The following is a 140,853-nucleotide window of genomic DNA, read 5'->3' as shown; positions in this document are numbered from 1 at the left end:
GATATTTTTTTTCCTACTATGGAAGTCAATGGGACCAGAAACTGTCTGGTTACTGATATTCTTCTAAATATATTCCTTTCTGTTCAGCAGAAGAAAGAAATTCATAAAGGATTGAAACAACATGAGGGTGAGTATATGATGACAGAATTTTCATTTTAAAGTGGAGTATCCCTTTAAGAACACTAGAAATTTAATTACATTGTTGAATTTAATACTCAATTATGAAAACAAATATTCATTTCTCATACTCTATGTAATAATTTATTTAAATGTAATGATTTTAGTGTTCAATGATTAATTTTTAATATATAGGCAAAAATAGTATTACATTTTTTGCATACAGTTTTCTGTAATGAAATCGTTAATCTGGTTTTAATTTTAATTTTAATCATTTAATTTATTTATTTAAATTTGGCAGAAAATGTCCTCCATACCACCGGGACCCAGTTTGCACGTCTAAATTAGTTGCTTACATTTAAAAAATGAGCATACAATAGCATAAAAAGTATTTTTAATGAACTATTTTTTAATGTTTAAAGGCAGGGTAGGTAGGAATGGTCTAAAAAACTTCTTTTTCAAATTTGTTTAAACTTTATGTTCATATCAATACATAATTAAAATGTAAGTACTCTGAAAAAGAAAGTATAAAAATCGAGTGTCTGTAGACCTCTCAGGACTGTTTTAAAGACAGTTCATTATTTCCATTCACTCCACCCCCTCCCTTCTGGGCTCCTTCCAAAGCCACGCCCCCAAAACACATGAACGCGCGACTCCAACCGCTGAGCTGAAGACGCATTATTTACCTGAGACAAGCAGAGAGGAAGGAGCACAGTGCATGTAGTGACATCATGTCAGAATCACATGTAATAAAAAAATCTAACGCTAATTGCTTATGAATATAAACAAATAAGATGTATTTTAGTACTCACTATCAAGCTAGCATATTGATATTGGTAAATTTAAAATATATATTTTTTGATTCGCTAACGAGCTAGTTATATAAGCTAAAAACAGGTTGCATTGATACACTTTTTTACATTACCATCAGTTATATTGTGATGAAGATGAATTTCGTGTAAGATTCATAACATATATGGTGTTCTGCATGTAGGGGTGGGAGATATTGACAAAAATGAATATCTCGATATTTTTTTCCAATATCTAGATATAGATATTCAGGCGATATTTTTGCCATCCTTCAAAGAAATGTGAGCAAACTGGCAAAGAAGGTCCAGTTGGTCTTTTGACTTGCTGCATTTGACCTATATTATTCTAGGCTATAGAAAAAACAATAAAGGAGCTAACTAAACAGAATCTGTGGCACCCCCTACTTTTTCCACTTACAAAAAAAAAAAAAAAAAAAAAAAACTTAACTAGGCACTTCTTGCAACAGTGATTATTAAATCAAACAACAATATTGTTGATGATCAATTCAAAGTAAAAAAAAATTAACATTTTCAAAACGGTATAAATCCATTCATTTTTCCCCCAAAACGCTATAAATCCATCTTTTTTTTTTTTTTTTCTAAATTTATGGTTTGTCTTTTTAAAAAAGTTTTTGTCTTTTATTTTTCGTGTTTGCATTTATGAGGAAAAAACAATATTACTTGACAGTTCTCCATTATGGACGCGAGCGCTCTGAAAGCTGCACTGAGACTTTCAAACTTTAACAGAGACCTCAAAACAGAAAGCACAAAGCCTTTCTTTAAAACGAATTTCGTTTTGTATTAATTGTATCTTAATTTTAATATTTTTTTTTTTCATTAATTCATTAATATTTTCATTCCTGCATTAAATACATAAAGTAAATATAGGCTATCAATCACAACATAAGGTGCTTGAACTGGAGATTATATCATCGTGAACCGAACCGTAGCCTCGCCTCACAGGCCTAAAAAATGTGGAATATATTTACAGAAATCTGGTTCTAAACAAAACCATCCAAAACAAAATAAAACTATGTAGCCTAAATGTGCATTTCTCCGGTGCATGCGTTCACTAGCCTACTGCGAAGATCGCGAGTCAAATATCGTCAACTTCATCTTTGCAGCCGACACAGAAATTAATAAACAATTAAAATGTCTTATTGCAATATTTTACACATTCATAATCATTACTTTTGCTGGTTCTTTGAGGCAGCTTTTTAGGTTTATGGCGTTTTGGAAAAGAGCTCTTCACGTACAAACACCGTTTCACCAAGGCACAGCAGCCCTTCAGCACATAAGAACAAAAAGAGAAAAAGCACGGACTTACTAATTACGAAACTTTGATGTGGTTGAACAGCTGAAACAGTCACAAATTCCTCTGCAACTCAAACATTCGAAGGAAGAGAACAGCATTACAGTTTTCAGCGCGTCCTCCTTTGATTGCTGTGTTGTGACTGGAAAAGTGCATGCAGGAGCACATGCGCAAAATGTAGGTTTGTAAAATGTCCTTTTGTAAAATAAAAATAATTTTAGGGCGAAGCAGAGGAGGTCGTGCAAGAAGCCGTGGCGTGCAACTAGGGTCCGAGGAAGTAGAGGCTGAGGACGGGGTGGTCGCTGGAAAGCTACGCTGATATTGACACGCGTTTTATTTCTTTGTTTATCCAAAGACTTTTTGTTCATTACCTTTTCTTGTACTGTCTTCTTTTTTTTGCCTTGTTTGCCTTCACTAACTGCATGCCGGTAATGTGAATTTTGATTGCTCTTTCTCTGCCATTGTTTTGCTATTCCTAGGTTCAGTGCCTCTCGAATTCCTCAAATCAAACGTGCGCGCGGCCGCGCGCAAGTGGGCAGATCCCGTGGCAAAAGGGTTGTTGCCATGGTTGCGAGAGAGAGTGACAGTCGCCTAAGCCAATCCTTTGATTCGTCCCGAATCGAAATAATGAGCTGTGTTTAATACAGATTAAACGGTCTAGAGTCACTTGATTTTTATACTCTTTTTTTCAGAGTACTTACATTTTAATTATGTATTGATATATATAGAAAGTTTTAACAAATTTGGATCTTTTTTTTTTTTTATAGTCCTACCTACCCTGCCTTTAATGAACATAAGGTCCACGTTTAATAAAAATGTTCACGAAACTTAATGAAATGTTGAAAATATGTAAGATATCGTTAATTTAGTGAAGCTAGAATATTTTTTTATATTATTTTTTAAAGTAGAGGCTCTGTTCTTTCTTTTGATATATTGTATGTTCAGCTATTCATACAACCAATCTTATGGGGGCCATGAAATGTTTGTGAAAATTTTATAAAATCCTGAAGGTGACTGGCAACTTTAAAAAAAAAAAAACTGGCGGGGAAAGAGCTAATGGCGCTAATTACACATTTCACTATTATGTTCATCAAAGAATGACAGTAACTTGAGTACCCAGATACATGTGATACACCATTTAACGCAAGCATTCTCAGTAAAAATTGGCTCCAGATATGCTGTAATTTTGTTTGCTGTTTGTCAAACATTTTATTGAGAGCATTTTTTGCCCTATATTCATATGTTCCAGACAAAACCTACTGGTATAGCTGAAAAGTTAATCATGTGGATGTGTGAGGGACTGATTGTCTATGTGTCAGAGTATGCCTACAGTTACTGAAATGGGAAGTAAATGTAGTGTGGGTGACATACAGTTCTTGTTTTCACAAATACAGCAAATTCTCACAATCTATTTAAGAGTTCCTTTGAATACAAACGAAACACGCAGGTGGGAATCTGATGGTCTTGATAGGTACAGACCAAATTCCATAAGGATATGGGCTATGTTTGGAATGGAATCCTAGCATACTCTTCTTGCTGTATATAGTATGTGAAATTAGAAAGCATTATAAAATGCTTTACATTTCAAATAGAATGTTACTCTACAGTCATCTAGCATACGTTCAAATAAAACAGTTGCGTCATATTTCTCAAACAAATAATAAAAAAAACCTATTGGTAATCAAGAACGCCGATTAAAAAATGCAGATATTCCAGTTTATGCATTGCTTTGTGGGACACAGTATTTTAAGCCGTGTGTATTTTGGCAAATGTATGTATTCTGGATATCCGATATATGTTCTGTGTATTAGTATGAGTAGTATGGTAATATGCTGTTCCGTACATAGTTATGGAAATAAAATAATGACGCATAAAATATACAAAATATACACAGTCAACCCAAAACTTAAAAACATTACACAAGAAATAACTTTACTATAATGAAATAAGGTCTTATTGCCAGACCATCTTGGATATTGTGCACATAATTAAATATAAATTTACACACAGATTTAAAAATTAAAATTAATATAACATTAAAAATACAACATAGTTCCCTGTTTGATACTGGTTACTGTGCTTTTATCCCTCATTGTCACCAGTTCTGTTTTATTTCAGGCGTTTGTTTTGACCACCTTATCCTAATCAGGGTCCTTAGCGTCGTCTCCAGCACTGGAGGAGTGGCTACTGAGGTCAGCCACGCCTGACTCAAAATCGCTGCAGGTTGAAAGGTCATCGGGGTCACCGCTCTTAGGTTGGGCTGCTAGCTCTAGTGGCAGTGTGAAAGGAGGAGTGTGTTTCTCGCTTCTCGGTGTGGTGAAATAGTCCAGTGGGCTGCCGAGTTCACCCTCGCTTGGAATTGGACGGCGGGCCCGTTCAGACAACTTCTTGGTCTTCTTCCTCTCCCCTGAAGTTTTCTCCTTCAGCTCGACAATTCTCTGTTTAGGTAAGCAAATTTGAAGAGGTCAGAGTCAGTCAGCCGCAGTGCAGCATACTGTAATATGTAATGTCAGAATGAATCCCATCCCAGAGAGGGCGATGTGTTTTCAAATGCTTATGATACATATTATGTGATATTTATGCATGCATCTGTATGCCTTGTCCAGCGTCCGTCTCCCGTGGTACCTCCTGGTGGGTGCTAAGCTCCTCCTCCAATTGTTGTGACTCCTCCCTTACTGCGTTCAGGCAATCGGCTGGAGACTGTGAAGTCACACTTTTCTCTGCACGGCCGTACATCCCCTTCCAAAACCTAGAACATCATTTCCAGTTGATTAATCCTCTATTTCACAGTGTTACCCAACAAACCCATTTTATTCACTTTGCAAAGAACAATGCATTTAGGATGGTGATAAAATGGTTAATGAACCAGTATGAATTTATTTCTTCTGCTGAACACAAAAGAAGATATTTTGAAGAATGTCGGTAACCAAACAGTTGATCGGGCCAATTGACTTCCATAGTATTTTTTTTTTTTCATATTATGGAAGTCAATGGTGCCCATCAACTGTTTGGTTCCCGACGTTCTTCAAAATATCTTCCTTTGTGTTCAGCAATTCACACAGGTTTAGAACAACTTGAGGGTGAGTAAATGATGACAGGATTTTTTATTTTTGGGTGAACTATCCCTTTAAGTTTTGCTTTGTTTTCAAAAAAAATATTTAGACCTCGCGAAGATTTGAGAGGCAATCGTCAAAAGTTAAGTCTTCCTTTGGAATTTGCTTTTGCAGAGCATAAAAAAAGCATCTACTCTATGTTTATTTGCTCTATAACAGGCCAAACGGGCCTTAAACAAAAAATATATGTAGCCAGCCATTTAAAATTAGAGGCAACTACTACAATTTTAATCATGATGCAAACATAAGATGCTACACACATGCAGCATAAACATTTTTTTTTTTTTTACTAATTTAAATCATATATAAAATGTATAATTTCAAGATTTAAAGCAAAAACAGATTGGTCTGACTTTTGTGAAAATTATGCTATAATTATGCTAAAAGACACCTGCACAAACAAAAACAGCAGACAGACTGAATGACAATGAAAATTCTCTCTGACAGTAGGTGGCGCTTATATAACAGCAGCAGTATAGCGTTTACTTATTTACCGCTTTACACAAAGCAAGGCTGCTAAAAACACAACATTTTACGAAGGTAAGAGGCCATCTATTCTGAAGACAGTTCTCTTCAGAGATGCATTCATATAAACCCCTATTTCAATATTTACATTTTTCTTCCCATATTTCGCAAACAGTGAGCTTGCTGTGCGTGTTTACAGACTTCATAATATTCCCACACAAATTACATTTTGGGAAATGTTTGCAAAGCAGTTAGTGTGCAAGTCCGGAATAGATATCCGCCAAAATAAATCTTAAAACAGTTCCAATTTATGGCCAGTCAACCAGTGCACCTCTATTTTCTATTAGTGTTCAAATCATCCCCTGGGCCGGATTGGGCCGTATGTTTGACACCCCTGGTCTAAAGTCTATTTTACCAGTGATAAGTGTAATAAAATGGTTAGCATAACAATAGCTTTGTTCTACACTGTTTTTACCAAGTAACTCTTGTTTTTATCCATTGTCACACTGTGCCTCCAGGTAACATTCCTAAAAAGGACCACCATTTCATTTTTAAAACTACTTTCTTTCTGAAACACTTCCTGAATTCACTCGACGAGGCTTACATGAGAGGTTATTTGTTCAACTAATCAATCATATAGATATCTTAAGATTGGATTAACCTAAATTAAATCATTAAAAGGGACAAACCACCCTAGTACTTAAATCAAACAGACCCAACAGTCTTTTTTTTTATGTCCACAAAAGTGCCTTGGTGTAGGAAATTCAAAGGTGTCACTGCAAGCTATTTTGTGTCCAATATGGTTTCATTTTTCACGTTCCCATTCTTACAGTATGGACCTTTGTCATCTCTGAGCCAATTCAGAAGGAAGCACGACTATTGTACGACGTGAAGGAAGGTTAAAGGATCATTTAAAGGCATCAGGGGCATTCAAATTGGGTTGACTTACTTGAAGCAGTAGGCAGTGGTAAGAGGTTTCAGAACACCCTGTGTCTGGCTGTGGTCTATCCTGTACAGAGGGTTTGTGTATTCGGCCCTGTTCTCCCACAGGTGCGGCCACAAAGAGTGTGTTCGCTCTTGTAACCTGCATAGTGTACAAAGAGGGATATTGAATGAGTGAACTAGCACATTAAGGTAATGAAACCAAGCTGATCCAACAGTTAGATTATAGAGATGCACCGATTACAATTTTCTGGGCCGATTCCGATTTCCGATTTTTCATTAAGTTTGACCTGCCGAAACCGATTTTAGCCGATTCCGATTTCATTTTTTCTAACCACTTTACAGCACACACAAATATTTATTTTATATCTTTTCTGTAATAGAACATTTTACATATACATATTGTTTTGAACAGATAAACGCTATAGAACAGAACTATATAAATTACTCCAGGTTTGGGTAATTCACACACATCTAAAGTGCAGTGTTATGGAAGAACCATTTCCTTTTCACATTCAATATCCAATAATTTTTTTATATATGTATTTAGCAAACTAAACGTCTGTATGAAAACAGGGAATGGCAATAAAATAATATATAAATAAAAAATAAAATAAATATAGCCTTGCAGTATAAAGATATTTCTCAAAGCACACACACACAGGCCTATTGCAATCACTTGTACAAACTGAATGATAAAAAGTTTAAATGGGTACATTTTCTATAAATATTAGTCTTCGTTTTCTTTTCTGACATAGCCTACTCCAGTTCTTGTTAAAACACGCAAATTCTGTGCATTTTGGGCTCTTTTTTTGTGAAACCCTATTTAGGCTATTTTGTCCATCGAAAGTGTGCTTTCCCTTTAATTGAGCGTGAGCAGTGCAGCAAATAGACTCGGCGCCGAAACGCGCTTCACTGCTCGCGACGCTCCTGCTTGACGCTCACGCGCTGCTCCTGCTCCCGTTGTGAATGCACTCATTGATTAACATGCACGCCGAAAAAAAATACGCGCTTGCGGTCTGAACGGACGTAATTCACGAGGTTTTTACATGTGTGTTCCGTGTGCACGTGTGATGGTGATGATGCGCGATGTTAATCATGCGGCGCCCGAGTGCATTTGACCGGCATAAAATCGGCATTTGTCAGACTGACTGGCCGGTCGCCGGTCACGGCCGATCACGTGAAAATCGGCCAATTCCGGTCACCAGCCGATCAATCGGTGCATCTCTATTAGATTACCTTTTGTTTGAAACTCGATTTTTTTTTGTGGTTGTGGTAAGCCCTTGATATCGAATCGAATCTCAACCTCAGTTTTTTTTATTGCTGTAGTTGGTTACAACTTAAACATTCATATATATATATATATATATATATATATATATATATATATATATATATATATATATATATATATATATATAAAATGAATACTCAGTCTAAACTCTTGTCATCAGTAAAGTCTTTTGGATATTGAACTCTTGAACTAACCCTTTTTTGAAGAAGTATTGGCATGCTTGTCTAGTCCGCTTTGCAGCTTATTCTGCCAAGAACTGGCCACCAGGGGCGGACTGGCCATCGGGAGCACCGGGACATTTCCCGGTGGCCTGACGGTCGTTCTGGCCTGCCGGCTGCCGCTGTGCAGACGATCAGCCTGGCATGTGATAGGCTGGTGTGCAACTACGAATTAATTGACGGATCTCTCAATCGACGAATCAGGCAATGGCGGAGTGAAAATGACACTCCCACCCAACGTCAGCGACAGGTTATAAATCGTTCAAAAAATGGAGCGTAAACGCAAAGGAGGAGCAGAGAGGGAGCGTATAAAAAGGAAAAAAGCCCTGGCCACAGACGCAGCAAGCTGCTGCAAAATCCCAGCCATGTTCGCCAATAAGGGAACAGGTCGGTAAAGATTACATTTACATTATATTTATAATAATTTGGCAGACGAACGCTTTCATCCAAATCACTTAGATAATCACAATAAATAAAATTAAACCAACAAACGAGCAACAATATGTAAGTGCTGCTGTGCTGTGTCAAGTCTCGTTTCGTCTACATGTAGCATATTTTTTTAAATAACGTTAATAAATAAAAATGAATAAAAAGTAGACCGAATAGTGTTAGTGCAGGGCTCGACATTAAGGCTTGCCTGCTTGTCCGGGACAAGTGGATTTTTTTGTAGGACAAGTGGAATAGAAAATTAGTTGTCCCACTGGACAAGTTAAATTTCAAACAAAATAAAATGCCATGTTACTTCACGTTATGTGCCACTCATTACGTCTATAATTTTACATATATTTAATTTTACCGATTTGAGACGTCGCATAACTACCAGATTCAAACGGTGCTTTCGCGCGTTGGCTGGCGCTGAGCCAGAGTCGGACGCATAGCGCTGTCATATATCACAACTAACTAAGCAGTGTTTTCAACCTCATAATGTTTATTTTAGGTTTCAGATATTTAAATACACATAAGCACGAGTAAAACAATACATTTGGAGTTTGTAAAATACACACTGATGTCTGTGGAAGCAGCCATAACAATCTTTTCAAATATAATATCGCGTATCGCGTGACGCGTCGCCATGGAAACATTAAAGGGAACGTTCGCCTTGAAAAAACTCACTCTGGGGGTGGGGGTGTCAGAATATTTTAAACTTACGCGTGAAAGGGTTAAAGTCAAGAAAAGATCAAAAATATATATTTGTGTGTGCTGTAAAGTGGTTAGAAAAAAAATATAGGAATCGGCAGGTCAAACTCAATGAAAAACCGGAATCAGCCTAGAAAATTGTAATCGGTGCATCTCTATGTCTACAAAATTATTTTAGATATCGTTAGCCTCATAGCATAATTGCCTAAGTCGTATTTCAATGTCTTTGGAAAACAAGAAGAAACAAAAAATGACTTAGGCAATTATGCTTTAACCTGTTACATTAATAGGGTTAGCCTACAAGTTTATCAGTCCAGTAGATTACATGAATAGGGTGGTGGTGACTGCAGCAGCAGAGGTGGCCTGGCAGTGGAGTCAAATTCCCGGCCTGAATTATTGTCCCAGTCCGCCACTGCTGGCCACTCAGACAGGAAAAGAATCTAAACATGTAAAGGGATGAACCATAGTTCTCAGACAGGCCTCCACACCATGCAGACATCTGGCCTAGTTTTTCGGGGTGTTGTACACCGTTGGCACTAGCTGGTTTTCAGGTCGAATGAGCACGTTGAATTGGCGGCGCCCATCTGTGATCACTCTTATTGGCTGTTCCAGCTTATGCCTCGTTTCCACCGAGCGGTACAGTAGAGTTCAGTTTGATATGCAATTTTTGCCATTTCCATTGTCAGAAGTTGTGAATGGTACCCTAATTCCGAACTGTACCACTTTTTTGGGACCCTTCCGTTGGGGTACCTAGCACAGTAGTCCGGTACTAAAGGGTGGAGCTAGAGTCACTGCAGAACGTTGATTGGTTGACAGAGAATTGTCACTTGCGTGTGCTTTTTTGGCTGTGTTTTTCCTTGCAGCCTGCAGCCTTTGCTCAAACAAAGCTTGTCTTCTTCTTGTGACAAAAAGCCACATGCCGAGAAGCAAGAACAAGATTTGCTGTGTGTCCTTCATTGTTGTTCACTGTGTCGCTTTCTTCTTCGCGCGAGAATGACGTGGATCGCTACACCACGCCTATCAAATAAGGGTACTGCTGGTGGTGGAAATGCAAGCCGGATCATGGCTTACCATCCCGAATCGTACTGTACTGTACTGTACCGCTCGGTGGAAATGAGCCATTTCATTCTCATACGAGAAGAAAAACAAATATTTGCTGGTCCCAGGCTACACCAGCTCAGTTTTGCTGGAGAACAGTATGGCTATGCTGGTCCACCAGCTAGATTAGCACTATACCAGCCCCAACCAGCATAAACCAGCCTGGACCAACATGGAATTTATTCTGGTTTAAGATGGATAAGCAGGATACTACTTCCAGGTTCTGAACTGTATATCTGATGGACACTTTAGCATCCCATGATATCACAGGAGAGGAGTTGTGAATAGCAATGAAGCATCACGTAATACATGATTTTGGACGCAGCATTTTTTTTACGGTTTGTGTATAGCCATAGTCCTAGCTCTTCTGGTTTCCCATTTTGAATGACAAATACTGACCACTGCCACCTGCTGGTATGGAGAGGTATTTCCTCTCACGCTGAAGCAGTACGTACATAGTGGTTGGACATTGGCTGTAGTCTTTGCAGTGTGTTCAAACAAGTTTTTGGTCCAGACGCAAGCAACATGAGTTGACACCACAATCGGCTTTCGTCCCTACTAGTTCTTTGATCTTGGTTTGTTGTGTCTGGGCTATTAAGAGCTGTCAAAATATCAACGCGGCACCATGTGGCCCGTTCATAAAAACCTGTGCACCTGGACTCAAAAAAGTTACGTAGCAATAGCATCGGTTTGGATCCTGCCATTTTTGGGCAATTTTCCAGTAAACAGACTGTGGGCTATCTATCCTAGTACATCTAACACATCCCAGTTCAAAAAGTAATATTTCTGTCAAAGCTGTGACCTAGCAGTTATCCTACATGCTATGACACGTTGCAAGTCTGCAAGTGCTCATGGTGCGAGTACAAGTCTGGCAAATTCTGCTGATTCTGTTCGCCCCCTTCCCTTTCTATTATCCATATCCATGAAAAAAGTGGCAAAATGTAGTTGGTTTTCTTACTTCAAGTCTTTCCTTTCTTTCTGGCAATTGCCAATGAAGTTCCCGTACTGGCAGGAGTAGATGTGTGTGTGTAGCTGTATGAGGAATCGCTCATTGAACTCAAACGCACAGGGGAACTGCTGCATCAACTGCCACACACACTCCAGAAACTGGTCCATAACTGGGGAAACCTCCTTAGGGTCACCGTCAAGATGAGCGTACCTGAATGAAGAAGATTTTATGGTAACACTTTATTACGACAGTCCACTTAAGACATTCTACTAACTATAAGTAACTTTGCAAGTACAAATCAACTTATTCTACTAACCCAAACCCTAACTGACAGTCTACTAATACACTAATGAGAGTTAGTTGACATGTAGTTGAAAATTAATGAGTTAGTTACTTGCAAAGTTATAGTTAGTAGAATATTTAGATAGTCCACTGTAGACAATTTGCAACTGATTTTATTAATAAATGAAGATGAAATGTAATTATGTAGTAGATGAAATAGTAGAAGTAATAATATAGTTCACCTTCCAAAAATTCTGTCATCCTTTACCCTCATTTATTCCAAACCTTTCTTTTCTCAGATTTCATTTGTACTTTTGCATATTTGATGTGTTTGATGTGTCATATTACAAAACAAGAAAAGACTAGCAGTGTTTGGTGTCAGTGACATCACACCAAGACATGCCAAGTTTGAATATGCATGTATGCAAACTACTTTAAATCATTAAGTAACTTGTGATCGTATGACTTCAGAAGACTTGTAATATGTTGGAGTTGTATGGACCACTTCAAATATGCCTATGGTCACTGTGAGCTTTTGCTATATGGGGGAAAAAACAGTTTGAACATTCTTGAAAATTTCTCCTTTGTTTCATAGGAAAATTACCATTTTTTGGTAAACTGACCCTGTAGCATTTCATGCTTAGATTGCAGTGGCTCACCTAAAGCTTAGAGACGCACAGTCTAACACTGTATACTGTATGACTGATAGTTTAGTCACAGTATCTGTTATGGATTGAGTAATGGGACCTTTCTGGTTTTGCATGTCATCCATGTACAACAAACACAGTAGAAGAGATTCACAGAAAGCTGTTGCAAATTGAAATACAAAACAAACCTGTGGGAAAACTTGTGTCCAAATGACACCCAGTCCTTTTCAATCAAAACCTATAAGGAAGAAGACTTGTGTTTAAAAACTGAAGAAAAAAAAAAGATACCAATTTTGTTTTTATAGATGATGTTAGACCAGCATTTTTTGAGAAGCAAAGCAAAATGTATCAATCATCAAAGTTATTATTACCATCAGTCCCTTGATAGTTCTGTAGTATGAATCTAGTAGCACACTAGCCACCGAACAGGCCTGAGCGGTTCTGTCCCACCCGTCTGAACAGTGCACCAGAACACTCACTCCATCCTCCGCCACTGCCTGTGGACACACATGAACAGAATAATACATATATGGTTATGTCAATCACATGCTTTTCAAACTTAGGTTTTCTGCTTGGGTACTAAATCATCTTTAAAACTTTCTAAAAAAGTATTGCCTTTGCAATGAAGACTCCAGCATCTAGTACAGCTTTGATGTGTTTTAGCCACCCAGAGTTCTCCAGACCCCAGAGGAAATCACTCATGGTGGGAGCCACGAGATCACCAACTGCAACAAACAGACAGAAAAGGTGCCTTTCCATGTGGATAGGAAGTGATCACTGCTGGTACAGGAGTAATAATGATTAATCTGTCTACCTTCTATAAGCTTCTGTTGGCTGTTCCTCATGACATGGATGTTTTCTATGCCAATGAACTGCAGTTTTATGTTAGTGTAGTGGTCCTCATTCTCGTAGCCCTTCCCAGCAGCGCGATTAGCCATGGCATTCAGCTGAAAACAGTTACAAACAGCGTTTCAAACTCACAATACTGTTAGTATTTTGGATTATTTACACTATGGTACATTATGGCATACTGGTATAGTTATGGTAAGATACATTATGGCATAGTACATTACAACGAGAAATGTGTGTGTGTGTGGGGGGGGGGGTACTTAAATGTCATGAAATTGTAGCTATGCAAAAATACAAAGCACACACATACATACATACATACATATATATATATGAAGAGTTCAGATGCAAAAACCTCTAAGTGCCATCTGAAATTTTCTTCTAGAATGTTTTATCCAGCTCGTATATTTAAGTTCAGTAATTTCACATAAATGGCAATTAATAGGTAATTTTCATTGCCATTTAAGTGAAATTACTGAACTTAAATATATGAGCTTGATAAAAATGAACATTCTAGGAGAAAATTTCAGATGGCACTTAGAGGCTTTTGGATCTGAACTATAAGCAGCACAACCGTTTTCAACTGTGATTTACTAAGTAATGTAACTTGATCACCCAGTCATCATTAAAATAATTTTGTATATATATATACACAAATACAAAACAGTTGTTTTAAATTGTAATAATATGTCAAAATGTAACTGTTTTACTGATCAAATAAATGCACCATTTGTAAACCTAAAAGACTTATTTTTAAAAAATCTTAGCCACCCCAAACTTTTGAATGATTGCGTATAAACAGAAAGACAGATAGATAAGAAAACTTTCAAACTACCCCATCTAAATCTCAACAGCTTGTCCAACCTTTTTGTGTGTGTGTGTGTTTCTAATCTCTCACCTTTGGCCTTGTGTCCACCACATACATGAACTCGCTGACAGGGTTTGACTTCATGATGGCCTGCAGCATCTGCTCATCGTCTGAGGAGCGTGCACTGAAACCAGAAAGAGGCTGACTGCTCCGACAGATTGATGCCTAGAAAAGCAGTGGTGTGAGAATTTAAAAAGTGGGGAAGTGAAGACAACATATAACATATTAAGCATAAGTATAAAAAGTAAAAGCCAGCAAAGGGTTACTCTTGAGTTTAAAGGAGTATCATTATTTTTGCACTTACACTGGAGTCTCTGTGGTAGTAGGAGAGAACAGGAAGACGTCCTCGACTCCGGAACTTGGCACTGCCCACAATGACAGCAGGAGAGACTGACTTAGGCACATACAGCTCCGACGGGTAAGTGTCACACAACTGCCAATCAAAATATTCAGATTACAACTATTGTTCTACATTCTTAAGTTCAACAGCGGCCCTGTTTACTTTAGTAAGAAACATTTCTGTGCTTATGATACAAGATTCATCAATTCATTTTTTATCAAAATATTGCTCTGTAAAACCATCAGCTCTAAACTTGCTAAGCAATGATACATGCTTTTGCAGAAGATGCATTTTCATGTGATTTCAATTTCATTTTTTACAAAATTGTTTACTAGCCAAACCTCCATTGAAGAACTGCATTACCCATAAATTCACCAATCAGAGGTGTCGCTGTTACCATCAATAACTTGATTACTATGAGAATCTGGATGGCTTTTATTTTTTCCACAGAGGAATGTCATAGTTTATTCCACAGATGAATATAAGTCATAGTTTTGAAACTACATTAGGTTAAGAAAATGACAACAGAATTTTGATTTTTGGGTGACCTATCCCTTTAAGTACATAGTCTTCTACCTTTGTTCAGTATTCATATACATCATAAACAGAAAAAAATCCACACATCACATTTAATATTGTTTATGGCAGTATAATTTAAGGCGTAAAACTCAAACACTGATCTTTGAAATTTTGTGGAAAAGGAAATCATGCTTATTGACCCTGAGGATGAACAGGCATCTGAGCTCATACTGACTCTGTGCTCATGATTGGCTGCTGTGGCATGCCAGAGGTTTCTGGGTATTCCCATTCGAATGAATTCGGCCTTCAGGTCGATGAAGGCCCAGGCCTTTTCCCTTAACTCTTTATCCAGGTTGGGGTTAAAAGAGAAGCAAAAAAGCTCTCCATAGCGCTCTGCAAAAGAGAGAGAGACAAGTAAAAGTTAATGAGTGTGTGGGTCCCATGGGCAAAACTCACAAAGCTATTTAGAACTGTGCTCTGACGTTGCCTAAATTTCACAGACGATGTATTTCATAATGCACTGTGATGCAACAGCTAAGACCTAGCATTGTCTAAGCAAAAAAGCTACAGTGTTCAATTTTCACAGAAGAAAAAATGCAAATGTAAGGATAATTAACCATGCTTCGCCAAATCATATGTGAGTAAATTTGTTACATGACTTCAAAATGGAGGCTCACAGCTGACAAGACACTAGTTTAAACCATTTCTAGTAAAATGGTAGTGATAGAGAACTACTGTAAAAATGCTAGAGTAAAAACTTGATTATTGGTTAACCTTACCTAAGTCACCTTACGATGTAAATGGCTTAACATCACATTATGTGTATTTTTAATGTAAACAAACTGACATATTTATGGTTTTTAACAAGTAAAAACTATTTACAGTGAACATTCCCAGAAGTCTCAGTGCAACACATCACATATGGTTAAAATTTAACTAATTTTGTTTCTTCTTTTTTTCACCAGTAATGTAAATCAAGTTTTGTGTTACATTTTCTATTACCGGTATGTATTTATTTTAGTGCATTTACCTGATGGTCTTTTGTCTGTGTCTGTGACCCTGTGCATTTGAAACCTGGCTATCTGTCATGTCATGTGAGTTTCTATTTACCATATTTTTTTATTACCGAATTTCTGGCAACCACAGCTGGCAATCTAGAAACCCCCTAATTTTAATACCGAACTAAACCCTAAAAGATAAATGAAAGCCAATATACATTCTGCAACGACTATTCCGTGACGTTTTAAAGGAATAGGTGACTTTTTTGTACCTTTGCACTTTTTTACTTACCAGGATGTACAAAAAAAAAAAATCAAGGAACCACAGCACACTACCAGTACTTGCAAATGAGTATCAAAAATATATATATTTTTTAGCAACGTTTCGGTCTCACGACCTTCATCAGGCACTTTACCTGGATGTGAAAGACGAGTGAGGGAAGCAAGCACATCTGCACAGTCCTTCTCCTGTGGGATCAGCAGTCTATAAACATGGAAGTTCTTACAGCGGATAATGAGAGGGCTTCCTGATGGATTTGTCGGGAGTCTCTCCACATTACTCATCAAACTGTGCAGAATCTAGCAGAGCAAGAGAGGTCTTTAATGTAAAAATATTTATAGCAGATTAAAAAAAAAACAGAATAAGGTGACAAAAAATGCAGTTCAAGCAATTTATAGGAGACCAGTTAACATAGTGGATGACTTGTGTCACTGTGGTTTAAACAACTGGGGTCATTTTCAAGAGGAAGCTTGATTGTCTGCATGGAAAGGTTTCAATTCCTACCCAGGTCTCTTTGCGGGCCTCCGAGTTCTCTACAAATATAGTGTGAGTGGAGGAGAGGTATAATGTTCCCACCATACACTTCCTGGGGGTCAGCTTATCAAACATGCGCACATTTTCCACCTGGAAAACAACAAATCATAAAATATAATTTATATAAAATGCTACCAACCTTGTGATGTACATTATATATTGTCAACTAAAAAAAAGAATGTCCTACCCTACCAAAAAAATATAATGGCTCAGAAGGTCATGTTAATTATTTTGCAATAATTACAAATCACAATTTAGCTAGGGCCAGATCATCTATGTACTTGTCCTAACCTGGATTATTCTGCCCTTAATTACATTAAAATAGTAAAATATCATTCTAAAGAGTATTTATTTAAAATTAAATGGCATCTGCTGACTCTCATGGTGCATCAGTAGTGCTCAGGCAGAACCATTCAGATCTTGTTACAATGCACTATGATAGATGAAGGAAAATGGGGGCTTCGTTGTGGCCTATCATTGGGCTTATTCTGTCAAACCATTTATTTTACAAAATATTATTTTGGAAAACACATATTACGTTTTATTCAAAGCATATGCTATTCAAAATGAAAGAAATCTAGAGGATGGATGCTGCATTGAGAGCTATCATTAAATGCCGGGTCGGGACATAAAAGGACATCAGCAGTACCTTTGGTGTTCTGATGTGCTCCATTCTAGAAACGGCCGTCCAAATGATGCGCAGAAAATTAATCCCAACCGACCGGGGTATTGGCTCTTTATCAGGTCAGTAGTAAAGAGCAGGGCGTCGCATGTTGGTTAAAAGAACACCATTAGATAATAGTATAGCCCGCTGGTAGTGTAATTCAAGCCATGGTTCTGGTCAAAGTGAGGAGATCCGCCGTGTAGTGCACTCAGACTGGTACACGGTGGACAACGCGCGCGCACACACATCCTACGAATCCTACTATGGCGACAGCTTGCATGAATATTACCTACGTTGTGTGACGTTAGTCCAATAAACCTCACTGATTGGTTGAAAGGCAGACAATGATAGGTGGGATCTAGTCAGAAGGGGAATTAACTATTCTCTTTTGGAAGAAAGTGTGGTTTGTGAATTGTAAATACGGTACATTACTGGACGCTTTAGGGAGGCAACCAAGCAGAAATAGGCTATTTAATATTTATGATAAACCCCTCGCTATAGTAGGATTCGTACTTCGCATTACCGTGGATTATTTCACAAAAGCGCATGAGCAAGCATCTCTGTATCACTTGAAATACAGACTGTCGCCCTTGGAAACAATAAAGAATAGGGACAAGATGGTTGTATTTTAAACGGCACTCTATGTAAGGCTCCGAATAAAGCTCTGTATTATTTGAATAGTTGTATTGATTTATGTTTATATTAGCCTTTCTAGGATTTCAATGATTTACAGTGATTAGATCATTTAATTACGATTTAAAGTTGATTTCCAGTCACAATGGCTGAGACTGAGTCACAGTTTTGTCTTTTATCATGTGATTTCAAGCACGCAGTATTTTGTGCTGTTGTGTTTTTACATTTTGTAATAATATGCACCAATGTTTCACAATTTAGCATAAGTCATTTTACACCGCATTTCTATCATATGATGCATTTCCAACATTAATTGCTTTAATTTTATGATCACTCTTTTCATAGAAAAAAAAATCTTATTTTACGTGATTACGATAAATGTTGTTGTTTCTGTGGATTCAACATTTGTCCAGAAGGTGGCGATAAATTACAGCCATATGAATACGTTTGAACTATTTATACTGATGAACTCTGAATGTGGTAAAAAATAGAATATTTGTTTTATTTCTTTTAAGTACAGAATATGTCAGAGGAGGAGGTGCTGCTGGTTTATAATCAAAAGCTGTAGCCTGTTCTTTTGGTTGGGTTTAAAACTTCACTGTTTTTGTTTACTGCACTGCAGTTTAGGCCTAACTGTCAAATTTCTTCAATCCTTAACCCCCTATTATTATGGGACAACAAAACTGGTAACAGCTTCGAAAACTGGGACATCACATACATATTACACACCAGGTTTATGTAACTGACCTTCAGATATGTCCATGTGTTGCTTATTTATTGATTTGAATTGATTTGATTCTGATAAATGGTTTATAGGCTTATATTTTCAAAACCAACTTTGGTAAACTAGTTTTTTTTTTCCCCAATTGCAATACAACAAATAAAAAAAATAAAAAAAATAAAAACGTAAACTACGTCAATGTCCAGCTATTTTGTATTTCTTTCATGTATTATTATTTTATTTTTTTTGGTGCCTATCAATTAATGGATGAACGTGTCAGCTTTTATGCCTTACATTTACCACACCATATCACTGTATAATTATATACTTTTATGATTGTTTGTTTCTTTTATGAATATGAATTCATAAAGAGGTACAGTACATTTATCTGACTTGTTCATTAAGTTACAACTGTTTAAAGGCATGTTTTATAGTATTACCAGTGCTCCTCAAGAGTGTGCCGTAATATAACACGAAAGCTGTATGTCATTGTTTGATTTCAGCAAATCGCAATGAAGAGATCAACGCAGACAAGTCAACGCGATTAATATTCATGAGCCCAACAGCCTGTCAAGCACAAGCAGTCTCTACTGTAGGTGAAGATTGAGGTAAGACGAGAGCAAAAATAAAATATGAACAATAAAAATCAGTCATATTTGACTATCGTTTGGTAAATGTTGTTAACTCGATATCGAATGTATAGATACTGGTCTTAATCTATGACCTCAAAATGTCCATAAAGTTTTGTATAATTTGAGAAATATGCAATTTCACAATCACCTCAAACTCTCGCCATTGGTTGAGCCAACGTTGCAGTGTCGGTTACTAGGCCGTGTTTACACTTTTCAGGGGAATCAACCTGCAGATGTTTTACTTAGTCGTCTCAGTAAATTAAGCTTAGAAAGGCTTAATTTACAGCCTATGCTCTGTAGGCAGTATTAAGAAAATACACCAGCTGATGTTCCAGTCATTAAATCTGCTGTAAGCCATGATGGAAAACTTGCCTTGGCAGCAGAGTCTTTTCTCCGTCACTCTGCTTTAACAAGAGCTGTCAAGAAACAGAACAAGGCCTAGTTGATCACGCCTGCGCTTGGTCCTCTTTTCTCAGTGATGTAGAAAAGTAGGTTTTGTAAAGTAAAAAAAATTGCAGCATATTTACACATTTATTTTCACCGTTGAAACCAGTTGTGCTCCTTAATGTTTTTGTAGAAACCGTGATTAAAAAAAAGTTAGCATTATTTTTTAACACTGTAAATGTCTTTAATGTCACGTTGATCAATTTAATGTGTCCTTGCTGAATTTTTCTTTTTAATACATTAATATAGGCTACAGTACTGTGCAAAAGTCTTATGCACGTTAGTATTTTCACAAAAGAAAGTGGTTTTAAGCTTTATTTAAGCTTAAGTTATTTATATCTTTTGCTGTAGTGTCAATACGAAATATCATTCACATTTCCAAACATTACTTTTGCCATTTATTGTAATAATCCAGTGAGATTTTTGTATGCACAAGGAGTCTAACAACAGATAAAGTTGGGGTGTCACACTGTAATTAATTAAGATTCAATAAACAGAGTAAATATGATCATTTTACCTGTTTCTATATTTGACATGTGGCACCTGATTTGGCCAGGATGAGGATGGTAGGGAAAATGTGTCCTGACATGCACATTTTTTAATTATAACTAAGGCTGATATACAGGCATTTGTAAGAAACATTAATCTCTATAGTATATTAATTTCATATCTACGGTCTCTCTATTAAAATATGCAGTGATCTGCAAAATAACTTTTTATAAAAGGCTTTATAATTTATGAACCAAATGACTTTTACATGTTGTTTTAACTTTTGGAAATTAAACATAATGTTTATATACATTTTAATTGTGCTCTAGATTGTATCATAAAGTGAATATACATATACATAAAGTGAAAAACATACCTGAATTCACCCTACTGCTTCACTAAATAAGTGAACAGGCCTACAAATTAATGAATGGCTTGTTTTTTGTTCAGTAAATGTTATTAGTAACTCTATCCGATGAAGTCTGTGGTCAGGTTGAATGCCCTGTCCACAGGCCCCTAAGAGCGCTGGGTGTTTCTATGTAGGTTCTTAGATTAATACAAGGAGCCTGAGAAACATATGACCTGCAGGCTGCTGAATCATGTGCATGGGTGGTCAGGACAGTGTCTGTGTTTCCTTTCTGTTTAAGTGAAGATGGATGCTGCTATTTCTTTACTGAATGCAGTAACCAAATACCTAAAGAATGTTAGAAATTGGACCTAAAGGAGTGTTGTCTAAAGTTTGTCGTTTAGTTTAAATCCCAAGGATGATGCTTGATGCAGAATGAACGATGATAATAGACTTTAATGCAATAACACTACACAAGGACCATAAACGTTAACACAGAACACTGCACAGAGGAAACAGAGGACTTAGATACACAGGTCAGGTGATTACAGTAATGGAACATGGGACAGGTGTAAACTAATCAGACCATTGCAACTAATGATGAACTAGAACACAGGCAAAACATTGACAGAGCAAAACATGACTAAACTAAACAAGATAATAAAACTAAACATGACCGTGGCAAAATGCACCTAGGTTATTTATATCTATATTTTTAAATTAGAACTAGCTATTGAATGTGTGTGTGTGTGTGTGTGTGTGTGTGTGTGTGTGTGTGTGTGTGTGTGTGTGTGTGTGTGTGTGTGTGTGTGTGTGTGTTGGATGAGGGTGTTAAAATGCTTTGGACCGATAAAGAGTGAAATTAAAGCCGTTATCTAGACTGTTGGCTCCATCCATCCACCACAAACACACCAATCACTAGTGAATCCAGACTTGAAGTGCTAGCTGTAAAAACAGATTCTCAAACATTCTGTTCAGTTGCACAAAACCACTTAAATATGATTTTCTATTTAGTTTTATCTCTGCTGACATTTGAAATATCAGGTTAAGAAATTAAGAATTTACGCTTCTTTTAAAAATAAAGAATAAATGAACACATTTAAAGTCCTATCCTTCACTAGTACGTGTGCTTGGTTGATCGACAGTGATTGATTCAGTTCTGACAGTTTAATAGTACAATTTCTGTTTTTCATTTTAATAGTGAATTTTTAGTTAATATTTTATACAAACTTTTAACTTCAACAAATTTATGTACACCTTATTTTCTATCATTGTATAATATATATATATACACACACACACACACACACAGTATACATACATACATATATGGTAACACTTTATTTTACAGTGTCCTTATTACACGTTACATGTGGTAATAACTATAAGTTATGCTTAATTACATTCAACTAACCCTAAACCAAACCCTCATCCTAACCTAGTAGTAATTATTATTACTCAGTATTTAAATGTGTATTACTGTAACAAGGACACCTTTTAAAATAAAGTGTAACTAACCTATATATATATATATTATAGCCTATATACAGTATATTTACATCGGCCATATGAAACCCATATATTTTACATTCTTTATATTTTAATTTCCACTGGAATAAATTTAGCAAGAGATGTAGGCATGTGGATATATTGAAAATATAATCCAAAAAATATTTCACAAAAATGTTAATATTATTTATTGTTACAGTTAATAGTGGTGTTTGATAAGCCAAAGTTCACGTCCATTGAGGTAAAGCATTTCTGTAGGTCCAAGTGAAACCCTTGTCCTCTGCCACTGTTTGAGGATCTGCAATAATCTATGCTAGAACGTTGACATTCTCCCAAGTGAACCTGCTGTTGGTTCACTGGAACTCTACAAGCAAATAAAATTTATCTTTAACCTGATAACATTACCAGGTCAAGCATTTATTGCACAATAATGAGTCTGTGCTTGTGTTAAAATGTATGTGGCAACATGTATTGTTGTTAGTGATGAATAAGCTTAAAAAACACTGAGAGATACACTAACTGTGAACTGTCATCTCTCAAAATGGTGCAGGAGAAATTGAAGGCAAACAGAAAGATGTCATTCTAACCGTCTATTTAAGAGCATAACACACAGTTACACAGCACTCTGAAAACATGTACTGAATGTCAGTGGTTACATCTGTGGTTATGGTTACTGGCTGGTGTGTGTGTGTGTGTGTGTGTGTGTGTGTGTGTGTGTGTGTGTGTGTGTGTGTGTGTGTGTGTGTGTGTGTGTGTGTGTGTGTGTGTGTGTCGTTGTAGTTTTTCTACACATAATGTGTTATGCGTTAAAGTTTTTTCTTGCTGAATAACGCTGGTTCATTGTGAGTAAGACTGTACAAGCTGAATAATAACTAGTTGACTGTGTTGTGAAGTGGACAAAATATCTTTCCACAGCTTCATTCTTCACTGATGCTCTTGGTTTGTTTGTGTGTGTGTTTTGTCTCAGTGCATGTCAGCAGTTGTTTTCTTGGCGTCTAATATGATAAGCTTGGCACGAATTCATGGAGTTTATCTGGAAAACCAGCTGTGAGACTGAAGATACCATAGTCTATTATTGACCACTTGACCACAGTTCACTGATAAAGCAGCTCTCACTCCACTATTAAGCCAGGATATCAATTGGTGTGCTATTTTAACTTGGGCCAATAAACAACCACCCAGAACACCCTTGCAGCCATTTGTGCTAAAATCATTCAGAACACTTAGTTTAGTTTCTTAAACTCTCCTCAATGTTTATATCTCTTTGACTGTACGGCAGAGAAAATGGTGTATTTTTGTGTGATTTAAGGTGCGTCCCAATCGAGTACTTATGCACTATTCTGCCGTTTTGTAGTATAAATAGTTTTGTGTTCACACTGAAAATTCCAAAAAGAAAAAGTGCACTTTAAATACCTGGATGATGCACTTAACCGAAAAAAAACTAAGTGTGGCATGTTGGACAACTGTTGCAGCTTTATTTATGTAGTGGAGGGGGGAAGGGATATCAGACTCCAATGTTGAATGACAAAAAATCTTAGAAAGTTCATACACTACCCCCCGGTTTCACAGACGAGGCTTAAACTAGTCCCAGACTAAAATGCATGTTTGGGCTGTTTTAACTGAAAGCAACTTGCACAGACGTATCTTATAATATGTCAGTGTCATTGTTTTGTCTCAACATACACATCAGTAATGTTTTTTTCTAAGGCACATTTATAAAAGGTACTTAAATGTCCTAATTGAACTAAGGCCTAATCCTGGCTTAGTCTAAGCCCTGTCTGTGAAACCAGGCCTACATGTTTGAGTACATAGTGTATAATAGTGCGTATTGTGAATAGTGCGTCATTTGGGATGCAACTCAGTCTTCAGAAGCAAAAACTATAATACTATTGTTTTGGCAAATAAAGTATATTTTGCTAGTAGGCGGTAGCATTAGGGCCACAGAGTTAACTAACTTGCCTTAAAATTACTTTTGAACACTTTTTTTTTTTTTTTGTCCGGATCATTATCCATTAGCATAAGCAAAACTTGAGACTTTCATTATATTGACGAATTTGGTTAAACCAAAATTGTTTTGACCATAGGGTGACCACCATCAAACAAACCAAATGTGGGACGATTATAAGTTTGTGTGGGACAATGTGGGACATGTTACCAACACTAAAACATTACCTGAAACTGTTATATAATGTCTATCTTACTTAATAAAAACATTTGTATTCTGCCTTTCAGCTGATAAAAATACTTTGTTCTTTAGTTCCTTCCAGAATACACCATTACATCACAATGTAACATAACATGTCTTTATTTTACATGTCATTTAAATTCAACATCACTGAGCCCAAAGGCAGCAGGCATCATGAAGATAACTATTTTTGAAACAGTTCTGACCAAGTCCAACTAAAATCCAACAAAATAAAAAATGAACAAATAAAATATAAAACATGAAATTAGATAATTGACAGTCTTATATTAAGAATATATTAAACCAAAAACTTTCATATTTTTTAGAAAGGATGTGAATTTAAACAACCACAGCAGGCAACAAGTTGATAAATTCTGTTAAATTAAAATGTACAAATTTAAAGACCGAATTATCCATTTGTTAGCTGACAGTGAACACATGGAACAAATCATTCGCTCCACATTTTGATTGACAGCCGTCACAACCTACTAGTGACCGTGTTTACTCCTTTCTTTTCAACCATTGGATAGGATTTTAAAAAACGGCTGTTGTATTTGTACTTCTGATGAAGCGCTGTTAAAGGGATACTCCACTTTTTTTGGAAATAGGCTCATTTTACAACTCCCCCAGAGTTAAACAGTTGAGTCTTACCGTTTTCGAATCCATTCAGCCGATCTCCGGGTCTGGCGGTACCACTTTTAGCATAGCTTAGCATAGATCATTGAATCAGACAGGACCATTAGCATCTCTCTCAAAAAAATGACCAAAGAGTTTCGATATTTTTACTATTTAAAACTTGACTCTTCTGTAGTTACATCGTGTACTAAGACCGACGGAAAATGTAAAGCAAATCGCAACTTTTCATTTTCCGTCGGTCTTAGTACACGATGTAACTACAGAAGAGTCAAGTTTTAAATAGTAAAAATATCGAAACTCTTTGGTCATTTTTTTGAGAGAGATGCTAATGGTCCTGTCCGATTCAATGATCTATGCTAAGCTATGCTAAAAGTGGTACCGCCAGACCCGGAGATCGGCTGAATGGATTCAAAAACTGTAAGACTCAACTGTTTAACTCTGGGGGAGTTGTAAAATGAGCCTATTTCCAAAAAAAGTGGACTATCCCTTTAAATATAGGTGAAAAACTACGCCGCAAAAATAATAAATGAAATGCTTTCTTAAAAAGGCAAAAGAACGCATGCACGTTTTCTTAATATGATAATTAAAAAAACAACAGACTGATGAAAATGCGGGACATTTTCTCAATAGGCGACGTGCAGGACAAGGGGTGAAAATGCTGTGCGGTACAACGCAAAGCGACCATGGTGAATATCACTATATTCAATTTACACTACTGTAAATGTTTGGGGTCACCAAGTCTCACCAAGGCTTTGATTATTTTAAATAATCTGTAATATAATAATATACTGTGTAATATTGTGAAATTACACAAATTAAAGCCATTACTCCAGTCTTCAGTGTCACATGATCCTTCAGAAATCATTCTAATATGCAGATTTTCTGCTCAAGAAACATTTCGTATTGTTATCAATGTTGAAAACGGTTGTGCTGCATAATTTTTTGGTGGAAACCGTGATACATTCGGGATTCTTTAATGAATAGAAAGTTCAAAAGAACAGCATTTATTTGAAATAGAAATCTTTTGCAACACTGTAAATGTCTTTACTGTTTCTTTTTGTCAATTTAATGCGTTCTTCCTACTAAAAAGTATTAATTTCATTAAAAAAAAAAAATCGTACTGACCCCAAACTTTTGAATGGTAGTGTACACAATAATAATAATACTATTGATAATAATTTGATGATGAGGTGATTGTGGTCAGAAAGTGTATCCAGAGGAGCTGTGAACTCAGTGAACATGCATTCGGATGGATTATCACTGTTAATCTGAGCAGATTTGTGTGGGCTTTTAATCTCCCATTTTGAGTTAAGACCAACTTTAGTGAAACTGGCACATTTTATATTGTCTTTTCGTTTGTCATATCATCACCATCTCTCTCTCTCTCTCTCTCTCTCTCTTTCTCATCCACCAGGTCTAAAACTGCATGGACAGACTCTTTGCTGCTTAGCAACCAAGCATTCTAATACACACAGGAGGGCCCCATATCTCTACAGAAGTTGCAGCCAGGAGGAGGTAATATGCCCACTCATACGCTCACACACACACGTGCGCACACATTGTGTTTTCATGTTTTATGGGGACTTTTCATTGACATAATGATTTTTATACTGTAGGCTACTTTACATTTTCAAAAACATCACTTAGTATCACTATGATTTATAAGCTGTTTTCCTCATGGAGACCAAAAAACATAACGTCCTCATAACGTAGGGTTTACCTGGACCACACACACTCATATGCACATGCACACACACAGACTTTCTTATTCAGCAGTGAACTTCAAGCTTTATGACTCATTGTTTGCTGCGAAAACCCCAGCATCCTTCAACAGTTTTATTTGTGATTAAATGGTATTTGTATGTGATGTTTATGCGTATGTCGCAGAGCAGGAGGGATTGTCCCTGCTGCTGCGTATGCTGGCATGGAGGGTTCTGGGTAAGGGGAGAAAAATGCATTCCAGGGCTACCTCCGAAAAGTCACTGGCTCTCTGACACATATACACACACACACACAGAGTCAATTCTGGTTGGTTACTGCGGCACGATTTGGCTGCAGCTACAGATAGAGGGGAGGGGTCTCTCTCTCTTTCTCTCTCTCTCTCTCTCTCTCTATGAGTCTCCGCTCAGTCTGAAACTGCGCTCTTGCAGTGCTTTTGCTGGCAGGATCACATGAAACAGGACACTCTGTCCGGGACGGGTTTACCTGTGGAAAATGTGCGTTTTGATAAGATGAAATACACTCTAGGATTGATTGGAAACACTTGAAAAGCAGGTACGTTTTCTGTCATATGTAAATCATTAATTGCGTAGTTGCACGACAGAGCCTCTAACTTTTCTTCAGCTGTATGTATGAGAGGGATGTTTTCATGGTCAGCAGGAGCTTTTTCAATAACAATCACAGTCTAATAACTTATATTAGGATTGGAATGTAGATGTTTATACATTAGTGGAGCATTGAGTTTGTTCATATTGCGATTTGCACCTCATATTCACCAATCTATGTATTTGTATGGTGCCACACTAATCACATGTACAGTTATGCAATGTAATGTTGATTTGATTGTGCATGTGATGCTGGTATTGATAAGTGTGTTTGTTCTTAGACTCCGAATCACTGTGGCATATATGAATGATGTAGTTATTAGAGCACATCCTCTTTTCGGATGCTTTCCAGGGCTCTTTGACATAACCAGGGTGATCTATTGATCTGTTTATGCATGTTTCCTTGCCACAACATTACACACACCAAAGTCAAAATGCACCAGACACGATCACTGCTTTAGAGGGACGTGACACTGTGTTATATGCATCTACTTGTATATACCTTACTCTACCTAGCCTGATGAAACTCATAACCACTAACCACACTTTTGTACTTAATTGACCCATAAATCTATCTTTTAATGGAGCACTGTAAAAATAATGTCATCTGTAGAGGCTTGTGGGTATTTTGGTATCGGAGACAGTGCAAATACCAAAGTAGACAACTCATCTCTATGGCAACTGTTTGGTTCCGACAGAAGTATTTGGGAAATATACTGAAATCCAGAGGAATTGAGGTTGCCTTTACCTGTTTGAGAATATTCAGTGTGAAACTTCCTTAACTTGCATCAATGTGTTAATACAGATGGGTTAAAATAGTGTTTGACTGTGAAATGATCTTCTTCACAAAAAGGCTTTTGTAAGCACAAGTATATGGCATTTCAGTTTAATAATAATAAAAAAAAAATTCTACATCATTACATTTTGATTTTGCATAGAGTTCTCATTTCCCAGTTGCTCTCTGTGCTAAAATGCATTGAAGCATATTGAATGTAATAAGAACCTAATGGCAAAACATTAGACTGAGCTGATTTCAGTCAAAAAAAAGTGTAGTTGTAGCTTCACACACACAAAAAAGGAGAATAAAAATGATTAGTCATGGTTAAAATTACTAATTTCATCAGTATAATTAAGCTGACATAACTTGAAAAACAATGTGTGTTCAACTAATAACATAGAGGCCTGTCATTTTGTGCAACCACTTAAATTAAAAAGCTTTTTTTTCCATTGCCATTCTCATGTATTAAAAGTGCTTCATTTTACTTATTAATATGTTATCATCATAGCCATGAGCACTATATGCGGTCACATGTTTTTTTTTTTTCCTAAGCAGCGTAATTACAGCTCACAAACAACAGCACACTGCATATCTGATCATTTGCAAATAAACAAGTGCATTCTTGTTTCAGAATATTCGTGGCATTACGTCAGTTTTAGTATTTTATGTTGTAGAATAACCCACCATATAGATTCATTGTAAATAACATTGGGGTTAACATTATTAAGCGTACCAGAAAAACTGACTAAATCAGTATCAACTGACCCAGGGTCCTCTGACTTTTAGTTCATTAATGATTGCCTAAGAATTCAAGCACCAGTAGATCTTTAGCTTTTTCTTAATGTATTTAGCTTTTCTTCTAGTCAGTTTATGGCTTGTGTGCAAATTTGGACTTGACGCTCAGGCATTAGAATAAGCCAATGAGATCAGTTTTGGCACCGAGAGCTACTCTTGGGGAATAAACACCCGCTTTTCAACCGCTGTAGCACCATCCTGCTAATGCTCAACTATGCATTATAATTACACAGTATGGAGAGAGAGAGAGAGACACAAAAGACTAATGCTCATTCTATATCTATATTTTATTCTATAGTTTACAGAGGAATCTGTTACTTTACAGTTTCACTATACAAAATCACTCTTAAGATATCTTTATTAGTATTTCTCTGCTTGTGCAATGCAACCAGACTGTTATCAGAATGCATACGTAAGTTATCACATTGTGCAAAGTTCATCTGTTTCTGAGTTTGTGCTGATTTCAATGGAACAGTTTTTAATGGAACAGCTTTAGTCCTCAGGCTGCGTCTACGTTTACCTGACCAGGGCACTTAGACAGGTGTCTGCATGTTTGAGAGAGAGACCTCTATTCCGTCCTCCGTGCCTGAGACTATTTTTAGGACTTAAGTGGAATGTGACAAGAGGAATAAAACATTTAAGAATTAACAGTGTAGTTTGATTAAGCTTCCAAATGAACATTTTTTAGGGTTTTGTGTTATGCAAGAGTGATTGTTCATAGGGAAACTAGAGGAGAGTGCTGTTAGAATGAGAAAGACTAGCTTGAAAACTGAGACACTGTGTCATAATCTCACCCAGCATCTCGGAAAGAATGACATTTATATGGAGGTGTAACTGGCCGTCTTAATAATTTATGTTATTTAAGTCATCGTCTACAAAGCTGATCAGGGCTGTCTGCACAGGCTTTAAGTCATATAAGGACAGTAGAGGTTGCAAACACAAAGAAATGCATTTTGTAGCCTTTTGTTTGTCTCCTTTTTTTAAGCAGCCTGAATTTTGACAATGCTAAAAGTGGCCAAAAATAGTTGTGATGCTAAAAGCTTTGTCAGGTCATTCATTGGTGGTTTAAGAGGGCATAGAAGCTTTTCGTCCTCACATGTTGAAATATTTTCATTCTAGGTCATCAGCGTGATTCGTTGTTAATGGAAATATCCACCTAATTACTAAACGCCGTGTTACAGAATGGCTGCGGTTCCCAAATTATGAATATTAACCTGGGGAATTATGCAGGTGCTAAATGTGAAATGATGCTCAAGATGCTGTGCAGAAATATGATCAGATATTCTGTAAGACTATAGTGGTGGAGTATGTTGTCATTTTAGTTCTGGGAAAAACACATGTATTGTGTATCCTATTGACAAAGAAACACTGTGACTCTTTGGAAGGTCATACTGAAACTTAAGTCCTGGGTTTTCCGATACCGAAACGGCTCAGTATTGATTATATAAGTTCATTGGCCATCTTCTGATGTTGCTGGGGCCCTGGGCTCTGAGAATTGTTCTAGAAATCCACTCAGTTCAGTACTTGAACATCACATTCAATCTCTGGATCATCCTGTCAGGGATGGAAGCATTAGCCACCCTTCGCTTCACTGTTCTTTTTGCCCAGAGGGCCATTGGGTAGACTAGTAAAAAAACTGGGTTGATGTCAGTCATTCACTGGTGTGATGATGCCATAAAGCACCATTCCCATTTAAAAGCACATGCAACTTCAGATTTTTAAGCCTGGTGGATTTTGAAAGCAAAACATTTGTATGTTTGATAGCTAAGTTTTAGCACAATAATTACGGTGGAATAAGGAAAGGTGTTTGTGGCACTGTGGAAAAAGGCCTATAGCTTGAGGATGATTATTGGGTGTTAGATACATGCACCACTACGTCATAGAGCTCATCGACTAAACCTAAAATATATCCCAACAGTCCTGACATGTAAAAAAAATGCAAACTTTTGCCCTGTGACCTCAGGCACATGTTTACACTCTGTCCCAAATTGCAGAATTCTTTGAACTCTCTCTTCAAAACTGTCTCAGATTTGAATATATATATCAAGTAACAGAGGCAGGGTGGAATCGTTTTTCTTTAAAAATGGCAACATTTTATTGCCTACTTTACATATGTATGCATGAAGGTATACTTAATAATATTTTTAGTGCATTTTTGATCAAATAAATTACCTTTCATTAACAGGATTTACATTTTAGTTAGAGGAGACAAATTTTTTTAAACTAAAATTGTCTTTTATTTATAGTAATAATATAGCCGTTCTTTACAAATTTTAGCTGTGCATTTAGCCTTGAGATTTATGATCTATCCCGGTGTGATGTCCGCTCTGAGTTATTTCAGTTGACAGGCACGCAGTGCAGCACAACAGGGCTTGCTTTTATCGTCAGCCAATTCATTGTGTCTATGTGCACCTCAATGTATAGAAAACTATGCAAATCTGTCGGGTGTGTGGAGACCATAACAGAGAGTGTTGAGAAATGTGACTTGTCTTGTAACCTCACCTTTGTTAACCCAATGCAAACGAATGTCGCTCTCTCATTCTCATCACACCCCGGGGATAAGAGGACTGACCCTAACACAGCAAGAATCATTGCTGCAGTATGTCTCTCTCTCTCACTCACTTTCTCTCTCTGGCTATCTGTCTCATCATCGCTATAATCTGAGATGTTAAAGCAAGAGTAATTATCAATCTCAGAAGATTACAGTGGCCTTGGACAACCAATGTTACACACACTCAGAGAGCTATGCAGGCCAGGGTCATGTACGTCATTTTCTGTATCCCACTGCTATCTGAGCTGAGCGCATAGGAAGCAAGAAATTGTTACATAATATCAAAATCACTGAACGTACAGTGATATAAGACTGTGTTTTTTTCTTGTTTTCTATTTCAACTGCTAATTCATGAGGCTTTTTTCTGTTTCTGCTGGGATTCGTAGTTCCATCAACATTTCTGGGCAAGACTTCATAGTTCAGCTCTGAAGGTTTTAATAAAAAATGTTTTGTAGCTTTTAGTCATGTTTTTTTATTTTTTTTATTTTTTATTTTTAGCTTTGACTTTCTGACTTTCTATGCAAGCTCTATTAGGCAAAATAAAGAAGATATACACTTTCCAGTTCCAGTAACAAATCATGCTATTTTAGGACCCCTTGGGAAAAAGTCAACACAGGACAAAAAATGACTTTTATCAAGCACTTTCACAGTATGAATTTCTTTGTTCTGCTGAACACAAAATAATATATTTTGAAGATTGTTTGTAACAGTTGTGGGGCACCATTGACTTCCATAGTATGGAAAATAAATACTATAGAAAGTCAATGGTGCGTCACAACTGTTTTGTTACCCATATTCTTTAAAATATCTTATTTTGTGTTCAGCAGAAGAAAGAAACTCATACAGGTTTGGAGCAACTTCAGAGTGAGTAAATTATAACAGAGTTTTCATTTTTGGGTGAACTATCCCTTTAAGTCCTTTATGCAACATCTATACTAGTTCTACAATCACTGGTTAATTGTCACAGCCATATCACCCTGTAGCCCAAAACTGGTTGCTCACTGTAGCTAAGCAGGGTTGAGCCTGGTCAGTACCTGGATGGGAGACCTCCTGGGAAAACTATATTGCTGTTGGAAGAGGTGTTAGTGAGGCCAGCAGGGGTTTTGCCTGTGTGTCCTAATGCTCCAGTATAGAGATGGGGACACTATACTGTACCAAGCACTGTTCTTCAGATACAAATGTAAACCAGGGTCCTGTGTGACTGTCTGAGGTCATTAAAAATCCTATGGCACTTCTTGTTGTCCTGGCTAAATTCCCTCCATTGGCCCATATCAATCATGGCCTCCTAATAATCCATATCCACTGAATTGGCTCTATCACTCTCTCTCCGCACCTACAGCATCTCATTAGTATTTAAACATCTCATTAGTTTTGAAGAAGAAGATGATCCCATTTTTGTCTCTGTTCTGCATCATTAAGTTTGCTCATCTCGTTCTCCGGAGTGAAATATGAACTTATGTTGTGAGCAGCTCTCTCATCATCAGCAGCCATATCTGCCACGTAAGCATATCTCAGGAAGGTCAACAGAGGAATAGTTTGCCAACAACTTATTTGTTTCCATGTCAATGAGATGATGCTATTCATTATCATTTGTGACATTTTCAAAAACTATAACCACATCATAACCTGTATACGGTTGATATCCGCAGTCCTACTCAATACTTCACAAATAATGCTTGAATTTTTGCAGTGTCATGAGGTCACCAGCTCTTAGAAAGGGCATAGATGCATTTTGGCACCCACTCATCTTCCCAACCCGGGTAGATATCAGCCTGTTCTTTGTGTTAAAAGATTACTTTTGGTGTATTCAGCGAAAGGTTTTTGTGAGCAGAACAATCAGACTCTTGGTCAAGACCATTCAGCATTTGTCTGGAAACACAAGGACACCATTGTAGAAGTAACTGTCACCATTGCCTTGTGTGTGTGTGTGAGAGAGAATGCCCTGAATATCAAAATAAAAGCCTTCTCCTTTTATTAGCTTTTATCTGACCTACATTATCACCCTCATTTAATTGAAAAGTGTGACTCTGACATAACACCGACTTGATCGTGCATGTGTACTATCATATGATTTTGCGTAAACTATGCTAAAATAAAGAAGTTTTCATGCAGGCAGCTTCAAACAATCTTTCCATTACTCAAGCAGACTGACAGCTTTCATGAGTCAATTTTAAGAGAGATAAAGATTTTTACATTATATTATAATATATATATATATATATATATATATATATATATATATATATATATACAGTACAGGTCAAAAGTTTGGAAACATTACTATTTTTAATGTTTTTGAAAGAAGTTTCTTCTGCTCATCAAGCCTGCATTTATTTGATTAAAAGAAAAAGAAAAAAAAGTAATATTGTGATATATTATTACAATTTAAAATAATTGGTTTTCAATTTATTATACTTTAAATTATCATTTATTTCTGTGATGCAAAGCTGAATTTTCAGGATCATTACTCCAGTCTATCACATGATCCTTTTATTTTGAATAAATGCAGTTCTTTTTAACCTTTTATTCATCAAATATATTAGGCAGCAGAACTGTTTCCAACACTCATAATAAATCAGAATATTAGAATGATTTCTAAAGGATCATGTGATAGACTGGATGTCACATGTGACACTGAAGACTGGAGTAATGATGCTGAAAATTCAGCTTTGCATCACAGGAATAAATTATTTTTTAAAGTATATTCAAATAGAAAACTATTATTTTAAGTTGTAATTATATTTCACAATATTACTGTTTTTTTTCTGTATTTTTGATCAAATAAACGCAGCCTTGATAAGCATTAGAGACTTCTTTCAAAAATATAAAAAAAGTTATAAAAAAAGCCAAACTTTTGACCTGTACTATATATATAGTTGAACATTCATTTCTTGCAGAAGTGATATAAGAGTTTGTAGAGGTTTATGCTACATTATCCTTTTTGATTTTTCCTATAGAGGAGTAGTTACCACTAGAGGGCAGTCAAGTCAAGTCCGTTATTATTTAGTCAAACCTTTATTTACAAAGCAGCTTCACATTGATCACAGGACAATGATTCAGTGATGTAAAATTAAAATAATTCAGTGCAAGTGAAATTGCCAGTATGGAGCAGTAGTGCTCTTGTTTACACCATTATAAAATATTATATTCTGGCTTGTTGTCATCTCATCTAGATTTGATAACTTTGAAGGGTATCTTTGGTCAAAATTCGAAAAGAAAAATTGATTTTCTTTTTCTTATATGACCCTGGTTTCCCTGTGTTTATCTCAGGCTCTATAATATTTACATATCTAACAGTACATATCAGGACTAGATGAAATGTAATTGACATGCTGTTGTCTTTTCTTGTTTTTTAGAGTCATTAAAAGGGTGTCGGCAAAACCATGGACGCCATCTTCTGAATGATCAAAGGAATAGACTTTCTATGATGAGAAACACTGTAATCCCATCTTCTACAAAGTTAAGTATTAACTGTTTATCAGGGCTGATTTGGATCTAGCTATGGGGGATTTGACTGTCTGATAGTGTCTCAACCCACGTGTCTCATGGAACCACCAACAAGCAAGTCTGAACTTCCACCTCCTGCACTTCCCAAGAGATCTTCTCAGGGATCTCAGCATGGGATGTGTCTTCCGTTACACAGTAGTGACCAGAGTAACAACGCTTTCACCTCTGAGTCCTCTCTGTCTTCATCCAAAACCTCGCTCCTGTACGATAGAGACGAGACATCACCGGACTCCATGCGTAGCTTGAGCAGTCTGAGTAGTGCCAGAACAGATAGTCCTCTGGATGTGGACATGCCAGATGTGGAGATGGGAAAAGCAACGGCCAACAGTGATGATTCAGGCATACAGAGCCCAGACTGCAGACCAGACTACAGTGAGGACAACGACAACTCAGTGTCTGTGTATCTGGATGCTAATGAAGACTATTGGAGTGACAATGACAACCGTAATGTCACTTTGATGGTAGCACAGAAGGTTGGTCAAACTGATGGTGATGATGCATTCTTGTGCTCTTCAGGAAATGATGATGATGATGACACCAAAGAAGAAGAGGAAGAAGACTCTTTTCTTTCTTTATCCTCTGTAGAATTAATGATGAAAAGCCAAGTTGTTGTCTCTGCTCTGGAAGTCTCCACCAGCTCTGAAGTGGTAATGCCAAACAGTGTTTTACCAGACATTTCTGAAGGCCAAACAGCAGAAGTGCCTAACATGGCTACGGTGAATGAACCCCAGAGGGAAGTTGTCCACGAAAATGGGGAAGTCTCTGTTGAGTCGTCATCAGCCATTCAAAAAACTCCCATCATGTATGAGTCAGTGGTGTCTCCTGAAAACAAAGTCTCCATTTCAATAACAAGTACCAGAAACACAACTTCTTCTCGCTTATCCATCTCAAAAGAGCACAACCATCCAAAGTCCACAGCAAAAAAGACCAGTGATCTTGCAGGACATTTTATTGCCAAGCCTCCTACAAGGGCTGCTCTGGCCAAAGCCACAAAACCTGAGGAGAAGAGGTTCCCCAGGCCAGACCTGAGGAACGTGAAGGCCAAGATCATCTCCAGGGCTGCCTCTGTGCCAAGATCAGCCAATCCAGCAAAAACAAACACGAATGTTAAGCAGTCAGCTTCAGGAAGTGTGAAGGTTCCTGCTAGTAGGAAGGCGGAAGATAATGCTGTTGGAAAAAGAAGCAGATCATCATCAGCCAATACAAGAGGAAAAGAAACAAAGACTTGCCCAAGTGAGGTTGCATCTAATGGCGGTCAGGAGAAAGATGTAAACACTTTATCCTTGCCAACACAAGAAGAAGAAACAACAATGAAGTCAGAATGTCCTTCTTCAAATGATTTAAAAAATGAAGGAGAACCTCAACAAGCTGGGGAAGAAACCTCTAAGAGTAACAGCAAGGTTAGTGATTCAGATGTCCTCTTATTCAACTTCTCTCCTGCAGTTTAATTATTGATTGTTATAATTGACTTTTTAACATCTAATTTTAAGCATTACAAAACAAAAAAAAACCCATTTATATATATATATATATGAAGGACATGTTTATTTAAGTTTTTTTTTTTTTTTTTTTACATTTAGAAAAGTTTTTTTACATTTTGATAAAACTTTTATTAAGGTTTATTTATTTACATTTTACTATTATTAAACTGTTACAATTTTTTTTTTTTACATTTTAGTAACAGAGTAACAGTAGATACATTAGTAACAGTCAATTTTTTATTACTAAAACTTTTATTAAGGTTTATTTATTTTTGAAATTTTACTGTTATTAAAACTTATTAAAACTATAAAATATTATTATTTAATTAATACTTTACATTTTACCTTTTATTAAAGTTTATTTAAACCTTATTAATATTAAAGCATATATTCATTTCTTATTTATTTTTTACAATTAGAAGGTTTTTCTACATTTTAGGTTTATTTAAATTAGTTTAATTTATTTAGGTTTATTTACTTTTTTACTATTATTAGTACTTTTATTAGTATTTTATATACATGTTTTCACATTTAGAAAGTTAGTGGTTTATTTAAATTTTACTATTGCTATTATCAAGTTTTATTTGTGTTTTTATTATTAATCAACAGCTTTAATTATTATTAAAATGTTCATTATAGTTTATTATATTATTATTGTTGTTTATTTAAATTGAATTAATATTAAAGCATTAATTATTTTTTTTCCATATAGAATGTTTTTAGTATTATTATGAAAACTTTACAGATTATTTATCTAAAGTTTACTATGATTAAAACTTTTATTAATATTTTATTTAGTACATTTAATATTCACACTTACATATCTTAATGAAGCATCTTTTGTCAAATAATCTCTACTAGGATGCGCAGAAAGAGTCAGACTGAGAGCTCAGCCAGTTGAAACATGTTTATTTTAATCACCAATAGAAGAAAGTATTAATATTTAAGAAGTATTCTTGATTCTCAACTTGTGTTAAATGTGATCAGATAGACCTTTCAAGTTGTTTGTGTCATTTATAATCATACATCCAAATCTTGGTCTACTTAAACTGAAATGTTAATTTAAAGCAACATATCAACAGCAGTTGTCTGTTTCCATGTCAATCTTCTCCTTACGATGAGAACTGCTTCAACAAGTCCGACCCTATACGTGCCATCACATGATTGTGCTATGCTGTTATTCAGGCTTAAATGTGTTATTAGCTTGGGTCGAACCAAATGTCAAAAGTAAATGAAGACCTAACAAAAGGTTTTTCAAATGTAAATACAGTGATTAGAGGTTTTAAATATGTTCACTGTCCAGAGTCTTACAGCAAGTGCTTTTGCATGTTTCTGCTTTATTATCACTGTTAAGAAACACCCAAGAGCCAGTTCCCTCTCTCACTTTCCTGCCTTTTTCAACTTGGTTAGAGAACATGAGTGAGATGTTTTTGCCAGTAAAACAACTGTCTTGGAGGGAAAAGAACAGAACGTGGAGGGAAACATTCCTTAGTTTAGAGGACTCGTGAACACTGATTCAGACAACAGAATCTTTCCACAAACTCACTCCATGTGTGTGTTGAGTGTTTAATAACGAGGGGGAGAAAAGGAAAAGATTTGGGCTGGTCCTGGCATCAGAAGCCCTGAGGGAATAACACAATAGAAACGTTTTTCCCTTTGCTTTTTTCTTTTTTTTCTTCTTCTGCTTTTTTTTTTTTTTTTTGGAGCAGGCGAGTCTTATTTCCCCTCCCTCCTTTCCGCTCCTCCTCCCTCTCCTTCAGCGCTCTCGCTTCTCTCTCTCTCTGTACCGCTGCACATTTTCTGTCTGTTCTGTGGAATGGCCAACACTATGGTTACCCTGCGGCGCCCAGAGTTGGGATCTCTGGCTTGGGATGCTGTGACTAACCAACGACTCTTTCTCCAGACTGTGTCTTCCAAGCTGGGACCATCTCTAGGGACTAACAGTACTTCCACCTCTGGACCCCCAGAAGCCAGACTGAAGCCCTCTAACAGAGAAGCCCGACCCACAGGTAGTCTGGGTCCACCGGGAGGACGAGCGGTTCAGCCGGCTGGTGAGTTTTGCTTGTTTAACACAGAACATAATCTCACAGGCATTGTTTAAGGAAGTAGACAGAGTAAACGCTACAGTGGAAGAGCCTCTAGGTTTGTTTTGTTCTGTGTAATGCTTCCTGTAAGCTTATACTGATATTATAAGTGTTTTACCTGCATCACTGTCACAGTTCAGGTAACTGTGCTAGAGTGAGGAATCTAAAATTCTTCCTTTCTAAAATTCAGCCTTTCTGCTGCACATTTGCAATTTAATTTGACATTGCAGGGTTGTGATTTTTTTTTTAAGTGTGCATACATATTGTTTTTATTTAAAGCATATTACTTAATCTTAAAGCTAATTAAGCTAAACTATAATGATTGTTATATTTATGAGAAATTTAGAAACTTTTTTAAAGAAATTAATATTTTTATTTAGCAAGGATGCAATAATGATTAAAAGCTCACCAATTCAGTAAAACACTTTTAATCATTATTGCATCCTTGCTAAATAAAAATATTAATATCTTACTGATCCCAAAAAAGTAAAATTAAAAACATAAATAATAACAATCATTAGTTTAGCTTAATTAGCTTTAAGATGAAGTAATTTGCTTTATATTAAGAGACCTCTTTCAAAAACAGAAAAATTCTTGCCAATCAAAAAAAAAAAAAAAACTATAGTGTGTATATTTTATTATTATCTTGTATTATTTTTTATAATTTATTTAGTCAAATAATCGACTTCTCCATCCCTTCTTCAATTACTAACAATTAAAAAATAATAATAATATAATAAAATAAAGAAATAAATACCTAAACCCAAAAGTCTTTTTGCATTATGTTGTGTATAAAAACAAATTTATGATTCGGTTTTAAGGATGTCCTCGGACGCCCTCAAATGGAAAGTTTTGTCAGATTTAACTTCAAACTTCTGGGGACAAACAGAACTTTTCTAGTGGTACTCATTATTTCAAAGTATCATAAATAACTGTTTTGTTTTAAATCGACAGGTTTGTGCGAGAATTTGGGTTGGCGCCTTCGTTTAAAATCCATTAGGCCTATAAAATGTCCCACTAGTGAATCTAACATGTGTCTGGGTTATCGAGTGAGTGGGAAGCCGCAGCTGGTGTTAATAAGTTCCAAACTCTGCGTAGTGTTACGTAACTCTCCTCTCTTTCTGTGGCCACATGTTCAGCATTTAAAGCCATAACACACACTTGAGTTTAACACTGCACTTAACTTCTGTTTCCTATCTCATATTGTCCATTCATTTCTCTCGCTCTTTGTCATCCTCTCTCTTTCCCTCCACCCATCCCATCGTGTGTATGTCTGTCCATTTATGTGTGTAGCCTAAGGCAGTTTTCCTGTGTTGGTCAGAAAAAGACATTGTGCTCAGTGTGTGTATGTGTGTGCGTGTCCACACTTTTGAAACGTTTGGGGCTGTCCCGTAACTTAACCTTCCTCTGTGACATATCCTTTCTTTCTCTGTCTCTTTTGCGTGTTTCCTCTTTCTTTCATTACATGTGGATGCAGGGATATGTTTGGGTGCATGTGGTTTCAGGGGCCATATTCTATATGTTTGTGTGTGTCATGTTTCAATGTCAATGAAAAGTAAAATGGAATCAAGGAGAGAAGGTCACATTCCAACTAGACAATCGTCGTCTTGTTTCTCCACAGAGACCACAGACCCACACTGTGACTTTTGCTCCACAATTTAATAGTTGACAATCAGGGGAAAGTTTTGTGTTGAAGGATATCTGTTACGGTGGGGTCAGTCTCAGGAAACAATGCCATATTTTATGTTCATAATGCGTTTGAAAATAAATAATTCATTTAATGGAAATAAGGGACTTACATCATAAAGGTGTAAAGTTTCTCTTACAATCTTTATGTTTATATATTGGCCTCATCAAGCTGAATAGTTATGGGGATAAAATCAGTGATTTACGTCAAATATTTGTTATAAATAATTTGTATAATTGTATAAAGCACAAGATTATTGATTGTAAATTAGTGATTCAATAAGTGGACTGTGTTTCAATGATATTTACTAAAGGACATTATTAGCAAAATCTGCATCTTTAATATATGAACATATTTAAGTCATTATATTTATAAATAAGTTCATATAATGATTTCACTCAAAAATGTTCTGATCAACTGTTTTCTTATTTGGATATTATAAAAGTATAATAGGCCTACACTACCATTAAAAATTAAAAAAAAATATTGTTTAAAGAAAATAATACTTTTATTCAGCATTAACTTGATCAAAAAATGAAAGTGAAGACATTTTCAATGTTACAGAAGATTTCCATTTCACATAAATACTGTTCTTTTGAACTTTATATTTATCAAAGAATCCTGAAAAGAAAGTGTATTACAGTTTCCAACTGTTTTCAACATTTGATAATAATACGAAATGTTTCTTGAGCACCAAAATTAGCATATTAGACTGATTTCTGAAGGATCATGTGACATGGAAGACTGGAGTAATGATAATAATAAGTTCGATTTTAAAATATATTCGAAAAGAAAGTTTTAATGATATTTCACAATATTACAGTTTATTATATATCATAATAATAAATAAATATCTTCAAATTTACCATTTATTTTACATTTACAATATCATTACAAATTTATGACACTGTTTCCTGTGAAATACCCTGTACACATCCTATCCGCTTGGCCACAAAAATGTAGCTGTGCCACTTCTACTTCTATGTGTTTGTTTGCTTTCCTTATCTTGTTTTAGTAGCTGATAGCCACGAGTGATCAGATAAGTACTTTCAAATTAAAAACCCAAAGTCAGACTTTGCCTGGAAGTGAACAAGCTAAATGCAGTAGCATGTGTTTTCCAACAGGTGGCATTTATTTCATTTATTGGTCTCACTGCTTTTGAATTCGGTGCCGTTTAAAATCTCAGAAGAGGAAAGAGCAGGGAGTTCAGAGAGTGGTTTCTGGATCAGACTCTGGAGAAAGTGAAGAATCTCTCTGTACTTAACCAACAGATTCAAACCTGCATGTAAAAACACCAGCTGGCATAAAGTGATATTTGTGTTGGTTGGTCTCCATAGCAGTGCCCCCAGAAGACCTTACATTATGTACAGTACAGGATGTGCTTGTGTGAGGTGTCGTCTCTCTCCCTCTTTAATTCACAATAACACACACGGCTTCTACCCATTGGAGTCAAGCAAGTGTTCTCACACATAGGAACTGATCGGTAGTGTAGAAAAAGAAACAGGATACAGGAAACACACCAAGATTTCCCAGCACACTATTACACATTTCACAAAGAAAAATACGCAAACGCAACTTCCCAAATTTAATTTAATAGAAAATTAATTACTTTTTCACTGTGGTGTGGAAATCATATGCATATTTGAACAGCTTCGTCTTTGACCTTCATCTAAAAAATATGTTAACATTCATAACACTAATGACATGGAATATGTTTTATACATATTATTTAATAATATTATTTACGCTACCGTTCAAAGGTTAGGTGTCAGTACGATTTCTTTTAAAGAAATTAATACTTTTATTCAGCAAGGATGCATACAAATCTTCAAAAGTGACAGTAAAGACATGTATAATGACAGAAAAGATTTATATTTCAAATACATTATGATCTTTTGACCGTTCTATACATCAGAGAATCCTAAAAAAACAAAAACAAAAAAAACAATCACAGTTTCTAATCAAATTATTGAATGATTTCTGAAGGATCATGTGACATATGAGTGATGGTGCTGAAAATTCAGCTTTACCATCACAGGAATAAATTAAATTTTAAAATATATTAAAATAAAATGTATAGAATTTAATAAGTTATTTTAAATTGTAATGATATTTCACAATATTTCTTATTATTCACAGTATTTTTACTGTAAATGCAGCCTTGTTGAGCATAAGAGACTTCTTTTAAAAACATGTACAAAATCCTGAACCCAAATGTTTGAATGGCTCTGTATATTTCTAAGGACTTATTTTGTTTTGCTTTTATTTCTACAGCTGTTAGACATTGCACTAAACTAGGAAAACAAAATTAGTTTTTAGGCACCTGGCAATATATATATATATATATTTTTTTTTTTTTCAAAAAATGTGTAAAACAGAGTTAAACCATCATATTTTATAAAAGCATGCTAGATGACAGCACACCGCCTTGTATGGTGAACTTCTTTTGAGGAAAGGTGATGAGTACAGAAAAATAAAACTGCTGACACACAAAGGTCAGTGAGGGTCATCTATGCTCATATCAGTTTGTATGCATGGCTGAACACACATTGATATTCTATATATAACTGCAATCTTTATTAAATAATTGAACACTCTGTGAGTGCAGCTGGCTGAATAGAACCGCTTCGAAAACATATAGAGTCTAGCTGGAATATGCTTTGGTATCAGTGATGATGGCGAGTAGAATTTAATTATAACTCTTTTGTGTTTAGGTATTCCAAGGATGCGCACCACAGACAAGTCCACAGTACCCTGCAGCCCAACTTCTGTTTCCAGCTCTTTTTGTAAGGGTCCTCAGAGAGCTGCCTCTTCCAAACTGCCTGTTAAAGGCCTACCAACAAGCCCCAGCTCCTCATCACTGGGAAGTACAATCAGCGAAAGCAACAGTATTGCTGTAAACAAAGGTGCGTGTCTGTGAAGAGTCTAGTAGTCTAGGGATAGTTTACTCACCCTCAAACCATCCTAGGTGTATATGACTGTCTTCTTTCAGACGAACACAATCGGAGATATATTTAAAAATATCCTGGCTCTTCCAAGCTTTATAACTGTAGTGAATGGGGGCGAGATTTTGAAGTCCAAAAAAAGTGCATCCATCCATCATAAAAATACTCCACACGGCTCTGGGGGGTTAAAGGGTAACTCTCGCCAAAATTGAACCTAGGCTCTTTTTGTTTTTGACTCGGGTAGATTAACAAAAAGAGCCTAGGTTCAATTTTGGCGAGAGTTACCCTTTAATAAAGGCCTTCTGAAGCAAAGCGATATGCTTGTGTAAGAAAAATATCCTTATTTAAAGCTTTATTAACTATAGTAACTAGCTTCCGGCAGACGACCGTACGCATACTGCGCACATCGACTTGCGCAACAAGAGTAACCCCTGACGCGATGTATGTAGGAGTATCGTAAGCTTAGACACCTCTCGCGGTTTAAACCAATAGGGCTGTGCAACAAACTCAAGCATCTCTTCTCTTATATCGAAATCCTCCGACATTTCTTTTGAAAGTTCTCATTTTAGATTTCTAATTTGTGACCGGTGTTTTGTTTTGCTCTATCCTTTGCACTTCCACATTCGTCATGCGTTGGGTCAGAGGTCACTTTTTCCGCCGCAATGTTGCGATGTGTACGGCTGTCTGCCGGAAGCTAGTTATTATAGTTAATAAAGTTTTAAATATGGATATTTTTCTTACAAAAACCCATATTTTCACTTCAGAAGGCCTTTATTAACTGTTATGGGTTTTGGATGCATTGTTTTGGGTTTCAAAATCTTTCAAAATCCCTCATTCACTACCATTATAAAGCTTGGAAGAGCCAGGATATTTTTTTTATATATATATATCCTGATTGTGTTCGTCTGAAAGAAGAAAGTCATATACATCTAGGATGGCTTGAGGGTGAGTAAATAATGGGATGATTTTCATTTTTGGGTGAACTATCCCTTTAAGTCACCATCTGCATCTTGACATACTTGAAAACCTCTTAGCACTAAAATACATGCTTTCCTCTTTCTCACGCTGCATATAATCATTTTCTTAATCATTATTTTGCATTGTTTTCCAGTAAAAAATGAACAAGATAAATTTACCACATAAATGAAACATGTATATGGAAATCAGTCATTATCATATTTGTTTATCAAAGTACCATGGTTTTAACATTTGAGATGCATAGTTTCTCACACTTTCTCTCTGAGCTTCAATGAAATCTTCAGGGCTCAGACTGCCCTCATTCCTTTCCTCAGGTCAAAGGTCACATCTGCTCAGAGTTTAGCAGTGACTGTGAGCAACTCATATACAATACAATCTCTGCCATTCCAAAGCTGTGCGCTGTAGACATTAATCACAACATCCTCCACACAACACCAGAATTATGATTAGTTTATTCCCACACTTTCCTGCTGTCCCAAACTCTGAACTTAAATTCAAGAAAAAACAAAATCGCCACTGGGTTGCCATGGTAAATTAGAGCAATGAGCACTAGTTTCAATAGGAATGCATGTGAATGTGTTTGGCTAATGAATAAAGAAGATTTTCAAGGTAAATTCCTGACAAAATTGCCCATTAATATTGACACAAAAGCCTTTTAATTGAACGATTAACTGATAAAGTAATCATGTTGTTGTGCTGGGACCAATTGCTTAGCTTTGTTTCTAACTGATCTAGTCTTTTACTAATTGCATTTTTTGAACATATTACATAATTTGAAGAATTCAAGGAATTAGATCTTTATCTGGGTTTTTTAATGGGTGGCATGTTTTTTTATTTATAAGATTTGTTTACCAGAGAAGAAACTGATTAAGATATTAAGACATGTTGTGAGATATATAGACATTTAAACATCAACTTTATCAACAAATATCACAAAATTTAAGTGAAATAATAAAAAGATGAACTAAGTGCATGAAACAAGACAGTAAATTTATATTCAAGATACAAAAAAAAGATAAAATATAATTTGAAAATAGGGTTTTACTGCATTGTACACAATATTATTTTATAATGTGGTGATTTGTCTTTGATCAGTTCCTGCTGAAGGGATGAAGAGTGAGGAGAAGTCTGTCAAACAATCACCCACATCCCAGATTCAAGGAAAGTCTCTAGTTATCAAACCTGTATCAGGTCACCGCAGCAGAGCGAGCTCCACACCGTCTAAACCCGTGACAGGTGAGGGAAATGTGAAGTTTTAATCTTCTAATCTCACTAACTCTGTCTAACAGTCACATTTATTTTCATGTTTATCATAGTCCACATTCATCAGTCTCTCAACATTCACTATTTACACATCAAAACAGGCTCAAAGGGAAACTCACTCTCTTTGGCGTCTATAATCATTAATCAGTGGGAAAGCTCTGATTGTCTAAAGCTAATGACACTGCAATTAGAACTCCTTTGATGTTATTTTAGTTCAAAATCACAATCTGAATACAACCATATACCCCTCTTAATAGGTTTTTAAAAAGATTGTAATACCCTAATTCATTAACCCTTAATCAGTGTTTGGGGTCATTATGACCCCACTGGACTTTTCTTTCATTTTTTAAAAATGTTACCTTCATCTCAGGGGCACGAAACACTGTGACTTTTCCTAAATAATCTATCTAAAAATGCACAAAAAAAACTGGGCTTGATTTGGTTGTTCTAAAGGTGTGTAAAAAAATTTTTACCTTTTAAGGTGTTTGGGGTCAAAATGACCCCACATTGAAAATGAATGGGAAAATGAAAAAAATGACTTTTTTTAATTTTGTTTGTCAAAAAAATAAAATTAAATCCATTATAAATCTGAAAATTTCTACATATAAACCAAGGTCTGGTCCTAGAGCATAAATAAAAAGTAGAACGAACTTTCTATCTCATACACACACACACACACACACACACACAAACACATAAACAAACAAACAAATGTATGTTTTTGCAACAGAGAGCATTTTTACAGAAATTGGCAAATAAAATAAACAAAACTGGCATAAATCTAAAAAAAATTACATTTAAATCAAGGTCTGGTCCTAGAGCATAAACCCAAAGTGGAACGAACTTTCTATCTCATACACACACACACACAAACACACACAAACACACACATGTATGTCACTGCAACAGAGAGCATTTTTATAGAAATTGGCAAATAAAATAAATAAAACTGGCATAAATCTAAAAAAAATGTACATTTAAATCAAGGTCTGGTCCTAGAGCATAAACCCAAAGTGGAACAAACTTTCTATCTCATACACACACACACACAAACACACACAAACACACACATGTATGTCACTGCAACAGAGAGCATTTTTATAGAAATTGGCAAATAAAATAAACAAAACTGGCATAAATCTAAAAAAATTTACATTTAAATCAAGGTCTGGTCCTAGAGCATAAACCCAAAGTGGAACGAACTTTCTATCTCATACACACACACACACAAACACACACAAACACACACATGTATGTCACTGCAACAGAGAGCATTTTTATAGAAATTGGCAAATAAAATCAACTAAACTGGCATAAATCTGAAAAATGTCACATATGCAACATGGAACAAGCTTTTTCACACACACACACACACACACACACACACACACACACACACACACACACACACACACACACACACACACAGTCATGTCATAGTGGTGACTTGTAATGTTTCTGCAAATGTATGTATAATAATTTGATAATAATTATATAATTAATATTATATAATTATAATAATTAATTTGATAATAATAATAATTAGATTTTTTATGTATTTCAAAATGTTTAAATAAATATTCACATATATATATGTATATATATATCAAATTTGTGAGGAGAAGTGAAAATGAGTGAATGAATGGTTCTCTATGGCCCTCTATTGGATACATTTGGCCATTGCACTTTAATTCCTTTCCCATAAGAAATAAGTTTTTTCGACTAACCTTTAGATGGCAGTATTCTATCCCTAACACATAGAGCAATGCCCAAAAACCATTTAGATTGAATTAATATCATCATTTAAGTGATTTTTTCTTTAAAAAATCATTTTTCATGAGCCAATTTATGGCCTAGTTATGTAATTGTGCAGTAAATAGGTAAAAAACTTCAAAATTTCCACAAAAACACAGCATAAATGTATAGTTGAGAAGTAAATAAAAAAAATGATATATAGTTTTCCATATAAAAATGTATATTTCCTTATGCAATCGCTCTTTAAAAGTTTGGGGTCAAAATGACCCCAAACACCTTAAGTGTTATCCTTTTCGAACACTGATTAAGGGTTAATGTAATTCCTCTTCTATTGTTATGATAGAAATAGATTAGATTAGATCTTTTAATATGGAAGGTAAAAAATGTTATGCAAATCATACACAATTATCCTCTTCTTTAGTATTTTTCGATTGTTTAAAAAATATCCTTAAAACATCTACAAAACAAGATAAATTGACCCTAGAAGCACAATTATAAGCATTAAATATTAAGAGATATTTCAAATATATATATCTTGGATATATCGATAATAGAAAAAAAAATAATTATATATATATATATATATATGAAATCACAAAAAAATCTTAATATTCATTATCATTGAAAAGTTTGTGGTCGGTAAGATTAGTTTTTTTAAAGAAATTAATGGTTTTATTCAACAAGGACACATCAAATTGATAAACATTTGACAGTAAATACATTTATAATGTTACAAAAGATTTGTATTTCCAATAAATGCTGTTCTCTTGAACTTTCTCCTTGAAAAAAAAAAATGTATCACAGTTTCCAAAAAGTATTATATCTTTATATAACTTTTTCTTGAGCACCAACTCAGCATATTAGAATGATTTCTGAAGAATCATGTGCCTCTGAAGACTGGAGTAAAGAAAATTCAGCTTTGCCATCACAGGAATAAATTACATTTTAAATATATATTCAAATAGAAAACATTTAGGAAACAAAATTATTTTAAATTGCAATAATATTTCACAATGTTAGTGTTTACCCTGTATTTCTGATTACATAAATGCAACCTTGGTGAGCATAAGAGACTTACAACCATTACAATATTTTACCAACCCCAAACTTTTGACGCCACAAAACAAGATAAACATATTGTTTCTAGTTAATATTGATTGCCTTGCTAATTGCTTTGAGTGTAAAGATGGCGGTGAAGGTTTAGCAGCATTCTTTCTGCCCCGCCCTGTCCCACCCACTGCCATTAAAACACACATGCACATACAGCCTCTACAGGACATCTGACTCAGTCACTGAAACCTTCCACTGCACAATCTGTTAACATGAAGTTTGATTTCTTCTGCACTATTTTAATAGGGCTGAAAGCCCCAGCTGTGACCAGCCATGGGACAGCTAAGACTAACCAGAATGCTTTGCAGCGCAGTGGATCTGCACGACTTATTCGCTCATCATCAGTAATAGGTAAGGAGATCATTTGATTGTGTGTGTCTGTATCCATTTACATTCCACCATTGCTGTGTTGTCTATAGAATAATGTGATCAGTCTGCACTGATGTGTTTATTTAGTCATTTCACTTATCTACTTGCCATTAGTTAATGAAGTAATCAAAAACATGCAGTCATGAGTAAACTTGTATTCCAGAGGTGTTGAAAATAGCATATCATAATTTTTCACTTAAAGTTGGCATGAAATGGAAGTTGTGATAGTGATAGTCTAGACTTGATTCTATTGCTGTGATGTCATGTGAGTGACAGGTTGTCCCGCCCCCATGCCAGTAGACATGTTATCAGAGAAGAGATATATAAAATCACAATTTTTACATGTGTAGTTTTATATTTCTCCATCATTTTTAATTCAATTATGCTGTTGCAATGCCTCATGGGATTGTAGTTCTTTCCCTCACTAAAGTTGTTAAAGGCCCACTGAAGTGCCTTGGAACGCGCAGCTTTGTATGATGCGTTGACGTAATTTCCACTGAAACAGGAAGCTAAGGCGGGACATATTGGATGGCTCCTCCCCCTTCTCAAATAGCCAATAGCGTTTAGTTTAGCTCACAGACTTCAAGTCGTACTTGACAGCTCCATGGAAGCGAATCTGAGCGCTGATGATACGTTGGATTCAATAGTAGAGGTGTGAATAAATTCCAGCCAATTCATTCTTAACCAACATACAGTTTGAAAACGGAATAAAACTTGAGTGTTTGAGCAACCGAACAGACATCTGCAACCCATATTGCTCAGTGACATGTCAGCGGTCGCTTTGGTCAGGTGGTATGTATAGCATAGGGGGGCGGGGCGCTTTAGATTCTAGAGAGCATTTGATTGGACAGAAGATGTGATGAGAAGCTGAAGTCCGCGGTGATGTCATAAAAAAGCTGTGATCCACTTTAGCGGAAGTGAGTGACTGTAAGTTTTGAATGCTTATATCTCTTAAATGTGAATGTTGTCATTGTTTTGGAACACGCCAGCTTATTCATAACCTTAAGGCTAACATATTCATACTAAAAGCTAAAAAACTTAAATTTAGATTTTAGAGACCTTGTATTTTGTTTTTGCTTCCAATCAAAGTTTGTAATGTTATGATTTACTTCATAGCTGGTTGCCTTGGTTCATGGCTTATAATGCTTTAATGAAGACTTTTTTGAAATCCCTATGGGAGAAATGAATGGAAACAATACTTCCGGAACCAACAGCGCTGAAAAAGTGGGCGGGCACTGTTGGACTTTATAAAATTACTTATCGCCATTTCAGGAGTTGTCAACTTTGTAGTGTGTATTTTGAAGTATTGTGTAAGTACGTTCTGTAAGTAAGTTTAACTGTGGGTTTAATTCACACATTTATTTTTCCCTTGTTTTGTAACCTTGTGTGACTTACTGTGCAGTGTAGAACATAAATGCCATAGACACCCTCAGGCCAAAATTCCAGTCACATTCACAAGTTTACCCAACCAATGCATATTTCTTGGCATTTCTTGCATTTCCGTCTTGCTTTACTTACAAACATCTTGACTTAAACAGAATTTTACCCACACGCACCACGTCCACCCCTAATTTATGTTGCTGTGGCTGTGCAGCTGTTGGCCTTTAGTGATGAATAAGGAAGCACAATAGTGTCAGAACACAGCCAATCATGTGCTGCTTGACGTCTCTCTATTCAACAGTGTCACTCATCAGTATTCTGAGGCGCTTGTTTCTCTCTCACTCTCTTTCTCTCCATTTCTTTTTCTTTATCCAACAAAGGCATCCATTCAGGAAGCCTGCAGCTTGGTAGATACATAAACGGTAAATAGATGTCTGAGAGAAGGCGCCCGAAAAAAGAGAGGAAAGAGGGAGAGAAGAGGAGTTATAAGAAAGATAATGACATGAGGCAAGATTAGGGTCTAATAAGGACTTTATGCCTATGAAATATGAATAAAATGAAATCTATGAAAAAAGAGAATGTAGGTTCAGTGTTCAAGTAAATTCAATAAAATGAATTAGTTAAAGGAATAGTTCACCAAAAACAAAAATATATATTTTGAAAAGTGTTTTTTTTTTTTTTTGTCCATACAATGAAAGTTAATGGGGACCAACACTGGACTTGGAGTAGATAGTGAGTTTTTTTTTTTTTCTTCTTTTTTTCCAGAGAATATATCTTGAATTAAATAATGAAGTACATCTTGAATTCTTACCTCATTGGTGTTTTTTCTTTGTTTTAAGCAACAACAAAAAAACTCACCAAATTGTGTTACATTTAAAACACTTAAAACAAGAAAACAAAAACTAGAAAATAATACATATCAAGATATATTTAGAATATTCTCTAAAATCAAGTCTTATTTAATTTTCTTTGCACAATTTTGCTCCTCAAATACAGGATGTATAGATGTTCTATATACAAAAATACCAATTCAGATTTTTTTTTTGCTGTGTAATTGTAAATCACAATCTATAATCTTCAAATGCATCATCTTCTATCCTCATACCCATACTGTAGCCAAGAGAGAGGGAGTGAGAGAACGACATTACTCATAAACCGCCTACTCCCCGGTCTGTGCTCACTCCCTCCCCTTCCCTCTTACATTGCCTCTATCCCTCCATCCCCCTTCTGAGTACACGATTGTGTGTGTGTGTGTGTGTGTGTGTGTGTGTATGTGTGTGTGTTGAACTACAGAGAGCTTGGCTTTGTGTGTGTGTGTGTGTGTGTGTGTGTGTGTGTGTGTGTGCAACACACATAAAGGATTAGCGTGTGCACGTTTGCGCGAAAGTGAGAGAAGGGAGCAGAATATATGAGACACTGGCTGGTTCAGCATCCAAGAGGACACCGCTGAAAGAGCTGCTCATCGTTCCCAATCCAATCTTCATCATCACCTTGGTGTTCAGGAGTATCAATCTGTATCATTCTTGATTTTTTTGGGACATTTTGAGATCTTTAAAAATAGCAAAATTGCTTTTCCTCTATGTTTTTCTTCCTTTTTCACTTAAATTGTTGATTTGACTTCCCCCCTCATCTTAAGAAGACTTTTGCACTGGAATGTGACAATTAGATTTTTCTCTCTATAGTGAACATTCCGTTTTTCTTTTTTTCTTCTTTTTTCTTTTTCTTTTTATTCAGCTGAGAAATTTCTTGATTTTTTCTTCTATATTTTGTGGAGGATTTACTCTCCTCCAGTTGGACATCGAAGGTCATGTTATGGTCTCCGAGACTTTCCCTATCAAACTTCCACGTGAAGCTCACGGCTAAGGGACTATTCCGCAATCTCCAGCTACTGCCGGGATGCAAAAAAAACACGGTGGTCTTCCATGCAGGTTGGAGAACGTCTCTTCTCCCTTCCTCCATCTCTCAATCTCTCCCATCATCTCTCTATCACCATACGCCCCTTCCCCCCTCCCATATTTCTCCTTTTAACACCCGTCTCTCCATAGTTACCGTTGATCCATCCGTGATTTGAGGAGCATCCTTGAGCAGCCTTAACCATTGTTTCTTTTTACAGAAAATGCTTACAAAGAATCATGTGTGTGTGTGTGTGTGTGTAATGTAGTGAAACGCTCGGTCGCGTGATCTTTAGTGGAGTGATGCCTGTACCAGAGTGCACCATGTGCAGTGCCACAAATAGAAACTGCTTGCTGTGTTTTTTATGGGTTTATCTGTGCTATGCCTGCATTCTGATATTCATACATAAACGGCATTCATTTAAGTGTTTATATAAGCAAGGGGAACAGTATTGATTTTTTTGTGCTGGGATTATATAAAGCACAGATGAATGTGATAGTGTGGTATATCAGGACAGTTAGGGCTCAGCTGATAGGGTAAAATAACTGAATTTCACCTCGCCCTAACCTAAATTCTCCACTGCCCTCCTTTCTGTGTCTTGAAATTTAGGTTAGGGTTCATGTAAGGATGCTCTTTCCCTATCTGTCTATCTCTCTCTTTCTCTCTCTCTCTCTCCCTGGCCCTGTTTACACTTGGTATAAAGATGCGTTTTGGTCGATCAGATCACAAGTGGACGATACTAAATACAGGTGACGTTTTGAGCTTGTCCACTTTTGATCACTACTGGAAGTAGTCGAAAACACATTCGACCGGATTGATTTCGTAGTGTAGACGCTCATGTGGTCGAATGCATTCGAACGGCCACAAAACACCGCCTACTCTCTGCCTACTGACCTAATGCTTAAACATTATGGGAGGTGCACTAGTCAGACGGCATTTAAACTTTGTTGGCTGAAGACTCAAGTTTGGTTTGAAGACGGAAAATGTACCAAGCACAATGTTTTCTCACCATTCCTGATTTCTATCACGCATTCACAATGTTCAGTGGTCTTGCGGCTGTCAGAACAGAAACAAAAGCTGCTGCTCTCTGTGTGTTTTTCCGTCGTCTCCGGTCGTGTTCATATGTAAATTGCTTATGTCGTACTTAGATCTGAAAAAAGCACATACATTTACCTGCCATTAGACACTACTCGAAAAAATCGGGTTGGTGAAAGTGGTTGAAAGTGGACAAAAGAGACAAATTAAAACAGGTGTAAACGGGAATGTGTCTCGCTTGTCTACTTGTGATCCGGATATTAATACCAAGTGTAAACAGCCCCCCTCCCCATGTCTCTCTCTGTGAATCTGTTGGAGAATTTCAGTCATAGAGGTTAATATTGCATGTAGGAACAGTTGTCTTGCTGAGGTCTGTCTTCTTGTCTTACCACTTAAGAGTAATAAATTATTTGTTTTGATTATCTCTCTGAAAGGGTTTTAGCAACTGTTGCTTTATCAGCTCAAGTCTATTAATACATACCCTCCATTGCTCTTACAATTCTGAAAAAGTGTGATCAAATTTTACACCAAAATCTAATGAAGGAACTATCTATACATGCATATATGCAACATACATATTCCTATATATATGCAAACTATAATTTATTATTACATTTAAAAAATGGGTAAAATGTGACCTGGATATGTTCACAATATTTATCTCTCTTCCACACAAGTGGTATACTGTAGGTATAGCAGTCTACAGTCTTCACCCTAATGGAAGACACAGTGGAAAATTCCAGAACATTTTTGAACACATACACTCAGAGTGCAGCATCTCCTCATGGTTGTCTCCATAGAAACTAGCATGCTAGACCTGATATATGTGACCTGAACTGCAGCTCTGAGTGAGTGAGTGAGTGAGTGAGAGAGAGAGAGAGAGAGAGAGAGAGAGAGAGAGAACAGTTTGTACATGTCGAACACTCCAGTACACAGTGCACGTGATATCGGTTCAAATTAATCTTTATCTGAGAACACAGCCTCTCTAATCAGACCAAATGCTTTACAAACCCTGATTTTAGGGATGTAATGTTGTGTGAGTGTATGTGTGCGTGTTTGTGTGTGCCATATGCATGGGAACACAGTGTACTCAAAGTGGGCCACCAAACTCACACAGCCTCTTTTTCTAATCTATTTATTCATCTGGATTTGATGGCATGCTTTGGACTTGTAGCTTCCATCCCTCATCATGCGATTTAATCTAAACTACCGCTGGCCTCATTCTTATAATTCCAATCCAGATTATTTCCCCAGACCCACCTTCTGATTCTGTACAGTACTGTGTGTGTGTGTGTGTGTGTGTGTGTGTGTGTGTGTGTGTGTGTGTGTGTGTGTGTGTGTGTGTGTGTGTGTGTGTGTGTGTGTGTGTGTGTGTGTGTGTGTGTGTGTGTGTGTGTGAAGGAACTACATCTGTGAAGTAAATGCTTGTATTTTTGTAATTATTTTTTTTAATATATGGTGCCTAGAAGTAGATACAGTATATGTCATTGCTGATCTTTTTAAGAGTAGAAGTGTGAAATGCAAAAGACATTTTTTGTCTGGTGGATTATTAAATAAGTGAAAAAATATCCTTATCCCTATATATATTTACAGGTAGTTAAAGAAATAGTTCACTTAACAATTAAAATTCTGTCATCATTTACTCACCCTCAAGTTGTTTCAAACCTGTATGAATTCCTTTCTTCTGCTGAACATAAAAGAAGGAAGATTTTTTTTTTCTACTATGGAAGTCAATGGGGTCCATCAACTGTCTGGTTACTGACATTCTTCAAAATATCTTCTTTTGTGTTCAGCAGAAGAAATAAATTCATACAGGTTTGAAACAACTTGAGGGTGAGTAAATGATGACAGAATTTTAATTGTTAAGTGAACTATTCCTTTAAGCAGAGACCCAAACCTTATATTGATTGAAATATAGAGAATATAGAGACTTTAAGGTGGGCGCTTCCGACTTGTGATAATAAGCAACTACCTAGCAAACATGCAGAAAACCTTAGCAACTGCATAGTAATGCACTAAAACCACTCACAACACTTTAGCAACACTCTGGCAATCCATGGCACACTGTTATCATGTCGGTGAGTTTTGGCGGGAAAACAGGAAATCCCAAGCCCTTAATATCCAAAGAGATCCATAGAAAATCCAAATGAATGCAAGTTTGTGTGTGTGTGTGATCATACTTATCCTCTTCAGATATTCCCTTTGACTTTCCAGTGAGCCATACCCCTTGCTTACCCTCGATTATAATCTTAAATAAGAATAAATAATCAAACTAATTTTGATTGAGTTGTGATTATGGTGGTATGTCGTTCTACAACAGGCCCTGGATGTCGCTCTCTCTGTCCAGCAGACTGGCCACTTTCTGTCTGTCTTCCCAGCCATGCTCAGATAGGTAATCTCACCAAACTGTCACAACAGATCTGATTTAGTCCTTTAGACTGGAAAAATTGGTGGTCAAAAGCTACTTAGTTGTTTGGTAAAATGTTGCTATGAGGTTACATCCATTAGTACAATCATTATTTAATATGACTGGATTAACCAACAAAATTAATTTAGTGTTTATTTTAGCATGTACCATTTTAATACCATGTTTTTTGGACATGGTCATGGTATTCTATGATATACCCTGGAAGACTGTGTAAATACCATGGCATTTGGTAATCATATATCAAAGTACCATGGTATTTCTACCTGATACAATGTTATATCCCACAGTAATTTTTTATATCATTTTTAGGAGAGAGATTTTAGGCTGAATAACATGGAAAAAAATTATTAGACCTGAATTAACTTGATTTAATAAAAGAACGATTTGCTTACTTTTTTTTAATACACTGCTGTTCAAAGTTTGGGGTCAGTTTTCTGAAAGAAAGAAATACTTTTATTCAGCAAGGATGCATTAATTTGATCCAAAGTGGCAGTAAAAACTTTTACTTTATTACAAAATCTGTTCTTTTCAATGCTGTTCTTTAGAACTTTCTGTTCATCAAAGAATCTTGAAAAATGTATTACAATTTCCACAAAAATATTAAGCAGCACAACATTGATAACAATACGAAATGTTTCTTGAGCAGCAAATCAGCATATTAGAATGATTTCTGAAGGATCATGTGACACTGAAGCCTGGAGAAATGGCTGCTGAAAATTCAGCTTTGCCTCTACAGGGATAAATACAATTTTAAAACATAATAAAAAAAGAGTTGCTTAAATATTCTTAATTAAATAAATGCAGCCTTGGTGAGCATAAGTAAGAGACTTATTTCAAAAACATTAAAAAACTCTCATCGTCCTCACATTTTTGAACGGCAGTGTTTTTAGCTGTATAATTAGAGAGTTTTCTATTCCTAGATATGACTGTCACATTTTTATTGAGAAGTTGTACTGTAATGTGTTTGAATGTGTCTTCTCTTGAATGTGTGGCACTGATTCTGTATAAGTGAGATAATTCTTTCCATTAAGCAAAATGCTGAAACGTTTATTCAGGCTTTCCTTCAGAACGGGTGCATAATTTCCTCATCTGCCTTCCAGTAATTATGTGGAAGAGTGGAAGCCTTTTTTTTTCTCAGTGGAAGGCTTGCGGTTTGCTGGTTGTGTGTGTGTGTGTGTGTCTGTGTGTGATGAATAATCTTGCAGTGTAATGAAAAGAGGGTTGCTAGAAACAACAGCATCAAAGGAGCACCACTCTGTCTGTTAGCATAACCATGAACATATCCGGCCTGGGTGTGGACACGCTTGACGGAGCTTGTGTTTGGACGCCTGTGGTAGAGCCCTACTCAGTGTGTATGTGCGTGGTAGCTAGTTACGGTCTGTCTCCAGTGGAGTGTTTGGGGGACAGCAATCACAGCGTGTCTCCTATCACAGTAGACCATCATAAACGCTTATTATGAGGCCTAGACTGCACACTGATTACACGGTACTCATGGACTTATCCTGTTCACACATGCACACACACACACACACAAGCAAAGACTCTAATTGTATGTGCACTAGCCCAAATTTCACACAGAGTAGTGATGCTATTTTTGAGGCGCTTTGTAATCTAATAAAGCCACATTCTCCAAGTTCATATTGTACACTTACGTTTATTTATTTAACCCAATTCAAAAAACTTTCAGTAAACACATCAAACAGATACTCAGACAGTAATCAAGATGCAGCCAATGGACCCTTCCATGGACCTTCACATTTCTAGGGTTTCTCAGTAGTAAGTCATAGTCAATGTAAGCATAGTAAATCATAGTTGTGTATTTTTCTGTAGTGGTGAAAGGAAACTACAACAAATGTATTAGTTTTTGCATTCTTATTTGCTCCAATACAGCAAAAGAAGAAATCCACAATAGCATTGTTTTGTTTCTGTATCATACCCTCTCACAAATACAGCTGCGCCATTAACTAGTTTTCCAAAAAATAATCTCCCATCTGGTTTTCAAGTCAAGTCACCTTCATTTATAGTGCTTTTTACAAAACAGATTGTTTCAAAGTAGCTTTACAGTGATAATAGGAAATTAATGCAACAAAGATTGTTTTGGCTGTACAGCAGATCTAGAAGAAAGTGTCTTAATTTATTCATTTCTGTTTGTGCCGCTTATGACACCTTTTTCACCTGAAAACAGAAAACTTTTAATGCGTTCTGGCCGTTCATTTACACAACAACAGCGTTTTGGTGGCCTGAGAACACAAACTTTGAAGTAGGCTTCAAAGTGCATGTTTTTTTTCCACTTTTTCTTTAAGGAAACGAGTTTTAATATCATTATGAGGACATTCCATAAGCACAATGGTTTTTATACTGAGCTAATGACCTTTCCTAGCCCGTAACCCTAAAATTACCCCTAAACCAAAGCTTTCTGCATAAAAAAAAAACACCATTTAGTATCCTTTATAAACTGTTTTCCTCATGGGGACCAAAAAAACCCATAAAAATCTATTTCAGATAATTATATATGTATTTTGTGTTATATATGTATTTTTTCAGAATATACAAGAAAGTGGCAAAAATGTAATCTAAAAAAATTACAAAAATCATATTTTTAATAATACATAATTATTTTAAATACACCAAACAGACACACACACACATTGGACATGTTCCATGGTAATTTCATGGTATTCTAGGGTACCATGTATGTAAATACTGTACCATGACATATAAATGTGGTGATCATTCAGCATCATAGTATATTCCACAGCATCTGATACCTCAATACTGCCACTATACCTATTGGTTAGGGTTTTGAGGACAATCTGTGTCACAATAATGTCTGTAGCAGCGAAGTTTCTCAGGTCAGCAGTGATGTGATCAGAGCTGATGACACAGTCCACTGGGGTAGCAGATTGCGCAGATGTGGTCATGTGACCACAGGCAAGGGCACTGTTTATTATGATGCCACTGGGTTATAGTTATTTAAGGACATTACAGTTACCTCAAAGCACATATCACAACTCACTGAGCCAGAAAAGGACTGCAGCAATCTCGCTATTTCAAGCCTGCGTTTCAATAATGTAACAGGGACATTCGTCACAGTGATCTTTGCATTATACATCACATTTGGGTTTGGACTGGCAGATTTAGAAAGAAAATTGTTTTACTGTGTATAAAAAAGAAAGATAGGAAACATTTTAATGATAATTAGTTGTGCATTCATTATAAACAGGATTACATGTTTCTATTTATTTAGATAATCAATAGTCAAAAATAAAGAAAGATTAGATATGTTTTCATTAATTACACTGACTGCCTAATGAGTGTTCTTATTAAAGAGTATCAAAGACTAATATGAATGTAGTGTTGTATGTCTGTGTAACTTCTACAGGCGGTTGATATATACAGTCTCCCTTCATTAAGAGTGATGAATGATGTGTTGATCGTTTGTTGTGTGACTTAATTTCCAAAATTAGCACATAAAAGAAGCTATGTGATCAGAATCTGAGGGTCAGCAAAACTCTAAATGTATCTGCCAGCAGGGGGCATCAGAGAGACTTTGTGATTCATGGAAGGTGGTTGAAATGGATAGTTCACCCAATTCTGTCATAATTTACTCACCCCCAAACATTTTTGACGTTTTTTTTATTTTTATTATTATTATTATTATTACTACACAAAACTAAAAAAGAGAAGTTTAGCAGAATGTTGATGCTGCTATTTTATGACATTATTTTTTGGGGGGATGGGGGTTATCAAAGCTCCAAAAAACATCTTAAGAGTAAAGTTCTTACAGCTATATTCAGCTATATTCAATATTAAGCTATATAAGTGTTCTGAAAGCCATACGACAGCTTTGTGCGATAAAGAAATTAATGACAGAATTATTTTTATTTAACTATCCCTTAAATGGTGGCTGTCAAATCAATCCACTAGAGTAATATTCAATTTGTACCTTTCACCGCTTCCATGTGTTTCTTGTGGCTAGTTGGCAGGTTTGTGTGTGGAATATTTTAAGGTTGCTGTGTAAATAAAATAATTTGCTGATTACATTTAAACGAAGACTATATTACCATCCAAATTACAGTTCTTGTTAAATGTCATCCCTACAGCTGTTCTGGGAGTTTGAGAGAAGCCAAAAGTATAGCAAAATGATGGACACATATATCCAGCCTTAATCCTCATGTTAAGCTTAAAATATCGAATTAATACATAAGAGAGCTTAAACATGGGTAATTGACATGGGAAGCAATGACAGCATCACATCAATGCCTGTACATATATTTTTCTATAATTTGTGTACAATTATTAGACATTTTATGACCTCATATACAGTACATTAGGAGACTACATGGAATATTTTAATATACATTTTAATAATTTGTTACACTGCTTGGCTATTTAAATAAAATGAAAAATCTATAAGGTGACTAATAATAGTGAAATAGTCAGATATATACTTTTGTACTTTGTTTCTTTTGTATAATTGACAGTAATTGGGAAGGTGAATAACTATTTTTTTGCAATGAATTATGTTTTTTTAACCTTGTAAAGAATGTTATTGGGGGTGAAGTATGAAATCATTTTATCTAATGGTTCTTGATGGTGCATATAGATTTCCATGTCACTAATATATACATCTTTTAGTCCCAGTGAACAGGATAATACTTATGTTTCTACATTTCAGATGTATTCAGTGTAAATTCTGATTTCTCAGTATGCAGTTTGTAATATATGGATATAAACTGATTTATTAAGGTGAAAATGGTTGGTGTGTAGATATATTGATTGTTTTCTGTACGAGAGATCTGTGAGTCAGTATTCATCACAGATAATGGGATGGGAAACCATATTTTGACTTGATATTTTAGCCTGTAGAAGATGGGGCCAAAATGCACTCTCAACACACACACACACACACACAAACACACACACACACACACATGCACACACACACACACACACACACAATCTCTCTCTCTTTCCTTCTAATGCACTCTTAATGTGCTCTCTGGACCTTAGTGCATTATCATTAAGATTCAATCCCAGCATGCACTAGGACTAAAGAGAGGGCAAATGCTTTTTGTGTGGCTGAGTTTGTTGCTTAAAGCTTTTGTTGCAGAGCTTTCTATCAGTCTTGTTTATTTCTTTCTTATGATATCATTTAAGTAACTTAGTGTTCTTCTAGTGTGTGGGTGTGTATGCGTTGTCTTTTTCTTGAGGAGTATATGTGATTTTGGACAGTGAAATCATGCTGAACATAATGACCACACTGAACACGCGCTCTTTTACAGTGGACAAGAACCCTAAAGTGCCCAAAGCTGCTGGGCCAACAGCTGGACGGACACAGCAGCACAGCCCAGCTAGTCCTCAAGGAGGACCGACGGAGGAAGAGGAAGAGAGAGATCTTCGTCTTCAAAATGAGAAGAAGAGTCAATGCATCCTGCACCTCCGTAAACTCATCGTTAACAGCAATCGGCGCCTGGAGGCTCTCGCCTTGGTTGTGCAGCACATCTTCAGCGAGGTTTGAAAGCTTTACTGTTTAATATTTTCTCTCTTTCTTTCTGTCTAGATAATCCTCTATGCAGGTTTTCTCCCTATTCATTTTCTATTGTACTTCCTTGCAGTGTTTAGTGCTCATTGTTGGTCTGTTGACCTGTAGTGCATTATTGGTCTACATGCAGAGAGCTGCCTAAAATGGGGTTTTAAATGGAACTGTGTGTGATAAAGCACTAATTTAAGGTTATCCAAGTCTTCTTTAGTCTTCCTAAATTTTCTTTAGTAGTAAAGTGTGACTACAGGGTAGTTCTGTTTGAGAATGAGATTTGGCATAATTAAATAAAATATGTTTTATTTCATCTTCAGTAAATATACCTGGACATTTTACGTCACATCTGACTTTGCAATTGAGATATAGATATCTGGAACTAACCTTCTTTTATAGATATAAAAAATGTGAATGCACTTTCCATTTAAGTTTTAACCATCACTTAGATTTAACTATCAGCACATTTTCAGATAGCTAAATTCTAATTTTGACGAGTTTAAATTTCAGTGTGTGTGTCGAATCAAATTAAGATACACTATGCTGTTTGAGGTTGGTAAGACTTTGTAATGTTTTTTATATATTTATTTATTTATATAATTTAAAGAAGTCTTGTATGCTCTCCAATGTTGCATTTAGTTGATGAAAAATACAGCAAAAACTGTGAAATACTATTACAATTTAAAATAACTTTTCAATTTTAATAAAAAAATAATAATAATTTATTCCTGATGTTAACGCTGAAAATGTATTTATTTAAAATAATTTATTCCTGATGGTAAAGCTGAAATATATTTCATATTTTTTGTGAAAACCATGGTGTGTTTTTATTTCAGTGTTCTTTGATAAATAAAGTTAAATCAGCATTGATTTTAAATGGAAATCTTTTATAACACTATAAATGTCACTATAAAAACAACACGATTTAATGCATCATTGCTGAATACAAATAAGAATTTCTTTCAGAAAACTTTTGATAGTGATAGTGAAACATCATTAGATGATCTTATATGATGATTATTCAAATTATCTTCTTCATCTTTTCTGTTAGTTTGATTATAATTGCAGATATCTCAAATTTTCATTTCATCCTTCAACTGTAATTGGGTCAGTTGCAATTATAAACATCTGAAATGTAATTATGGATAATCGCATGCTGATATGCTTGTCATAGCGTATGTGCCTGTTTGTTATGTCTAGAAAACAGAAGTAGGAAACGTTTTATATGGTGGTACCATTAACCAACATTTCCAGGTGTGTTGGAACTAAGAGGGCTGCGGGGGGATGTTCTCTCACATTCACTCTAGATGTCATGCATGATTTGGGTTAGTCAATAAGCCAAGTTTGACCTGAGCCTATCATGTGATCTGTTTGCAACCCACCGAAAACACAGGTTCCTATTAATTCATGCTCATCGCCATCAGACCCGCACATGGGCCTCTTTAGCTAGATGTTGCACTTGTGCATTGATCTTCCTCTTTTAAATGACTTCTTACCCTCAGCCATTGTTCTGTAAATGAAATGTGGCTACGATAGTGACTTCAACCAGCACAACAGAAGCCACACAAGTTTCAGAGGAAACAGTCAGTCTTATTGGGGTCTCTTTGACTAAATGTCAGCCATCAAACTTTAATTTTAGGGCCTGGCATGATCAAATATCTGGGAGTGTCTGAAAAAGCCCTTTATTTTGTGATTGGCTGTATCCTGGATACAAACCTGTCACAGCGCTAAATCTCCGTTTGCTTTCTTTCGGTTTGCAAATATTTGCAGATCAAAAGAGGCTGTCAATCACTAGGTGTTACTGAGTATTTAAGGATTCTCGTTGGTCTGAATACATCAAATAACCATGAGGTACACACAATAGCAGGATAGTACTAGAGTTGAAAAGATCAGAATCATTTTCTTTGGGTGTCTCAAAAAAATATCATTAAAACTGAAAACATGAAATTACAACTAACCAGTTATTCAATCATTTTTTAAATGTTAAGCCTCAGGTATTTAGCTTGCCAAACCAGTTAAACTGAATAATGAATCACCGACATTGACGCATTTTGCCACACTGCTCATGATTGATTGAATGCCTTTTTAACATCTTAGTAGGGAGTTTCTCAGATGTTTGTGCAGACCTTTTTTTAAGGAAGGTTAGGATGGTGAAAGCTATACACTCAGTCTGCATTAGTTCGTCTTCAATTTATTAAATTGTATAATCACTTTTGAAACTTCTGTGGTAAACTTAGAAGAAAAGTGTGAGATTGAAGTTTCATAAGTCTACTGTTTGTTTGACTGGGGTGTAGTAACACGCTAGTGTTTTGCATTTTGTTTTTTCTGACAGAGTAGGAATGAGCGTAATCCCACCCTTATGGGCCCTGAGGCAGAACCGCTGACTATAAAATCATCTAGATGTAAAATGCTCTATTGAATCATATACCGCACTCTCTGACGATGTTTGATGATCTGAAGGTGTGAATCTTTAATGTAATTCCTGCATGGCTGGCAGAAATTTTTCTTGATTTTGAATTTTAGGTGCGATTAATTGAAGCCGGAGAGATCAAAGTGAGCAAGAATATAACATACACACAAAAGGACCTACTTAGAATATTCAACAAGATTTATTTTTTGTTGATTGGATCATGAAAAGTGCAAACTTTTCATACAATGACTGGTGCAGATAGGCTGGAGAAATAAGGTCTGCTGATGGCAGCCAAAAAAGGCATTTCAGAGGTAGAATTGTGTTGAAAGGTTATGACAACACATCTTTTTTCCTTGAAATGGTGTGCGCAAATAAATCATGCACAAGGCCAGAAACGTGTTTTGAGAAAGTAAACAGGGTCAATTTTGATTTTGTGTTGACTTTAAACTTACTCTAATGTGCCTGAACCCACCTATAGGTAAACACTATTGTCTAGGTTTAAAGTAGGGGACTTCTGTAGGCTTATGTGTGCTAATGTTAGTGTAACTATGTTAATAGGTTACTCAATGTGCACCCCACACCCATAGTAATCTTGACCCCAGGCGTACAATTACATCCAGAAACCCACAACTTCTTTCTTTCTTTCTTTCTTTCTTTCTTTCTTTCTTTCTTTCTTTCTTTCTTTCTTTCTTAAACTTCAAGTCAGTCCTTTTTCTATCTCATTCCATGCATTCCTCAGTGTCCTATATAAAATGCGAATTTGTTATCTTATCTCCTTATCTCTCAGTAATAGCAAGTCGCCCCGCCATCAATTATTCTTATCCAAACAGGGGAAAAAAACCCACCAAGGATACTTCACAAATTTTGCACTTCTACTCCAGAAACCCCACATACACTCACATGCACTCTAGGAAACACACAAATCTTTTGCTTTCATTCCACTCAATGAAAAAAGAGAGACTTTGCTTCAGGGAAAGTTGACAGTTTTAGCACTTGTGTCACCCACAGTGATTGATAGTGAGCACAGAGGAGGTGAGATGTTGCTGTGAGGAATGCACCAGCTGCTACTGAGCCCAAGGGGGCGGGACTTAGGGAAGGGGCAGGGTGTATTTTCCCACCTCACAGCTGTTTGGCTGATAACAGTAGAGCAATGTTTCTCTGTACCTGCCCACCGGCTTTCCACCATACCGTATTTCATAGAATATGGTTGCATGTCGTTTTTAGCCTGTTTTTTTTGTGGAAAATTTCGCTCTTGAATGTCCACTGAAAAGTTATGTATCTTAAATTGTATATTTAAGTTGTCATATAAAATCATACCTGAAAAAATAAAGCATTCAAGCACATGCTAATAGGTTATTTGCATATGCTTGAACTGCCATCAAAACTATTGCATTTGGATTTGATTAAAATCTGTTTGGTAGTTTTTCTTTCTATGTACTCATTTAACCTGATCCTTCATATATTTTTTCTTCCCCCATTTATATTTGAACTTGAACTGAACAGCTTTGCAGACCTATAGTCTTCTGCCATGTTATGGTTCCCACGTTGACCATACCGTTATATAAACTCCAATGCACCAAGCGCAATCTCATTTATAAAACAGCCATGTTATGTAACTCTGATATCACCTTTTGGACTTACTTCTTTCCATGTACCCTGGAAAAATGTGATTCATCTATTACTTATATCAGTAAGGACCAATCAAATTGCTTGCCCATAAAACCAAAAAAAGATTTTCTTCATAACCGCAGAACTGAGTTTTCCACCTACTCACTCCTTCAACATTCATCTTTCCATTTTCTCTCATCTGAGTTTGCGCTCCCTCTCTCTTAGGAGGAATACGGGGGCAGGTTAGTGAAAGGGAGGGAACGGTTTCTAATGCAGCGTGCCTGGAGACTGATGCTGACAGACCAGTTTTAAGAGTAGAGAAGGAGGAAAGTAGTTGAAGATCGTTGGGTTTTAGGGGAGAGGAGAGGGCAGGAGGAGAAGATGGGCTCCTCCGGGAGCAAACCTGGCCTAAAGAAACACCCTGGCTCCAAGAAGAATCAAAAGGTGCAGTCTAGTTCCTCTCCGTTTTGAGTGATTATTTTGCAACTACTAATATTGGCAGATTTACTAGTTACTACTGTTTCTCAGTAAGTTCTTTCTCAGTGTGTTGGCTTTTTTGATTCTTAACTTCCTGTTCAACAGCAGAACCATTGTTAGGCTTGTTGGGTGATTGATATTTTGTAATGGCAGGAAATTCTGAGTTGTGTGTGTTGTACATCTGTGATTAGGTTTGGAGTAATATATTTTGTTTGTGGTTCAAATTCCAGTTTGTTATCAGAAATTATATTCAGCATGCAATACAGTGTAGTGCACAGTCATGTGTTTGCGTGTCACAGAAAGTGTTCTTGTGTTTTGTCCATGCTGAGTGTGTGTGTTTGAGGTGTAAACCCGTCTTCGTATCTTAGGCCGTGAACCCAAGTGTGTGCTGGTATAGTAAAAGTAACCATAACATGGAGTTTGACTGGAGATTTGTGTGTCAGCATGTTCTGTTAAGTTTGTCTATCACGTGTTTAGCAGTCTTTATCACAGAACATAGTAATCTTTCCCAGGCTGTGTGATCTTTGGCAATTTAGAAGTTACTGTGACATTAGCCAGCACTTGATCACAGACACACACATACGTCTTTACTGAAACATTTAATTCGGCCACACACTGACCCTTGATCACGCCTGGTGATAAGAAACTGATTGAGATGCTTCTTATCCAACAACAACAGCCCATTTTGCCAATACAGACAGTGTCAAGATGAGAGCCACGCGTAATACATGATATCATTGAAAAGACTTGGGGATTGTTGTGTTTAAACATAGTTAGTATCTAAGGGTGAGTCTTTATTCAGGGCGTAAAATGAATAATAAAATGTGTTGGCTCTTTAAAACATCTGTGGGGTCAAATTGAAGCATATCTTGAACTTTGTAGAAGTTTTGGGGAAATTTCAATGAGTGACCTGCAGCTTTCAGTAGGGCAGTTGGTCTCAAATTTTGGACCACTGGTGGTCCGTGAAGGACTCTTATTTAATGTTGCTTCTAAATAAATAAACTAATTATAATAGAAAAAAAAAGTACCACCATTAAACGGCCAATTAATCAATGAATTAACTGATTAAGTTTAAGCATTAATTTGTGATTAAACTGTGTTTGATGTTTGAAGTTTTAGTAATTTTATGTGCTTTATTTCTGAATTATCTTTAATTCATTTTTATTTTAATCTTAGTCATTTTAGTACTTCAAATTAAACATATTTATTTTTGTTAGTTGCAAATTTTAGTTTTTCCAGCTAATATTTATATTATAATTAATGAAAATAAGCTTTCATTGTTTTGTTTTTTTTTGTTTTTTATTAAATAAAAAAAATAAAACCTCTGTCCCCTAGATTTGGTTATAGTAGACCAGATCTGCCACATAAAAAAGTTTTAAGAAATATTGCAATGTGACAAGCTATAATTCGAAAAAATATTTAAAAAACATTGCTTTTTGTATTATATATTTGTATTTTAAATTTTGTATTATATAAAAATTATGCCATTTTTATGACCTCATATTATTCATTAAACTACATGGAATATTTATCCTTTCAAAAATTATTTTTTAATGAATATAAATTATTTATTCTATTTTGTTTTTTATTTTATTCTATATATTTAAGTCCAAAATCTTTGTAAAACATATTATTGTCAGCTATCTTTTTACATTTTCTTGATTGGTTTGAACGATTGTTTTTCAGTTCTGTTTCTGTCATTTGTTACAGCGTGAGGTGGCAGTCAAGCAGAGGGAAGAACTTTCGGTCCAACTCAACAACCTGCAAGAGCAACTGGGTAAGCAACACATGTCCAGTCAAATGCACAGAGGCTTGGTTTCTCTGTCCATTCTCAAAGCTCACAGAACGTAAGCTTTCATGTTGGTTAGATAGCTGTCATTTAGCAGGTGCTTTTATTCAAAGTGACTTGAAGAACACTAATTGTAGGGAAAGTCTCTGTGAGAAACCTTGGGATAACTGCCTTGCTCAAGGGCACAATCCTGATAAAATAGGGCTGAGTGAGTGTTTAGTTTCGGGTTCACACCTACTTGAGATTGCAGAATTTAGTCTTTTTTTATTACAGATAATTTACCCGAGCCATATTTAGAGGCCAGAATATCACCGAAACTTAAGATTGGGCTCTTTTTTTACTTGTGGTGGCAAGCGTCACTCAAATTTTCTTTAGAACATGTACAATTCTAGTAATATTTCTTTGTCTGTGTTATCATTAACACCAATTAGCACTTGTATGAGGCTTCACTGCCTTGGAGTGATTTGCCAGTCATATATTTGTTGTTCGATGATGTTCCTACATTCCAGAGTGAGGCTTTTTCATGTTTTATCCTGTGTTATGCTCTTGTGATGAGCGTTGTATTGATGAAACTGTACAGCTCAGTGTTTGGGAATTGGGAAACCGATATGATCAACCACACGTCAGACACACTCCAGCTGTTTTATTATACCCTGTAGACGTTTGGCAGCCTTTCACTATGTTTGGAGTCTGTGTTTTTATTTGTATGTGTTAGCAACAAAATATGACTACTCTATGCGTATGTACATTGAACTCAAATACACACACATTCTTGGCAAGCCCGGACACACACATTTCTAATGCTGTAGAATGTTAAGGAATGGCTGCTTGTTATGTTTAATTAGTTTGGCCTTACGCACTGTCATGGCCTTTGGCTTCGGGACAAGTGTGAAGGATGTGTGTGGCATATGAGGAATGTTTCACTCACACTGGCTTCTGAATGCAAGTCTGAAGGTGCAGTTGGCCAAATGACACTCTGCTCCTAAAGTTCACTGCCCTTTACCTCACAGAATTCAAAGAATATTTATCACGAGGCTTCCAGAACATATGCTAACACATGCATGCTACATTTAAATGTCCGCTGAAAATTTGAGGGAAATCTTAACTTCACTCCGCAGACCTTGTAAATGTAATTTTGGTTTAAATGTACTGGTGGTTCAATCCTCTAGAATATAATTCTTACCGCAGTAGATTCTAGATTTCACCCTGGATTTTACTCAATATTTAGGGAATTAAGTACACTATCATTCAAAAGTTTTTGAAAGAACGAAGTCTGCTCACCAATGCTGCATTTATTGGACCAGTAAAACAGGAATATTGAGAAATATTATTACAATATCAAATAACAGCTTTCTATTTTGACATATTTCAAATTATTATTCCTATGATGGCAAAGTGGCATTGTTTCAGCACCCATTACTTCAGTGTCACATGATCCTTTAGAAATCTCAAGAAACATTTCTTTTTATGGTTAATGTTCTCAGATGAATCTTTATATATGGTGTGTGTAAATAGTGTGGTTACCAGTACATTCTACTTTCCATTCGGATTTTATCGATCCTTTAGTGGATTTAACCACTAGTGCATTCAAGATTCTATGTTAGATTCTACTGGCTTCTTAGAGAATTGAACCATCTAAACTTTCTAGACTTTGAGATATAGACTTTTTCATTGTAAATTTTGTTTTTGTCAGTCTAGAATATAATTCTCACTCCTTACAGAATTTTACCACTAGTACATTCGAGGTTCTATTCTGGATTTCTATTCTGGTGCGTTCTAGATTTTACTGTCTCTGTAGAGAATGGAACCATCAGAACATTCTAGAATAAATTAAATTTGCAGTACAATCTAGATATGTATAAATATAATTCAATTTCTAGAATCTGTTAAAGATTCCAAAGTTAGTGTCAAGACCAGAACCTTTAAGACCTAAACCAACACCAAACTCCCCATGGCCAGGATTTTGGCCGAGACCTGTTTAAAAAGTATTTTAGTGAACTGAAAGAGATAAGGGAGAATTTATTCCTGCATTCATTTCAATTAAACATAGTATGATGGAAATAAACTGGAGACCCAGATCCAGACCAAGCCACCGAGCAATAAGTCCAAGGCCAAGTTTATATAGTCTTGAGAGTGCTGATGACCAAGACTCATCTTCTTCCTAACTTGCTCCTCTCCTTCACTCATTCCCCAGGTAACTCTGTCTCGTGCTGTGAGCAGTTGGAGAAAGAGAAGGAGGAGGTGCGTGTGACTTTGGAGGAATTGTTCCAGAAACTACAGGAGCAGCATCAGACAGAACTACAGCAGCTGGAGGAGAGACTGAAGGACTTCTACTCTGCAGAATGGGACAAGACCCACGAGGCCTATCAGAGGGAGGCGGACAAATGCAGGGCGCTCATGCAGCAGCAGGTAAGATCTTACCTGGGCTTTCACAAAGAAATCACGAGTCTTATGTAATCCCGTTTAACTATTCAAATCACACAGCTCCAATCACGCAATATTACATGTGTGCGAGTGCTTTTTTTTTCTTCTTTTTTTTTAAATGTGTGCACTCTTTTTATTTGCATGTTTTTGTTTCTAAATTATTCATGGATGGATGTGAATAAATGGTATCAGTAGCTTTGACGTTAGCTTTTACGTGATGCTGAATCCGCTCTGCAGGACAAACCAGCACAACATAAGGGAAAAAAAGTACATGTTTAATGTTTTCATTGTAAGATGATGAGTATGGTTTCCACTGACAGGTGGATGATGTGAGGAACAAACAAGAAGCTCTGAGGAATCAACAGGCAGTGGCACACACTGAGCAGATAGCAACACTGAAACATGAACATGAGACTTCACTTGCAGGTAATTTCACTGCACTCATGAAAAGGCCTATTGTTTATCCTTTCATTTAATGTTCTATATTTTGAATTTGATGTAATCTATTCTGTCAAGACGAGATCAATCAGATTTATTTGTTTCTTTTCCAGAGCTCAGGAAGACACATGAACAGGACAAGCAAGAACTTGATAAAACAGTGAAGGAATCTGAGGCTATGCTCAATGTATGCATCGCCATCTTACAATTTAATTTACGAATATGAATAATATGTTACAATAACTTACTACTGAATTTCTAAAAACGTAGTATTGAGTTATTTACTCAAATTTAAAATTGCAAATAAATGTGTATGTATCATTGTTTTTATATATGTTATTCATTCACTGTTCTCCCCTACAGGAGAAAATTCAGACTTTGACAGCAGAAAACGAGGCTTTGAAAGAAAGACTGAGAGCGGAGGAGGAGCGGAGGAGAGCTCTGGCAGACAAAAGTCAGGTAAAATTTGCACTTTGCAATGATGCATTAGTCACAGTAAAAGCACAGGGTTGGTGAATTTAAATCCTTTTTTCACTGATTTGATGAACAATCCCCCAAACTACCAGTAATATAAAATTATAGTATTTATCAATATTTTTATATTGTCAATATCAATAATTTTATTATGTGCTTTTAAAAAACGTTAACAATAACAGCACTCTAAGAATTGACCCTAATAAAGTCCATTACAAATGTGTACATTTGTGTGGTTCTTTTGTTCTTATTTCGGCAAGCTTGTTTACAACAACCCCAACCATAGTTTCGAGGGGGTTAGTGGGACGTCCATGTAAAGCCAGTTACTGTGGCCCATGCTAAGCCTGCGATCCATAGAGATGTTAAGTGTGCTTCTTTGTCTTCCCATATGGCGTGAAACACAAACTGAGCACCTGTTTCTCTGTGTGCAGAAGGACGCCCACACACTGTATTTGGAACAGGAGCTGGAGAGTCTCAGAGCTGTGCTGGAAATAAAGACCAACCAGATACACCAGCAAGACAAGAAACTCATGCAGATGGACAAACTGGTGAGGATGTACTGTTTTATATATATATATACATAAATCACTGTATGTATAATAAGCCTTTGCCAGGTCAACTGCCTTCCTGTCTGGAAGAGTCTGCTGTGACGTCGCATCCCATGATTCCCATCACATAATTATGCACTGTCAGATATTTACTGATTGATCACCTTAAAAAAAATAGTTCATTCAAATCAAATTCATTCATTCAAATTTCTTTATTTGCTTTCCCGTAGGTCTTTCTAAACTTGAATGACTTCTTTTTTTTTCTTTCTGTGGAATGTAAAAGAAGATACTTTGAAGAATGTTTTTAAAGAAAAGTCATATAATAAAAGTCATTTGGATCCAAAATAACATTGGACCCCATTGACTTCTATTGTACGCATAAAAACACACTGATAACTTTAAAATATCTTCTTTTGTGTTCTGCAGTATAAAGAAATGCATACAGGTTTGTAACAACCTGAGGGTGAATAAATTATAACAGAATCTTCATTTTTGAGGGAACTATCCCCGTAGGAATAGCCCTCAGTAGACCTGCTTTAACTTGCCACATTGAAACCTTCTAACTCCAGAATCCAGAAAGACTGAAAGTAAATATCTTGGTAATCAGTATGAAATTTGTTGTATTCGCTATAACAACCGCCTCACTCTACATTATCCCGCTTATTACATGGCTACCCACCAAATAAATCAATAATTTGACACAAAATATTGATTTAAAAAGGAGTTTATTGATTTAAAAACGATTGTATTGCTTCCGCTAAAGAAAACAGTCCATTCCGTCTCTACGGTTTGAATCCTGCGTCCATAGCAACGCTCTGTTTTTCATGGCAACGGTGTGTTATACTTCGCAGCGGTCTGTTATCAAGAAATAACAGACCGCATTCTACATTGGAATTCAACCAAGCCATGTAATATAGGTCAGTGTATAGAAAAAAAAAGGAATGCTATATATTTAATCAAGGGAGCATAAATGCAACTAGATTCATTTCATTTTGGGTTTACCATTGATGTAGGGTCTGTTTGATGAATAAATAATATGTTAATGTTTTTATCATTGTTCACAGATTGAGGATAATTTGAAACTGGAAGAGTGTTTAAATAAAGTCCAGCAGGAGAACGAGGACTACAAGGCAAGGATGGACAAACATGCTGCACTTTCAAAGTAAGATTCAAAAATTTAAGGCGTTTGATTTGTCATCTTCTCCTACAGCATTTTAGTTTATTATATTAGTGTATTATTTTCTCAGAGCTTTTTTTTTCTTTCTGTTTGACTGTAGGCAGCTCTCCTCAGAGCAGGCCATGCTTCAACAGACCCTACAGAAAGAGTCAAAGGTCAACAAACGGCTATCTATGGAGAACGAGGAGTTGCTGTGGAAACTACACAACGGAGACCTCTGCAGCCCTCGACGCCTCTCGCCCACCTCTCCCTTCCCCTTGCCCCAAAACTCCACCTCCTTCTCCACAACCCCCATATCACCCAGATAACCTCTGAACTCAGAGGCACCTATGGACCTTTTGGCCAATTTATTCCTATAATAGGACTTGTACACTTTGTAAAGACTCGTAAGGTTTATAAATGTTCCCTTTTCCAGTTAAAGACAATGATGCACAGCTGCACTTCTAGATCAAGGAATTGCCTTGTTCTGTTACATGCTTGTTTGTTCTTTTCTGTCTGTCTGTCTGTCTCTCACATCTCTTTCACATACATACACAAACATTTCTCTGAAGAGGGAACATACCTCAGGGCTTGTACATAGAGTACCTCTTCCTCGGACTGTTGTTTTCTGTTATACTTGTGCTCTTTTATCCCTTTTTAATTAAAAATGGTTTGTACATGGTAAGTAAAAGATGTAAAGCTGTCCTATTCATTGTATGCTCACAAGAACACTATATGATATTTGCAGAAAGGATTGAAAACAGGATGCAAAGCCCTCTATTTGCTTGGGTTGGTTATTTTTAGAGCATATATACAGAAGGTTTTGTTCAGAAAGGGGGAAAAAGACTTTCAAGAAAGAAGCTTCAATGTCAACCTCACCTTTAACTGGATTGCATCTAGATCCAGATCTCTGTTCCTAATATTGTGGAATGTATTTACTTCTCTCCCAAACTGTGTTCAGTGGCCCTCACATCCAGAACGCTTTAGGTGTGAATGTGTCCCTATCTCAACCGCAGTGCCCTTCCTTGCTTTATTTTTTTATTATTTTTTTAATTAATGCATTAAATTTCTGAATGTTTATCCTTATGTTTTGTATTGTTTATTGTATTGCAAATAGCACATGAAGTTTAATTACTTTCTGATTTTTAAACTTTGAATTTGTTTAAATGGGTAATAAAGAAATGCATTAGAGTTACACAGAGGAAATATTAGGGAGTTAAAATATGGTTAGCAACAGATTCTGGGCCAAATCTGGCTTGAATTCGGCACAGTCGGCACTTCTGGTTTGATTCTCCCAAACTTCCACTCAGTTTTATCTCACACTTTCTCTGTAAGAGAGCATAACAAACTTGCTGTCATCGTTTACTTTCACTCATGTCATTTTTTCTTCTGCTAAACACAAAAGACAATATTTTGAAGAATGTTGATAACCAGTTTCTGTATTTGTTGTCCATAAAATGGATGTCAATGGTAACCGAACGGTTTATAATTCAGATAGATAGAGAGATATAGATATAGAGATATATATATATAGATAGATAGAGATAGATATAGAGATAGAGATAGAAATCCCCACAGAAGAAAAAGTCTCACACAGTGGTTGGAACTACATGAGTGAGCATGAACTATTTCTTTAACCTACTCTGCCACCTTGTGGTTAAAGCTAAAACTTTTCACTTTATGTGGAATGACAAATCATATTGTATAAAAGAGAGTGACCCCTAGTAGATATAAATGGAAAAGCAAAGTTTTATGTTCTCCTGTAAATGGACTTCTGACAAGATAGGTTTACAAACACACAAAAAATTAGTCTATACATATTATATTTGAGTTTAAGACATGCTTGAATATTTCATTGAGCTATTTCTAAATTTTTGTTATTTATATGTCCACATTTATTTCAGTATAAAAACTTGAAAGGGAAGCAAACTGCAAATATAAATAATTATTACTAGGCAGATGGTAAGTATCACACTATAGAGCTTAAGTATTTCTTGGTGTGTGTGTGTGTGTGTGTGTGTGTGTGTGCCTGAGAGGCCAGGAATGATATAAAGGGCATGTGTGTTCATGTTAGAGAGAGCACATACGTGTGCATGTGTCAATATCTGTATGACATTCCTCACAGACTACATTAGCTAACAGTATTTGCTTATTGAAATGCACTGAGAAAATGCTGACATTATTCCTCCACTGCATGATTTTGACAGCCTACTATAGATCAATATAATGCCATATATTCAGTGATTGTGCAAACACAACCCAAAGCTCAGCTATTCGGGTAGAAATATGACTAACTGTAAAAATCTGTTCAAAATGGATGTAATTCCATGATAAACTCTCAAGAAGGTCTGTTCAAACTGGGTAGCCAAATCAAAGCTTTAAAGCAAGTGAAATTAATCCTAAAACCATTGATAAGTGTTAGAATTGACAATTAATTTAGAATAATACCGGTAAATCTTTATTTTACACTGTCCTTGTTACACATTAAATGTACTTACTGAAGTAATTACAGTCAATTGCAAAATGCATAACTACAAGCAACTTAGCCTAAACCAACCCTAACCCTAACCAATAAGTAGGCTACATGTTAAATTACTTAGTACTTATTTGTGTAAGTACACTGGAACAAGAAAATAAAGTGTAACAATAAAACCTACTTATCTATTTTTTTTATTATAATGCATTTGTGAGTTTCTTAATCCATGTTCATCCTCAAACTAATAGGCCTATAGGTTACTTACTAATAGTTTGGTTGGGCTAATTCACCTTGTCATTTTGTTCTTATCATCCTTCAAGTGACATTGTTCTATACAACTGTCACACATGTCACACATATGTAGGCTACTGTTTTGTCTCTTTCATGAATTCAGTTTCAATATGGTCTATCTATGAATTGTCTAATATATAGATTCATTTACGTAATACGAGTGCTTTTAATAAGACCAAGGTTGCATTACATAATATCACTTTTCTTTGACATTTTATCAGTAAAATATTTATACTGTTTCACTCATCACCATCATTCCATCAGTTACATTTCACAGCATCTGTACTTTTAAGGCATTGCGCACAATTCCCCAAATGCTTCCGAGAAGTAAAATAGTACCACTCTTTTGTGTCCTCAGTTTGTTCGCTAGCTTGATCTATTGATAATCTCATCTTGAAATACAAATATACAACTTTTAATGTCAAAATATATAGCGAACAGATAGGAATTCACAACAAATTATGTTTTAATTAAAATGAGAACGGTATCCTTCCGCCTGTTTGTTTGGATATGGGGTAAAGATGGCCGCTACTGGACAGGCGGTTACTCCTTGTGGAAGTCACACTACGCATTGACACTTTATCTGGGATTTTAATAAACGTCACATGGGAATAATTCTCATGCTCCAGTAATTGGTCGCCACGACGTTAAGGGTAAGTTTCCTGATTATTTACTAAAACAGCCTGCTAGTTGTGCTTGTGCAGTTGTTTCTCTCTCTCTCAACTTCTGTTAGCTTGCTAGCTCCCTCACTAAAGAAATTCAAAGTCATTTCAACAAATACCAGCTTATCTCGTATCCCGGAGTGAATTGCCACTCAAATGTGAAAGTTTTGCTCTCATTTGACTAAAATTCATAACATATTAAATGGGACACATTGATCTGGAGCGCTTGAAGGTGGACGAAGTGGTTTGTATTATCTGAGAGTGATGCACCGGTCAGATGCCTTTGTGTCAGGTGGGCAAGTTTAACACCACCAGCACCAAGCCCGTGTCAAAATAGAATAACACCAATGAGCTAATATGATATTTAGCTACTAATCCTTTTCTTTCTATTATGACCATTAACCAGACATGAGTCATTTTGTTGTGGTGACTCTGTTGGGGTGTTTGTTTCTCTTAACCGGGAGTTTTCGCGGGGATCTGGAGTTCAATGGCTCGTGCCAGAGGTTACCATGGAGATAGACCAAAAAAACCTTCACGCGCGTCTAAAGTCACTGCTAGTCATCACGCTCGTGAATTTTATATTTGTGAAATCTACTTTTTTAATAACGTAACCGTCAGATTATAATATCTTTAATTACTCGTCACGTATTCTGCACAGTTTCACCTGCACAGGTGAAAGCCCCTGTGTAACTTAGGAGAGAAGCGAGTGTTTTTACAGTCTGTGGTGTTGACAGTTGCTAGCCGGGAAATTGAGCGGGTTGACCAGGTTTAATTGTTCTAACGGACACAAAACTCATAGACGACAGATTGTAAGACAATACCAAACCTCAGTTCACATTTCTCGAGGAATAAAGCTCACAGACTTCGATTTTCAAAGTAAGTTACATTTAGATTACAGTAACTAAATGGACCTTATTGTTTTTTTGGACATGGACCACTGTATTAAGGTTAACATTTACTATGGTTAGGCTATACGTTACCATGTTAGTAACGTTAAGTTAACGTTAACCTAACGTTACCCAGGAGAACCATGTAAATATCATTGTGGATGAAAAATATAATTATTCAGTATCAATATAAATCTTTTCTAACAATATAAATCACTTTTATCAATTTAACACATCCTTGCTGAATAAAAGTAATAATTTCTTTAAAAAAAAAAAAAGGAAGAAAAAAAATAAAAATCCCCAAACTTTTGAACGGTAGAAAATTTCTATTTTAAATAAATGCTGTTCTTTTTTTTTACTTTTTATTCATCAAAGTATCTGGAAAAAAGTATCACAGGTTGTAAAAATACTAAGCAGCACAACTGTTTCCAACATTGACAATAAATCAGCATATTAGGTCATGTGACACTGAAGACTGGAGTAATGGCTGATGAAAATTCACAGAAATAAATTATATTTTAAAGTATATTAACATAGAAAACCATTATTTTAAATTGTAGTAATATTTCACAATATTCCTGTTTTTTTTTCTGTAGTTTTGATCAAATAAATGCTGGCTTGATGAGCATAAGAGACCTATTTCAAAAACATTAAAAATAGTAGTGTTTCCAAACTTTTGACCAGTACTGTATACTGTGATGAGGGTCCGTCATTATGTAGTTTATTCAGGTTAATGTTGTTATGATCAGTGTGGCGTTGAATGTTGCTTGGCAGCTTGTCAAACAAACCTCAGCCCCTTAAATTAAACTGTCACATCAAGAACCTGTTTAGCTGCACAGTGAATAAGAGATTTCTGAAAAGGTGGATTAGGGTTATGCATTTCTTTAGATGAAGTCCATGTATGTGTTCATTGATTGGTTGTTTTCTGCAGGTTCTGATTGTTTATTATGGCGACGGGCGGCAGTCCATTTGAAGACGGCACAGATGAGCAGGAGCTGCACAACTGGACAATCTCCAATGGAATCTTGGATGATAGACTCAACAATATGGTATGAATCAATCGTGCTGATACTCCAACGTAACAGAAACAATAGAGTGTATATAACTTTGTAGGATGACCTAGAGGTTACCATCACCCTGGTTCCTGCTACAGAAAGACAATAGGATTTTTTCTTTTGACTCTTGGATTATTGCAGAAAACACTGTAAGCTCTGTGACCAGTGAAAGTTTTCCGTGATTCTAACGTTTTGTTCATCGAGATAATCTTCACAAATGAACACAACTTTCATTCATTTAGAAGCCTAATTATAATCAGCAGAAGTAAAAAGCTAAATTTAGGCTATAAACAAACTACAGCATGGTCGCTTGACTTTAACCACCACCATTAAGCTTCTGACAACTTTCAATTTAAAATCTAAAAGTTGGACAGTTTGAGTTTGTAGGAGTACGAGTGAATACACACTAGCAGGGTGGGAATTATACTGCGGCCATGGCCGCCGTTGCCCTACACTTTGGCCTTCATGCCCCGTGAAAAAAAAATCATCGTACGGCCACAGTGGCCTGTGTGCCCTGGCCCTGTCCAAGTTCCATGTATAAAGCAGAGCATGTGAGCGGAGTGGAGCGGGAGCGAGCGGGGAGCGCGAGCGGGCGGATCTTGGACAGAGCGCAGAGCGGCAATTTCAAAAGGACGGAGCGTCGCCCTATTTCCCGCTCCAGTTTCGCTCCGCTCACACCACGAGTCTGAAGCATGCTCAGTCAAGCCTGACCCTGAATCCATCTGTCTTGCACAGTCATCAACAGTAGACTATTTTCAGTCAAAACTCAGCTCAATAATGGAGTTAAAAAAGTACTTCAAAAAGGAAAATGAGAAGTCATACAGGTGTAGCCTACTATTAATAAGTCGCTCCGGAGTATAAATCGCAACAGTCAAAAAATGCGCCATGAAGAAGAAAAAACACATATGCCTAACCTAAGTCGCACTGGACTATAAGTCGCATTTATTTAGAAATTTATTTCACACAAAAAAAAAAAACAATGTTACAGACTGGACAGTTCTCCGTTACGGACGTGAGCGCTCTGAAAGCGGCACTAAAAGACTGCTTTATAAAACTTTCACAGAGACCTCAAGCAGAAAGCACAAAGCCTGTCTTTAAATTTAATTTCGTTTTGTATTAATTGTATCTTAATTTTAATCAATGTTTCATCAACCAATTGTCTGGATTTAATAAATTAGAAGTGAATATATTAGAAAATAGATAATCACAACACGAAGGCGCCGGCGAAACTGGAGCTTGTCTCATAAATGAACCGAAACTCCGCGTATAGCCTGCTTGCCTCACAGACCTGAGACATATATATATATATAAAGCTTGAAATGTCTACTTTTAAACAGAACAATTCAAAACGAAAGAAAACGGACTTCTCTCTTATGTAATCCGTATGAAATGTGCATTTCTCTCTGGCGCGTTCACTACTGCGAAGATCGCGAGTCAGCATCTTTCCAGCCGACACAGACATAAAAAAAAAAACTGGTTTATTAGAAAACAATTAAAATGTCTCCTGCTATATTTTACATATTCATAATCATTAATTTTGCCGGTTCGTTGTGACAGCTTTTAGGTGCTTTATTGGCAGCAGCGCCACCCTTACATCGCATCAGCACCGAAAACATAGAGATTTTTTTTCTTTTGGGGGCATTTTGTTTGTGTTCAGACTTTCTCAGTTGTTTTTAGGCGCGATGTTAGAGGACGCTGCTAATAAAGTTGCTAGTAGGCCTACACATTGGATTCACGTTTATTATTAGCCTATAGGCTAAAAAAAATACCCCAGTTTTTATGCCGTTCGTATCATTTTATTTTGTTGTATTTATCCGCCACACCTTGAAGGCCGGTCCGTGAAAATATTGTATGATATTAAACCGATCTGTGGCGCAAAAAAGCTTGGGGACCGCTACAAGTGATATACATGTAGATTTTTTTCCTTTTTTGGAGCGAGCGGGGGGCGATTTGAGTGGAGCGCGAAGCAAACTGCGTTGAGCGCTGAGCGATAATGATTGTGAGGGTGTATACCTTCTGGATGAAATGGTTCTCTCTCTCACACTCACATGATATAGAGGACTGAATGAATATTTTGAATGCTTTTATTAGCATTTGTGTTGTTTCTGAATGCTTTTATTGGCATTTGTGGTGTTTCTGAATGCTTTTATTGGCATTTATGTTGTTTCTATTGTTGTGTGAGGGTGTATACCTTCTGGATGTAATGGCGCTCTCTCATTAAAAAATGTTTTTTTATTAAAAAAGTCATAATCCATGTCTTATTCCAAATTAGGATGTTATGGTATCAATCTGAATGGGAAAACCATCGAATTGTACTCAATGGCCTTTGTGCCCTGTCATATGGCCTTGGTGCCCCTAAAAAAAAAGAAAAGGTGGAGGCCAAATGGCCTTGCCCCTAAAATTACATAATTCCCACCCTGCACACTAGGCTGTAGATGTAGACTAGTGAGTAGATGAGTTTTCCTCTTTGGTGGGATGACATTTAATTGTCCTTGATAACCTCTGTAGTCCCATTTAGCCACTTGTTTACAAACTTAAAAGCTTACAAAATTATGAATGGGGTATTAATCGTAGAAAAAAGCATGAAAATAGCTTGAGACCTTATTTGAGGCATTTAACCAAAATCCCATTAAAAAAAAAAACCTCACTGACTTTAGAACTCATTCCTGAAGCACTCTATATTTTTCTGCTTATGCTTCGTTTATTCATTAAACTGTGCTCTCATTTATGGTTTGTAAATGTCGATTTACCATTCTCTCAGGATTGGGGAGTTCAGCAGAATAAGGCCAACCGCTCCACTGAGAAGAACAGGAAGAAGTTCTCTGCTATGTCAGAGAGCCGGCTAACCAATGACATTTCTCCAGAGTCCACTCCTGGAGCAGGGCGAAGGAGGGCACGTACACCCCATTCCTTCCCTCATGTGAAGTATAGCACACAGATGTCCGTACCCGACCAGGCTGAGCTCGATAGACTCCGGCAGGCCATAAACTTCACGGATCTGGATGAGGTGAGTGGGGCTTTATAACCATGATTAGATTTATGACACACTTCACTGACTCGATTTGGCTGAGGTTCTAAGCTTGCTACTGTTTCAAGACAGAAAGTGCATGGATTTGAACTTAGTTCAACTTGCTTAGTTCAGAAGCAAATCGTCAGAAACAAGCCCTCAAACATATAGATCACAATCAAATACAGGCTAGCTTTAAAATGTTAATGTCAGAGACATCCTTTGGTAAACCAAAATATCACTTTTCATCCAAACAGAGAAGTATTGGCAGCGATTCTCAAGGCCGCGTCACTGCAGCCAACAATCAGAGACAGCTGTCTAATGAGGCCAAGAAACCTTTCAACTTCCTGTCAATTCACCTCAACACTAACAAAAGCAAAGAGCCCAGTGCATCCACCTCTTCCACACCTGGGGGCAAGGAACCCAAGAAACAGAGTCCTGGGAAAGAGCTGTTTGCTGCAGTTCCAGCTGTGGTTAAAGAGCCTTTTGGTCTCGACAGCGCCCAGCAGTTCGAATTGGAGGATGGAAGAGCCGAGCTTACCATTGACAGCAGTCAGGTAACTAGGATGCATTTGATGTCTTTATAATGTCTCTAGGGCCATGTTCAGACTGCCAGCAAAAATCCGATTTGTTTTGCATATCCAGATTTTAATAAAATTGTGATTTGAAAGTTTGAACTGCAAAAAAAACTAAAAGATTTATAAAAAATAAAATAAAAATAAAATGATGTAAACCGCATATCGAGGTGGTTTGAAATGCAATTTCAATCAGATTTTTACAGATACATCTCAGTCTGGACTCTCTGGCTGCTTAAATCGGATTTCAAACTGTTTTAAACTTTTAAGATTGAACATTAGTCTGGGGAGTCTGCTCTGTATTTTCTACTGCACAAGAGGCGTGAGCAACGGGCATTGTTCAAATGACTCTGTTTGCAATTGGATACTCCTTACACCAATCAGACCAACGGTCCTGGTGACTGAAGCGAAAACTGAACTCCAGGCAGGAAACGTGTCAACAAATGTGTTGGTTTGGAGCATTGATCAGCGGTTTGCAGAAACAACAATGGCATTGAGCGATTTTAGCAGGTTGTGCAAAAAAAAACATGAAAGTGAGTGGTATTTACACCCACTCGAGTGATTTGTTTGCTAAACTAAAGAAGCAATTGACCATCGTTGAGAAGTTCTAAGGAATTGGATTGGATTAAACCCGCCAATAGCGTGCCAGGTGGATAAGCCAGTTTGTGATTGGTCCCCGCAGATTTGTAACGGAAGCAGGATAGAAGAATGTACAGGTTTTCCAGCCTGAGCTGCAGGGCGAAATCAAATCGCCGGCAGATCGGGCTGGGTTTACCCAGTCTAGTTTTTTGCATCACTCTTTAACGCAACACAAAAACGTCAAAAATGGAATGTGCAAAGTTTCTGTGTGACGGCGGAGTTGTGACCGCAACACATTTCAGGGCACCTATTTGGAGAGTGAGATGGCACCTATTTGGAGAGCAGTGTTTCCCCTGCCATTATATAAGGGGGGCGCCCCGCCCTCCTAACGGCTCGCCCCGCCCCCCTTGAAGGTCAAGTAAATTTGATTTGATTTTCTTTATAGCGCCAGATTACAATTTGTTATTTTATTAAACAAACTAAATAGCCCCTAAATAATGTTATATTTATCTTATTTCCACGATGGCATGTCTTTTCTGTCTGTGTTTGCGCGTTTACAATTATCCCAATGAGTGCGCACACTCAAAACACTTGCGTCACATACAGATGAGCACTAGCAGACAGAGAGCGCGTGGCGGGAAATATGTTGCGTCAACCAGATGAAAACCAGACAAAAATATTTGTGTTTTTTAAACGCTCACAGGGAACTGAAGATGGCAACACTCGCTCTACTGCGAGTAGCAGCCGGAGTAGCTCTCCTGCTCCAAGTCTAACGCCCGTTTCACACATACTCCGTTTGCAGTGCGTATTTTTTTCCGTACCCATGTTAACAGGTTAGAGCTTTCACACTGCACTAGAGGTGGGAATCTTCAGTCACCTCACGATCCGATCCGATTCCGATTCTGGGAGTCACGATCCGATTCCAGAACGATTCTTTATCCCCCCCCCCATTAATTCATAAGTTTACATAAGTAATTAAGTAGTCTATTTTTTTTATAATTACAAATAAAATAAATAAAACATTAAAACAGTTTTATTTTAAGAATTTTAAACTAATATAACTTCAAACCATATAAATAGCAAATAGCCTAATAAAGAGAAGCATAGAAACAAATGACAAAGAAACAGAAGAGTGCTTTCAGTATTTAAGATTATCTGAACATTTTCCATTCAAGAACTGTGAGTGATTTATTTTCATCATACTTTTGTTTTTTACTTTGACATCTTATTAGACTGAGATATCTTAGATATCTATTTAGCTGCATTCACGCTCGGATCTCTTTTTAAATACAAGTAGTAATGTGGTTTGTCCTCACAGTTTAATCCCTTAAGACATAACTTGCTGTGTTCACGTTCATTTTGCACAAGTAGCCTATATTAAACCACTTACACGGAGTCGCACAGCCGCATGCGCGAGCAGTCAACACAAAGCGCGCATCAGCATTTGAAACTGAAAGCAGCCTTCTGTTAGCGAGGTTCATATTTTAAATATATAAGTCCACTGCATTCCAAACCACATAAACGATGACTTCGTAGAGCATTTTTAAGGAGAATATCGACGCGCGAGACAGCACACTTCAAGTGTAACATCAAACATGCGCGTCTCTCACAGCGCATCCTGTACAATGAAGCCTGTGAATGTCCTTATAATTCGTTTCAACCTTTCTGAACTTTATTAAATATTATTTTACTGAAGGTACGTGTGTGGGGAATTGTTAGCAAGCAGAAGACGGGTGTTTCTAAAGCAAACTCTGCGTCATCGCACATCTGGTTATAAACTAAGCTCAGAATCGATTCTGAAATTCTCAGAATCGATCCAGAATCGTTGGAGAGAGAATCGCGATGCATCGATGGATCGATTTTTTTCTCCCACCACTACTCTGCACGCGTGGTTGCAGTCCGTCGGTCTGTTCCAGGTGCGGTGCGTATACAGCACTACAGCAGTGCAGAGATCGCTTCCACACCGAGTCTATTTTTGCTGTGCTGCACGCGCTGAATTAAAGTGACAGCACATGGTTCGTGGTCAAAATGAACAATGAACAAATGAACAACAATGAATGAGCAATATATTTGTTAGTATTTATAAATCTTTTTTTAGTTGTTAGTTAAAAAATAAAACTATTTAAGCTCTGCTCTGGTCCATTAATATTAACAAATACTTCTATAAATTTAACAAAGGTTATTTGCAAAAGTCAATTTTAAAAATATTTAAATACGTTTATTTTATTTTTTTAAAGAGATATATTATGTTAACATATTTTAACTTTTACAAAGCATTACCCTCCCAGACAACCAATTTATGTGACATAGATAGATAGAAGCCGCTTTCCGACCAGAGGAACCTTTTCACAGTTCCTAGAACTATTGGCTAAAGTACCCGGATGTCGGCGTATTCGCACCGCAGGAACTAGGAACGATTTTAGTTCTAGGAACTCCATTTGGAGGAACTAATTTAGGTCCTACTTCAGAGTAGGGTCTAAACCAGCACTATAGGAACTACCCCTGACGTTAGTGTTCGCTGATTGACTGAACGCACGCGGAGCACCAGCACCCGCCATTTTTAAAACAGCTAGAATGTAAACACACAGATTATAGCCTATATATTTACTCCAGAAACTAACTATACAAACATGGAAAACAGTGATAGATGGGTCTCTAAACCTTTATGCTGAAGAGAAAATCCAACGCAACTTTGAGGGGACCAAGTCAAACATGATTATGTTTATCTGCCCAGCTAGCAACACTGGACATCAACCACACGGCATAGGCTAATAACCTTTTTTTCATATACTGTCTACTTTCTATAACAGTTCTATCTAATAACATATTAAACAGTACTGTTAGACATCGCTAACTAATAAACACAGATAATGCAAGCATTGTTAGCTCTGGCGTTCTCAGCACTGCCAAAATAAAGGTCCATCGTGCCGTCAAAATAAAAGTCAACGTGCTTGCGTCACTCCCTTACCCCTCCTACCAGTTCCTATGGCCACTTGGCCAGTGCGAACACAAACAGCAAAACCGAGTCTGGGGGAGAGTAGTTCTTAGAACTGTTTAGAAGTGGACAGTTCCTAGAACTAAGTTCCTGTAACTATTTGGTCGGAAAGCGGCTAGATAGATAGATAGATAGATACCTATCCCCCCCCCTGTAAACCTAGGGGAAACACTGGAGAGTGAGACCTCCTTCGTTATCAAAGCAAACCATGCCGATAGTTTGGTTATGTCTGGACACACAAATCTTATTTGATCCCTATTGATATTGATTGCCTCCAGTCTGAACATAGCCCAACATAGCATGTGCATTTGTCAGTGGTTCCATAATTACTTTCTATTGAGAATGATTTTAGTTTGGCTTTTTCGATGTTCTGTTAACATTCTAGATTAGATTTGTACACTTTTTGATTTATTCTCTGCACGTCTTTTTTTTCCTCATTAGTCTAGCTCTAAGTATCATTAATGGCAACTGTTATAAGGCTGCCTATTCAGAATAGCTAGGAGACCTTTTGTTAAAAGGTTTTGGAATGATCTTCTTTTTAAAAATAATAAAAGTAGATGGCACAACTTCCCTGTGTTCATTCCCCCTGTTGTTGCTGAGCAAAAACTGGAGCACAGATGTGTCAGTGAGTGCTCAGAATTTAGGCCAGTTTAAAAATATGCCACGGTCCGTGTGTGAGCTCTTCCTTCGTCTCTTTCTCTGCTCCTCTCTGTCTGTGTGCATTTCCTTCTGTCTTTTCTATCTATTCCTCAGTCTACTTACTTTCTGTTTGTTCATGTTATTTTATCAGCATTTCTGCTTGCACCTCTTTTTCCTCACGCAGCTTGTGTCTCCATTCAGGTGGTCAGTAAACTGGTGCAAATTCGTGAATACATTGGGAAGGCCACATCCATGAGAGACGACCTGGTGGAAAAGAACGATGTGCCTGCAAATGTGGAACGTCTTTCTCTCCTTATCACTCACTTGAAAGAACAGGAGAAGTCTTACCTGCGTTTTCTTCAGAAGATGCTGGTCAGTATTTCCCTCTCCAGTTTATATGAAGTTGTAATTGTTTTATGCACTTTGATGACATAAGAACTAATTCAAATTTAAGAACATTTCCATGACCATTTAAGTATGTTAGTTGACAATTACAATATATAACAGCTTTTTAAAATATAAACTTTATTTGTGAATTAAAAGTGTGTGATCCGCTAAACTGCAATGCTGTTTAAGGACTTGCGTCCACTGCTTGAATGTCTAAAATAGGGCTGTCAAAGTTAATGCTTGTGATCTTCTTTTGAACCCTTTAGTCCATTTAGTCATCTGTCAGAGGCATTTCATTTATGGTTTTCCAAAATAAATGTAAAGAAAATATTAAAAACGGTCATTGAAGCTCAACAAATATGAAATATCAATCATTTTGACAAATACATCTGTTTTAAAATCTGCTGTTTTAAAACTGTGTTATATTCTTTTAGCAGACACTTTTATCTGAAGCGGCTTGACAATATGACATGACTAATAAAAGCAGAAGCATGCTTAGTTGGATATTGATTTCTGTCCTTTGAGATGTTATGAGAGGAGAAAGGGGATTGGATTGTTGTGAGGAAGAGTACAGGGCAATTCAAATAAGTACAGAAAACTGTTGCTGATGATGACTTCAAATATGATAACCGACTAAAATATATTGATACTACTACTAAACCTATACCATGACGTCAACCTAAAACAGGAACATTTATTTAAATGGGACCTATTATGCCCCTTTTTACAATATATAAAATAAGTATCTGATGGCCCCTAGAGCGTATGTGAACATTTAGCTCAAAATACCCCACAGATTATTTTTAAATAATTATTATTAAACACCATTTTTGTGAGTGTCCTTTTAACCCTCTGGGGACCAAGCTGTTTTTGGGGTCCTTGAGATGTTCTGACATGCCTTGACATTTGTGCTTTTTTCAGTTATTTATAAACATGTTAATGGCAAAGGTGTAAATTCACTCTATATAGCACAAACAGGGCTACCATAATATGCGAGCAACGTGTATGTAGATGTTTGTATTTTTAAGAGAATAATGTTTATGCGTGGTTATTGGAAAAAATTAAAATGAAAGTTGCTGAATTAAGACCACAAAACACATATTAAATATGTGTCCAAAGACTTTGGACTAATGGATGTTGTCCCTTTGAGTTCTAGCTTCAAAATGATGTAAAAATAGTCTTGCTTTATCGTTCACAAAAAAAAATACATTGATTTAAATGGTGTAAAACAGGTTTTGCTTGGAAAGCCAATATGCGAGGGGGAGGAGTAGTTTACACCTTAGATTATGAATGTCCCACCCACTCTGCATAATTAGCCATTCACTCAGGTGTGAAACTGACTGAGCCACAATGCAAGGACAAAAGATGTATTTAGAAGGAGACTTATATTGACCATTTAAGATTTCGCTTACATCTCTCTTGTAAATATGTTTTGCTATTTTATTAAAAATGTTACAATTACAACAATAATTACAATTTCAACAATATTTCAAGTGTACTCTTTCTTTGTAAAAAAAAAAAAAAAAAAAAAGATTATAGGCCTACATTTTATCATATGTATTCATTAGTTTGAATATAGCCAACATTGGAACATCTAACATCTTAGTCTATGAATTTATTTTTGACAAAAATAGTATTTTTTTTGCAGTTTAATACGTTGCTTATACAAATACATTTTATTTCAACATATTCCAGTCGATTTTTACTCATCTCAGTAGGCTATATAGCAAAGCAGTTTATTCTTTCACACACAGACGCGCGATTCATATTTAGGCTAAACAGTCTTTACAAATATGTCCCCTTCATTCATCTCACAGAAAGGCGAGTCATATTATAGAAATGCGATTCATCTTTTTGCGGTTTACATAGGCCTACACTAACGTTATTCCATAACGTTATTCCACACGTGAGAAAAGAAAACAGCCTACCTCACTCCTCAGCGGAATCTGCTCCTCATTTCAGGAGATATTGCTCCTCATCAGCACTGTTCTGAGGAATGTTTTCTCCATAAGGTAGGCTATAATGTCTCACTCGCGAGGAGTCGCGACGCGCTTTGTTTACAGCTGATGTGGGCGTTTCACAGCTCTGAAATAGTTCTCAGAATTTGCGTTTGAATAGCACGCGCTCTCCGGGGAGTGGTCACATTACTGTGAATTAGGTCGTAATGAGCTCGACAGGAGTCGCTCTCTTTTTATACAGATTACAGAAGCTGAGAATATTTGTTTTTTATATAAATGACTTCATTTTAAAGATGCGATCTCAAGCTTTATGCCCGTGGGTCTGTTTGCCTGTTTGACTGAATTTTCGCGGAGTTATAGATCATTTTCGAACGCGTTTCAAATGGGAGTTTACTGACAGAGAGAAGGCAGAAATCGCATCATGTTAATTTTTCTTTATTTGTCAAAAAGCAAAACACTTTATTTTTATTGTGAGTATACAGAAAAAAAATAGAAACTGAACAGGATCGATTGATGTATTACACGAAAATGAAAGATCAAAATTAACAGAGCATTTAGTGTTTATTTTCATTGCTAAAAAAAAAAAAAGAGCAAAACGCGCGGGCGCGTTTGTGGTCCCCAGAGGGTTAAATGCAAATGAGCTGGTGCTCACGGCCCCTTTTCCAGAAGAGGGCGGAGCTTCAAGAGCTTATTCTCCGGCATACTGACAACAACAAAACAGGACAATCTCACGCACTGAAAATGTCAGAAGCTGTCAGTAGCAGTGTTCAGCCTTACATGTTCGAACCGGAGTCGGACAATGATGCCTGCAGAGCCAGATAATATGTGCTGCATGGAAATGAAACAGGTATAGTTTAGTTTAATTACCGTTATAACTTGTGTTGTCATCTTGCTTTTTCCACTATTAGTAACAAGCCTGTTGTAGCGGAACCCGTCCAAATGATGGCCAAAAATGTACTGATTCATTTATGTACAGTTTATGGTAGGGATGTCCCGATCAGGTTTTTTTGCCCTCGAGTCCGAGTCCGAGTCATTTGATTTTGAGTATCTACCGATTCCGAGTCCCGATCCGATACTTCTATAATACATAAAAAAAGAATAAAGAAGAGCGAAAAAACAGATCCAGGATGTTCCTTATTTTTTATTTAATTCACCTTATTTTAACATTCAACAACTCTGTTAACAAACAGAGCACTTCTGTGAGGTAGCTTGAACAATCAAGTAATAAATAACATAAATTCTTCACTTTTGGACTTTAGCGCAACAGTAAATATAAAAAAGTCTAATATATAAACAAATAGCACCTCAACTTAAAATACCCGGCAGGCATTGTAAACAAATAAAAAATAAAAGTGCCACAGTGTTTGCAAAGCCAGTAATGTGCTTTTAGGAACTGCACTCCTAACTCTTACGCCGGTTTCACACTGCACGCGTTAGCAGAGCGTAGGCTACAGCATATTTTTTTCGCCGCCCATGTTAACAGATTAGAGCATTCACACCGCACGCAGAGGCGGCGCGGCAGTGCGTAGCAGGAGCAGAGCAGAAGCAGCAGTGCCGCGATCGTTTCGGCGCCGAGTCTATTTTTGCTGCGCCGCTTTTGCTGAATTAAAGTGACAATGCATTGATCATGGCCAAAATACACCGCAGTTTTATCCAAAAAGTGCATTGATGATATCTATTGTGTTTTAAACAGTCAATCAAATGACCAACAGCAATTTAAAAAGAAAACAAATGTCCAAAAACAAACTTGTTGCCATAACAATAAAAACAAAGATGAATCAAAAGTTATATAAATGAAATTAATAAAATAAGCTTCTTGACAAGTCTTTTCTCTTAAATGTATTTGAAAACGAAATAAAGCAATGCCAACTTATCCATTATAGAGTAGGCTGCTACTCTGTCTGTACACAACCCGCGGTTCAGCCGCGCGTGACAAGCGCTGCCAGTGTGAAAGCAAAACGCGCGTGGTCCTGCTCCTGCTCCTGCTCACCATACGCACTGCTCCTGCGCTGCTTACGCTCTGCTAACGCGTGCAGTGTGAAACCGGCGTAACTCTGTGCCACCGCATAACTATAGATGTGTTAAAAAATAATGAGAATATATATATCCGAGTCCTGATCGGGAGGTAACGTCCGATTCCGATCGAGTCTGAAAACACGTGATCGGGCCCGATTTCCGATCACGTGATCGGATCGGGACATCCCTAGTTTATGGTACATCACACAAAAGATGAAGTGTATGATTTCACTCCAGAAAATCACCGTAAGAGCTGGATAAAACACAGAACAAGAAGTGCACATTAAAGTCATAAGGGCTCCAGACTGGTACGACCAAAATTTCCTTCCGGTGCGACCACAATGTTTCCCCAACATCAAATGGCAAACGAAATGAAAGCGGAACTAAACTGCGCTTAACGATTAAATAAGCATTACGATTCGGCACAGAATTCTCTGTTTGAACAGCGCTAATGTGGAAACCAGGAGAAACATTTTGCCATGAATGAACAAGTTATAGAAGGCCACAAAGCAGCAACATTCACCATGGATTTAATGTAGTAACACTAACTGTTATTGTGGCAGATTACACATCTTTTTCCAGTACTTCAAAACTCTAATATTATCTTCAATGTTATTTTTAATGTGATGACCAAAACATTATCTCTTCATCCTTCAAAGATTGTCCCCATTTATAAAACAAAAATTTTCAAGATGTAGGAAAACTCACACTTGTATTAATTTTTTTTTTTTTTAAATGAAAGTTCCATTGTAACCATTAAGCATTTTTTTTTTTTTTTTTTTGCTTATTAGCTATTTTCACTCTCTAATATCTATTTTTTCACAACTTTTGCTTTTTAATTAATATTAAGACATTATGAATAAAAATAATTAAAGTAAATTTTATCTACAACTCAACTTAAGCTTTATTGTCCCCCTAGTGCTACCATATACTTTCTGTAGAACTTAGTGGCACCGGTGCTGCTGCCCTCAAATGTTAGTCTGGAGCCCTGTGAACTTAAAATAAAACATTGTAATTTCTGAACGTTAAGTCTATTTATTACCAAGGCATTTGTAATAGTGAAAATGGGGGGAAATGTGAATAACTGCGTTGCAGGTTGATTTAAGGTGTCCCCCCTTCAGTTTTCTGCTTGTGCTCCTAAAAAAATTAGTCTGGAGACCTGCTTATCCATAAACTCTCCCTTGCATTATCATCAACATACACAGCAAATTACACAACTCTTGTTACAACTAACAGTAAACAATACAGACCTTATACCTTTTTCGGGGGGTGCTTAATAAACTGGTAAACTTTATTTATATCAAAAAAAACAACTCAAATGCACTGTAATAAAGTGTGTGCTCTCCCTTTCATTACTGCTGTAACCAGTATCGCTCCGGAGACAATAAGCTGAATCACAAACTGTTGGAACTGATCCATTCTTGAGTAACAACTTTTTAGAAAATCTTGTGTTTTGTGTTGTCCCTTTGTATTGACCATCATTCTCAAAGCAGTCTGGTGTAAAATGATTCACGCAGACATAAACAAATTTAGTTAGCCTATAATGGGGGGTGCATTCCCTTCAAATATAAAACTTAATCCACTGTGTCTTCAGCGGCTTTGATGTTGGGAGTACATGAAGACTGCTATGTTCACTCTTACATCCAACAACAAAACACCTGAGTTGCTTACGAGACATTCTTGTCACTACAGCTGCTCGGGCCTGGAGAAAATGTCGAACAGTGTACAACTCGCTCAGGGCGGGGTCTATGCTAATACGGCAGTGTCCGTCAGAGGTGGTCTTATTCAAATAGTTCGCTATCAATGTAAAAACTGGCTGCTGTAGAAACTGGCTGCAAATTGTAGATGCCAAATTATACCATTATTGACATCAATTGCCCTGTCAAACACAGATGGTGAAAAAGTTCACTTGTCACATAATAAATCACATTCATTTGACTTATATTATTTTGAGGGCATGAGCTAGGCGTGGGAAATATGACCAAAATGAATTTGAAATATAGCTGCGAGCAGCGATTGCGGGCCCAAGCCGGTGGCACCGCCACCCTGGTGCCTTTAGTTACACTAAAGGCAACGGGGTGGCGGTGTCACCGGCTTGGGCCCTCCTTATTTGCAGCTGTATCATACAAATAAATAGTTAAAAAATCATATATTGTGATTTCTGGATTTTTTTTTTTTAGATTATGTCTCTCACAGTGGACATGCACCTACGATGACAATTTCAGACCCCTCCATGATTTCCAAGTGGGAGAACTTGCAAAATAGCAGGGTGTTCAAATACTTATTTTCGTCACTGTATATGTATATATATATATATATATATATATATATATATATATATATATATATATATATATATATATATATATATATATAACCCTAACATCATTCAAACTGCAAAGTGTTAACTTATATTTGTGTACAGTCGAAATAAAACACTACATTGTGCTTTTGTAAAATAAATTCAAGCAATCTGCCCCCGAAATGGCGCTAATTTTAAAATTAAACTAAAATGCTCACGGCTGCACGGGCATTCATAACGGTGCGCGTCCACGGCGAGGAACGGGCAGAACAGAGTCAACGTTTTTTAGTTCATTCTTACTTCCATAGGAATTCATTGAAAACACTCGCTCTGCTCTGCACCATTATCCATGTCAGTGCGGACAAACATATTTTACTTTCGTTTTTAAGTTAGCGATTCAAAAGCCCCCAGCGGTGTCACATGTTGATTAACCGGTGTTAAAATATTCTCACCATCACATACCTAGTATATTTTTATATAGATACAATAGGCCTACCTGATTTTGAACACAAGAGGGCAGTATAGCACTATGAATGACATAATTTATTTATTTTTTGGACTAAAAAAACATTCTGGATGTTTTTAAACTTAAACAATTATTAAATTGAAAAATATTAGTTCTGATATTTGTATAATTTCATATAGAAATAAATGGTGTATAGTTAAATTTTTAGAAGATATGAGGCTTTTAGTGTTTCCTTTTTTGACATTACTTTAATCCCTCGCCATAGCAAAACTGTTTGAGATATTCATTATCTGTTTACAATTTAGCATCTTTAATGTATTTTCATCATGTTGAAAAAGTTTGGTGGGAATAAAATAAACCACTTAAGAGGAGTGGGTAAAAATTCAGAGGCTGATTTTTCAAAGAAATCCACATTCAAACCAAAATATCTGACTTCCTGTTGGTCGGAGCTAATGACTGTAAATTAGAAAATTGTCCGGCTCGATGAGCCCAATATGTGTACTGATTTTTGTGACTGTACATAAAATTAAACCCCCCCCCCCCACTTTTGTCAAAAGCATTTAGAAAGTGACACACTTCCTGCTGCCAGTTGGTGGCGCTATAACTTTGACTCACAATAGTTACATACAAGTGATCGGCCTCTTACCACGAACACACTGCTGAAGTTTCATCAAGATCAGTTAATGTATGCAGAAGTTATAACACTTCGGTTTTATCTTTTCTCGCCATAAATTCGTTTCCTCGCCACGGCCAAGCCGTTCGAGATATCAAAAATCCGTCCGCAATTTAGCATCCTCAATGTCTTTACTTCATGCTGACCGAGTTTGGTGGCAATTTAAAGAATTGCCTAGGAGGATTATTTCAAATTCCAGAGCAAGCGTTCTCCAAACAACCCATAATAGCCGACTTCCTGTTGGGCTGGCGTAAAACTTGACCAAGGGAAAGTTGTTCGGCCCGATGAGATCTATACGTGTACTGAGTTTCATATTAATTCATGCAAGCGTGTTTGATCTATGGACCAAGTTTTCAGACCCCGTTCAAGGGTGAAAAATCCCCCCCCCACCCCTCACACACACAGAGACAGAGAGAGAGAGAGAGAGAAAATTCTCCAGAAAAATCCACATTCAAACCAAAATATCTGACTTCCTATTGGTCGAAGCTAATGACTGTAAATTAGAAAGTTGTCCGGCTTGATGAGAACAATATGCATACCAAGTTTTGTTGCTGTAGATGAATCTAACCCCCCACTTTGGTCAAAAGGTGGCGCTACTGAGCCATTTCACCACGCCCGTTTCTGAAACTTTGCACATGTCTACTGGCTAATGAATGTGATGTGTCTGTCGAGTTTCATGCAATTTCAAGCATGCTAAGAGTCTCAAAAGCATCCGAAAAGAATATTAAAGTTTGATGCGTTGCCATGGCAACAGTACCTAAGATATCAATAATCCTTTCACAGGTCTACATCTGCTGTGTGTCTACATTATACACATAAAGTTTGAAGCAAATCGGGTAAAAATAAGAGTGATTTCAAAGCATTTTGAAAGTGACAAACTTCCTCTTGCCAGTTGGTGGCGCTATAACTTTGACTCACAATAGTCACACCCATGTGATCGGCCTCTTACAACGAACACACTGCGGAAGTTTCATCAAGATTAGTTAATGTATGCAGAAGTTATAACACACTTCCTGTGTCCCATTATTCGCCATAAATTCGTTTCCTCGCCACGGCCAAACCGTTCGAGATATCAAAAATCCGTTCGCAAGAATTCATCCTCAATGTCTTGACTTCATTCACACCGAGTTTGGTGGCGATCGGATGAATTTCCTAGGAGGAGTATTTCACATTCCATTGTATGCGTTTTCCAAACAACCCATAATAGCCGACTTCCTGTTGGGCTGGCGTAAAACTTAGAGCACGAAAGTTGTTCGGCCCGATGAGATCTATATGTGTACTGAGTTTCATATTATTACATGCAAGCGTGTTTGATTTATGGACCAAGTTTTCGGACACCATTCCAGGGGGCGCTGTCGAGCCCCCCTGCCACGCCCGGGTACCAGCTTCAGCCCGGCCCTGATGGCCGCAGGTTCTGACGTGTGTGCAAAATTTCAAGAGTTTTTGAGCATGTTAAAGGAGACATATCATGCTTTTAAATTGTTACTTTTTACATATAAATCATACATTTGTAGTCTATATAAAGCGGAACTGCAATGCTTGGGTCAGAATTCCTCATTATTATAGCTCCACAGGCCCCTTTTCTACCCCTTTTCTGATGTGCGTCTGAGAGCAACTCGTTTTGGTGCGGTCTCTTTAAATACAATTGAGACACTTCATACCCCGCCCACACTCGGTTCAACTCCACCCCGTTCGGCCATTTTTGTAGTTTGATAGCAGAGATGCGATTATCTAGCGGCACAGAAACTTTTTATTCACACGTTATTAACAAAATGTCAACAACGGAAGACTTGTCCAGCCAGCCTTACATGTTCGAGCCAGAGTCGGAGCTGGAGCGAGATGAAAATGAAGACGACGAACCTGTAGAACAACGTCTTCATATGGATGTATCGCAATGGTGTGTTACTGTATTTACACATGAAACTTTGGTCTTCCAACCTTTTACCACCGTGTCGATTTATTTTGATTAATATGTGCGAGGGAGAGAGAGAGAGCAAGACAGCGTCTAGTTTGGAGACTGTGATGTCTTGTTTACACTTTCGCCTGGCTCTGAAGAGAGAGAGTGAGCGCGCGCGCGACCGGGTCTCTCTCTCTGCTCGTTCTTTCAGTTAAACATGCGTCCTGTAACAAGCGCGGCAGTTCATCTACATTAAACGGTGTAATGAAGTGTGTGGGTTACTACATCCAACAACCGAACATTTTAACTTACCCTCTCGTAACTTCTGCATCCTTTAGCTTGGACTACAAAATTGCAGCGAGAAATAAAAATGGCGGATTGCTCGAAGTGTTGGGCCGGAAGTCAATGTCCTTATTTGGCAGTTCCGCTGCAAATACTGTGACGTAATAGTTCAAAAAAACGTCATAGATAACAGAAAAATCGGAACAGGTTGAAAAATATGACCAAAACAGAATATAAAGATATCAACGAAGCACCTGAAGAGAATAATTTCATATTTTCTGTACTTCTAAACACTCCAAATATACAACAAAATGCATTTAAGGGCTAAAAAAGTGCATTTGGCATGATATGTCCCCTTTAAGGGCCCCAAAAGTGGCAAAAAGGCAAAAAAAAAATAATAATGAAAAAAAGAAAGAAAAAAAAATCCTTACGAAAACAATAGGGCCTTCGCCCTTTCAGGGCTTGGCCCCTAATTAGCAGCCTGCAATAATAAAGCATAGCCATTTCAAAATAAGAGTCCTGATATATTTCAGGCTTGTTTATAAATGTCATGCAGTGTATCCAGTTTCCACCCTGGTAATTAATCAGTTACACAAACTGTATTTAATTAAAATTTAAATTAATTTGAAGTAAACTATTGTAGCTTATGTCTGGGATCAGGGTTCCCGCAGATCCTTAAAAAGTCTTAAATTAGATTTTTAAAATTTAAGACCATAAAAAGTTTTAAGTCTTATTTTTGCTTATGAGAGGTCTTAAATTTCAGATGACACTTTGACTTGGACATATCTGAATGCTTTACCAAATTAAAACAATCTAATTAGCGTACATATTCTTTTTTTATTACTCTATCTTTGTGGATTTGCTTGTTCGCGTGACAATCCGCGTCATTTACGGCAGCATTACGTCTGTCTCCTGCACGTGAAACAGGAGAAGAAAATGGCTAATGTCAGTTCAATTGTACGTTCATTCTTTATGTGCTTAGGGGTGTGCGATATGTATTGTCTATGATGATATTGTAATTATTGTTTTAACGATGTGCGAGGCACTGCAAGCTGACATCGCATTTGTCACTCGTGCTTTCACTGCGTGATGTGTGCAGTTATAGGTATGTCCCCAAATTAGTTTTTGTCTTATATTTATTTCATATTATGTAGTTATATTACAATATCACATAAGCAAGAGTGCCATTTTCCTGTGCACAATTGCAAGTGTGATATTTCTTTTATACAACAGTTAAATGAACAATAAGTTAAAACTGTGAGTTACATTTTAGACACAATATTCTCAATATTGTTTGTTTTTCCTTTATTTCGCCGACTGTAGCAGAACCTTGCAACAGATAGAATTTTTTTTTTTAGTGACTGAATCCGTGCTTTGAACGAATCAGTTTAATTAATAATTCAATGGCCTATCACTTGCTTCTTTCCTGAATGAATCAGCCGTTTCGGTTGAATGCATGACTCCCGCAACTCACTTATTAAGACAGTGACTTGCTGCCACCTACTGGGGGTTTTAGTTTCATATTTAAAATACCCATTAATTAAAAAGTTCAAATTAGAAATAATTTCATATTTAAATATTAAAAATATAATAAGAATTATTTATGCAATTGTAAATGTTGTGTAAATATATTAATGCCACTTCTGATGGCGCTACTGTGTCACCTCTGCACTGCAAAGATGGATTTTGTTGATAATAATTTCATTTCACTGGTAACAGCCCTATACTGTTATTATTCTAATAGAATTTAATTTGAATGTTAGAATTTGACATAAAAAGTGATGCATACATCTAATACGTTAAGAAAAAATGCCCTTATATTGGTAAAAATACCCGTGGAAGTCAATTTAAGGTGGCAAATATTGCCCCTTAATGAAAATGTTAATTTCTGTCACTGCTGTGAACTGACCACCACATAGAATATGAATAATATGAATATCTTCGTGAGTCAGCTGTCAACAACAGGCCTAAACAAGCACAAAAACACATTATAATCAACAAAACTTTGGAAATATCGCGATACATTTTTTTGTCAATATTGCACACCCCTAATGTACAGTATTAACTTTTTATTTCATCAGGTCTTAAAACCTTTAATTTGACTTTAAAAAATGTGCAGAAACCCTGTGGGATGCCCCGTCACAAGAAAAAAGACTAAACATTATTTGACGCATATTATTAAATATATAGATTTTACTAGAATCAGTGTTATTATAATTAACAAAAACTAAAAGCATAAACATTTTTCATTACTTGAAATAGATAAATGTTAACTGACAAAAAGCAGAAATGGTTAAAACCTAGTGTCTGGTTTATATTTGAATAAATTAAATGATTTTGCTTGCAAATTTCTCCTTTTATCCCTTTATTAAGTAAAAACACATTATTTGCTAAACTTAGGAGCACAGGTGCTCCTTGGGGAAAAAACTAAGCATCAAGCCCTGGAGCTTGCATGGTACAGTATTTGCTCTGCTGGCGTGTCTGTTGCTTTTATTTGCGTCTGTCTTCAGCATGTCGCATCTCTGGCCTGCTTTAACATGCTGTTTACAGACTTTCTAATATTTCCACATAGATGACAATTTGGGAAATGATTGTAATGTAGTTTGTGTACAAGTCCGGAATAGAGATTGACCAAAATAAACCGGTCGACTGGCCATAAATTGGAACCGATTTATGGCCGGTCGTCCGGTGCATCTCTAGCGGATATATAAAGTTTGGCACATCCAGTGTGCCTGTAGGGAGTGGAAGCAGAGCGCTGCAAACAAACTGTCCTGCTGTAGCACGTCGTTGCAACTCGGGTAATATGGCTCTTACAACGCTGTCATTCTTAAAGTACTGGTACTAGTAAAATGAGGAATCATACCTTTTTTAAAAGCAGGGCATGATACCTTTAGTGCAACACTAATATACGTATGTTAAGTGACTTCAACACAAAATTGTTGGTACCAATGCACATATTATAATTTTCTTTCTGTAAAATTAATGCATTGACACATTAACAAATGAAAATAATTAAATTAATTGTGATTTAATTTCAGACCTATTGTCAGACTGCAAAAACTGGGCTGCAGTCTGTCACTAACCTGAATCAGACCACAGATATGCAGTTTTAGGCTTTGTTCTTATTGGCCCAGGCTTGATTAATGTAGAGCCCAAATTTAGGGCAGCATGTCGTCTTTCTTCCCTTCAGCTTGTTTTTGCTCTTCAGTTCAAGCACAATGAAAAAAGCATTATTTCCAGATCCTTTGTATTGAGCAGTTGCCTCTGTCCGATTCAGTTTACATCTCTGTATAAATACTCAAATGTAGCAGTATTAGCAAGTGTCTGCAACTTCTAAATTGGGTCTGTTCTGAGCCCTGCCCCTCCTCCATACGCTCTACAGGCGAGGGAAAATGAGGAGGATGATGATGATGAAGGTGCCACGGTGGACTCTGCAGTAGGTTCAGGCTCGGTGGCCGAGAGCACGTCTCTGAACTTGGAGCCGCGTTCTGAAGCCTCCAGTGCCACTGTGAGTACTCACAAAGACTCCTTCTCTCCTCTTGATGCCTGAACTGAACATTGATCAGGATGTACCGGGCATGCAAGGTGGAATTTAAGAGCTCATGCTTTGAAAGCATAGTTGGCTACTTGGATTGCTGCTTCCTCTGAACAGATGGGAGCTTTGTTTGTTTATTATTTATTTAGCTAATTTTACCTGTTCTTCTAGTTTGTCATTGAATGTCAAGCGAGTTGTGTAGTATCTTACAGAATTAACCCCTTTTGCTGGGATTTCTTTTGTTGTTGTTGTGTTTGAATTAATGGCTAATTGTAACATTTATGTAACAGCATGAGTTGTATGTACAGATGACCAAGATAAGTGATTATACTTTGACTGTGTCATTTTAAAATGTGTTTTGTTGAGATATAGCATTTTGCAGGAAGACATTTGATGCTGACTCATTTCCATTAATCTGCTTAATGAAATTTGAAGCGTATGCAACTCAACAGGTTCTGTTTGTTAGATGATGCCCTTCTCCTTTCTTTTTATTCTTCAGTTAGTTGATCCCATTCTCAAATGCTTATATTGTCTAGTCATCTGCTGCTGGTTGTAGCTATACAGTCTAATAATTTGTTCAGGAACATAAGTGTACTTATGGAGTTAATCTGAATATCAAGCTAAAGGGAGCATAATTACCTGTCTGTGACCAACTATTTTGGGATTCAGTGCTAAGAAAACTTTATAGTTGCTTCATTTGTCTTTAAATTGTGTGATGTGATTGTGCATTACAAACTCAACAGTACGGATATTTCCTGCTAACCTGGTCTGGCCAGTAGTTCTGACTTTTTCCTGGCACAAGATAATAACAAAATAACTACATTTCTACATGATGGCCTACATGATGAATAGAAGGCTTCAAATAGACCCACAGCTATTCCTAATAACAATGTATATTAAGTATTTAAATTAAGAGATGACAAAGTATCCTGAATTAGGAACTTTATTTATAGGCAAACAATGTGCAACATATTCCATTCCCTCTCTTAGAAGTGATTAGCAACGGCCGAGTTTAACAAATATAGCATTCCTGTAAAAAAAACAAAAAACAGAACAAGTCTATCAACAGAAAGTAATCAAATGTAAAACACAACCACATAGTCTTCACTGTATAAATGCAATATAGATTAATCCTAGTAAATCTAGAGCATTGGGTAATTTTCTCTGTCTTTTGTTGTTTGATTAACATTAATGGCACAGACAGCAGCAGGAATATTAGGCCGCTGTCACTTTCTGAATGCACAGATCCAGTATACTGAAACATTTCCCATCTGTTTATGCTCACTTGAGACATAACCAACTGTGTTTAAGTGAAAACTCACCAAGCCGGGCATTTTGGCATATTTCTGTGTGTATTTGACTGTTTAGGCGTGAACCTGAAGCCCAAAATATACTTTGCTTGTTCGTGTTCCATAAAGCACATAAAGTTCACGCGCACATAAAGCTGCATAGGAATCAGTATCTTTTTCGCAGCTTGATGCAGTTAGTAAATGACTGATTTACTTCTCCGAAGGTCAAGCATGACAAGGCTTAATGTTAAACCCTGCCATTACTATACAGCTCTGGGAGATCCAGTGAGAAAGCTTTTGAATTTGCCGCAAAATTAATAATATTGCATCTAGGGGGAAGCATTCAAAGTTGGCACAGAATTCAGTTATGAACCACAAATATCAATTCAAACAGCGCTGATGTGGAAACCAGGAGAAACAAACATGAACAAACAAGTTATAGAAGGCTTTTTAATTTACAAATCACCAACATTTACCATGGATTTAATGTAGCAACGCTAACTGTAACCATGGTATTGTGGCAGAAATAGTATGGTTTTTAAAAAAATATATTTTTCTGAGGGTTCGTACAATATTTTGAGAGTGAAATGCAAACAGTTTTTTAAGGGCTTTCAAGTGCTTCTCGCTTTTTACAGCAATTCAGAGCTCTAAATAGTATCCAATTTTATTGTTATTTTAAATGATGATTTGTAAAACTAAAAGTTTAAAGATATAGGGAAACTAACACTGTGGCAAACAGGCACTTTTATTAAAAAAGACATGAAATTACCACTATAACCAGTAGATGACGGCAGATGGGGCACTTGTTGACTTAACCATTTCCACGCCCTAATATATGGAAAAATGTAGGAAGTCACAAAGTCTCATGAAAACGAAAACTTAACACAGAAAACAAGTAAAGAGCGCTCCTTTTGTAATCACTGAAGCTGTTGGTCAGTTCAGTGTGATACTATAGTATAGAACAACAATGGTACATTTAAAAGAAGAATATTTAACTTTTCCTTATAAAAATTAGGTTTTTGCATGTTACTGTTACTGTAAAAGTTGATTTTATCTGCATATCAATTCAAGCTCAGTGCTTTACTGTTAAATTTATAATCACTTCAATTCACTTAATTCAAAACACTTGATACATTTTCCCCCAGCGCTACCAAATCAGTACCAAAATGGCACCGGTGGCAGCGCTACTAAAATGGCACCGGTGCTACTTCTCTCAAGTGTTAGTCTAGAGCCCTGATAGGGCAAGTGACAATTGCGTCAGCTGACCTGAAACTCTTTCACATTGGCCCTTGGCCAGCGCTGATCCTTACTGTTGAGCCCAGACATTAGCTGACTGAAATGTTTCTATGACAACCTGCAACCTCAACATGTTGTTGCTATTGCATAGTTCCACAGATTGATACTAGTCATTTGTTCTAATGATATCTTTGTCTCTCCTTCTCAGGGCCGTGGGGTGTGTGTAGAGCAGAAAGAAGAGCTAGAGAACATGCGGAAGCAGCATGACCTACTAAAAAAGATGCTAGAACAGCAGGAGCAACTCAGAGCACTGCAAGGCCGTCAGGCTGCACTACTGGCCATGCAGCAAAGTGCTGAACAAGCCATAGCAGTGATGGACGACACTGGTGAGGGTATTATGCTTACTTCATGTTTCTGGAAGTTAGAATCATTTCCATTTTTATTGTATATATATATATATATATATGTGTGTGTGTGTGTGTGTGTGTATATTACAGTTGTTACAGAGACTACTGGAAGTGTGTCTGGCAGAAGTATAACCTCAGAGCTCAATGATGAACTCAACGATCTTATCCAGCGCTTCCATAACCAACTGCATGATTCTCAGGTACACCCACACCTAACTAGCCACATCTTTACATTTATAAATTGATGTATACTTTGTTCATTGGAATATAGCAGGCAAAACACTAAGATTTATATTAAAGCATATACATACATACATGCATACATACATACAGTACCGGTCAAAAGTTTGGAAGCATTACTATTTAAAACATTTTTTGAAAGAAGTCTGTTATGCTCATCAAGCCTGCATTTATTTGATCAAAATATTAATATTTATATTGTTTTTTGAACAAATGATGTTCTTTTTAACTTTTTATTCATCAATGAATCCTGAAAAAAGTATCAGAGGTTCCAAAAAAATATTAAGCAGCACAACTGTTTCCAACATTGATAATAACGGAGTGTCAAATCAGCAAATTAGAATGATTTCTGAAGGATCATGTGACACTGAAGACTGGAGTAATGGCTGATGAAAATTCAGCTTTGCATCACAGAAATAAATTATATTTTAAAGTATAGTAAAATAGAAAACCATTATTTAAAATTGTAATTGTAGTTTTTTCCCGTAATTTTGATCAAATAAATGCAGGCTTAATGAGCATAAGAGGCTTCTTTCAAAAGCATTAAAAATTGTAATTTTTTCAAACTTTTGACCAGTACTGTATATATGTCAAAATTGTGTACGTTGCAGTTTTACATTTTGCCACCTAGAAGTGAAAGCAATTGGTGAATAATTTTCATGTAGATGGTTCCTTCTTTCTACAGACAAAGGTTCTAACTGCATCACATGACTTATTATTTGAAAATGTCTGTGACATTTTTTTTACATTTGTCACTGTTCCTGAATAAAACAAAATCTAACTACTAATTTTTTTTTTTTTTTCAGTCTCAGACGGTCCCTGACAACCGACGACAGGCAGAATGTCTCTCTCTTTCAAGAGAGGTGTGTCGGTCTCGCACTACCCATAATTCACGGGGTCAGTTGCCCTCCTCTGCCCCACTAACTACTGCATCAACCTCCACAAGTGCTAAACTTACCAAACTGCAGGAGCTACAGGACAAAAAGCAGACCATGGACAAGATCCTCCAGGAACTCCACTCCCTTAGAGACCAGACTCTCAACAACAGTTCCTGTAAGCCTCCCCCTCACACAGCAGCACATGCAGTTACTATGACACTTTCCATGTTTAATAAGTCCCTTCCCTTTAGATGATTTAAATTGTACATTTCTCCAAAATAGTTGGTGTTGCATTAAATGCTTCTGATGCATTTGTGTTCAAATTTACTGTTATTGGCTAAATAAGGTGTTTGTGTTTCTTCAGGTCAGGGTGTCAGTCAGCGTGGTGCACGCATGGGCATGTCAGAGCGTCCCTCAATATTGGGTAGAGAGGGAAATGGCCCACGTCCAGTGAGGCAGGACCCCTCCTCCTCTTACACACAGATAGTTGATAACAGCCACCCTGCTGACAAACTCAGGTCTCTCTCTTCATCTCATCTCACTTCAATGATTGTACCAAAGTGATGTTATTTATTTTTATTTTTTAGTGGTTCAGTGTATTTGATGCCTGGTTTGTCATTCAATGCAGGAAACTGAAGGAGGTGCACAAGCGTTTGAATGAGCTAAGAGAGCTTGTTCAGTATTATGAACAGACATCAGATATGGCGGTGGACATGGTAAACGAGAATGTAAAGGATGACGATGAGGGAACAGAGGACGGTTCAATTTTTGAGGTCATGTTTGATTCAGAACAGGAGAACCATGAACCGGTCACCAATATCAGGTACTGATTATAGTAATTTATTATTTAAGTAGTTTATTTTTGTGTTGTAGTGAATCTCAAATCTTGTGGAGTTTCTTCTTTTAATTCATGTCCAGGGTTCAAATCAAAAATTGTGTTTGCAGGAATGAAAGTTTAATGGACAAAACAACAGTATAAGCATTAAAATACACACTGTTTTGAAAGTATTAGACACAAAACTCGAAAAATATGAATCGCGATACTCTCATGACTTACCAAAACCACCCCGCCTCCTGCTGCCCTGGCCCATTGTTGAGGTTGACCTCACTTTACCTTATGTCTCAATACAAATTTTTCTTCCTTGACATTTGATTAAACAGTAATTGAGGGTGTAAGGGTACATGTATGCATCCCGTATATGTCTGTGTATACGACGAATACAGCGTTGTAGCCTAACCACCAATAATCACATTAAGCTTCGCGTTTTGTTACTTTCGATAAGAATCAAAGTGTAATCTTTCAAATTCTGTCCATTTTATCACCAAATTCAAACAATAAATGCTGTTTTGGCGCTCTTTAATGTGGCATGACAGATCAGTGGCATAACAGACCACGAGAGAAGGCGATAATTTCTTCCTCTTTAATACCAGTTACAGAATAAACATGAATTAACATCTGAAGATATGTTGAAAAATACTTAAAATGTATCATATCTCGTGTAATAGCTCAATCATTTTTTCAATGGCGGAAAGACATCAATAAAACAGCTTGTAAACATTGTCATGTACATTTTTTGTTTCAGTACAAGATCTCACACAGTTGAGTTAGTTAGGTCGTTAGGTGTGTGCTCTTCTCTGATTGCCAAAGACTAGAATCTGCTCCAGTCGGTGGAAACAGTATGTTGAGTTCAGTCTTAGAATGTTTCAGCTAGTCGTTAAGTGTGTCCCCAGCTTTAACATTGTGTGGCAGATCGCTGTAACCGCATCAGTTTAAGTGCCAGCATGAATCAAGGGCACATGAACCGATCATCACTTTTTCTTTCTTTACTGCTAGTAGTTATAGCACTCAATAAACATAAATGAAAATCAGAAGGTATGTTGAAACACATAAAATAACTTGCTGAAATGCATCATGTAAATGTTCATGTTATCGCTCAACCGTGGAAAGACAAAAAAAAAAACCCAGCTTATAACTAATGTCATGTTACTCTACATTTACCTTAGGAAAGTCATTCAATGTAAATAGCTCCTTTTCTAGAAAAAAAAAATAACTAGAGAGGAACATTTGGCTAAATATATGCACTTTATTACATATCCATTGTGTTTTATTTAATATGTTAGTGATATCTTATTTATTCAAACGTACATTAAGTCAGCCATTTAAAATAAATAAATAAATATGACAGCCATGTGTTAGACGTGTTTAGATTTTAACCACAAATTGGAGTAGAATAATAATCTCATTTTTAAAAAAAATTATAATTTAAAAACTGCATTGTGCAATTTAAATATTTGTAATTTGCTTTTGAATTGCTTTGCAATTGAATTTAATAGTTTGGACTCTGTTAATTTTAAACCTTTACTAATGTATCAGCTGACAGGGTTACCTGTACAGTTTACAGCATTAGATGAGAAGTTGTTTTCATTAAGAAAAATTGACATGCACTGTACCTGATATATATCTAGATACATCAATATTAAATCAAGGATATCTAATCTAAATTGAAACCAATCATGACAGTGATCACCTGTGTGATTTAGAGGCAGCATACTCTGCTTCTGTGAGAATTGTCCTGTTGAAGGAACTTGAAGATAATTAATTGTTAATTGAGGGCAAATTAGAAATATATATTTTTTTTGTTGTTGTTTTTGTAGAAATCCAGCCCAACCACAGACTCCAAGTAACTGGATGGACATGAACAGTTTGACGAAGGCTCACAGCGCCTCCAATAATAGAGATGGCCGTCTGAACACAGAATGTGAAATCAATAACCGCTCAGCAGCCAACCTCCGTAGTCTCAACGTCCCTTCAATCATAGGTCAGACCTCACACTCTTTCAGTTTCTGTCAACCCTTTATAAAGATTTGTTACCTGAATTAAAAGCATGCTGTGCTAACAAAGCTGTTCTAAAACAATGAACACATTAACTTAAAGCTGCACGATTACTCGATCGCGATCTCGATTCAAACACCCACCCGATCTTATTCATAAATGACAGTGATACCGCTATTGTCTATTAAACTTTTGACAAGTAGCTACAATCACAACGAACATTCAGATCTGTGTTGGTGCTACCACTGACCCAGAGAGGGCAGTTGTCATGTACAGGTACTGTCTTTTCAACCACACAGTATCATCATTTCTGTATTATAACTCAAATTATCACAGAAGTACTGGGATAAAAGTTTATCGTTTGGATATAAACACTTTCTACTCTAGCGATCAAAATAGACCAAATCACCATTTGAAAGTAACTTGGCGCTTCAAATAAAAAAATGATCTATTACATTGTTAAGCCACTAGGTGGTGACAAGTGACTTAAAAAATGTATTTGTCATTGAATTATTCATTCAAGAAATTTGTTAAACGCTGATTCATCCAATGATGAAACAAGTGAAGTCTTAATGATCGAGTCATTGAATTATTCATTGATTTATAGACAAAAATTAATTTAAAGTAATTAAGTATTTTTTAAATATATTTTTAAATACTGCAGCAATTAACATTTTGTCGGAACCTCTAAAAAAAACAACACCAAAGCATGCACATCACTGGCAAAAATATGCTCAGGGTTGGGTGCTCAACAAAAGAAATAATTAAAAACAGAGTTGGCACACCAAGCTCCAAAATATGCAAAAAAAAATTAATAGTGGACTCAAACACGGGTTACGTTTTGAGTACACAGGCTCTTCGTCAGACAGTTAAAAGTTATTATCAAGAGTTTTATTTTATTTTTTTGCATATATTGGAGCTTTGGTGTGCTGACTTTTTTCTGTATTTTTTTTGTTTTGTTTGTTTTTTGTCAGAACCTCTAATAAATGTATTTTTAGTTGTCTATTCAGAAACGTGGGAAAATCATGATCTGTAAAAAATAAATAAAAGTGAATGTCAATTTATCCAGAATCGTGCAGCTCTATATTAACTATTTCTTTTATATGTATTGTAATAATTTCAGAATGCCAGTTCAACCGGGACAGGCCTCACGTTGAAGTTAAAGATGAGGATGATGATGAGGCACTGGAGGATGATGTTGATGGAGCAAGAGGAGGAGGCAGAGACAGTGATGGTTCAGGGTCCAGTCGTAGAAGCAGTCTAGGTGGGGATGCAGATTATGCTCAGAAAGTTCATCGTCTTCAAACAGCCAAACAGAAACTTCGACAACTCCAAGAACTGGTGGCCATGGTGCAGGTGAGGGTCTGGTGCCATGAGGGTGATGTGAGATTCACAATAAAAATAGAATAAAATAAAATCATTCACAATAAAAATAGTTTGAGTGGAGTTTGTATAAGGGAGCTATTTTTTTTGGAAGTCATTCTCCTGCCTGCCTTTTCTTTATTGTGCTTTTTGTCAACCTGTTGAAGACTTTTTCTCTGGGTCTGTTAATGTTACTCTAGAGTGATGATACAGATGGTACTACAGCTAATGAGGATGAAGGTTTGAAGCAACAACCCAATAACACCCGAGCAACAACTCCCAAAGCCCAGAGAGATATCACCCTCTCTGATAAGGCCAGGTTAGTGTTTGTGTCCCTGGATGTGTGCTTGTATTTTCAGTTCATATTGTGTTGTATGAGAACATGCTGCAGCATGTAAGTTTTTTTCAATGTGACCTGTTAAACAACTTGTTATAATGTTTGTTTTTCAGAGAGAAATTATATGAGGAGAAACTCAAGCAGCAACAACAGGAACTAAAGCAGCTCCATGAAGAGAGACAAAGACTGATGGAGATTCAGGGCAAGATACAAGACATACAGTGGGCCTGCCCTGACCTTCAGGTACTTCACATATGTACACTTGTGATTTACAGTAGGTTATTCAGTGTTTCCCCCTAGGATTTTTTTCGGGGGGGGGAGGCCTGGTAGATCCCCCGAAACTACTAGTGTCGCGGAGCGGGCGTTACGGACACGTGGTGTAAAATTTTTAGTAATCAAAAAAGCATGTCTAATTAATTGAAATCATGAAACTTATACAATTATTAAACTTATACAACATTTAAAAAATGCATTCTATGAAATGTTTTTTTTTTCTCACACAAATTCGGTGTTGTTTTTTCTGGTAATCAAATGAAGACATAAAACATTACTTTTATTTATTTTAAACATATGAAATGAAACACACTTTTTGTCAAACAACGTGCTGCACAATGAGCTTTACTGTGATAATTCCTTAAATTAAGTTTTGATAATTTATTTGTATTAGTGTTAGTATTATTATTACATTGAGACGTATCTAAATTCTACTGTACAACAGTAGTATATATCTGTCAAGTTGATTCGAACTTTTATTTTGACGGGTTTTGAATTTCTGTGTTTATTACATGACGATAGTTTTTCTCAAATGAAGCAGTTGCTCACGAAGTGACTTTCAGAGCGGATCTAAAGTCTTGAGATGAAGTTCATGCATTCGTGTCCTCATATAGGCAAAAAACAGCGCGAGCATCACACCACGTGCTTCAGTGTGTGTGAGGTAAATGAAACTGCGCGTCGTCTGCACCATTCATTCACACAGAACATGTATTATTCGTATTTAAATACTCTTTTTGTGGTTTAATATTCACACACTAGTCTATATCGCGATTTGATTTAAAGTGTACTGAATTGCTTTTTATTTATTCATAAAAAAATTACAAATTCCGCGTTATACAGTAAATTCCGTTTTTAATGACTGGATTCTGTCTGCGTTTTCTTCTTTGCGAAAATCATAGCCGCCCCCCCCCCCCCCCCCCCCCCCCCCCCAAAAAACAATGGTAGGGGAAACACTGTTATTATTATGAACACATGTGTTTTATGATTTATGAATTTTCTTAAATCATGATGTGTCCTGTCAGTCATCTGTGAGCAGTAGTGCTAGTGGTCAGATGAGGAGGAAGATTCCTGCAGCAGCCTCTACTCCCGCTCCTGTACCATTACACTCTTCTTCCTCAGCTAAAGCCAACACTAGTGGCCTTAAACCCACCACTGAACCTCCTCCAGTCACTGTCACTGACAATGAGGTTAGTGTGGAATCCAAATAAAAAATTTGCTTCCTTTTTATATATCAGGTAGGGTTTTAAAGGGATAGATCACTCAAAAAATAAAATTGTCATTTACTCACCTTGTCGTTCCAAACCCATGAGACTTTCATTTGTCTTCGAAACTCAAATTAAAATCTTCTTAATGAAACTTGGGAGATTTCTATCCCTCCTTTTAAAAGTCCATGCCACCAAAACTTATAGACTTAAAAAAGTTCATAAAGAAACTAAAAGTAATCCATTTGAATTTAGCAGTTTAATCTAAGTGTTCTGAAAAGATGCAATAACTTTATATGATGAACAGATTTCATTTAGGCGTTTACTCTCATATACATTGATCAACATACATCAAATGTGATCAATTGCAGCTCAACTGTACATGATGTGTGACATGCGAGAACATGCCTCATTTATTCTCACCTGTCAAGCATATATTTTAGGGCTGGAGCAATGCATGGATGTAATCGATTACGTAAAGTAGTCAATTTGCGTGGAATGCGTCGATTTGTTGTGCTGTAGATGTTCCCCAATGGAAATAATCGATAGAAAAAATAATCGTTAGTTCCAGCCCTACTATATTGAAATTTAGTACATTTACATTCAATGGAGGGACAGAAATCTCTCAGGTTTCTTTAAAAATAACTGCATTTGTGTACGAAGATAAACAAAAGTCTTATGGGTTTGGAACGACAAGAGCGTGGGTAATTAATGACAGAATATTTATTTTTAAGTGAATTATCCCTTTTGGGTGAATTATCCCTAAAGGGGCTTCAAGATTTATTTAATGAAGTGTCTTTTTTTTTAAGTTTTAAAACTGTTTTTAAAAAGAGAAAACTATAGTAAGCCATTGTAGGTTGATTTCCTTGACAAGAGTAACCACTGTGTCTCTGTGGCATTGCCTTGCCCAGACAAATGACATTTGTTAAACCAATGGATTGAGTTTAGGGCAGGACAATCTGTTTGCAGACGGGAAAGAAGTCCAAGGTTTATTTAAAGTAATTTTACTATAGCAGCATGTTTTAGTGTTAGTGTTGCGAAGTTTAATAACTTTCTTTTTGTATTTTATATTAGCTATGGTCAGAGATGCGAAGGCATCAGATCTTGCGTGAGGAGTTAAGACAGAGGCGGAAACATTTGGAGAGTCTGATGGCAGAACAGCAGAGGAGAAGCACACTCACTGACTCTCCATTCAGGAACGAGACACATGAGACCCAGTCCTACAGTCGTGATGAAAGGTAACACTTGGCCTTGATAGCTTATGGTGGCTCATTTCAAAAACGTGTTTTATATACTTCGAAGACTACATTTTTTGTCAGGTGCTAATCATCATTTTTGTGTCAGAACCGTGGCCACCTGGGGTGGATCGACACAGTGTCCCCTTGGTGAAGATGATGATGATGATTACTCCTCTGAGGTGGGGGCTGAGGAAGATGATGATGATGATGAAGAACATGATGGGGGAGAGGAGTCCAGTTCCACAGATGAGCTGCATGCTTGCTCCACCCAAAAACAGCGCAACTACAACAGGAATAACAGAGATAGGTAAACACACAGGCACATTCTAGAGTTTGTCTAGACACCGAACCCAATCGATTATTAACTGTCTTTTCATTTTGCACAGTGTGAAAGTTCACAGGGAAGTTAATGGTAGTCCTTCCCCCCGTGGATCAAGGGGTCACCCTCGTCAGCAGCCACAGACTGAGAGCAGTAGTTCCAGCAGAGCTAAGCGGCAGGAGAACTTGCGATGGGCGGCTGATCTGTCTCTCTCTGAGGGCGCTGCACCAGCACACTGGCAGGAACAGATCACACACCTCCAGAAACAACTCAACTTCAGCACTACCATGTGCCAAACTTTGCTACAGGACCAACAGGTCAGAGTTTAACACATGTTATTTTTTCATTCTTTCACATTTTTTTCCTCAATTACAACTTTTTTTTTTTTTCCTTCTCTCATCTCTAGACTCTTTCATACATGCTGCAAGCTCTGCTCACTGGGCCATATGGTGTTGTGCCCAATAACGTGACCTCTCCTCAGGTCCCTCTCATCATGCACCAACTAAACCAGTGTTACACACAACTGGCTTGGCAACAGAACAATGTCAATCGGTCTGTAGATTTCTTTCGAACTTTATAAATGAGAAAAAGTATTTAAGTAAGATTTTAAGCATGAAGAATGAGGCATTTGCTGTAGATGTACTACCATTAAGAAGTTTGGAATCAGATTCAGTGCTTTTTGAAAGAACTTGCTTATGCTCACCAAGGCTGCATTTATTTAAAAAAATAATAATAATAAAAAAAACAACAGCAAAAATGGTAGATTTGTGAAATATGATCACAATTTAAAATAACTGTTTAAAAACTATATCTTATTATTATCAGTGTTGAAAATAGATGTGCTGCTAAAAAATTTCGAAACTGGATTTTTGCATCCTTTGATTTAATAGAAAGTTCATTACAATTTAATGCATCCTTGCTGTTAGTGTTAGTATTAGAAATTAATATTAATTTCTTTTAAAAAAAATCTTACTGACCCCAAACATTTGAATGGTAGTGAAGGTCTAAACTGCTTGAATTTGAAACAAGCTTTGGTTTCATTTGTCACAACTTTTAAAATGTGCTCTTTTTTTCCTGGCAGGTTGAAACAAGTTCTGAATGATCTGTTGCAGCAGCAGCAGAGTCAGTCCTTGTCAGGACAACAGCAGCATCAAAATGCTACACATGATTCTGCATCTCCTTCTCTGTTCCTAAATTACCCACCGGTCAATACACTCAATATGCCTGGAATCCCAAACTTCTCCCCTTTCCCAACTGGTAAGTCTGTTATCTGTCTGTAATTCTTTAAATTAGGTAAATTCCATATAAAATAAAAATATATTTATATATACATACTTTTAACCTTTTTTCTTTCATTCTCGCTTCTTTTCTGTCTTTAGGCTTTAATTTCAGTCCCTTGTTCCCCTCCTCGGTAGGAGATTTCCAGCAGAACCAGGCCAGTTCAGATCATCAGCATGATCCAAACATATCTGTCAAAACAGAATACATGAGTTTCCCCCCTCCACTACAGAGATCTCCACTCAACAACACAGAGAAAAGGTACAAATGTGTTTCTGTAATTTGGATTAATATGATATAATCTTGATGATTCTATCAACTACAGTCAGGTGAAAATTTAAGAATGACCTACTTTATATATTGGTTAGCTGTAAAGTCAACAAAATGATCTTGTTTAAACTACAAAAAAGGAAGAGAAACCTAAAAAATCATGTTTATTTTTACTTTATAAAGGTTTCAGTCTCAACCTGATACTGTGGCTGATGCTAATAACTCGAGCTGGTTAAACTCCTCCCTGAATCGCTCTGGTCAGAGACCCACCCTCACCTCAGGCCATACAAGTCAGATAGAGAAGAACTCCCCTTCCTCCTCTCCTATTCCTCACCCTTCCATTTCCCGGGATCGCTCCTACATACCTGACTCCCAGGAGTCTATGAGCAGCCTGCCAGACAGGGCAGACCCGACCACTGTCACCAAGACCTTTAGAGCAGGACGCAAGGCTGCGGCACAGGCCAGCCTGGCCTCTAGAGACAAGACCCCCAACACAAAGAGCCGCCGCAAGAGAGGCAGGGGACAGAAGAACACAGGTGTGTCTATATTTAAAGTTGACATACTCAACCTTTAAAAGCTCATTGAAAAGCAAAGTTTGTCCTTTTTTCATCATTAATTGGGTTTATGGATTCTAAAAAAAAATATATTTTTAGGCAAAAGAAGCCTTGGAGTTTAAGACGCCCAATTCAATCAAATGGGGTTAAATTGTGTTCTTTTCATTTTCAGCATCTGTGGACAGTGACAGTGTTTCAAGTGACTCTCACTTTGATCAGGACAGAGAGCGCACCTCTCAGGTCAGATACAAAGATCTCAACCAGGGTCTGCTAGACAAACTCACACAGGAGAAACTGGACAGCAAGACTAAGAGCAGCAAGCCAAATGATCTCTCATCTGGTATGACTTTACATAGATTCAGCTACTGATATCACTGAATAAAACGTCATAACACTAAACGTAGAACAATGAGAACTGTCTTGTTATACAGTGTGCACTATATTCTTCAATCAGAGACGTATCTGCCAGAACAGTATAGCAGACTTTTTTTCCCATTCTAATTTAATTTGATCATCATTTGAACATCTTATGTCCCCTGTGTCCTTGTATTGTTTTATAGTGTCACTAATTTCATTTTTATTTCTGTTTTTGTTCACATTTCATTTTGGGTTTTGTTCTTCACAGCATATGCTTGGAGAACACCTTTTCTCTCTAACAGAATTGCATGCACTGAAGTCCCAGGTAACTCCAAGTTAATCAGCTGTTTGACCCGCTAACTACCTAATCTGCATGTTTTCCTTCTCCTCTTTCTCCTCTTCTTATTTCTAAACTGCATTAACATGCTTAAGAAATACTAGACATGAGCCAGATGTTTTCATTTTCAGGGCACAAATCTCACACAAATATAGATTTAAGAAACAACTCCCCTGAGCTATTTAAAGTTTATTTCTATTGTTCACTATTGTCATTTCAGAACATTGGGAAATTGAGGAGGAAAGGGGAAGAGTCTGCTGTGCTATTTATAATACAAACCCAGTGTGTTTTGTTATGGATGTTTTATACCTTTGCTTTTGAGTTGAAGACAGAAAGTGTGGATCTGAGCATGGTTTTAACAGTGTTTTTGAATATTGTGTGAAGTTCAGTACTCCAGGTGTTGCTAATGCTGCACTTGAAGTTATATTAAGTATGTTTCCCACACATAGTTTTTTTTGTAGAATTAGTTTGCACAGAAAGCAGTTGTTTGATCTACTCTTTATATGCTTGAAGAGTTTTAGTAGATTTTCTGTTTATCATCTTTTTTGTTCTGACTGTGTATATTTATCTTCTCTAGATGTGAGCAGTGATTTCTCTCTTTTTGAGGCCCTGAGAGAGACAATCTATTCTGAGGTGGCAACACTGATCTCTCAGAATGAGTCTCGCCCTCACTTCCTCATTGAGCTCTTCCATGAGCTTCAGCTGCTCAATACTGACTACCTGCGGCAGAGGGCGCTCTACTCACTACAGGTACAGTACACCATTGTCAAACCTGTGCACACTTCTACAGACACAACAGGCCCACATGGAGACTTGATGGTTTTCCACATGTTCTGCATCGATTGTCGTGGAAATCTGCAAAATTGCCTTAACCCCATGTGCTGTGTTGAAAATCCGGCAAAAATGTTTTTATAAAGCTCTCGTTATGCTACCTTATCACCAAACGTTGGATTCAATCTTTTTGTCAGCTTGTTTTCTTTCAGTTAGGACAGGTTTTGTATTTATTTTTGGAACCGATCGATCATTGGCCTTATTTATCTGAGCTTACGTACCTACGTTTTTGTGTGAAAATAGCGTTGTTTGTGGATAATTTTGTCACTTTTACTTAAAACAGGTAAGAAAATGCACTGTTTATCACACTAGTGTGCTTTAATGTTTAACCAGGAAATTGTTTTGAAATGGTTTAATTTTAAAGTCACACTTGTGGTACAAAAAAATTGCTTATAAATCACTCGTTACGCTATTTAATCACCAAATATTGGATTAAATATTTTTGCCAACTTGTTTTCTTTCAGTTAAGACAGGTTTTGTATTTATTTTTGAAACTGATTGATCTTAGGCCTCATTGATCTGAGCCCCTTTGAGGATAAAGTTGAGGATAAATATGGACAAAATTATCTACAAGTAATGTTTTTTTTGTTTGTTTGTTTGTTTTTTTTACTCAAAAACTGAGATTTTTAAAGCTTTTAAATGATAAATAAGGCCTACGATCGATCAATTCCAAAAAGAAATATAAACCTTGTCCTAATTGAAAGAAAACAAGTTGACAAAAAGATTTAATCCAATATCTGGTGATGATGTAGCAAAATTAGAGATTTATAAGCATTTTTTTGTAGGCCGATCATTTTTGACCGGGAACATCACAAGTGTTACAATGTGGAGAAAAAAGCCCCACAAAAAATTACAAAAAGTATCAAAACAATTTTGGGAAGTTGTTAGACTTTGGGTGAGGAAAGTCAGTACATTTTAGTCCAATGCAATAGCATTAACTAGCATTTTTGGGTCTGGGAAAATCCTCTCCGTGGCAAAATAACCCAAACACAACCTGAGGGTTAAATTGAATTAGTCAAATGTACCTAAATACAAGTGGCATAGAATGTGTTTGGCACACACATCCTATGCCACATATCAAATCTCATCGTTGGTTTTGGCCACCAGGACATTGTAACAAGGCACCTGACAGAGAAGAGTGTGGCAGATGAGCATGCGTCCTCTTTGGGTCCGGCTGTGTGGGCCACAGGCTCACAGTCAGAGCTCACACCTAGTGAAAGCTTGGCTACCAGTGACAATGTAAGACATTTGCTTCCCCATCTGCCCATCTGATTTTCTCACTTTAATTATCACACAGTTGATTTATTTATTTTTCTCCTTGGTTTTTCCAGGACACATCTGAGAAGATTGTTACCGTTAAATCCAACTCTGTTCTGAAGAGGGTAGCAGATAGAGATTCGATGGACAACGAGAGCCTGCTGTCCACCTCTTCCAACCTTGAACCCTTTGCTAGTGATGACTTGGGTAAGAAGACAGAGTGTATGCGTACATACAGACACAATCATGGGAAAAACAATAGATAGGTTTAGGGCTGTCACTAACGACTATTTTGGCAGTCGAGTAATTGGTTGATTATTTTGTCGATTAAGCGAGTAATCATATTTGATTACTCGCTTAGTCTATAGTCTTTTTTCCGGTGGTAATAAAAATAGACCTAAGCAAACAATAGCCTTTAAAATGACTTAAAATACATGTATTGAATAATTTTTGGTTCAAATAAAGGATCAAAAGCAAGTAATCATATGGTTTTATAGAACAACACTGTTAAAATACATAATATAATATATATGATATAAACAATCAACAATTCAACTTTTTTTTTTCTTTGGTCAGCCTTGTTTGCTGTTTTTAAATGTGCTATATAAATAAATACAAACTTGAAACTTTATGTATTATAACACATCCCTTCATAGGGCGCCAACGGCCTGGTAATTGTTGTTCCACTTTACACCAGATCAAGTCCTTGTTTAATATTGGCCAAATTGGATTTAATTCAAATGTTGACTTAATATTTAACATTTGGCCACTTCTTTACGATAGAAATGCTACAGGGACTGAAATTTCTCAGAATATGGGAAAAAGAATATGGGAACATCAAAACATGCAAACTCAGAACTTTTATTTTGAAATTGCGATGAACAGTAACAGTTTGCACATTTAGAATCATATTGATGTATTCCCGTGTTGGCGTAGGTTTATAAATGATTTACCTTACAAATCTGATGAAATGGCGCACATTGCGATCCCAGATGAACGTTATAAGCAGCCCAAACTCACAGCATATGTAGAGATGGAGTTTGAGATGCATTTTGCGCATATAAATGATAACAGTTCATGTGTAGCAGCATTTACAGTGAACAGAGACGCTCTGAGATGCATGTGACCTACACGCATGTAAATAATAAAATCGTTATATATTAAACGCAGGGCATAGATTTATTTAATTGAATCGCAGCCTTTGTGAATTCACAATAGCCCTATGCTATAGTATGGTTTTTGGTTTTAATACATCGTGCAGCCTTAGAAAACGGTCTAATAATGCGGTTCTTCATGGGTTCTCATCAGTGTAGCCTAATGCGCCACTTCCGGTATTTTGCAGGTTACTCAACATTTTTTAAAATCGAGTACTCAAATTTAATCGAGGAATCGTGACAGCCCTAGATAGGTTGCTTACCATGATCATGCTTGCTTTGCTGGGTTGGGGCTATACTGAATCCTATCGTACTCCCCTGGAAAACTTTCATGTTCTCTCTCTCTCTCTCTCTCTCTCTCTCTCTCTCTCTCTCTCTCTCTCTCTCCCTCTCCCTCTCCCTCTCCCTCTCCCTCTCCCTCTCCCTCTCCCTCTCTCTCTCTCTCTCTCTCTCTCTCTCTCTCTCTCTCTCTCTCTCTCTCTCTCCCTTTGTTTCCTTTCTGCTTCTCCAGGCAACACAGTGATTCATTTAGATAAGGCATTGGCCAGGATGAGGGAGTATGAGCGCATGAAGCTAAGGGCTGAGTGTAACACAGATAACCCTGAGCACAGCCCCGGAGCTGCTGCTGCCGCCTCAGCACTCACGCAAGGTATTCCTGCGATCACTCTCAGACTGCAGAATAGACCTGACATTCATTTGCAAGTGCTTCTAACGGCATGTCCCTACCAGATACAATGCAACAAGCAAATTGACACAATTGATACAATAAGATTTTTAACACAATGCTACAGAAATAGAAACCAAACAAATGGCTTGTTAGAAACTTTTATATGCCTTATTGCGTCCACATCTGCTCACGATGGGCACTGTCTTCTGCTGTCCAGTGAGTCCATGTCTAAAAGGAATAATTCAGGCTTAGTGCAGCCGGTATCTTTGTATCTGGGACACATTTCACACTAACACATTTCGTTCATTAGGCTGAAAGTAACCTGGAATATGTCTTGAATTAATCTGAGAGTTGCTATTGATGTTTATAGGGATTAGACTTTGACTAAAGCTCTGCTTGCTTTAAACATGCATATAATAAATGCTTAGGTTGTATGACCCTTTCGTAACTCTACTAATGTGTTTAAATGCATTTCTGTGTGTCTGTCTATTTTTAGGTGCAGGACATTCATCTACAGATGCACATTGTCCTCAGATTGACACACAACAGCTTGACAGACAGATCAAAGCCATCATGACAGAAGTTATTCCCTTCCTAAAGGTGAGCTTGCTCTACTTTTCTCTTTAACATTTCAAATAAATCAACTGTCTAAGCTGCAGTTCAGAGACGTGTTGTCTTGCATGTGTCTTTCTGTCAGGAGCATGTTGGGGAGGTGTGTTCACACCAGCTGCTCACATCTGTGAGACGCATGGTGCTCAAACTCATTCAGCAAAATGATGAAAGCAAAGAGTTTGTTCGGTTTTTCCACCGACAGCTGGGCGGCATCCTGCAGGTAAGAACAACTTTAATGTATTTATTTGTTCAAATGTAATTTGCTTCTTTGTTTTTATTTTATTACTGACTTTTTTTGTTTACTTTTCTTCAGTAGTTGTTTGATGACTTGCATTAGTTAGCCTAGTATTCGTTTGTTGCTGTGGTATCGAAAGTTGTGAAATTTCACAAAATCTATTTTTTTGCTAATCTTTATTTCCAGCAAAAAAAAGGATGATAAATATTGTTATTGGGAAATAAAATTACTCGTATTGTGACATAAGATGGTTATTTCACACACCCCTATATGAATAAAATCACAAGAACCTGCATTTTTGAGAATCATGGGTGTGTTTGAACATTTGAACGTGACTCTGATGCCTAAAAATCTGTGTCGGAAGCCCACTAGTTGCAGGTTTTTGTACGGCCTTGAAAAACCTGGAAATGTCATGGAATTTTAAAATATCAATTTCCAGGTCTTGGAAAAGTTTTGGAAAAATAAATAAACCCAGAAAGTTTTGTGAAAGTCATGTAAATTTGTTTCACAAATATCTGTATAATAGAATGTTTATTCAGGTCCTGAATTTCGGCATGGGATTGCATAGATCGCATAATTTCACTCATTCTTGCAAGTTTCACACTTTTAATGTGGAAATTCCTGCAAACATGTATTAACTATAGCATGTAGGTTAGATGAGGAAATGAATCCACAGAAAATATCGGATCAAATCAGTCATTTGAAAATAGTGTGAGTGAGTGAGTATTTTGGGACAGCTGGCAGAATTTTCTCCTGCCTAATCCGGTCAGTGTTGATTCGTCACAAAAGTTTATAATTTTCACATCTTTTTTAACAATTTGGTTCATGCGCGCTCCAGAGGCGGTTTTCTGTGCGCTCAGTCACATCCAAAGCGCATGCATATAAAGCTGCCTCGTGAGTACCAAATTGAGTTATTTTCGTAGCTTACTGCACTTAAAAATGACCCCACTGTAAAATAAAATAAAAGGTCTAAAAATGTGTGCAGCCTACATTTAATTAAGGGTGCTTTAAATAGTTTTATGAAGTTTATGATAATGATGTTCTTGGTTTTGTGTGTGCACTCACAGGACTCCCTGAGTAAGTTTGTTGGACGGACGCTGCAGGATTGTGGTGAGGACCTGCTGGTAGAGATCTCTGAGATCCTCTTTAATGAACTCGCCTTCTTCAGACTGATGCAGGATTTAGATCAGAACACCTCTAAAAACAAATGCAGGACCAAGAGACGCTCTGACCATACATCTCCAAAACACTCGCCTCGCGCTGAGGTAGGCTCGAGTGATTAATGTGTGTGTCTGTAGCAATGCTTCTGTGTTAAAGGAGAATAATCTTTGCATTGTTTATTTAGGAGAAGAAAACACTAGAGAGAGAAAATACATTCTCACCATCATATTTTGATGAAGACAGAGTAAGTTATAATTGTTGATGCACTTAACATTCACACAAATACATTAAGCTACACTGCTTCTGAATCTAAAGCCCCACAGCAGAACAGTTTTATATGTTGTATATATTAGCTTGCAGTCTCAACATGAAGTGATGAATTGAGTTAAAAAAAATTAAAAAAAAACTTTATATTTGTTGCCTTTGCTGGTTTCATACAACAAATTTGCAGCGGTGTTTGTTTTTTGTTTTATTGCAAACCTGAATGTTTTCAATGTTGAAAATTGACTTTAAATATTTTTTTCATCAGGATCAGGATGAGACCGAGCAGCGAGGGACGCCTCATGAGAGGGAAGAGGACAAGGAGAAAGATGCACAGAGGAGTGAAGCATCTGAGGTGGAAGACGAAGAGGAAGAAGGGCTGCCTCTTTCTATAAGTAAGGTTATCAGCCAGAAACTGAAGAGAAATATAATATATAATACCACTCAAAAGTTGGGGGCTGGTGAGAATTTATGTTTTTAAAAGTCTTTTTGTTCTCAACAAGGCTGCATTTATTTGATCAAAAAATACAATAAAAACAGAAATATTGTGAAATATTATTACAATTAAATTTAACTTTCTCTGTTAATACATTTTAAAATGCATTTTTTTTAAGTAGCAATTACTCCAGCCTTTAGTGTCATATGATCCAGAAATTATTCTAATTTGCTGATTTGGTCCTCAAGAAACATCTCTTATTTATATCAATGTTAAAACAGTTGTGCTACTTTAATATTTTTGTGGGGGAAAAAATTATCTTGATTAATTTGGAAATCTTTTGTAACTGTAAAAATCTACTGTCGTTTTTGATTAATTGTATGCTTGCTTGCTAAATAAAAGTACATTTTTGAAAGATATTGATGTAAAATAAATATTTTTTATATTCTGTGCGATAGAATTTTATGTTATTTTATGCTTACTATTCTGAGTATTCAACAATACCCTTCAGTGTTTGCTGGAGGTTGTCTTATCGCCTATATGTTGAGACTGTTCTGTAATGTATTTGACTTTGATAAGAATATGTTTGACTTGTGTTGTGTGTGTATGGTCTTTTCTTTAGGCCTGTCTAAAGCAGAGACACAGGCTTTATGCAACTATGGCAGTGGAGAAGATGAAAATGAAGTGGAAGAGATAGAGGAGTTTGAGGCTGGACCTGTTGAGGTGCAAACATCACTACAAGCCTGCATGGACAACACTAGTGAACACAGACAGGTGTGTTGGCATGCACACGAAAGAGCAAATAACCCGACTCAGAAGACATTAATAATGACCTGTTGTGTTGTTTCAGTGCTCTGCCTTACAAAACGAAGCCCCCCTGGAAACCAAATCAGACCTAGAAAGCCCTGAAAGCAGCCAATGTGCGCCTTTCTTCTGTAATATTATACCATTAACATTTATTGGGGTATTTACAATCAACTCATTACAGTTGAACATTTTTTTTTTTTTACTTTGTCTCCCATTTTCTAACAGCTAAAAGCATGAAATTGGAGTCCAAAGACACAGATCAGCATCCTCCAGAGGAGGGCAGAGAGGAGGCAACAATTGGTTCAGAAGATGAAAAAGAGGAGGAGGAGGACCGTACTGCTGCTTCAGCTCAAGAAACTCCTCAGAGCTCAGATACAGCCAGCCCTGACACAGACTCCCCAGTCATGATCAACACTGATGTATGTCAGAGCAGCTGTTCTCCTCAAACTTCATTTATTCCTTTTTAAGAATGACCAAATTATGAAAAAAATCCTTTGTCTGTAATATAGGAGGCTGGATCTGGAAACAATAGCCAGAGGTCAGATGAGGAAGATTTTGTGAAGGTGGAGGATCTCCCTTTTCAAATGTCTGTTCTGTGTGAGGTAAGAGCTTGAGGGGTCTCTCTCTATTAGGGATGGCCAGGATAGTGAGGTTTACAAATAAATGTGAGAAGTTAATCCACTTTTCTTTTTTTAAATCAATGAATAGGCAATTGTTATATTTATTTGTTTTATAATATTCAGATTTTTTCCATAATAATCATATATTTTGATTGATTTTAAAAATAAATAAAACATATGTCAGTCACCTGCCACAGTTTTTCATGTCTCTACTCTCTAAAGTGAATGAGTCATCAAGTGTATGGTTTTTAAACATTTTCTAATTTTCTTTGCTTATAATTTGTACAGGAAGAACTTTGTAAGAGGATCTCAGAAGAGCAGCAAAATAATAACTTAGCAGCTGAAATTCTCAATGTAAATACAGAAGAGTTTACAGGACTGGTGGGAAATGCTCAAGCACTCAAAGAGCCTGGTAACTATTAAATATCCCTTAAACATTTAGCTATCTGTTTAGATTGTACATGCAGTAACTTTAATACAATTCGAAATGTAATATTAAAATAAGGTGATAACTTTAGTTCAAAACTCACATTCAGTATTTTCATGTATATTTTACATTTTAAGATTTCTTGTTTTAGTTTAGTAATGCATTGAATATTAAAATTGAGCTCAATTACTATGATCTGTATATGAGCAGATCCCTGTGATATGTGAAGACATGTTCTATTCACGTTCGTGTAAATCATATCTCTTTTTTTTCTTTCTTTTCCTTGTCAGAAACCATTGGAGCCCAGAGTGCATGAGAATGGTTCTTTGATTTGTCTTTACACTACAAACCATAATTCATTCAACATTACTATATAATGAGCTTAATACCTTAAGATTCCTTGGAAACAACAGCTAAGCTAAGTCTTAGTGAATTAGCCTGTCAGCATGTGTGATCTAACAGTTCAAGAGATGTTAAAGAAGTCTCTACACTTATAAGAAGTTTTATTCTGATTGTTTTATGGAGAGTGTAGGAAAGGATGTTTTGAAAGGGTCTCTGTCTTTAAGCTGTTCTGTAGTCTGTAAGTTCATTTTCTGTGTTTCTCTTTAAGCCAGAACTCTGTTAAAGCTCCTTCAAAGGCTACAGTTTAAGGGATGCAATACATTTTTGTGTGTCCATGTTTGGCATGGTTAGGCTTTTGTTTTTGCATTTCTTTCTGGGATTCCTTCCCAGACCATCAGCATTTTTTGTGAATGCAATATACAGAGGACAATAGACGTTCCTCTAATTCAGGATAAAACTTCAAGCACATTTGGAAAAATTCTCTATTTAAATATATTTGACTTGACCCAGGATGGAGCAGAATCACATATTAGCACTGATAAATTGTCCTGTCCTCTCTTATTGCACTCTTTTAAATGTTTTCTCTTGCTTTCATTTTTACCTTTTTTTTAAGGCATGTTGGCCATTGCTTGGGATTTCACCTTATGTGACTCTCTAATGTTTAGATTGAGATTTAAAATGAATAAAATATTGATTTTTATCATTTCCTGCAGTGATGGCTCTCTCTGTCACATTTGCATAAAATCTCAATGCAACATTTTCCCCACAACAAATACTGAATTTCCATGATTTATTGATGTTAGTTGTGTACATATGTATACTGCTTAATTTTGTACACATTTTTGGTTGATCATTTTTTCTCTCATACACACATTGGTAGGCACTGAGGAGGTTGAGTAAAGTTAGGCACCAGTAGTGTTGATTATCCAGCTGAAACATGTTCCACTGTGCACATTTCTGTATGCTAATACGTAGTCAAAAAATAATCACGATAGAAAAAAAAAAAAAATACAATTTGCCATATGCAATATTAATTTTCAGTGCAATTTCCCACACCCACACACATCTTTAGACAAGTAGTAAGTAGGCTGCTCTTCCTCTTTAAGCTTGATTAACCCAGATGATGCCCTCATGATTTCAAAATCAGACGTTGCAAACCTTCTAAAATGTAAGACTGCTGATTTTTAATGATGCTAAAATTTGAATTGCATGCTTTTCCTAAACATACATAAGAACGTCCCTGTAATGCAGCTTGCCCAGATGCCATCCATCACCACGGCATGCAGGGGTTAGGACAGTCACGGATGTAAGACTCCAATGTCCCCTTAGACACCTCCATTAGAGTGGTGTATGTAGTCAGCTGCACAGCATCATAAAGGGAAGCGTTAATGAACAAGCCATAAAATGTGCTACAAACTGATACATAAAACATTAATGGATAATGAACCTACTTTATTTAAGACTGGCTTGGTGGACAGGACATCATAGACTGTCTTTAAGGAGATATGCTGAAAGAGAACAGGGTCAAAATAAAAATCACTGTTATTTGTCAATCTGGATAAACATGATTTGGTTTATATGCAAGGTCAAAACTCACATCCTGTGTGGTCTGATTCATGCATTTCATAGCAGGAGTTCTCCTGTCATCCAAAAACAGAGGCTCTTTCCAGTGGTCATAGTTAGTCTCCAAAACATACCACCTGCCATTCTTCACATCAAGCCTGAAATACATAGCATTTCAGTTTATTATTAGTTTCTAACCAAAAAACTCGCACGTCTGCTTTTAACTGTGTGTAGAGTAATGCAATGCTCACTCCAGTGGACTGATGCTGTGTGTCCTGGATCTGGTGATGATGCAGGCTTGACCCGTCTGGTTTCCTCCCAGGATGAAGTAGGCTGGAGCCAGCAGCTTAGTGTCAGCCAACAGAACCTTGGCACTTTCATAGCTAAAAGAAGACAACGACAGCCAAATCAGCATCATCATCATCTTCATAAACCCAGGAGATGACCATGTGTCTTTGCTTTTGTTTCTTCAATATCACAAACATAAAAAAGTCACTTCTTATTTAAGTTCAGGTAAAGACAAAAAATATACACTAGTTTAGCAGTTTGGAATGATTACGATTTGTAATGTTTTCAAATTAAGTATTGTGCTCACCAGAGCTGCATTTATTTTATGTAAAATCAGTAATATTGTGAAATATATATATATTTTTTAAATGGTTTCTATTTGAACATATTTTAAAATGTAATTTATTTCTCTGATGCAAAGCTGCATTTTCAGCATCATTACTCCAGTCTTCAGTGTCACACGATCCTTCAGAAAGCATTCTAATATGCTGACTTGGAGCTCAAATATTATCAATTATTACTGGCGCTCAATTATGAATATAGTTGTTTATCATCAATGTTGAAAAAGTTTTTGCTGCTTAATATTTCTGATACATTTTTTCAGGATTCTTTGATTAATAAAAAGTTCAAGAGAACATTAATTTAATGCATCCTTGTTGAATAAAAGTATGAATTTCTTTCTTCCTTTTTTATTAATTATTATTAACATTATTATCACAGATTCCGCAAAAATATTAGGCAGCAAAAACTGATTTCAACTGACGATAAGTATTAATAAATATTTTTTAAACATCAAATCAGCCTATTAAAATGATTCCTGCGGGATCATGTGACACTGAAGACTGGAGTAATGATGCTGAAAATTCAGCTTTCCATCACAATTATACATTTTATTTTAAAATATATATATAAATAGAGAACAGTTTTAAATAGTGATAATATTTCACAACATTACTGTTTTACTGTATTTTTCATCAAATAAATGCAGCCTTGGTGAACATAGGAGTCTTCTTTAAAAAAACCAAAAAAACAAAAAAAAAACACTTTTGTTTAGGGTCAAATTCTAACTAGTTGCTTATTAGCATGCATATTACTATAATACTGGCTGTTTATTGGCACATATTAATGCCTTATTCTGATCGACCATATTCTTCATCCCTTAATCCTACCCATTACCTAAACTTAACAACTACTTTACTAACTATTAATAAGTAGTAATTAGGGGTTTATTGAGGCAAAAACTCAGTTAGTTACTAGTAAGAATTGGACCCTAATCTAAAGTGTGACCATATTTTAAAATAACTATCTCTAGCCAACCTAGTTGCATTCTCCAACACAGAACGAGTCAGAAAACTCATCCACATGCCGTCTCTCTTCCCCAAGATCCACTCCAGAATCCCTGTAATTCACATCACACACTTATTCACAATAAAACTATATACCAACGATCTGACCAAATGAAATGAGTAATCATATTTGAAGAAAGCTTCAACCTATTTCTGACAATGCCATATTGCAAATACTGCAAATAAAAGAGCAAAGGCTTACCGATGTACCCTCCATCCAGACTGAATCGTTCATTCATAGTGAGTGTGAAAGAGCGCTAGAAAGAAAACAAAAGACAAAGAGTCAAGGGACAGAAGCAATGTGATTATTGACCAACAATCAATGCTTTCACAATTGTCCTTCCCATTAAACTGCAGAAGTGAAACTAAAAAGAGACAAAAGGTCATTCTGGATCCTGTCACCATGATTTATAATCCATTCTGGATTGAACTCTAATCAACTCAGATCGCTCATTGTGACTCTCTCATCCATCCTCACCTGATGAATACCAGTCAGCATGCCCACGTATCCTGCAAAATTGGTGGATTTAAAGACAGTCTGATTGTTCCTTCTGAAGTCGAGGTTGACAATAAGTGGCTTCAGCTTCTCTGTGATGATCCATGACCTGTTCTTCAAATCCCAACTGTAAACAGAGGATTCCAAAGAACAGTCTGAAATCTTAATGTTTTAGGCTTCAATATATAGTAGTCAACATTGGAAGTGGATCAAAAGAAAACATGAATTTTGAATGATACCTGTTCTTGTCTTAGGACCACTGATGAGCTTTTTTGATCCACTTCAAAATGTTGACTACTGTATGTATATATAATTCACTCAAAAAATGATCATAAATCGAGGAAGTACTGTAGGTTAACAGCAAATGCCAAAACAATAACACTAAACTCACCCCATGAAAAGTCCAAAGTCCAGGTTCCTTGCATGGATGAGATTGCCTAGAGTAAAAACAAACTAATCTTTCCTGAATGGCACAACTTTATATCAAATACTCTACTGTTCTAGTGATATTATACACTACTGTTCAAAAGTTTGAGGTCAGTAAGGTTTTGATTATCGGTAAGATAATGTTTTTGAAAGGAGTCTCATATTCTCACCAAGGCTGCATTTATTTGATCAAAAATACAGTAAAACAGTAATATTAATTTAGAAGAACTCTTTTCTATTTGAATATATTTTAAAATGTCATTTATTTATGTGATGTCAGTTACACTGAAATTTCAGCATCATTACTCCAGTCACATGATCCTTCAGAAATTATTCTAATATGCTGATTTGCTGCTCAAGAAACATTTATTATTATCAATGTTGAAAACAGATACTTTGATGAATAGAAAGTTCATTTCTAAATTTCATTTATTTAAAATGAATGTTTTGTAGCATTTTAAGTTTTTACAGTCACTTTTAAACAATATAATCTATATTGTTGGCTGGCTGAATACATTTGTATTCACTTCTGTCAAAAAATATATATATATTTCTGACCTGACCCTTTGGAATGGTAGCCTATGTCATATAATGCTTATTTGATATGTTATAACACAGATAAAAATGATCAAATAATCTCAAACAATGTTATATCAGATGATATCCTCACCATTGACATCCTCTGCAACCAGAGAAGTGCATACAGTGAACACCTCATAAAATATGTTGAAGAGCACCACCTCTCCTGCGTTACAGAGAACAGTTGATGGAGTGAGTTGATGCTTTACGTTTTATTTAACACTGTGAAACATGATGGTTTTGATGCATTTCATACCCAAAGGAACGCCAGACACTGATGCTATTCCTCTGATCTCCTCATTGAAAGGATAAGGCAGGGTGTTCACCATCAAGGGCTGAGGACACACACATCAGTCATTTTAGTTATTACAGCTTAAATCATTAGTGTAGGTGATCTCTGACAGGTATCAGTGTGTCAGCGCGATATGAGATTTAAGAGTGTCGTATACTTCAATAAATTATGATTTAGCGTCATACAAAGTGATACGTCAGACTGCCTACTCACCAATTCCTTGTCTACTAGTTGGATGAGCTTCCCACTGGGAACAAAGGCATCCGCTAGATCTCTGATAGCCTGAATCATGCTCGCCATCTAAAAGAAAAGCACGTGAGCTCTTGAAAACGTCACCGAACACATCAGCCCTTCTCAGATCGTTCCTTTTTAGTTTGCTTTTGGGCAATAAATTTCACATTTTGCCAAACAAATAAGGTAAATTTAAGCGCTTACAGAAATGCCATTAAAAGCATGTAGAGCATTTGAACTGGAGAGCATTGAATCAGTGATGGTATAAACTCACATCCTTCTTTTTGTCTGTAATAACATCTGTCCATCTTTTGCTTGGTGGTAAGTCCAGATCAACGGTATACCAGGACACATCACCTTTAAATCTAAAAGATACAGAGATTCAAATACAGATCTTCTCCCCTCACATAACTTACAATTTCAATTATGTATACAATATATTATATTTACACACACTGCCGTTCAAAATTTTGGGATCGGTAAGATTTTTAATGTTTTTAAAAGAAGTCTCTGATGCTCACCAAGGTTGCATTTATTTGATAAAAAAAATATTTATATATATAAAAAAATGTTTTCTATTTGAATATAGTTTCAAATGTAATTTATTTCTCTGATGCAAGCTGAATTTTCAGCATCATTACTCCAGTCTTCAGTGTCACACAATCCTTCAGAAATCATTCTAATATGCTGACTTGATTATTATTATGATCAATGTTGAAAACAGTTGTGGACAATTTTTTTCAGGATTATTTGATGAATAGAAAGTTCTATTTTATTTATTTGAAATATAATATTTTGTAACTTTATAAAGTCTTTACTGAAACTTTTGATCAATTTAATACACCCTTGCTGAATAAAAGTATTAATTTATTTTATTTCTTCCACCCAAAACAAACAAAAAAATCTTACTGACCCCAAACTTTTGAAAAGTAGTGTATAATGTTACAAAAGCTTTATATTTCAGATAAATGTTGTTCTTTTGAACATTCTATTCATCAAAAAACTAATTTTTTTTTTTTTTTTTTACATTACTTTTTTCAACATTGATACTAATAAACGTTACTTGAGCAGCAAATCATCATATCAGAATGATTTCTGAAGGATCAATAGAAAACAGTTATTTTAAATTGTAATAATATTTCAGCCTTGGTGAGCAGAAGAGAATTCTTTAAAAAACATTAAAAATCTTACCAATCCCGAACTTTTGAACGGCAGTGTATATTTATAGATAAAATCATATTTTAAATTATATTTTAAAACATCAGTTTTCTTTGATTTATGAATTTACTATTACAATTGTCTTTCTAGTACTAAAAAACAGTGTGAAGCTGCAAAAACCACACAAGTGAAGTAATGTGACAAATATGACATATTTTAGTAATTGCATAACAGGCATAACGCGCACTGTTACAAAACACCTGACTTGGTTTCACTTCTTTAAAACTAAACTATACTGACACATAAATGACATATTGTGAAATATTGTCTTTTTTTATTCATGCTAAGTCTTTGTTTCTTTCCTGTGTGACTCGTTTAATTCGTACTTTGTATAATCATTTTCATAATCATAATTTTGTTACATGCAATTGTTGTATGCTTGTACTGATTAAGGTTTAGAATAACATTGTTATACTCTGACAGAAGTATTTGCAGATTGTATAATCCATCATTTCAATTGTCATACTCACGTTGGTCCGTTTGGAGGATACATGCCACTTCTGCACTCTTCTGTGTACTGAAACATCAACACCAATGATTTAGTATATTTACAGTAAAATAGTGTTTCCAACAGCACTATTTAGGTCATTTAAGCTATAAAACAGCCCAATGGCGTGTAAACACAACACTGAATTCCAGCTATTATTGTACGGTAACTTGCATGAATGAAACAAACCCGAAATTAATATGAAAACAGTATTGCCATTAACACACGTTTTCATCAAGATTAACAACGACCGGTGGTGACTTACCGGTGGTACATATTGCGCATACAAGCACATAAACATAAAAGAGAGACTAAAACAGCAGACGTTTAATTTGACGATCATGATGAGACGCCCGCAGTCTTCAGACTTCAGAAGCGTCTGTGAACACGGAAGTGCTGATGATGAGATGATTCTCGTGACAGTTCCTAATCTGCGCAAACCCAGTAGACACTGGGGGAGTTACCATAACAATGAGTTACAAAATAAAAGATGACTTTGCACTTTCTGTCTTTGGGCTTGTCTCTGCTTTATTTTACTAAGCTGTAGCACAAGACTGTCCCATATCATTTTTTATTATTATTATTAATTAGGTAATGAGAAACAATAATCGCATTTTACCTCTCCCGAAACAAACAGGAGAGGTAACAAACGGGCGAATGTATTGCGACATCTAACGGTTGTAGATGGAAGTGCAACAACAGGCAGTGTGTGTGTGTGCGTGTGTGTGTGTGTAAACCAAATGTCCCTACAAAGATGTCAATATCCGAAATCCTTGTACTTGTGGGGACATGTTTTGGTCCCCATGAGAAAACCAGCTTAGAAATACTAAGTGATAATTTTGAAAATGTAAAAACTCAAAGTATTCTGTGATGGGTAGGTTTGGTGTTTGAGGATAGAATATAAAGTTTGTACAGTATAAAAATCATTATGTCCATGGAAAGTGGCCAGGAAACATAAAAACACATAATGTGTGTGTGGATAAATTAATTTTTTACTGTATCTTTATGTTTCATATTATTTCAAATGTAACTGCAATGACCTTGCAGTGGAAGTACAAAAAACAAAATACCATTTTATGTGTAAATCTTAAAGACTACAAAAATCATTCCAAAATCAATATTCAGTGAACGGACAGCACAGTTACTGCACAGGATGAATTACATCTTCAAATGTGGCTCATATAGGCCATGTATCAAAACCCTACAAAATCACACCACATCAACACTGACGACTTCAGTCAGAAACATTCTAAGAATAGTTTTCTATGATGTTTACCATGTTTTTAAAGATTTTTTTTTCATTCTATGTACTGTGAAAATTGTATTAAAATAAGAATGTGATTAAACAACATAGATTTTTTAGTTTACAATCCATTTAATTTGGGAAATGAATCACATTTACAGTTCGACATTACACAAATGACAACATCTCTAATATTATTAATTGTAGTCTATTAAAAAAAAGTGGGAGGGGGCATTTTCTTGTGAACAGTGAATAGTTTATTTAAAAAAAAATGGCAGAGATTTCATGACAATGTCAAATTAAAACATTAAAAAAACAGTGTATCCTGGTTTCACTTGCAGTATCTGTCAGCCTTCATCTTTGCTCTCCTAAAAAAAAGAAAAAAACATTTTAATAATGTAGTAATGTTAGCATATTCACAATGTTTCACACACCATCTTCTATAATAAATCATCCAATGGGGTATGTCAACGTGCCAACTTTTCTTCCGTCTAAGGATGAGCTAAAATAGCAGGCTACATTCATTGATTATTCAGTATGAGGTTTCTCCTCCAGAAGCAGTAACGTCAGACGTCTTACCTGTCCAGCAGTGCCTCGTGGAATTTTCCATCTGTTCTGGCTACTTTCAGAGAACCGCTGTCTTCCTCATTCACCCTCAGCTTCCGGTCCTGAAAACTCTGAAACTTCTTCCTGTAGGCAAACATTCACATAAACATTTATTTTACTGAAAGCTCAATCAACAGCTTCTGAATTTTCCTGAAGGTAAAAAATAGTCCAGTCACGATCATGAACTTTGAGCCGATTTTCATACAAAAAATAGCTTTTATTCATGTCACTTACAGTACAGTGTAAGTTACTTTTTTTTCTTTTTTTCTTGGAATTGTATAAAATAAAATATGATAATATAATTATATTTAAAAAAGGCCCATGTGATTTACTTTGATGCTGTATACGATTAATATATTAAAATATAATAAATACAACGCAGTCTGATTAAACCCACAAACCTTAATTTCGCATGAAAAAAAGACTTTGACTATCTTTATGTACTTTAGTTTACAACAGTGTTTTTTATATTCTTTGGCAAAATGTGGTTGAAATTTAAACTGCCCAATTATTACGGTTGCCTCAAATAATTGTGATTAGATAGAATAACCACGATTAGGCAATCAATCAATAATCGTGCCTAGTAATAAAGCAAGGACTCACACGTAGTTGATCTCACAGTTCTTGACATTACCCCTGTCTTCATCAGCAATATCGTCTTTACTCTTCACCTCTCTTTCTATGGATGAACGGATCTGCGGAGGACAGATAAGCATGAAAAATAATGTTAATATTTATTCCAGGAAAAAGTCAAGTGTAATTTAAAAGCAATATTCTTGTGTTCAGATAAAACACATTGTCTGTGTATCATTCTGTCCTTCAGACAACAACAATAAAAAAAACCCTTAAGCAATTCATCTTGGCGTTGACTGAGTTCAGGAGAGATTCACCTTGATCATCTCCTCATCTCCAGCTGTCTTGTTTTTGGCCACTATGTCTCCGTTCTCACTGTACGAGATGAAACAACTGTTTGCAGCAAGCAAGGCCATTTTACGCTGCAGAAAACAAGAAACATAAACGAAATGGTAAAAGCTGAATTCGAAATACCAACATTATTTTCATTGTGACTGGTGAATTGATTTGACTGCCAGATTCACTCACATCCTGAAACACTGGTTCCCACTGTTCTCTGGAGCCGATGGCATCTGATCGACCAATAACAACACCATCTGAGCTTATACCTAAATACTTCCCATAGCCTGACTTCAGCGCTATCCTAGAAACCCAGCAAAACAGACGAGAAACGTTAGTCACATGATCGATTCAAAAATTATCTACAGAATAATACATGGCACTTATTATTATACATTTTAAGGTGCTGTTAGTAATTGCAGACTTTTTTTTTTTTTTACTTCATGCACCCATCCCTACTCAGAACACCTAGTTATGGATATGGATATGATCTTTACCTGGAGTCTGAGAGTCTGATGGCAGTGAACTGTTCAGGAGGATCTGGACCTTCATCCTCTGTGAACATAAGACATATTTTTTAAACTTGCGTACACTACCATTCATTTATTTGATCAAAAACAGAGAAAAATTTATATAGTGAAATATTACAATTATTATTACAAATAAACTTCTATACTGGTAAGCGAAAAAAAAAAAAAAAAAAAAAATGCTGCTTAATATTTTTGTGGAAAATTAATTTTCTTTTCAGGATTCTTTATGAATAGAAAGTTAAAACTACAGCATTCCTTTTGTAACATTATACATGTCTTTACTGTCAATTTTGATCCATTTAAATGCATCCTTGCTGAATTAAAGTATTAATTTCCTTTTTTTTAATACATTTTTTAATCATCTTACTTTAACTCAAATGTCTAAATTATAACTGAATAATTTTTATGTCATCAAAGTTTTAATGGCTAACTATTTAAAAAAACAAAACTCAAAAAGATTTGCTAAAAAATATCAAATACAGAGAACAAAGAAAGGCCTTAAACTACTTGACAATAATTTATTATACCTATTGAGTCTTGCAGAATTTTAACAGTTCTTTTTTCTTCAACCATGAATGCCTGAACAAAAGAGCAAACCTGAAAGCTGATATTATATTCCACCTGCTGTGAACTCATGAATTATCTAATATATTGAATACTGCAAGTCAAGAGCACTTGCAGTGCTATGCTATGCTCAAAAAGTTACAGGATAGTGTGAGTGTGTGTGTGTGTGTGTGTGCATCTACCACATCTCTGGCCTGGTGAGGTGTGGTAATCATACAGATGCACTGGTCATGAAGTGGGTATCAACAACAGTTAAAGTCATTATTTTCCTAATTTAAGGTCTCAACCACTAAATTAAATTGATTTTGGGGACCATGCACAAATTCAATGGTGCTTCCAGAGTGATGTAGAGACTGATCCTTACAGCCAACGGTCAGTGAAAAGCAGAAAATGAAGCTGGAGAGAAAACAATCGTAAACAACTACTCCTGGTGACTGAACTATGAAATTGCTCGGTGCTTTGTATGAATGGCTGCGGTAATAGCAACTGACGATCCCTAACATTATTCAGGTTTTTAAATCCATCCATACTGAGAGCAACAGAGAAACAGCAGCACCTAGCCATTTCTACTTTTGAGACTTATTTGTTCCGCGCTATTAGAGGGACCTTTCCAATTTAAAAGGCAATATAAAAGCCGCATGGCAGAAAGTGCAGTATAATTGCACAGAAAGAATTGCTTGTTGCCTGAAAGTACTGCAAATATATCTTGTAAAGTGCATTTTTAAAAACATAGACCTATTTCAGGTTCTAGTTTGTGTCAAACAACATTTTCTCCTTTCAAATCTCACCACTACATTAATGCACTTGTGCATCATATTTGAAGGTAGGGAAGGCAGTTTGGAGAGGCTAGTAATAGCAAGCTAGCTTTGAAAGCAAAAGATCCCACCTTCACTTCAGAGCGTCTCCAAACCCACACCTCCTTCAAAACACATGAACGCACACAACCAGAGCGGAGTCTGCAAAGCGTCACGAGACGGTGTTGATTAAATGACCTCATGTCTCAAAGCACATAATATTACAATAATAATGAATGTAAACACCTTAAAGAGATCTGACTTGCACCTCCTGACTGCTGTAGATTCATTTTGGCATTGATAGTGTTGCCATAAAAATGCATAATTCTGAGTCTGAGGACATGAACAGCTCCGAGTAGAACGTCACAGGTTGCCATCTCTTAATTACGGTTATTACGACAAGGCATGAACGCAGCATAAGCTTGCTGTTTTGGTTCAGAAGGAACTGTAAAAGGCAGCTGATTTTTTTTGCAGTGCTCTAGGTCTGTCTGTCTACAGCTCTGCATAGCCTTACAGAACGCGCTGAAGACGTGTGATGTCTGCGTGGAGGTATGGAAATACATAGGTTGACAGTCAGGTAGGACATCCTATCAATGCATTCGGACCGAATGCAATGATTGGACGAACATTTTTTTGGCCCAGAGACTTCCACAGAAGATATATGTAAACTGTTTCAATATTTAGACCACTTCTATTATTGATTGCTATTAGGATGAGGAGAGTTTCAACGCATATAACAAAAAGTGTTTATGAAAAAAACTGCCTACCAATTCTTTAAGGGGTCATGATATGTTTTAATTTTTTTATTATTTAAATAGGTTCCTTGAGGTTCACTTATATTAGTCAATGTTTTTGCACAAAATAAGTCATATATTTGCAAAAGATTATTACTGTCTTCCCTAATGTTGACCCTCTGTCTGAAATGCTCCATTTTAGTGCTGCGGCTGCCGGCTACTTTAAGTCTTGCCAGTAAACAGCATTGAGTTAAAATGATATGATGGACTGTTACTTTGTAGAGGAAAGAATACAAATACACATGTAACAAAGGTGTTTCTGATGTCATTGAAGTTCTCCAGATACAGATTTTTTGACTGTGGACATTCTTTGTAACCCAAACTCGCTACTAATTTGCTCAACTAGCCTATAACTTTTTACAGTCATCAATACATCAAAATGGACAATTCTTGTTTTTGTTTTGTTTTTTTAAATGGAATATTGTCAAACAACAGCATGAGTCCAATCAGTTCCCGATGAACAAAATCAAATCCCGTCCTACTTTTTTCTTGTTCGAGAAGCTGTTTCACTTGGATACTCATCACAATAGGGAAGAAAACACTATCATAACATAACATTTTTCATGTCGACTTTAAGAAAAAATACGTTAAAACGCTGGAGTGAAAAAAATTGTCTTGAGTGAGTACTAAATATGATGTAAGAGTACTAAATAAGAGTAAGAAATATGATGTATACATGTGTACAATAATTTGTGTCCAAAAACAAAATGGTTTTAATTATTTTGTATTCCAGTGTCATTTTGTACACTTTGTATTTCTACCTGTGTATTTTTATTGTGTAAAACTCTTTAAGAAGCTGCTTTAAAGGCGCTAAATAAAATAAAGTTTATTATTATTATTAATAATAATAATAAAATAATACACAAAATAGGATCTGAAAGTTTTAAATAGCAAAACTGAGCTGTCTTGCAACTGCAACATCTCAGGAGTAGAATGAAGCAGAGAGAATCAGCACCTTTATGTGGAGCTCCTACAGTGAAGAGTCCAGTGTCCAGTGCATGGATGTAGGAGTTGCTGTGCATCTCTATGGCCACTGAGCCTGTGATCTCACCGAAACTCTTCACGGTCCACCATCCTCCTGATGAGACACATTCAGAAACACGCATTATACAAAGATAAAGCTATGAGGCAGATCATACAGCATTTACAAAGACAGAAACTGCAACAGTCAAATTATGTCTAACGTTATCCCTCAATACACGATAATTTACAACTCAATAGGCAAAGTGACAACACATACCAACAACATCCAGCTTGTCGTCTTCATCTTCTCTTTTTCTCTTCTTGTCCTTCTTTTTCTTCTTTCTGCACAATACGGAAGTCGCAGGTCATTTAACGTACATTAGCGGGAATAATTGTGATTTTTAACATAAACTCTTTTACGGCAAAGCTATTTACATTAATTAGAGCAATAACTGTATATATATAATCGAAACATTTTCATGAACGCAACACAGAAAGAAAGCCTTACTTCTTATCGTTTAACCCTTTTAGCACCAGTTTGGTAGACTTTACGTGTGAGTACTCTGTCATGATCACACAAGATTTAGGCAGTTTCTGTGGGATATCATACGTTGTTATTCACGCCAGCAAAGAGTTTTCCAACAGATGATACAGATCTGCGTGTATACGGTGGCCGAGAGGACCGCACTAAAGACGCGTCTGGAGGAAAGCGCGACACCAAACGGTCGGAGAACGCACTGCATACTGTTGCAGTGATGACGTATTTTTGTAGGCTAACTCGAAAGTTAGCATCAACCCTAGAAAATATATGCTTTCCTTCTTTTCTTTTCTTTTCTTTTCTTTTCTTTTCTTTTCTTTTCTTTTCTTTTCTTTTTAGCGAGTAGGCTAATTATATATTTGTAACATTACACAAATCCAGTTTATTTATTTATTTATTTATGTTTATTTATGTTGTTGTTATTGTTCAGTGAAATAGATACAACCACACTTTTCACTTCCCTGATCATGTAAAAATAAATAAATAAAATAAATAAAAATAAATTACCCATTGGTTTTTCTTCTTCATTTTTTTTCAAGACAATAAGCTTGTGTGTGTGTGTGTGTGTGTGTGTGTGTGTGTGTGTGTGTGTGTGTGTGTGTGTGTGTGTGTGCGTGTGCATTTGTTTGTGTGTGTGTGTGTGTGTGTGTGTGTGTGTGTGTGTGTGTGTGTGTGTGTGTGTGTGTGTGTGTGTGTGTGTGTGTGTGTCACGCTGTTGCTCCTACCATGGTTTTAAATCACAGGGTGTGTCGGAAAGGATAGGTTATTGCCAGATTATTTATCAGACTGAAGAAAAAGAAAGAGAAAGAGAGGGGGGTTGGGTGGCAGTGTGTCTCCAAGCCTTTTTCTCTCCAGACACAGCGTCTACCACGAGTGAGCCACCATTTAAACCAAAATAGCTCTGAACATGGCAAAGCCCTCTTATTTAAAACCTCAGCAGACCACTGTAACAATGAAACACTGGAGTACACACACAAACACACAATATGGCCTCGCTACTGTGTAATTAATTTCAATACATCCTTTTAAAGTTCTATTAAATCAGTCAGTTCAAATCAGTTACACAGGAACGGTACACTGAGGATCAACCTTCTGCTAATGATGATAATCATTAAAGGGTGGCCTGTTGAGGAACTGGTCAGAGCATGCAATAAATCAGAGTGTGACACTGGCAGGAAGTACAATAAACAAGACAGCAGCATTCTGGGCAAACTTTAAATGCAAACAGGTGAATGAGCCGAACAGGGTGACTTGGAGGAACAGCAATGAGAACTTGTTTGTGGTAGAATAGGCATAAAGAAAAAAAAAAACCTTGATTGATTCCAGATATGAGAAAGAAAAAGACATGACCTGCTACAAAGTAAATGGACTCCAACATTGGAGGGCTGGATGGAGGCTTTCACATTAAATGTTTCAGTCATATTGGTTTATAATATTCTAAAAGACCTGCAGCAATAGATACACTTAATCATAAGTGATAAGACGAAAGGAGCAGGACAGGCGGCTGTGGAGATTGTTTAATGAGATGTTTGTATCCGTGTTCGGTGTCTTTCTCTTGTCCTTGTTGAAAGGCTTTTTGTCTCCATGTTCGGTCTGCCCCATTACCTCCGCCTCTCAAGTGGAATAGAGAATTTATCATCCTTAGCAAGCATCAACGTGGTATAAGACACAAAGCAATTGGGGATGGCGAGAAGGAAGAGAGAGGGAAAGATGGCTTAATATATAGTTTAATGAGCTTAGTCTTTCATTTCCTCCCATGGTGCCATGCAGTCATCAGTCAGGCGGTTGGCTATAGATAGTGATTGGTCTGACTTTCAAACTAATGTAAGCCATGATACAGTGCCGACGGCAACGGAATGGCTGACAGTGTGTGTTATGTACAAGATGCTGTAAGTCAGACCTCCTCCTCATAGACTTTTTCCTTCCCTATAAAATAAAAAAAGTCAAATAATGAGTTTTGATGAGTTTTGGATAGTTTTCTGACTTGTTTTGAGTTGGATAATGCAAATAGGTTGGCTAGAGACATTATTTTACATATATACACACACACACACACACACACACACACACTGTATTTCAATATATCAGCTCATGTGATTGGCTCAGAACTACCCGGCTGCATAACTGAATGCCCATGAGCAAACATGGCAGATTTCATATTGCATACTTCCGGGCATTTGGGAATGTGTGATTGATGAACTTCACGGCTGAATGAATTCAGATGAGCCAAACGCAATTAAACACACACATAAAAATGCCAATGTTAGTGGGAAAATGCATTTAATCTTTGGCATGAACGTCTACTCTGAAGCCAGCTGTTATTTTTAGCCAGAATAATCAAAAGCACAGATGTAGTTTTGAAGCAGCTTCCAATCACAACTAAAAAACAAAAATTAAGATCAAAACGTGACTTGTTTATGAGCCAGAGCATGCTGTTTCTTGCTCTATCTGGAGAAACTGAGCTAAATTTAATTTGGTGACCGCAATGAATTTAGCTGAACAATGTGATTTTCCAGAATGAAAGCAAATGAAAGAAATTTGTATTTGAAACACCCCTGCTCTCATCTTCACATGCAACTTGGTGAAATAGACATAATAAATAGCCAGTCAATTTAATTAAATTTACATTTATGTATTTGGCAGACACTTTTTTCCCAAAGCGACCAATTTTTTTTCCTTGAACGTCTAATTATTTTCTGTTTATGGCCGTGTTATTCTGTGGTTGCTTGTACAGTTAAATTCTCTGCAGAGAATGTTGAAAAGAGAACGTCGTCACCATAAGGTGTTATAGAAAATTGTCGACAGGCTCTCTCACCGAAAACCTCCGATGGGAACAGTGCGTTCACATATTTGACAGTGACTGACAGAGGAAATAAGGGGGAGGGGGCGTGCAAACAGGACCGGAGAATTGCAGCTGCTAATGGGACCTCTGCGTCGTAGATAATAAGTGATTTTTGGGCTGGCAAGCAGGAGCTGCTCGGTAGCTCAGGGTCTCTGTGTCTCTTGGTGGGCTGCTGTGATAATGAAAAATGATTTGAGCTGAAGAAGAGTGATTGATGGTGAAGAGCAGGTGGTCTGGAGACTCTCGACACAGAGGTTTGAACTTACTATGTGAGGCCTTCCTTCCACTTTTGTCTGCTTTTCTGGATGTCAGTCTCCCTCTTGTCACCTTATACACCGGCTACAATCTTTCAAAGGTCTTGCATCGATGTGTGCGTCGACTCGTGAGAGCTTCAGCTCCATATAACCGAATCTCTAGAGTGCCCTCAGGCCAAATCCAGGATATGATGTCACATTTCACGAGGTTAACAAGTCCTCTCTCATGACACTGACCCAGTGATTGAGCTGTGAGTTGAAGCTGCCAGGAGGTGAGCTGTAGGTCTCCAGGTCTTGCTGACAAGTAATATTACAAATAAGAAGTCAACTGCGGAAAAATGCACATTTGGGATTTTATACCAAGCAGCTCCAAAAAAGCACAATTTATAGCAGAATCTACAGTAATAAACATTCCCCGCATGATTCGAAAAGAATACTGCATTCTGTTTACTTAGTTGGATTAAGGCCAGTTTGAGATCAGGTTGCAACAGAGCTTGAAAAATTGACTTTTTGGCCCAGGGGAAAGCCTTAGCGGTTTGGGATTTGGTAACAGAGTTGTTTGGACAATAGCTTCAGGCGCAGGAAACTGGATTGAAAAGCTCCATATTGAAGTGTAGAAGGCCTTTCAGAGACGGTTGAATTTTTTCTGCAGTCATGGGTCTCTATCAAACAGACTACAAGCTAGAGTCACTTTAGGGCTCAGCCAATTTCTCACTGTGATTTGGAGGGGAAGAGATCGCAGCATGAATAACTAGCCGTGAAATTTTCCTCTCAACACTTCGGGAGGAGGTAACAGGGCAGGTTTCTCCGGCCCCATCCTCTCAATGTTTCCTTTAACAAGAGGATTTTTTCAGCCCTTCCTTCATGAAGTGCAGAGAACATAAACTATACACCTTCTGATAAGTTCCATTTTTAGCCATGACAGGAACATACACAAAATGAAGTTTTATGTAACAAAGTTCGGGAGGAGCATGTTCAGGTACTCATCCAATCAGCACAAGAAGAAACCAGTATAAATAAAGCCTTCCCTTACCTCCTGTCTCATGACAATTTTCTCAGCATCCCGCCACCACCCCATCACCTCACATTTGCTGGGTCTACTCATAGATACCTATGATCTATACATTCATGGGGGGGAGTACTCTGGGGTCGGGCCGAATTCTGATCTCGGAGCCCTCCCCCCGGACAGCAAGCCAAATACGCATTATAATTTTACATCAGATTTCATTAACATGTGAACTCGTGAAACATCTTCGATCTAATATAGCTTTCGGTGACTGACAAAGTCAGTAAAGAAATTCTTAAGATTTATTGGTTGGGGTGGCACACAAATCATGAAATCATGGTAATCAAATAATGAATTCCCATTCCAAAATGCAGGGTAGAGTTAATAAATGTAGAATTATGCACATAGACTCTTTTTAGAGGTTAAAGTACCACAAGTCTCCTTATAATTACAAGTTATCAACAGTGGCCAACCCCATCATTTTAGAGATCCACAAAAATGCACTCGATCCAGACTGCTCTGCTTCCCTCTGCCTCACACACACACACACACACACACACACACAAACGTGAAAAGTGCAGTGCGAGAGAGGAGAAAATCTCTTAATCACTCCTTCTACTGTACCTTCCCTGTAGTGCCCCACTGTGCACACACACACACACACACACACACACACACACACACACACACACACACACACACACACACACACACACACACACACAC

General features: G+C 36.6%; 5 protein-coding genes across 14 annotated transcripts; 2 read left to right on the top strand and 3 right to left on the bottom strand.

The window, feature by feature from the left end:
• Nucleotides 1–3,414: 3,414 nt before the first annotated feature.
• On the bottom strand, nt 3,415–17,700 carry mtmr7b (myotubularin related protein 7b). Of its 2 annotated transcripts, none has more exons than XM_084097242.1 (14): nt 17,421–17,700; nt 16,742–16,861; nt 16,374–16,536; nt 15,195–15,352; nt 14,405–14,533; nt 14,131–14,265; nt 13,198–13,330; nt 12,999–13,108; nt 12,755–12,880; nt 12,572–12,621; nt 11,464–11,664; nt 6,766–6,900; nt 4,864–4,987; nt 3,415–4,676 (listed from the first exon to the last, which is right to left on the bottom strand). In XM_084097242.1, the coding sequence occupies exons 1-14, from the start codon at nt 17,442–17,444 to the stop codon at nt 4,380–4,382; spliced, it is 1,905 nt and encodes a 634-aa protein (XP_083953368.1). In that variant the 5' UTR covers nt 17,445–17,700; the 3' UTR covers nt 3,415–4,379. The 2 variants fall into 2 exon arrangements, with proteins under 2 accessions (XP_083953368.1, XP_083953369.1); XM_084097243.1 differs by having other exon boundaries at nt 4,836–4,987; nt 17,421–17,695.
• Nucleotides 17,701–27,147: 9,447 nt separating this feature from the next.
• On the top strand, nt 27,148–73,339 carry mtus1b (microtubule associated tumor suppressor 1b). Its single transcript, XM_084097227.1, has 15 exons — nt 27,148–27,304; nt 34,835–36,385; nt 38,370–38,517; nt 42,952–43,143; nt 45,256–45,396; nt 48,535–48,639; nt 60,679–60,908; nt 67,135–67,201; nt 69,408–69,622; nt 69,958–70,063; nt 70,189–70,262; nt 70,439–70,534; nt 70,981–71,097; nt 72,162–72,259; nt 72,375–73,339. The coding sequence occupies exons 2-15, from the start codon at nt 35,024–35,026 to the stop codon at nt 72,580–72,582; spliced, it is 3,159 nt and encodes a 1,052-aa protein (XP_083953353.1). The 5' UTR covers nt 27,148–27,304; nt 34,835–35,023; the 3' UTR covers nt 72,583–73,339.
• Nucleotides 73,340–75,518: 2,179 nt separating this feature from the next.
• On the top strand, nt 75,519–122,858 carry pcm1 (pericentriolar material 1). 9 transcript variants are annotated; one of them, XM_084098279.1, is made up of 40 exons: nt 75,522–75,673; nt 77,501–77,618; nt 80,386–80,631; nt 80,889–81,188; nt 85,621–85,791; nt 98,783–98,908; nt 101,669–101,846; nt 101,958–102,067; nt 102,914–103,160; nt 103,350–103,503; nt 103,614–103,808; nt 105,641–105,804; nt 106,942–107,174; nt 107,381–107,499; nt 107,631–107,760; nt 108,813–108,977; nt 110,067–110,230; nt 110,337–110,537; nt 110,617–110,866; nt 110,956–111,101; nt 111,631–111,806; nt 111,965–112,088; nt 112,281–112,633; nt 112,824–112,991; nt 113,277–113,333; nt 113,923–114,095; nt 115,284–115,415; nt 115,508–115,640; nt 117,099–117,236; nt 117,751–117,854; nt 117,952–118,086; nt 119,169–119,366; nt 119,447–119,506; nt 119,792–119,918; nt 120,582–120,733; nt 120,810–120,879; nt 120,992–121,185; nt 121,276–121,368; nt 121,675–121,798; nt 122,104–122,858. In XM_084098279.1, exons 2-40 carry the CDS (start codon nt 77,517–77,519, stop codon nt 122,127–122,129), a joined length of 6,138 nt encoding a protein of 2,045 aa, XP_083954405.1. In that variant the 5' UTR covers nt 75,522–75,673; nt 77,501–77,516; the 3' UTR covers nt 122,130–122,858. The 9 variants fall into 9 exon arrangements, with proteins under 9 accessions (XP_083954407.1, XP_083954405.1, XP_083954404.1 ...); XM_084098278.1 differs by having other exon boundaries at nt 111,929–112,088; XM_084098281.1 differs by lacking the exon at nt 98,783–98,908 and having other exon boundaries at nt 75,519–75,673; nt 111,929–112,088.
• A 73-nt stretch (nt 122,859–122,931) lies between these two features.
• asah1b (N-acylsphingosine amidohydrolase (acid ceramidase) 1b) lies at nt 122,932–129,519 on the bottom strand. The gene is made up of 14 exons (XM_084098356.1): nt 129,347–129,519; nt 129,065–129,111; nt 127,651–127,741; nt 127,359–127,445; nt 127,110–127,188; nt 126,945–127,019; nt 126,240–126,285; nt 125,831–125,975; nt 125,555–125,609; nt 125,324–125,405; nt 123,970–124,101; nt 123,753–123,876; nt 123,607–123,663; nt 122,932–123,515 (listed from the first exon to the last, which is right to left on the bottom strand). The coding sequence occupies exons 1-14, from the start codon at nt 129,422–129,424 to the stop codon at nt 123,426–123,428; spliced, it is 1,188 nt and encodes a 395-aa protein (XP_083954482.1). The 5' UTR covers nt 129,425–129,519; the 3' UTR covers nt 122,932–123,425.
• A 1,039-nt stretch (nt 129,520–130,558) lies between these two features.
• frg1 (FSHD region gene 1) lies at nt 130,559–136,188 on the bottom strand. The gene is made up of 9 exons (XM_084106777.1): nt 135,996–136,188; nt 135,765–135,829; nt 135,480–135,602; nt 132,340–132,397; nt 132,032–132,146; nt 131,821–131,925; nt 131,534–131,625; nt 130,904–131,014; nt 130,559–130,692 (listed from the first exon to the last, which is right to left on the bottom strand). Exons 1-9 carry the CDS (start codon nt 136,055–136,057, stop codon nt 130,656–130,658), a joined length of 768 nt encoding a protein of 255 aa, XP_083962903.1. The 5' UTR covers nt 136,058–136,188; the 3' UTR covers nt 130,559–130,655.
• Nucleotides 136,189–140,853: the final 4,665 nt, after the last annotated feature.

Source organism: Abramis brama (genome assembly GCF_963993115.1).
Source record: "Abramis brama genome assembly, chromosome: 2".
Classification (NCBI taxonomy): Eukaryota; Metazoa; Chordata; class Actinopteri; order Cypriniformes; family Leuciscidae; genus Abramis; species Abramis brama.
This window is presented reverse-complemented; position numbering and strand designations above follow the sequence as displayed.

What these genes read in the sequence shown, in the direction of transcription:
- mtmr7b (XM_084097242.1), bottom strand. Translation starts at nt 17,444, where the DNA reads ATGGAGCACATCAGAACACCAAAG. An exon ending in AAAGAAAGGAAAGACTTGAA is followed by an intron (nt 6,901 to 11,463) that starts GTAAGAAAACCA and finishes TACACTATGCAG; the next exon opens with GTTACAAGAGCGAACACACT. An exon ending in AGCTTAGCACCCACCAGGAG is followed by an intron (nt 4,677 to 4,863) that starts GTACCACGGGAG and finishes TTACCTAAACAG; the next exon opens with AGAATTGTCGAGCTGAAGGA.
- mtus1b (XM_084097227.1), top strand. Translation starts at nt 35,024, where the DNA reads ATGGAACCACCAACAAGCAAGTCTGAACTTCCACCTCCTGCACTTCCC. An exon ending in GGGCGCTCATGCAGCAGCAG is followed by an intron (nt 69,623 to 69,957) that starts GTAAGATCTTAC and finishes TTCCACTGACAG; the next exon opens with GTGGATGATGTGAGGAACAA. An exon ending in TCATGCAGATGGACAAACTG is followed by an intron (nt 71,098 to 72,161) that starts GTGAGGATGTAC and finishes CATTGTTCACAG; the next exon opens with ATTGAGGATAATTTGAAACT.
- pcm1 (XM_084098278.1), top strand. Translation starts at nt 77,517, where the DNA reads ATGGCGACGGGCGGCAGTCCATTTGAAGACGGCACAGATGAGCAGGAG. An exon ending in GGGCCTGCCCTGACCTTCAG is followed by an intron (nt 107,761 to 108,812) that starts GTACTTCACATA and finishes GTGTCCTGTCAG; the next exon opens with TCATCTGTGAGCAGTAGTGC. An exon ending in CAACAGAACAATGTCAATCG is followed by an intron (nt 111,102 to 111,630) that starts GTCTGTAGATTT and finishes TTTTCCTGGCAG; the next exon opens with GTTGAAACAAGTTCTGAATG.
- asah1b (XM_084098356.1), bottom strand. Translation starts at nt 129,424, where the DNA reads ATGATCGTCAAATTAAACGTCTGCTGTTTTAGTCTCTCTTTTATGTTT. An exon ending in ATGCGCAATATGTACCACCG is followed by an intron (nt 129,112 to 129,346) that starts GTAAGTCACCAC and finishes TTGATGTTTCAG; the next exon opens with TACACAGAAGAGTGCAGAAG. An exon ending in AACTAGTAGACAAGGAATTG is followed by an intron (nt 127,189 to 127,358) that starts GTGAGTAGGCAG and finishes GTGTGTCCTCAG; the next exon opens with CCCTTGATGGTGAACACCCT.
- frg1 (XM_084106777.1), bottom strand. Translation starts at nt 136,057, where the DNA reads ATGACAGAGTACTCACACGTAAAGTCTACCAAACTGGTGCTAAAAGGG. An exon ending in GAGATGAGGAGATGATCAAG is followed by an intron (nt 131,626 to 131,820) that starts GTGAATCTCTCC and finishes TGTCCTCCGCAG; the next exon opens with ATCCGTTCATCCATAGAAAG. An exon ending in AACTGTGAGATCAACTACGT is followed by an intron (nt 131,015 to 131,533) that starts GTGAGTCCTTGC and finishes GTTTGCCTACAG; the next exon opens with GAAGAAGTTTCAGAGTTTTC.